Source organism: Pelodiscus sinensis, unplaced genomic scaffold (assembly GCF_049634645.1).
Source record: "Pelodiscus sinensis isolate JC-2024 unplaced genomic scaffold, ASM4963464v1 ctg102, whole genome shotgun sequence".
Taxonomy (NCBI): Eukaryota; Metazoa; Chordata; order Testudines; family Trionychidae; genus Pelodiscus; species Pelodiscus sinensis.
In genome coordinates this window covers 2,474-135,182 of record NW_027466045.1, presented here as the reverse complement: position 1 = coordinate 135,182, position 132,709 = coordinate 2,474, and the positions used below count along the sequence as shown (strand labels likewise).

The following is a 132,709-nucleotide window of genomic DNA, read 5'->3' as shown; positions in this document are numbered from 1 at the left end:
GGGCTGCGGGTCGGGAGCGAGGGGCACCAGCAGGGCTGTGAGGGGGCGCAGGGCTGGGCTATGGGGGGCTGCGGGTCGGGAGCGAGGGGCACCAGCAGGGCTGTGAGGGGGCCCAGGGCTGGGCTATGGGGGCTGCAGGTTGGGAGCTAGGGCACCGGCAGGGCTGTGAGGCGGCGCAGGGCTGGGCTATGGGGGGCTGTAGGTCGGGAGCTGGGGCACCGGCAGGGCTGTGAGGGGGCGCAGGGCTGGGCTATGGGGGGCTGCAGGTCGAGAGCTGCGGCACCGGCAGGGCTGTGAGGGGGCGCAGGGCTGGGCTATGGGGGGCTGCGGGTCGGGAGCGAGGGGCACCAGCAGGGCTGTGAGGGGGCCCAGGGCTGGGCTATGGGGGCTGCAGGTTGGGAGCTAGGGCACCGGCAGGGCTGTGAGGCGGCGCAGGGCTGGGCTATGGGGGGCTGTAGGTCGGGAGCTGGGGCACCGGCAGGGCTGTGAGGGGGCGCAGGGCTGGGCTATGGGGGGCTGCAGGTCGAGAGCTGCGGCACCGGCAGGGCTGTGAGGGGGCGCAGGGCTGGGCTATGGGGGGCTGCGGGTCGGGAGCGAGGGGCACCAGCAGGGCTGTGAGGGGGCCCAGGGCTGGGCTATGGGGGCTGCAGGTCGGGAGCTAGGGCACCGGCAGGGCTGTGAGGCGGCACAGGGCTGGGCTATGGGGGGCTGTAGGTCGGGAGCTGGGGCACCGGCAGGGCTGTGAGGGGGCGCAGGGCTGGGCTATGGGGGGCTGCAGGTCGAGAGCTGCGGCACCGGCAGGGCTGTGCGGGGGCCCAGGGCTGGGCTATGGGGGGCTGCAGGTCGGGAGCTGGGGCATGGGCGGGGCTGTGGCTCGAATCCCCTGAAGCACAGAAGGGCCAGGCAGCTAGAGGGTTAATACCCTTCCCCCTCCTGCCATGAGGCCCTTTGATGACATCATCAGAGGAGGCGGAGCTCTGGCAGCCCCAGCCAAGCACCAAAGGCCATCGCTGCCTAGGGGCGTGGCTTGGTGCCCCTGATGTCACCCTGAGCGGGGCCGGCCTTGCTCTGCTCCCTGCTCTGATACTCCTTAGACACCACACCAGCCCTTGCGGTGACGTCACAATAGAGAGGGTGTGGCTTGTTCCATTCAGTGATGTCACCAATGACGTGTGGCTCCGCTTGTACCCTTCAGTGACATCACCACGAACGGGGTGTGGCTTGCCTCCTCTGATGAGCAGCTGAGAGGTCTTGTCCCATTGAATGGCTTCGTAGGTGGGGGGTGGTGGCTTGGGCCCCTGGGTGACGTCACCATCCATAGTGGGCGTGGCTCAGCCAATGACGTCACCGTCGGGGTTGGGCTGGGCACTGGACAGTGGGGGTCGGATTATGTGGGGCTCGGGCCCCAGCCCGGGTCAGGAGGGGAAGCAGATGGAGCAGCACTCGAGACAGATCTCCAGGCAGTCGGCGGAGTCGCAGCAGCCCTGGAGCAGCCCGCACCCCGCCCCGCAGGGGCAGCCGCCCCCCCCCACACCCCTGAGCCGGAGGCTCAGCCCCAGCACAGCACCCCCCCGCCAGGCACAGCGCCCCGCAGCCCAGGCCCTCCAGCACCAGGGAGCACAGCGCCAGGAACTCGCAGAACAGGCAGGCCAGGGCACAGTGGGCGCAGTGGTCTGGGGAGAGAAAGGGGGGCCGGGGGTCAGATAAGCCGAGGAGAGAACCCGGGAGTCCGGGATCCCAGCCCCCCCCCCCCCGAACCACTAGCCCCCACTGCCCTCCCAGAGCTAAGGAGAGAACCCAGGAGTCTGGGATCCCAGCCCCCCCCGCTCTAACCACTAGCCCCCACTGCCCTCCCAGAGCTAAGGAGAGAACCCAGGAGTCTGGAATCCCAGCCCCCCCACTCTAACCACTAGCCCCCACTGCCCTCCCAGAGCAGGGAGAGAACCCAGGATCCCAGCCCTCTTGCTGGGTCTATTTGTTTTCTATCTGGGTGGAGATGCTCGGAATAATAGTTGGGTTAACGAGTCCCTGGGGCATCCAGGGTGGATCCGGAACTGAAGTTCAACCCTGGGCGGAACCGGCCACCAGAAACCAAGCTCCCTTCCACACACACACACGCAGCCCTGCCCGTCCCCTCCTCCCGCCCCACAACCCCTGCCCCCAGCCCTGCCTGTCCCCTCCTCCTGCCCCACAACCCCTGCCCCCAGCCCCGCCAGTCCCCTCCTCCTGCCCCACAACCCCTGCCCCCAGCCCTGCCGGTCCCCTCCTCCCGCCCCACAACACCTGCCCCCAGCCCCGCCAGTCCCCTCCTCCTGCCCCACAACCCCTGCCCCCGGCCCCGCCAGTCCCCTCCTCCCGCCCCACAACCCCGGCCCCGCCAGTCCCCTCCTCCCGCCCCACAACCCCTGCCCCCAGCCCTGCCGGTCCCCTCCTCCCGCCCCACAACACCTGCCCCCAGCCCTGCCTGTCCCCTCCTCCCGCCCCACAACCCCTGCCCCCAGCCCTGCCTGTCCCCTCCTCCTGCCCCACAACCCCTGCCCCCAGCCCTGCCTGTCCCCTCCTCCTGCCCCACAACCCCTGCCCCCAGCCCTGCCTGTCCCCTCCTCCTGCCCCACAACCCCTGCCCCCAGCCCTGCCCGTCCCCTCCTCCTGCCCCACAACCCCTGCCCCCAGCCCTGCCCGTCCCCTCCTCCCGCCCCACAACCCCTGCTCCCAGCCCTGCCTGTCCCCTCCTCCTGCCCCACAACCCCTGCCCCCAGCCCTGCCTGTCCCCTCCTCCCGCCCCACAACCCCTGCCCCCGGCCCCGCCAGTCCCCTCCTCCCGCCCCACAACCCCTGCCCCCAGCCCTGCCCGTCCCCTCCTCCTGCCCCACAACCCCTGCCCCCAGCCCTGCCGGTCCCCTCCTCCTGCCCCACAACCCCTGCCCCCCAGCCCCGCCGGTCCCCTCCTCCTGCCCCACAACCCCTGCCCCCCAGCCCCGCCGGTCCCCTCCTCCCGCCCCACAACACCTGCCCCCAGCCCTGCCTGTCCCCTCCTCCCGCCCCACAACCCCTGCCCCCAGCCCCGCCGGGCCCCTCCTCCTGCCCCACAACCCCTGCCCCCAGCCCTGCCTGTCCCCTCCTCCTGCCCCACAACCCCTGCCCCCCAGCCCCGCCGGTCCCCTCCTCCCGCCCCACAACCCCTGCCCTCAGCCCTGCCGGTCCCCTTCTCCCACCCCAGAACCCCTGCCCCCCAGCCCCGCTGGTCCCCTCCTCCCGCTTCACAACCCCTGCCCCCCAGCCCCGCTGGTCCCCTCCTCCCGCTTCACAACCCCTGCCCCCAGCCCTGCTGGTCCCCTTCTCCCACCCCAGAACCCCTGCCCCCCAGCCCCGCCGGTCCCCTCCTCCTGCCCCACAACCCCTGCCCCCCAGGCCTGCCGGTCCCCTCCTCCTGCCCCACAACCCCTGCCCCCCAGGCCTGCCGGTCCCATCACTCTCAGGCTGCCGTCCCTGCCAGCCCAGCCCTCACTCACCATCGCCGGCCACCTCCTGGATGTGGGAGGCCGTGGATTTGCAGCTCCTGTGGGTGCAGACGGACGAGGTGGAGCCCAGGCGCTGTTTGGCCAGCCGGGCTGTCGGTGCCTGCTCGGAGAGCAGAGCTGTGTCCCTCCATCGCTCAGGGCAGCGGGTGACCACAGGGGCCCCGGAGGCCGGGGCTGTCGGGTCTGGAAGCAGAGGGGACAGTGGGGATGGGGACTCACCTCTGACCCCCCCTTCCCAGGGCCAGCCCCCCTCCCTCGTACCTCTCCCAGCTTGCTCAGTAGCCAGGGGCAGGGGGATCGGAGCTGTGTCCTTGCTGGGATGAGTCTCGTCCCCAAGCCGGGATCTCCGGCAGAGAGAATCCACCTCACCTGGGAGCAACCAGACCCGGTCAGCAGCCAACCCCACCAAGGGTGCAGCGCCAAGCAGCCACCCCCTCCAGCGTTATATGCGGCTGTTCCGCAGCTGCCTCACCCCAGAGGCGGCTGCACCTCAGCTGTAAGGAGACAGGGCACTTACTGGCAGCCGGGAAGGATTTGCGGGGGCCGCCCGAGCCGCCCCTCGGCAGTGCATCCACCCCACAACTGTCAGGGGGGCTTGGGCTGCAGCCGGACATCGGGGCCTGAGAGGAGGAGCAGCGGGTGTGAGGGTTAGAGAACTCGCCCCGCACAGCACTGCCGATGCCTCCGTCCCAACCCACAGGTCCCTCCCCCGGCTCGGCTGGCGTCCCTCAGCCCCCGTGGGCCTCTTCTGCCGTTTGGCTTCCGGCTGGCTGGGTGGAAGGCGGGAAGGGCGCCAGCCCCCGGTTCAGCTGACCGGACACATCGGTGTGACCCCTCCCTGCAAACAAGTGGGGGGTCCAGAGTTCGAGGGGGCGCTGCCGGGAGCCCGGATGCCTGACTTAACACTGAATTCCCTCGGCACCTTCTCTAGGCCGCTTTTCCATTTCTCCACCCTCCTCCCAGAGCCGGGGAGAGATCCCAGGTGTCCTGCCTCCCCCCCCCCACTCTAACCACTAGCCCCCACTCCCCTCACAGAGCCACGGAGAGATCCCAGGTGTCCTGCCTTCCCCCCCCGCTCTAACCACCAGCCCCCACTCCCCTCCCAGAGCCACGGAGAGATCCCAGGTGTCCTGCCTCCCCCCCCCGCTCTAACCACCAGCCCCCACTCCCCTCCCAGAGCCACGGAGAGATCCCAGGTGTCCTGCCTCCCCCCCCCCGCTCTAACCACTAGCCCCCACTCCCCTCACAGAGCCACGGAGAGATCCCAGGTGTCCTACCTCCCCCCCCCACTCTAACCACCAGCCCCCACTCCCCTCCCAGAGCCACAGAGAGATCCCAGGTGTCCTGCCTCCCCCCCCCCCACTCTAACCACCAGCCCCCACTCCCCTCCCAGAGCCACGGAGAGATCCCAGGTGTCCTGCCTCCCCCCCCCACTCTAACCACCAGCCCCCACTCCCCTCCCAGAGCCACGGAGAGATCCCAGGTGTCCTGCCCCCCCCCCCCGCTCTAACCACCAGCCCCCACTCCCCTCCCAGAGCCACGGAGAGATCCCAGGTGTCCTGCCCCCCCCCCCCGCTCTAACCACCAGCCCCCACTCCCGTCCCAGAGCCACGGAGAGATCCCAGGTGTCCTGCCCCCCCCCCGCTCTAACCACCAGCCCCCACTCCCGTCCCAGAGCCACGGAGAGATCCCAGGTGTCCTGCCCCCCCCACTCTAACCACCAGCCCCCACTCCCGTCCCAGAGCCACGGAGAGATCCCAGGTGTCCTGCCTCCCCCCCCCACTCTAACCACCAGCCCCCACTCTCCTCCCAGAGCCACGGAGAGATCCCAGGTGTCCTGCCTCCCCCCCCCACTCTAACCACCAGCCCCCACTCTCCTCCCAGAGCCACAGAGAGATCCCAGGTGTCCTGCCTCCCCCCCCCACTCTAACCACTAGCCCCCACTCCCCTCACAGAGCCACGGAGAGATCCCAGGTGTCCTGCCTCCCCCCCCCCACTCTAACCACCAGCCCCCACTCTCCTCCCAGAGCCACGGAGAGATCCCAGGTGTCCTGCCTCCCCCCCCCCTCTAACCACCAGCCCCCACTCCCCTCCCAGAGCCACAGAGAGATCCCAGGTGTCCTGCCTCCCCCCTCCGCTCTAACCACTAGCCCCCACTCTCCTCCCAGAGCCACGGAGAGATCCCAGGTGTCCTGCCTCCCCCCCCCCACTCTAACCACCAGCCCCCACTCCCCTCCCAGAGCCACAGAGAGATCCCAGGTGTCCTGCCTCCCCCCTCCGCTCTAACCCCTAGCCCCCACTCTCCTCCCAGAGCCACGGAGAGATCCCAGGTGTCCTGCCTCCCCCCCCCACTCTAACCACCAGCCCCCACTCCCCTCCCAGAGCCACGGAGAGATCCCAGGTGTCCTGCCCCCCCCCCGCTCTAACCACCAGCCCCCACTCCCCTCCCAGAGATGGGGAGAGAACCCAGGCGTCCTGCCTCCTCCCTCCCCCCCCCGCTCTAACCACCAGCCCCCACTCCCTTCCCAGAGCTACGGAGAGATCCCAGGTGTCCTGCCTCCCCCCTCCGCTCTAACCACTAGCCCACACTCCCCTCACAGAGCCACGGAGAGAACCCAGGCACCCTGCTCTGTGTGGCTGGGGCGGGGGGGGGGGGTCCCCATGCAGCAGGTACTGGGGCTGGCAGGAGATGAAAGGGGGTGGGGGTACTCAGAGGTGAGGCAGCTGCTGGGTTTTGGTTTCCGCCCCCCCCAGCCCGGACGCCTGGGTTCAAAGCAGAGGGCAGCCGAGGCGGAAATAACAGGCCCATAAATCTCCCGCCCAGGAGGGCGAAGATTAACCCACTCGAGGGACGGAAAGAAAACCAGCGGGGGACTGTGCGGGAAAGACCCCGAGTTTCGCCCCCTCCCCCCCGAGCCAGCCAGTGCTTGCCCCATGGAGCAGCCGGCACCCCCTGGGGGACAGGCCTCTGTCCCAGGCCGCGGGTCTCTGGCTGGGAGAGGCTGACTGGGGAGCCAGGTACACCCCCTGATAGACACAACACACACAACGGGCACCGAGATAGACACCTACCACCACACACCCTAGTGCGCACCATAGACACACACAACGTGCACCGAGACAGACACACAGCACACACCACACTATGCAAGCGCACACGCCTGCCAAATGAGATTCACAACTCGCAGCAAGACACACGGCGACGCACACAACGAAAACACACATGTAGCCTGCACAGAGGTAGACACACCCCAGCACACACCAAGAGGCACACATGCACACCTGACAGCACCTGACAAGATGGACACAGCATACACACAGACACACAGACACACGTACACAACACACACACCAAACTGTGCTCACAAGACAACACACACACAGCCAGTGTACCGCATGCACCGAGACACACCGGCAAATGCACAGCCTGCAAGAGACTCCGCGAGGCTACCCTCACAACACACACCGCAATACGCACCCCCAGACCCAAGACCCCCAGCCTGCCCCACATTGCACCCCCCCTTACCTCAGCACAACAGCAACGGGGAGGGATGCTCCCTCCCCCTGCTGACCCATAACATGCCCTTACTCCAGGGGGGATGGGGTGAGGGGTCTGGCGGTCCCGCATCAGAACTGCCTTCTTCTGCCTCCTTCCCTTACCCCGCTGCCAGCACCCCACATGTCCTTCCAGCCTGGCCCCCTGTCCGTACGTCCATCCATCCCCACACCCACCAGCCAGCCATCCCCACACCCACTGTCTGTCCATTCATCACCGGCATCTCGTCCACCCCCTGCTCACAGCCCCACTGTACCCCCCTACACCCGTTCTTTTCCTGGCACCCCATCCGTTCATCTGTCCATCCACCCCAGCATGCTGTCTGTCCATCCATCCGTCCTCACTGCCTGTCCTGCTTTGGGGCGACACTGACCCACCCAGCACATTCGTTGGGAGAGACCCTGGCCGGGGTTGAGAATCCAACATACAGCTATTACCTAGCCCTGGCGCTCCACAGCTTCACCCCAGAGGTGGCCACATCTCAGCTCCTGGCAAGCCACCCTGTGTGGCGTAATGTGTGACTGTTCCCAGCTGCCCCGCCCAAGAGCTGGTTGCATCTAAGCGCCAGGCGAGCCATCCCAAAGCAGTGTTATGTGTGGCTGTTCCCAGCTGCCCTGCCCCAGGGCTGGTCGCATCTCAGCACCAGGCGAGCCATCCCAAAGCAGTGTTATGTGTGGCTGTTCCCAGCTGCCCTGCCCCAGAGCTGGGCGCATCTCAGTGCCAGGTGAGCCATCCCAAAGCAGTGTTATGTGTGGCTGTTCCCAGCTGCCCTGCCCCAGAGCTTGTTGTATCTCAGCACTAGGTGAGCCATCCCAAAGCAGTGTTATGTGTGGCTGTTCCCAGCTGCCCTGCCCCAGGGCTGGTCGCATCTCAGCGCCAGGTGAGCTATCCCAAAGCAGTGTTATGTGTGGCTGTTCCCAGCTGCCCTGCCCCAGGGCTGGTCGCATCTCAGCGCCAGGTGAGCTATCCCAAAGCAGTGTTATGTGTGGCTGTTCCCAGCTGCCCTGCCCCAGAGCTGGGCACATCTCAGCTCTGTCCCCTGGCAGCTGTTCCTGGAGGATGGGGAGCAGCCTGGGAAAGGCAGTGGTGAAGAAATTGGCGCTAATGGATTCTACCAGGACCTAATTAATTCCCTTGGGCGACAGTCCAGCCTCCCCCAGGGCTCATCCAAACTGGGGCAGCCGCTCGGTGTATTTACAGCTCTCACATTAGCCTCCGGCACTCACAGCTGGGCCTGGAGCCTTGCCAAATGCGACGGGCTGCGGGTTGGAGCGAGGGGCGCCGGCAGGGTGGGGGCGGGGGCTGCGGGTTGGAGCGAGGGGCGCCGGCAGGGTGGGGGCGGGGGCTGCGGGTTGGAGTGGGGGGCGCCGGCAGGGTGGGGGGCGGGGAGCTGCATGTCACGAGCTGGGCGGGGCAGGAGTGACCCCCAAGCCCATCACCCCCCCTCCATGAAAGCTGGGCGCTGGTGTCTCTATGGCAACGGATGCAGGGTTGGTGCCCGGGGAGGGACCCGGCTGGTCCAGCCCTGCGGGGGGGGCGGGGGGGGGGGCGGGGCTGGTTTCGCTGCAGCGGCTGCTCCCTGCGCCGGTCCGGTCCCGGCGCGATGGCTCCGAACCTGGTGCTGGCGGCGCTGCTCTGCGCGCTGGGCCCCGCTGCCGTGAAGGTAGGGAGGGGCCCGGCCCCCCATCGCCCACCGCGCCCCATCGCCCCTTCCCCCCGGACCCCTATCGCTCCTATGCACTCCGCGCCCCATCGTCCCCTCCCGCCTGGACCCCCATCGTCCACCGCGCCCCACCGCCCCTTCCCCCCTGGACCCCCATCGCCCCCATGCACCCCGCGCCCCATCGCCCCTCCCCCTGGAGCCCAATCGCCCCCATGTGCCCCGCGCCCCATCGTCCCCTCCCCCCGGACCCCCATCGCTCCTATGCACCCCGCGTCCCATCGCCCCTTCCCCCCTGGACCCCTATCGCCCCCATGCACCCCGCGCCCCATCGCCCCTTCCCCCCTGGACCTCCATCGCCCCCATGCACCCCGCGCCCCATCGCCCCTCCCCCTGGACCCCAATCGCCCCCATGTGCCCCGCGCCCCATCACCCCTCCCCCTGGACCCCTATCGCCCCCATGCACCCCGCGTCCCATCGCCCCTTCCCCCCTGGACCTCCATCGCCCCCATGCACCCCGCGCCCCATCGCCCCTCCCCCTGGAGCCCAATCGCCCCCATGCACCCCGCGCCCCATCGCCCCTTCCCCCCTGGACCTCCATCGCCCCCATGCACCCCGCGTCCCATCGCCCCTTCCCCCCTGGACCTCCATCGCCCCCATGCACCCCGCGTCCCATCGCCCCTTCCCCCCTGGACCTCCATCGCCCCCATGCACCCCGCGCCCCATCGCCCCTCCCCCTGGACCCCAATCGCCCCCATGTGCCCCGCGCCCCATCACCCCTCCCCCTGGACCCCTATCGCCCCCATGTGCCCCGCGCCCCATCACCCCTCCCCCTGGACCCCTATCGCCCCCATGCACCCCGCGCCCCATCGCCCCTTCCCCCTGGACCCCTATCGTCCCCATGCACCCCGCGCCCCATCGCCCCTTCCCCCTGGACTCCTATCGCCCCCATGCACCCCGCGCCCCATCACCCCTCCCCCTGGACCCCAATCGCCCCCATGTGCCCCGCGCCCCATCACCCCTCCCCCTGGACCCCAATCGCCCCCATGTGCCCCGCGCCCCATCACCCCTCCCCCTGGACCCCAATCGCCCCCATGTGCCCCGCGCCCCATCACCCCTCCCCCTGGACCCCCATCGCTCCCATGCACCCCGCGTCCCATCGCCCCTCCCCCTGGACCCCTATCGCCCCCATGTATCCCGCACCCCATCTCCTCCGGACCCCCATATCGCTCCAGTCCCTGCGTCCCAGTCTGTTATTGTCTCCCGCGGGGGGCAGGGATGTCCCCGGAGCCAGAGGGGTCTCGAGGGCGGGGCTGATGGTCCCATCTCTGGGGGTGCCCCACAGAGCCTGCCCCCTGCCCTCAGAGCAGGAGGATGCGGGGGGAGGGCTGCTGTGAGTCCCCCCCCCGACCAAGACAGGAGCGTCGGGGGCTGCCGAGGCGGAGGTGGGGTGCAAGGGGCGTGGAGGGTCTCAGAGGTAGGCAGGTGGGGGCATGTGGCACGGGGCTATGGGGGGGCAGTTTGGGAAGTGGGGCGGAAGTGTCCGGGGGGATTGAGGGGGGTGGGCGTCTGGGGGATGTTTGAGGGGTCGGGGGTCTGTGGGGCTGTTTGAGGGGGTTGGGGTCTGTGGGGGTGTTTGAAGGGTTCGGGGATCTCTGGGGGTATTTGAGAGATTCGGGGGGGTCTGTGGGGCTGTTTGAGGGGGTTGGGGTCTGTGGGAGTGTTTGAAGGGTCGGGGGTCTGTGGGGGTGTTTGAACGGGTTGGGGGCTGTGGGGCATGTTTGAGGGGTTTGGGGGGGTCTTTGAGGAGGCCGGGGTCTGTGGGGCTGTTTGAGGGGTTCGGGGGGGGGGGTCTGTGGGGGTCTTTGAGGAGGCCGGGGTCTGTGGGGCTGTTTGAGGGGTTCGGGGGGGGGGTCTGTGGGGGTCTTTGAGGAGGCCGGGGTCTGTGGGGATGTTTGAGGGGTTCGGGGGGGGGGTCTGTGGGGGTCTTTGAGGAGGCCGGGGTCTGTGGGGATGTTTGAGGGGTTCGGGGGGGGGGTCTGTGGGGGTCTTTGAGGAGGCCGGGGTCTGTGGGGCTGTTTGAGGGGTTCGGGGGGGGTCTTTGAGGAGGCCGGGGTCTGTGGGGCTGTTTGAGGGGTTCGGGGGGGGGTCTGTGGGGGTCTTTGAGGAGGCCGGGGTCTGTGGGGCTGTTTGAGGGGTTCGGGGGGGGTCTGTGGGGGTCTTTGAGGAGGCCGGGGTCTGTGGGGATGTTTGAGGGGTTCGGGGGGGGTCTGTGGGGGTCTTTGAGGAGGCCGGGGTCTGTGGGGCTGTTTGAGGGGGGTCGGTGTCTCGGCTGTGGGTGTTTCTGTGTCACTGGCATGCTGCGCCCCAGAAGTAGCTGCGTTTCAGCTGCAGATCGGAGGGGGGGGGGGGAGAGAAAGAACCAGAAGGGCCCTGCCAGCCAGACACCCGGGCTGGCAGCGCCCTCCCGCAGGTCCCCCATCTCCGCCAGGCCGGCTGCCAGCACGGCTCCCCCCGGCCCCCCTTACTGGCTCTGACTCCCAGCTGCCACACGCACAATGCGGGGAGGGGGGGGGGGGCATCTGCCTGCCCCCCCCCCCCCGGGAAAGCGGGGGAGCTTTGGTCAGAGCTGGGCAAACCCCTGGCTCTGGGAGGGGAGTGGGGTGGAGTGGTCAGAGCGGGGGCTGGACCCCGGGCCCCTGGGTTCTCCGGAAAAGGGCTGGTTCCGCCTGCTCCCTCCCTCTCTCTGTTCCCCGCACAGGCTCTTCCTGCCGGCCCCAGGGGACCGCTGCCCCACGACTCGCCCGGGGGCCCGCACCGGTTCCGCCGGGACCTGCGGGGGGAGCTGGGGCTGGCCAATCAGCTGTACTACCCGCGCCAGGGGCTGCCGGCCCAGGAGGAGCTGCTGGCCCAGGCGCTGGAGAGGCTGGGGGCGCCCCCTGCCGGCCGGTGGCGGGAAGACGCGCTGGGGGCCGCTCCCTGGCTGCAGGAGGCGCCCCCCGGTGGCCGGTGGAGGCAGGAGGGGGCCCAAGCCGCCCTGGCCCTTCAGCGCCTCCTGCAGGAGTCGGTCCCCCTGGCCTCCCTCCTGCAGCTGTGGGACCAGGCCGGGGGGGCCCCCTACCCGGATTATGACGAGACCGGGGCGGGGGCCCCCCCCAGGACCCGGCCCCCGGGCCCAGCCGCGCTGAGCCGCTACCGGACGGACGGCGCCTACGAGACTCGCCCGGAGGAGCCGGGTGACGAGGAGGCCGGGGAGATGGATGCAGAGATGCTGAGGTGACTTCCCCCCCCCCCCCCGCCGGATCTGGCACCCCTAAAGGGGACAGACCCCGGTGTCCTATTCCTCACCTCCTGAGCCAGCCGTCCCCGTCCCCCTCGGGCTGGACAGAGCGGCGCCCCCAGAGAGGAAAGAGCCACATGCCCCAGTAGGGGGCTGGGAGCCAGGACTCCTGGGTTCTCTCCTGGCTCCGGGAGGGGAGTGGGGTCTAGTGGTTAGAGCCGGGAGGGTGGCAGGCTGGGAGCCAGGACTCCTGGGTTCTCTCCCTGGTTCCGGGAGGGGAGTGGGGTCTAGTGGTTAGAGCCGGGAGGGTGGCAGGCTGGGAGCCAGGACTCCTGGGTTCTCTCCTGGCTCCGGGAGGGGAGTGGGGTCTAGTGGTTAGAGCCGGGAGGGTGGCAGGCTGGGAGCCAGGACTCCTGGGTTCTCTCCCTGGCTCCGGGAGGGGAGTGGGGTCTAGTGGTTAGAGCCGGGGGGGCTGGGATCCTGGACACCCGGGTGCTAGCTCTGTTTTTCCTCTGGCTCACAGGTACCTGGTAGGTCGGATCCTCGCGGGGGGCAGCGAGATGCGACCCCCCCGCCACGCCAGACGCCTGCGCCGGGGGCTGGAGGAAGAGCCCCCCACCCTGCTGCGCGTGAAGCGGCTGGGAGGAGACGGGGAGGGCCCCGACGGGGGGGCCCCCCAGCTGCAGCGGGCCAAGAGGACTGAGGAGGAGGAAGACATGGGGGGGGCGGAGGGGGGCGTATGCGGGGGATTCCTTGCTGAGGTACCTGCCTGAATAATGGGGGACCCCCCGGGCCCAGTGAGCACTTATACGGGCTGGGGAGGGGGGCTCAGCCAGCCTGGCGGTGTGGGGAAGGGCTGCCTTGCTACTAGCCCCCCGCCCCATGACCCCTCCCTCCACAGGCCAGCTTAGCCCTGGGCCCCACACCTCTGCCCCATTGGGGTCACGGCTCGTCCGCGACATGCTTCAAGGCCTCCCCCCGGGGCTCTGCCCCTAATACTCCAGCTCCGAGCCCCCCCCCCCCCGCTTCTCTCAGTCCGTTCAGTAACCGCTGCCCCCTCTGTGCTTCCGGTGTCGATTCATTCAGTTCGGAAATAAAGGCTCGGCAGGTATTTTGATGTACAGGATGCGTGGGGGTCTCTGTGCGCCCTGCCAGGCTGGGGGCAGCGGGCGGGGGGGGGGGGGGGCGTCCTCCCCTGCCGGGCTGGGCGCGGGGGGGACTCAGTCCCGGTAAGAAAGGCACGTGCGGCTGGAATGTGGAGGGCTCAGGATGGGGCGCGGGGGGGGGGGGGGGCTCAGGGCTGGGAATGGGGCCCACCGCACTGCCCGGCCGTGACTCCCGGACGCGGGGGGGGGGGGGGGGGTTAAGCGACAGCGCTCGGACCAGGCTGCCCAGGGGCTGACGCACCAGAGCGGGGGGGGGGGCTCGCCCCCCTGCGCTCCCCCCACACTTCTGCCCTCCTGGACCCCCCTCTCCTTCCTGCTTCCGCAGGCACCCCCACCGCAGCCCCCCAAGACACACCCCTCCCGCCGGGGCAGCAGCAGATCGCAATGGGAGCTGGGGAGAGAACCCAGGTGCCCAGGCTCCCAGCCCCCCAACACCCACCCCCAGAATCCAGGCGACCTGGCTCCCAGCCCCCCACCCGCTCTAACCACTCCCCCAGAACCCAAGAGTCCTGGCTCCTAGCCCCCCCGCAAGAACCCAGGAGTCCTGGCTCCTAGCCCCCTCCCACTCTAGCCCCCCCGCAAGAACCCAGGAGTCCTGGCTCCCGGCCCCGCCCCTCTGCGTAGCCTCCAAGACTCCATTTCCCAGGCGGCCCCGCGGCGCACAGGCGGGCGGGGGGGCGCGACACGGCGCGGTGCATGCCGGGGGCTGTAGTCCCGCCGCCCCTCCGAAGATGTCCGAGGTGCGGCCACCTCCGCTGCGGGCGCTGGATGATTTTCTGCTGGGCCCCGCGCGCCTGGCGGCCCCGGACCCGCGCGACCCGCAGCGCTGGAGGAACCGGGTCCTCAACAACCTGCTCTACTACCAGAGCAACTACGGGCTGGGCCTGGGGCTGGCGCTGCCCCTGCTGGGGGGGGTCAGTGCAAGGGGGGGTCAGTGCAAGGGGGGGTCAGTGCAAGGGGGCTGCGATGCTGGAGGGTCAGTGGACGAGGTGGGGGCTGCGATGCTGGGGGAGCTGCGGAAGGGGTGGGGGCTGCGATGCTGGGGGGGGCAGTGGAAGGGGTGGGGGCTGCGGAAGGGGTGGGGGCTGCGATGCTGGGGGGTCAGTACAAGGGGTGGGGGCTGCGGTGCTGGGGGGTCAGTACAAGGGGTGGGGGCTGCGGTGCTGGGGGGGCTGCGGAAGGGGTGGGGGCTGCGGTGCTGGGGGGTCAGTACAAGGGGTGGGGGCTGCAATGGTGGGGAAGGCGGTGGAAGGTGTGGGGGCTGCAGAAGGTGTGGGGGCTGCGATGCTGGGGGGGCTGCGGTGCTGGGGGGTCAGTACAAGGGGTGGGGGCTGCGATGCTGGGGGGTCAGTACAAGGGGTGGGGGCTGCGGTGCTGGGAGGGCGGTGGAAGGGGTGGGGGCTGCGATGCTGGGAGGGGGGTGGAAGGGGTGGGGGCTGCGATGCTGGGGGGTCAGTACAAGGGGTGGGGGCTGCGGTGCTGGGGGGTCAGTACAAGGGGTGGGGGCTGCGATGCTGGGGGGGCTGCGGAAGGGGTGGGGGCTGTGGTGCTGGGGGGTCAGTACAAGGGGTGGGTGCTGTGATGCTGGGGGGGGCTGCGGAAGGGGTGGGGGCTGCGGTGCTGGGGGGGGCTGCGGAAGGGGTGGGGGCTGTGATGCTGGGGGGGGCTGCGGTGCTGGGGGGGCTGCGGAAGGGGTGGGGGCTGTGATGCTGGGGGGGGCTGCGGAAGGGGTGGGGGCTGCGATGCTGGGGGGGCTGCGATGCTGGGGGGGGCTGCGGAAGGGGTGGGGGCTGCAGTGGTGGGGAGGGCGGTGGAAGGGGTGGGGGCTGCGATGCTGGGGGGGCTGTTATGCTGGGGGGGCTGCGGAAGGGGTGGTGGCTGTGATGCTGGGGGGTCACTACAAGGGGTGGGGGCTGCAGTGGTGGGGAGGGCGGCGGAAGGGGTGGGGGCTGTGATGCTGGGGGGGGCTGCGGAAGGGGTGGGGGCTGCGGTGCTGGGGGGTCACTACAAGGGGTGGGGGCTGCAGTGGTGGGGGGGGCGGTGGAAGGGGTGGGGGCTGTGATGCTGGGGGGGGCTGCGGTGCTGGGGGGTCACTACAAGGGGGGGCAGTTCTGCAGGCTAGGGCCGTGACCGTGCAGTCGATTCAGAGTAACCGATAAGCGAAAGCTCGCGGGCGAACGCCATCGCCTACACGCCCCCTGCCCCCGCCCCAGTGCATGTTTTAGCCTCTGGCCAGCAGCCCGGCTCCGTCCTGGCCCTCCCCCCGGCGGCGCTGCATGCTAAGTGTGTTGAAGGCAGCAGCCTGGGGGGGTAGGGGCCCCCCGAGCGCACTGGCTGTCGGCCCCAGGGGCTCTGGACCAGTCGACCAGCGGATAATCCGCGCGGTTACTCGCCTGCTCCGTGAACCGACCCCAACACCCCAGCTGCCGGCTCTGTGCTGGGGGGGAGCCCTGCACGCCCTGGAGGGATCTGTCGGGGGGGCACCTGGCGGCCTGGCCCCTCACCCCGCCCTGCCCCCCCAGGTACTTCCGGCCCCTGCAGACCCTGCTGTCCGGCTGCTCCGTGACACTCGTCTTCGTCGCCTTCGTCTGGGCGGCCGAGCACAAGGCCCCGGTTCGGCGCTTCCGGCGCAGCTACCCCGGCGCCAGCCTCCTGGGCGTGCTGGGGGGCGCCTACGGCCTGGCCTCCCTGCTGGGGGGCTCCGAGGTCTTCCTGCTGACCGTCGCCCTGCCCGTCTCCAGTGAGTGGGGGGCAGGGCTGGGGCGATTGAGGTGGGGGGAGGGCGTGGGGCAGACCGGAGGGAAAGGGTCAAGGTTGATGGGGTGGTATTGGGGGAGGGCAGAAGTGGGGCAGGGGAATTCCTGGGACAGTGCCGGGGGGGGGGTTCAGATCAGTGGGTCGCATGCTGTGTTGCTGTACACTGGCGTGGGTGAATGTGGATGCAAAGGGCCTTTGCTTTCCTGGCAGCATCCTTGGGGGGGGGGACAGGTGCATTTGCTCTAGTGCATGCCTGCATGCAGCTGTACATCACATGCATTCCCATCTGGCATTGACCTGGGGGGGGCAGTTCTTAGCAAAAGCCAGGGCCTGTTTCAGCCCCTCTTGCCCCCCCTTCTCTCCCTCCCCTCCCCCCCCCCCCCCACAGCGATGCTCATCCATGCCTCCTTTCGGCTCCGCAACCTCAAGAATAAAATCGAGAACAAGATCGAGAGCATTGGGCTGAGGAGGACGCCCATGGGGCTGCTGCTAGAGGCCTTGGGCCAGGAACAAGAGGCTGGCTCTTAAGGACCCCTTCCCAGCCCCTCACCGTTGCCTCGGGCCTGCGCTTCGCTACTCTCCTCCGCACTACTGGCCGGATGCAGCGTCCCTCTGAGTCAAGCCAGGGCCTTGAATCTGGAGCGGGGGAGGGGGAGGATGAGTGGCGGCGGGCCTGCGGCATGCCCCCCCCCCCCACGTGAGTTGAGAGAGAGCCACAGAGTGTGGAGAGAGGGTGGGCGACGAACTGTGGAACTGCTTGGCACATGATTTGACCCAAAGGTCTGGAAAGTTGAGGAGCGGCCGCCGTGGTAAACCTGTGGGACTACCTGCCACATGATTTGATCTAGGAGTCCAGTGAAGGGTACTCACTTGAACTACCACGTTTTGACCCTGCAGCTTAGAGAGGCCAACCCCCTAGCTTGTTTATGTAGGCCCTACCTAAAGAGCATGTTTATACAGCAAAGAAACAAGCAAGGGGTTAGGGGGAGGATACTGGGGGGTATTAAAAGGGGACCCAGAAGAGGCCCTGAGCAGTCAGTGGGATGCTGCATTGAAAGTATTTATCTACAACTCCTAATTATATGAGGAGTAAAAACAACTATTACAATAAAACGTCAGTGCCGTTTCTTGCTATAAAAGCTTGCATAGCTGGAGGGCGGGGGGTGCCAAGGCCTGTCCCCTCTAGCGGGTGCTGGCTCTCTTCCAGCCCCAGGGCCCACACCAGGGGTGAGGAATGGGGCACGGGGCTTTAACTTGTGTAGGATATAAAGTCCCCAGTTTCCTGTGAATTTGTGGCAATTGCAGCCATGTTTGCTAATGCTCCCTGCAGAGAATGCCAAAAACCTGGAAATGCTTTTCAGAAGCCCCCCCACGTCTTGTCCCAACGGGAATGTAATCCAGATTTTCCCCACTATACATCTGGGGGAGAAAACCCCCTGGAGAAATCCTCCAAAACCCAGAAAACCAATTTTACAAATTTCCTGCTTTTCCCCCCCTTGTGAATTTTCCTTAAAAAGTATCCCTGTCCCTTTTTTGCCTTTTGGGGGTAAAAACTATGGGCAAACAGTAAAGTCCCCTGAAAACCTGGTAAAGAAGATCAAGGTTCTCTCCCCCCTCCCCCTCCCGGACACACACGGTTTACGTAGGCCAGGTCTCCCAAAGGTGCTTGAAGGAAACCCAGGGAAATGCAAAATTCTGCTCTGGGAAGTCTTTGGGGAAGTCTCTGGGCTGTGACAAGAGGTCAGCGCAAATGAGCACACTGATCCCTTCTGATAGGACTGACTGAAGGATGCCTGCTCTTTTTCTCCAGTTAACCTGTGGAACTCCTTGCCTCATTATTTCTCCCCCCCCCCCCGGAAGTTTTAGCAGATTTCAGTAGTGAACCTGGGGCCGATGAGAAAGGCTGCCAGCTTGTATGGGAGGTCAGCATGGTGCCTTCTGGCTATTTAATCTGTACATTTGGGATAGTTTTCCCCCCCTCCAAAATGAAACCCAAAATCCCCTGCCCTGCCCCAGGGCACTGCCAGATGCAGTGGTGTGAGCAGTGGGATCCCCTGGAAATCTGCTGCTTGGGGGATAAGGGCAACCACTCTCCTGCCACCCACCATGTCCCTTGCTGGGAGGGGGTATTTAACTCCCCTCTTGGCAGACCCAGGTAGGGATCGGTCCCCCTGGGCCGGTCTCAGCTCTGCTGGTGGCCCCCCAAACCCAAGCCAGGGTCCCATTTTGCCCTGTTCCTCCCCCAGCGGAAGGGCTGGAAACACATTCCTCCGCCCCACGGTCGGGCCAGGCCCTGCTGCTGTCCGTGCCCACGCCCAGCCATGCCACGTGCCACAGCCTCGCCTTCGCGCTCTGTATTGTACAAACCCCGCGCCGCACAGTGACCAGTCTGAAACCGCACAAAACATTCCCGTCACAAAGCCGCGGGCCGGGCACCGGAGCCCGGCGCATGCTGGTGCCCCCCGCTAACAACCTGTGGCTCGTGGGGCGGGGGGAGGCGGAGCTGGCAGCAGCGCCCCCCTCCCCCAACCCCCCCAATAAAATCCAGTTGGAAAAGGAAAAAAGTGACTTTTGTGTGTGTCTGTGCAACTCGAACAGGAAACGCCCGGCCAGGCCGGGGAGGGGAGGGGACTGTCCAGGGGAGGGGTGTCATCCAAGAGGCCGTAAGACTGGGGCAGCCAGGAGCTCGATGGATGGGGATGGGTCTGCGTGAGAGTCTGGGGGGTGGGCAGGGTCTGTGTGGAAGGGGACTGGTAGCTGGGGGGGTTGGCTAGGACTTTGAGAAGGAAGAGGGCTTTTTGGGGGGGGGCGCTGTAGATTCCCCAGCCAGGGCCTCCCCCCCATCTGAACATTTAGGAGATTAGGTTTGCTTGGGAGGGGTCTCAGTCCATAGGTCTGGGGCCCGGGGGGGGGGGTTCTGTGCCTCGCTGCACTCTGCCAGGGTGGGGGGGCGGGCAGCGTGCATCTCCCTCCCCCCCGCTATTCAGTGCCTCTGATGCATGTTCCCCCCCGTCCAGCAGGGGAGCCCTCCCCAGTCAGATTAAATCCCTCGCTCTCCCCGGCCCCCCAGGGGTCAGACCAGCGTCCCTGGGGGGTGTCTTTCCACGTCCAGGGGGGGCCCCAGGCCAGGGGAGGGGGCGCCGGGCGTGTCCGGGTACAGGAGGTCTGCGAAGGGTCTGCCAGGAGAGGCGAAGAGACAGACAGAGGGGGAAGGAGGGACAGACAGGAGGGGGACGGGGGGAGAGAGAGAGAGAAGAGATTAGCCAGAAAAGGGGGTGAAGTCACAACAGATAAGTCACCATTCCCCGGACCTTTCCTGGGTCCCTTGCTCCCCCTCCCAGAGGCCTGGGGTGCGTCTACTGCCCCCCCCACTTCCAGGGGGTGGGGCCGGATGCCTGGGTCTCCCCCACCAAGCACTCCTGAGCAGAGCCAGCCGCCTGAGTCGTCCCCCCCCCCCCACACCACCCAGGGAGAGGTCTGGCCAGTGGAGAGAGGGCAACACCCCAGCAAGACACACACGCCCCCCCCTGGGAGGATAGTGGGGAAAGGGGGGGGGGTCTCAGGGCTGCCAGCCCACCCAGCGCCCGTACCTGCCCTGCAGCGGCTGCCCGGCGTAGCTCAGCGAATGGGGCAGGTAGCCCCCCGGCTCCGGCCGGGGGTGGGGATCAGGCCAGCCGTAGGGGGGCCCCCCTCTCCTGTCCCGGGCTGGGGGTGGGGCGCCCCCCGCCCCCCCGGCGTTGCGGAGGTACCAGTTCCGGAGGCCTTCCAGGGCCAAGGCTTTGTGGGCGGCCCGGGGCAGATGCTGCGGGGCGGGAGGCGGCAGCTGGGCTCGGGGGAGGGGGCCCGCAGGACTTGGCCCGCCCCACCCGGCGCGGCAGGGGGCTCTCGGGGTACCCCCAGCTGGGAGGCGGGGGGCCGTCCCGGCGCGACAGGTGGTCTCCCGCCGGCCCACATTGGCGCTCCAGGTAATAGTCCAGCAGCAGTTCGGCGTAGGGAGGGCGGGGGGGGCCGCGGATGGGGGGGTCGTCGGGGGGCCCCCCCCGCTCAATCAAGGCCTCGGAGCTGTTGCTGCGGCGGGTCCGGGCGGCGAAGGCTGGGGGGGCCCGGTCGACACTGGGGTCCCGGCTGGGGGGGCCGAGCTGGGAATCCTGGCTCCCAGACCACTGGCGGGTGGCTGTGGGGGCATCCGGCCTGGGGGGGGCAGAAAAAAGAGGGGGGGTTAGTGAAGGCTGAGGCATGAAAGGCAATTCAAACTCAGTCCCCACCCCCCACCTTGGCCCCCGGCCAGAGGCTCCCCCCAGCGCACCCCCCACCCAGACAGATCCCGCTCAGCGTGATGGGACCCAGAGGGGAGAAACTGAGTCACAACGGAGGGCGCCGTGGGTGCCGTGGGGGGCGTACCTGAAGCTGTGGCTCCCGCTGCAGATGCTCCGGGTCAGAACCGGGGTGGCTGGGACACTCCGGCCCTCAAAGCTCGACACACTCCGGGGCAGGGTCCGATTCGGGCTGGGGGGAGGAAAGGAACCCTGAGACCAGCTGGGCCCGGCCGGGGGAGGGGAATGTGGGTGGGGGAGAGACGAGCTGGGAGCAGAGGAGCGGTTCTGAACGGGGGTGGGGCATTGGATGAGGGAGGGGAATGGGGGGGAGACAGGGAGAGACCAGCCGGGTGCAGAGGAGGGGGTCTGAAGGGGAGGGCGGGGCACTGGATGGGGGAGGGGAATGGGGGGGAGACAGGGAGAGACCAGCCGGGTGCAGAGGAGGGGGTCTGAAGGGGAGGGTGGGGCACTGGATGGGGGAGGGGAATGGGGGGGGACAGGGAGAGACCAGCCGGGTGCAGAGGAGGGGGTCTGAAGGGGAGGGCGGGGCACTGGACGGGGGAGGGGAATGGGAGGGGGACAGGGAGAGACCAGCCGGGTGCAGAGGAGGGGGTCTGAAGGGGAGGGCAGGGCACTGGACGGGGGAGGGGAATGGGGGGGGGACAGGGAGAGACCAGCCGGGTGCAGAGGAGGGGGTCTGAAGGGGAGGGTGGGGCACTGGACGGGGGAGGGGAATGGGGGGGGGGGACAGGGAGAGACCAGCCGGGTGCAGAGGAGGGGGTCTGAAGGGGAGGGCGGGGCACTGGACGGGGGAGGGGAATGGGGGGGAGACAGGGAGAGACCAGCCGGGTGCAGAGGAGGGGTCTGAAGGGGAGGGCGGGGCACTGGACGGGGGAGGGGAATGGGAGGGGGACAGGGAGAGACCAGCCGGGTGCAGAGGAGGGGGTCTGAAGGGGAGGGCGGGGCACTGGACGGGGGAGGGGAATGGGAGGGGGACAGGGAGAGACCAGCCGGGTGCAGAGGAGGGGGTCTGAAGGGGAGGGCGGGGCACTGGACGGGGGAGGGGAATGGGGGGGGGACAGGGAGAGACCAGCCGGGTGCAGAGGAGGGGGTCTGAAGGGGAGGGCGGGGCACTGGACGGGGGAGGGGAATGGGGGGGCAGACAGGGAGAGACCAGCCGGGTGCAGAGGAAGGGGTCTGAAGGGGGGGCGGAGCACTGGACGGAAGAGGGGAATGCGGGGGGGAGACAGGGAGAGACCAGCCGGGTGCAGAGGAGGGGGTCTGAAGGGGAGGGCGGGGCACTGGACGGGGGAGGGGAATGGGGGGGCAGACAGGGAGAGACCAGCCGGGTGCAGAGGAGGGGGTCTGAAGGGGAGGGCGGGGCACTGGACGGGGGAGGGGAATGGGGGGGGGGACAGGGAGAGACCAGCCGGGTGCAGAGGAGGGGGTCTGAAGGGGAGGGCGGGGCACTGGACGGAAGAGGGGAATGCGGGGGGGGAGACAGGGAGCGACCAGCCGGGTGCAGAGGAGGGGGTCTGAAGGGGAGGGCGGAGCACTGGACGGGGGAGGGGAATGGGGGGGGGGACAGGGAGAGACCAGCCGGGTGCAGAGGAGGGGGTCTGAAGGGGGGGCGGAGCACTGGACGGAAGAGGGGAATGTGGGGGGGAGACAGGGAGCGACCAGTCGGGTCTGAAGCGGGGGGTTGTACGTACCTGGTGGGGGTGGCTAGTGAGCTGCGGCGGCTGGCAGCCCCCCCGCACAGATCCGGGAGGGGCGCTCGCCAGCCGGGCCGCCGGTCAGGGCTGCCGGAGACGGCGCGCAGGTGATCCCGGCTGCGGGGGGGCGAGGGGCGCTCGGGGCCCCCCTTGAGCAGGTGGGCGCCATGGGGGTGGTCTGGGGAGAGAACGCAAGGCATAGGATGGGACCCAGGCATCCAGCCCACCTCCCCGCTCTAACCACTAGGCCGCACTCCCCTCCCGGGCATCCGGACCCACTCACCGTTGTCGTGAGCGGCTGAGTCGGAAAGGGAGCTGTTCTCGGAGGTGAAGGCCTCGTCTGGGGGGGTTGGAAAGGAGCAGACAGGTCAGTCCCCTCCACATCCCGGTACCAGCCCCCCAGGCCGGCAACGCTGCACCCCACGTACAGCTCCGGCGTGTCCGGGGGCCTCCAAGGCAGCAGGGGCAGCGAGGGGTGATGGAGGAGGATGGGCTGGGGGCCAGGGGCCCTTTGGGTTCTCGGGGGTGTGGGCAATGAAAGCTTGGGAGTGGGGGGTTTGGGCTGGGCTGTCGGGGCTGAGACGGGGCTTGGCTGGGGGGCTGGGCAGGGATGCGGGGGGATGGAAGAGTGGCTGGGTTGGGGGGCTGGGCAGGGCTGTAGGGAGATGGGAAGGGTCGGGGATGAGGGGAGTGGGCGGGAGGCTGGGATAAGGGGGGCTGGGTGGGGGATGGGAAGGGCTGAGGGGAGATGCGGAGGGGGCGGGACTGAGGGGGAATAAGCAGGGCAGTTAGGGAGATGGGAGGGGCTGGGATGAGGGGGGTTGGGCAGGGCTGCGGGGGGATGGGAAGGGGCGGGGCTGTGGGGAGATGGGAAGGGGCGGGGCTGCAGGGGGCTGGGAAGGGGCGGGGCTGCAGGGAGATGGGAAGGGGTGGGGCTGCGGGGGGCTGGGCGGGGCTGCGGGGCGCTGGGCGGGGCTTGCAGGGAGATGGGAAGGGGCGGGGCTGCGGGGGGCTGGGCGGGGCTGCGGGGGGGTGAGGGGGGACCGGGCGGGGCTGGCGGGGTTCTCACCGTGCGTTCCCCGGGGCGCTCCCAGCCGGGCCTGCGTCTCCCCGAGCTGCCCCTCCAGTTCGCGCAGGCGCTGGGCCGCCTCGGCCTGGACCCGCCGGCGCCGGCGCCGCTGCTGATCCGACAGCTCCGGGGCCAGGGCCAGACGCCGCGCAGCCTCCACCACCTGCCGCTGGATGGCCAGCTCCCGGCACAGCTCCCACGCCAGCGCCTGGGGGACGGGGGTCAGACTGAGCCCCCCGAGCCCTGCCCCAGCCCCCCCCCCAGCTCCCACGCCAGCGCCTGGGGGACGGGGGTTAGACTGTGCCCCCCAAGCCCTGCCCCAGCCCCCCCCCACAGCTCCCACACCAGCGCCTGGGGGACGGGGGTTAGACTGTGCCCCCCAAGCCCTGCCCCAGCCCCCCCCCCCACAGCTCCCACACCAGCGCCTGGGGGACGGGGGTTAGACTGTGCCCCCTAAGCCCTGCCCCAGCCCCCCCCCCACAGCTCCCACGCCAGCGCCTGGGGGACGGGGGTTAGACTGAGCCCCCCAAGCCCTGCCCCAGCCCCCCCCCCACAGCTCCCACGCCAGCGCCTGGGGGAACAACCCATAGCAGCTGCCCCCAATCTCCCCCACTCCCTCCAGCTCCCTTCACAGCTCCCACTGTGTCTAGGAAGGGCTGATGCGCTCACAGCTCTCCTCCCAATGCCCCCCCCTCCCGGTTGTCCAGTCCCCTCCTCACTTCGGCTCCAGGTCCCCGGTGGGTGGGCGCCACTCTCCTTCGGATGGGCTGGGGTCTCTCCCCTGGCTCCAGCGGGTACTCAGGGGGCAGCTTCCCTGTCAGCTCCTGCAGAGGGGACAAGGGCACAAGCATTAGGAGACCAGCCTACTGTTGCTGCGCAGCTAATGGGAGCTAACAACCTACTGCCATTGGAGGGAAGCGGGTAGCGGAGGAAAACAATGTACTACAGACAGCCGCCAGCTAACAGGGCTGCCCCAGCGCGTCTAGGCTGAGGGAGGAAAGTGCAGGCTCTGGGTTCAAATCCTGGTGAGTGGAGAAAGATAACAACCTACTGTCACTGATGGGGGATTGGAGAACAACCTACTAGCACCTCACAGCAAAAGGCGCTGAGCCATTAGGTGTAGGGGCACTCGAGGGAGATGCTCCAGTTTGTGGGCTGGATACCAAGGATAACAACCTACTACCGCTGATGGGATGGAGCGGGATAAGAACCTACTATGGCTACTCAGCTCACCGCATTTGCATCCTCAGATTTAGCAGGGACAGGCCAGGGTGCCGAATCATTAAGAAAAGGATAGAGAGCAAGACAGAGACTCTCTCGTTGCCTCTGTATAAATCCACGGGGCGCCCACCGCTCGAACGCTGCGCACAGACGTGGCTGCCTCTGCTCCAGAAAGGTCTCTTGGCTTTGGAAAAGGTTCAGAGAAGGGCAACACAAATGATTCGGGGCTTGGCCCGGGGCCCACATGAAGAGATTAAACAGACTGGGACTCTTCAGCTTCGAAAAGAGGAGACGAAAGCGGGATCGGAGAGAGCTCTATACAGTCATGACAGGTGCGGAGGAAGTGACTAAGGAAAAGTGATGGACTTGTTCCCATAACACAAGAACTAGGGGTCATCAGATGAAATAAACAGGCAGCAGTGTTAAACCCAAGGGAAGTGTTCTTCACGCAGTCAACCTGTGGAACTCCCTGCCGGAGGATGCTGTGCAGGCCAGGACTGTAACAGGGTTCACAAAAGAGCTAGAGAAATTCACGGAGGACAGGTCTGTGGATGGCTGTTGGCCAGGCCAGGCCGGGAGGGTGTCCCTGGCCTGTTTCTCCAATGCTGGGAATGGGCGACAGGGGAGGATCGCTGGACGGTTCCTTGGTCTGATCACTCCCCGGGGGACACCTGGCACTCGCTGCTGTTGGCCGACAGGACACTGAGCTGGATGGCCCTTTGCTCTGGCTGCTCATGTTCAGATCCTGCTTACAGCTGTCAGGCAGAGGGGTGGAGAAGGACAACAGCCTACTACAGCCGCGCAGCCAGCAAGGCCGGGCTACTCACCGCCTCCTGCAGACACACCCGCCGCAGCTCGGCCACCCGCAGCCCCAGCGCCTCCCGCAGGCCCCGCTGCCGTTCCAGCAGCTCCTGCAGCCGCAGCCGCCCGCCGGGCGCCCAGGACAGCACATCTGCAGGGAGAGGGGCTGCGAGTCAGAGCTGATGGGGGGGGGGAGATGGGAAGGAGGGGCAAGGGAGTCCGAGAGGGTGGAGATGGGAGGAGGGGGGAGGGGCGCCGCTGCGAGGAGCAGGGGAGATTTATGGGGGGGGGGGTCGCAGGCAGATTTGGGGGGGTGCTCAGATGCAGAGTCAGGCAAGGGGTGGGGTCAGGGCCCGGAGTCTTGGGGGCGGGGCCAGCGTCCTTGGGGGCGGGGCCATTACCTGCTGAGCTGTAGCTGGAGGAGGTGAGGAGCTGCCCTTTGACCTCCATGCTGGGGGTGAGGGGCAGGGCGGGGGTGGGGTCAGGCCGCCCCTAGCGCCATGAGCCACGACCCCAACGTCTGCAGAGGAGAGAGAGAGATGGAGTGAAGGGGGGGACCCAGGGTGCCCCCCCCCCACAATCTGCTCCTGCCATGGGGCCAGAGAGCAGCCAGTGCCCCCTAGAGGGGACAGGCCCCAGGGCCCCCCATGGCAGGCAAGATCTCCGGGGAAGGAAAATTCCAGCCCACCCCCACCCCTGACCCTCAGCCCCCCTCCCCAGCTAAGCCAATCACCAGTTCCCACTCCCCTCCTAGATCCAGGAGAAAACCCAGGCGTCCGGGCTCCCAGCCCCCCTGCTCTAACCACTAGGCCCCACTCCCCTCCCAGAGCTGAGAGAGAGAACCCAGCAGTCCTGGCGCCCAGCCCCCATTCCCAAAGGGAACATGTCCCAGGCCCACGATGGGACCCCAAAGGGACAGGGCAACCAGGGATGTGGGACTCCCCTGTGGGGTGCCCCACAGCTGCCATGGGGCAGGCCTGAGAACAGCCCAGCTCTCCCAGCCCCGCAGAAGTGGCCCTGGGACTCAGACATCTAGCCCCAGCCCCCTAACCTGCCCACCGGCCACCTCCACTCCCGAGGGGACGTGGGGTCCAGCCCCAGCCCCTGCCAGGCCCACGCAGCGCGGCCTGCAACCAGCGCGAGGACCCAGGCGTCTGGAATCGGCTCTGGGCGGGTTTCTCATGATCCACCCAAGTTCCTGGCTCTGGGCTGTGGGGGGTCGGCAGTGAGTGGTGCCCAGGGGCTGGGGGGTCAGGAGCTGCGGAGTGGGGGGGCACCCAGGGGTTGGGGGGCAGAGCTGCGTGGTGGGGGGCGCCCAGGGGCTGGGGGGCAGAGCTGCAGAGTGGGGGGGGCCCAGGGGCTGGGGGGGCAGAGCTGCGTGGTGGGGGGCGCCCAGGGGCTGGGGGCAGAGCTGCAGAGTGGGGGGGGGCCCAGGGGCTGGGGGGGCAGAGCTGCGTGGTGGGGGGCGCCCAGGGGCTGGGGGGGCAGAGCTGCATAGTGGGGGGGGCCCAGGGGCTGGGGGGGCAGAGCTGCGTGGTGGGGGGCGCCCAGGGGCTGGGGGGGGCAGAGCTGCGTGGTGGGGGGGTGCCCAGGGGCTGGGGGGCAGAGCTGCATAGTGGGGGCGGCGCCCAGGGGCTGGGGGGGCAGAGCTGCGTGGTGGGGGGGTGCCCAGGGGCTGGGGGGCAGAGCTACGTGGTGGGGGCGCCCAGGGGCTGGGGGGCAGAGCTGCGTGGTGGGGGCGCCCAGGGGCTGGGGGGGCAGAGCTGCGTGGTGGGGGCGGTGCCCAGGGGCTGGGGGGCAGAGCTGCGTGGTGGGGGGGTGCCCAGGGGCTGGGGGGCAGAGCTGCGTGGTGGGGGGGCGCCCAGGGGCTGGGGGGGCAGAGCTGCGTGGTGGGGGGGTGCCCAGGGGCTGGGGGGGCAGAGCTGCGTGGTGGGGGGGTGCCCAGGGGCTGGGGGGGCAGAGCTGCGTGGTGGGGGGGGGTGCCCTGGGGCTGGGGGGCAGAGCTGCGTGGTGGGGGGGCGCCCAGGGGCTGGGGGGGCAGAGCTGCGTGGTGGGGGGGCGCCCAGGGGCCGTGGGACCGGAAGCCCTTGCGACACCCCCACCCCCACACGCCGCCGTGTCTGGCCCCCGAGGCGCATCCCAGCCCCGGGCAGGACCCGACAGGTCCCTCCCGGGAGACTCAGCAGCGATTTCCTGCCAACACCTTCCCCGCGTCCCAGCCCGGAGCTTCCGGCCCCGCTCCCCGCCCCGCGCCAGGAGGGAACCCAGGCGTCCGGGCCCCTCCCCCCCAGAGCCGGGGGGGACCCCAGGAGTCGGGGCTCCCGGCCCCCCAACTCAGGAATTAGCCCCACTGGTCCTTGAGGGGACGCTGTTCCGGGGGGAGCTGAGAGCAGCCCCCCGCCCAGCAAACGGGGGAGGGGTCGAGGCGGGGGCGGGGCCGGATCCGGAGTGACTCCGGAGTGACCCTGGGGGAGCTCAGACCAGCCCCTCCCCCCCCCGTCTAACTTTGTTCCGCGAGCGGAAAACACTCGAGTTCGCGGCTCGGAGCCCCGGGAGTTCCCGTGGGAGCCGATCCAGGCCTGGGGGGCTTTGCCCTCTGCCCCCCCGATAGGATTTGGGGGAGGGCTAATGCCCCGCCCCCGGCCGCTGCGCGCGCAGGCAGGACTCACCGGGGCGCAGGGAGCCCCCACGCGAGACCGACCCGCTGGAACCTGGGAGCGAAGTGCCGCGATCCGAGGACACGCCGGGGAGCGGGGGCGGGGGCCGCGCCTTTAACCCCTGGCGCGCCGGGGCCGGGCCGGGCTGACACGCAGCCAGGTACACAGCGCCCGGGACAGGCAGCCTGGGACAGACATCCAGGACAGGCAGCCAGGTACACAGCGCCCGGGACAGGCAGCCTGGGACAGACATCCAGGACAGGCAGCCAGGTACACAGCGCCCGGGACAGGCAGCCTGGGACAGACATCCAGGACAGGCAGCCAGGTACACAGCGCCCGGGACAGGCAGCCTGGGACAGACATCCAGGACAGGCAGCCAGGTACACAGCACCTGGGACAGGCAGCCTGGGACAGACATCCAGGACAGGCAGCCAGGTACACAGCGCCCGGGACAGGCAGCCTGGGACAGACATCCAGGACAGGCAGCCAGGTACACAGCGCCTGGGACAGGCAGCCTGGGACAGACATCCAGGACAGGCAGCCAGGTACACAGCACCTGGGACAGGCAGCCTGGGACAGACATCCAGGACAGGCAGCCAGGTACACAGCGCCCGGGACAGGCAGCCTGGGACAGACATCCAGGACAGGCAGCCAGGTACACAGCACCCGGGACAGGCAGCCAGGGACACAGCACCTGCCACAGGCAGCTTGGGACAGGCAGCCAGAGACAGGGACTGGGACAGGCAGCCAGGGATGCAGAGCCCGGGACAGGCAGCTTGGTGGAGATACCCAGGACAGGCAGCTTGGTACAGACATCCAGGACAGGCAGCCAGGGACACAGCACCTGCCACAGGCAGCCAGAGACAGTGACTGGGATAGACAGCAAGGACAGGCAGCCAGGGACACAGCACCTGGGACAGGCAGCTTGGGACAGGCAGCCAGAGACAGTGACTGGGCCAGGCAGCCAGGGATGCAGAGCCCGGGACAGGCAGCCTGGTACAGACATCCAGGACAGGCAGCCAGGGACACAGTGCCTGGGACAGGCAGCCAGGCACACACTACCCAGGACAGGCAGCCAGAGACATAGTGACCGGAACAGGAAACCAGGGATACGCCAGCTCGGGACAAGCTGCCGGGAAAGGCAGTCAGGGACACACTGACTGGGACAAGCAGCCAGGTGTACGTCCCTGGGACAGGCACCTGGTGACATACTGCCTGGAACAGGCAGCCAGGTACACACCACCCAGGACAGGCCGCCAGGTGTACGCCTCCAAGGACAGGCAGCCTAGTGCACACCACCTGGGGACACACTACCCTGGGACAGGCCACCGGGAACAAACAGCCTGAGCCACGGCACCTGGGACACACAGCCAGGTAGACACCATCCCATTGCGCACACAGAGTGATCTACACACACGGGTGCACACCCCACGACACACACTGGGACACACACCCAGGGCTCTGCACACCATCTGCAGCATACCCCCAGGGACGTGGGCACACAGATGCACATGGGCAGATAACCCACAGACCATGAGACGCACACTTCTCTCCCACTCTCACAGTTACACACACCCACACAACATGTACATATACAAGACGACAGATGTACGCACAAGGCAAACACACAGAGTAACACACACTGCAACAATACACACCCAAGCCAACACACACTAGCACGCACACAGACCAAAAACTGGGCAACACCCCCTCATCACAACGCACACCACCTACGCACTAGGAACCCCACACTAACGCACCGATCCACTGACAACACCACACTTGCTGCCTCCTACACCAAATACACATAACACATCAACACAGGTTAACACAACAATACCGCACAAAACACATACACAATGCCATCCCCACACAAGTAATGCAGACCATAACAAACACAAAAGACACACAGCAACACAGCCAAACACCCACCCAAAAACAGCCACACAAGGAAACACACTACCACATTGGCACAGTGCGCGCACACACTAACAACTACACAAAGTAACACACGCTAGCATTCCAACACACACACACCCACACACCCTGACACATTCACAGCTACTCTGAGAAGAGCCCAGGTATCTGGAGGGATCTGCCCTCTCTGCTCCTGGCACTACAAGGGTTAAAGCGGCCTCGAGGCCTCCACTGATACCCAAAGGGCTCCCCATGATGTATCTGGGGACCCCCATCCACTGGCCGGGGGCCCTGGTGGTGCTACCCCTTCTGCCGGCACCATACAGGGCCAGGGGGCCCATTCCAGGCATACCTGGAGGTGCATGGAGGGGGCAGGGGAGGCTGCCCACAGAACAGCCTGGAATGCCCCCCAGTGCAGCCCCATTGAACCCTCTGTTCCCTGGGGCTCCCCCCTCCAGTGCCCACAACTCGGTGCCCCCCAGCGCCTGGCTCTGCCCGCCTGCTGAGATCCCTCCATCATTTTCCTCCTCAGTCTCCCATCGGGCTGAACCAAGCAGCCCCAAAACACAGGGCCATCCCCATCCCGCACCCCGCCTGGAGACTTGCTGACAGGCTTGGATGCTGGAAAAGCTGGAAAGGAATTCACACCTGAGCTCACCAGGACTTCCTGCTAACGGACACTGAGCCCCAGAAAACGGAAGCCCCCCTGCTGCGTGTTTCCCGTTCGGTGGCGGCTCCCCCGCTGCCCCGCCCCAGAAGTGGCTGCATCCTGGCACTGGGTGAGCCCTTTCTGAGTGGTGTTATATGCAGCTGTTGCCCAGCTGCCGTGCCCCAGAAGTGGCTGCATCCCAGCATTGGGGGAGCCCTCTCCAAGCGGCGTTATATGCAGCGGTTCTCCAGCTGCTCCATCCCAGAAGTGGCTGCATCCTGGCCCTGGGCGTGCCCTCTCCAATTGGCGTTATATGCGGCTGCTCCCCAGTCACCCTGCCCCAGAAGCGGCTGCATCCTAGTGCTGGGCGAGCCCTCTCTGAGCAGCATTATATGCAGCTGTTCCCCAGCTGCCCCACCCCAGAGGTAGTTGCAACACACTCCCCCAGCTAATGGCACTGGTACTTTCCCTCCTCCAGCGACGGCACGAGGGCACTGGTGGCACCGGTTGAACGAGCCTTCTGCATTCCAGTGCCCTGGCACCACCAGACCGGGAATGATTCATCTGTCGGACGGCAGCCAGGACGCCTGGGTTCTCGCCACAGCCCCAGGAAGGGAGCGGGGTCAGGTGGGTCAGGGCAAGGGGGGGCTGGAGGCCTGGGTTCTGTTCCCAGCTGCCCGCAGAGAGGGGCATCTTTGTGCATTTTCCTGACTCTCATTAAAATGGGGATTAACACAATCAGCTGACTCCAAAGCCGCTTAGGGGGCCGAAGACAATCCCTGAGCCAGGCCGGGCCCCTCCTGTCCCCCTGCTCTGTGCCCATTGATGGGGTGGGAACGGCTGCGAGGGTTTAATGCCCCCTTCCCACAGAGACCCTGGCCCAGGGTGCTCCCGCAGCGGCCTCACCTCATGCCACAAAATAGGTCACTCTGCCAAGCAGCCAGGCCGGGCACGGCTCACCCCCCACCCCGGGAACCCAGGCAGCCGGACTCCAACCACTAGACCCCCTGTCCCTCCTGCGCCCTGGTTTGCCCCACTAGCCTCTCAGCATCAACTTCCCCAGACCCTGTTTCCAGTTCAAGTGACCCTCAGATCCAGACCTTTCCAGCTGCCCGGACACAGAAACAGCCCCCCCCCCCCCGCATCCCCGGGAAGGACTGGCCTGACTGTGCAATGCAGCCACCTCTGGGGCAGAGCAGCTGGGGAACAGCCACACGGGGGGGAGGGGGGGGAAGAACTTGTTACACTAAACTCTGCCCAGCCGCCCGCTCCTCCCAGCATGGCACACCCAGGGCCCAGGCCTGCCTGCCAGGGGGCAGAGCCCCTGCCCAGCCCCCACCCGGCCCCACAGCACCCAATACCCAGCCCCCACCCAGCTCCCAGCCCCACGCATCGTCTGCTCAGCCCCCACCCAGCTCCCAGACCCACAGTGCCCAGGCCTGCCTTCCAGGGGACAGCACCCTGTCCAGTCTCCCAGCCCAGTCTCTGCCCCACAGCGCCTGGACCTGCCTACCAGAGGACAGCACCCCTGCCCCATTCCCAGCCCCCCAGTGCCCAGGGGAGGATGCCCCTGCCCAGCCCTCAGCCCCACTCTCCACCCCATGGTGCCCCTCAATGTCCTGGGGAATGCCCCCCCCCGCCCAGCCCTCCATCCTGCTCCCTGACCCTGCCAGGGGAGGCTTTATCCCTCCCCACCCCCGAGCCAGCCAGCCCCCCGCTCTGGCTCAGCGGGGGGATCTGGTGCCCCATGGACGGGACAGGCCCCTGCCCCACCGAGCCAGCCCAGCCCCCTCCAGGCTATTTTCCGGGGGGGGGGTCTCTTACCTTTCCTCTCTCAGATGCGTTGTTCTGTTTCCTGGCTCGGGGGACGCACAACCGCCGCCGCGGGTGTGTGACCAGTCCGGGGGTGCAAGGGGGACCCCCCCGCCCCCGTTTAATCCAGCCAGCCAGTTCCCGGCTCTTTTTCGGCTGGAAAAGCCCTGGCTCCCAGTCCCCGCCGCCTGTTTCACACCCTCTCTGTCGCCAACAGGCGGAGGAGGGTGTGTGGTGGGGGGTTGCACAGCCGGACAGTCGCTGGCTGGTTACTGGGCCAATCGGCTCCCGGTGCAAGACAGGCAGAGGCACATTGTCACAGGCCGGGTGTAGCCCCCGCCCCCCACGCACAGGCGGGCCGGGTGTATCTCACACACACCCTGTGTGGTCACGCCAATCCGCCTGCTCCAGTGATTAACCCTTGGGGCGCCGGAGGGAATGTAGGGGGCGGGGCGCGGGGCGGCGCGGGGATGGGCTGTGAGGGGGGGCTTAAGGGGGTAGCACAAGCCACAACAAACTGAGCCACAGGGACCGACACCCCCGCACCCGGACAGCTGGAGCCCTGGCACACACGGAGATGCACAGTCGCACCGACACCGGTACACAGCGGCTACACACAGAGGCAGACAACCGCTTGCCCCGCAACACCTCACACGCACACTCAGACGCACCGCCGGACCCCTGCCATGGCAGCCGATACACACAGAGAGGTGAACGGTCACACCGCCTACCACGAAAGCGGTCCCACACAATGATACACAATTGAACACACACTGTTACAGCAGATACACACCACAGCCACATAAATAGGTACCCATAGTCCCCCCCCCTCCCCACGGGAACTGATACACCCACAGACACACCACTTCACGCACCCAACACCCGCTGACAACACACACACACACACACAAGTCTCACACAGAGCTACACAATCCCTCCACGACAACTGACTGGCAGAGCCGCACACTCCCAGAGCACAACAGCCGGCGCACACCCAGAGACACACAACCACACCCCGACCAACACAACTCACACACACACAACTCGCGCCCACCGGACACCGCACCCCACGAGCGACAGGGACACGCGCGCGCATGGAGAGGGGGTTCAGCCCCAGGAGGTCCTGGGGGGCTCCCGAAAATCCGGGTCCTGCTTCGGTCCGGCCGCGGGACGGGCCCGGGACAAGCGGGGCGAGGCGATGGGGGTCTGGAGCGAGGGGCACCGTCGGGGCGTGTGTCAGATGCCCCCCTGGCACCCCCCCGGGCTGGGGGTGTATCCCGACGTGACGTCATTTCCCTTGGCGATCCCCCCCCAGCCGGGGGATGAGGCAATAACTCTCCGGCCGGGTGTTTATCGGCTGCGATCGGGGTTGAGGGGGGTCCCGCACCGGAGCCAGCGGCCGCTCTCGGACCCCGCGCCCTAGGCCCAGCGCCCCCCCCCCGGGCCACTCCTGCTGGGACACCGGCCGCTTCCCCCGGGCCCCGAGCCCTGCGGGGGGAGGAGAATGTCGCACGGGGCGGGGCAGGGGGCCCGGGAACCCGACCCCCAGCGGGCCCCCCCGACTGTCTACGTCCTGCTGGAGGGACCCCGCGCGGCTGAGACCGTCCAGGTGCTGAGGTGAGGGGGGCAGAGACCCCCGGTATCCCCCTGTGCCGGGACCCCCCCGTCCCGCGCGGTAACCCCCCCCCGGTATCCCCCTGTGCCGGGCCCCCCCCCCGTCCCTCGCGGTAACCCCCCCCGGTATCCCCCTGTGCCGGGCCCCCCCCCGTCCCTCGCGGTAACCCCCCACCCCGGTATCCCCCTGTGCCGGGCCCCCCCCCCGTCCCGCGCGGTAACCCCCCACCCCGGTATCCCCCTGTGCCGGGCCCCCCCCCCGTCCCTCGCGGTAACCCCCCACCCCGGTATCCCCCTGTGCCGGGCCCCCCCCCCCGTCCCGCGCGGTAACCCCCCACCCCGGTATCCCCCTGTGCCGGGCCCACCCCCCCCCGTCCCGCGCGGTATCCCCCCCCCCCGGTATCCCCCTGTGCCGGGCCCACCCCCCTCCCGTCCCGCGCGGTATCCCCCCGTATCCTCCTGTGCCAGGCCTACCCCTCTCCCGTCCTGCGCAGTATCCCCCCCCCCCCTATCCTCCTGTGCCGGGCCTACCCCCCCTCCCATCCCGCGCGGAATCCCCCCCCCGTATCCTCCTGTGCCGGGCCTACCCCCCCTCCTGTCCCATGCGATGTCCCCCGTATGCCCCTGTCCCGTGCGGTATCCCCCGGTATCCCCCTGTGCCGGGCCCACCCCCCTCCCGTCCCGCGCGGTATCCCCCCCCCGTATCTCCCTGTCCCGCGCAGTATCCCCCCCCGTATCCGCCTGTCCCGTGCGGTATCCCCCCCCGTATCCGCCTGTCCCGTGCGGTATCCCCCCCGTATCCGCCTGTCCCGTGTGGTATCCCCCTGTCCTGCGCGGTATCCCCCCCCGTATCCGCCTGTCCCGCGCGGTATCCCCCCCTGTATCCCCCTGTCCCGCGCGGTATCCCCCCCTGTATCCCCCTGTCCCGCTCGGTATCCCCCCCCCGTATACCCCTGTCCCGTGCGGTATCCCCCCCCGTATCCCCCTGTCCCGTGCGGTATCCCCCCCCCGTATCCCCCTGTCCCATGCGGTATCCCCCCCCGTATCCCCCTGTCCCGTGCGGTATCCCCCCCTGTATCCCCCTGTCCCGCTCGGTATCCCCCCCCCGTATCCCTCTGTCCCGTGCGGTATCCCCCCCTGTATCCTTCTGTCCCGCGCACTATTCCTCCCTACCATCTACTTGTCCCCCGCGCTAGGGTCCCGTCCCCCGGAGCCCCCGCTGCCCCAGTACCCCCTGGGCAACCCCCTGTCCCCCGGCACCTCCTCCTCCGGCACCCTTTGCTCGCTGGAATGCCCCTCCCCCCGAGGACCTCCCCTTTCCTCCCTGGTGCCCCCCCTCCCTTCCCCGGGGTCCTGTCCCGTCTCGGCCTCCCGCCCCCAGGGACCCCTTTGGCTGGGGGAGGGTTGGACAAGCGACCCCTGGGCCCGACCCTGTGGGTTGGGGGTGAGGGCAGCTGGGGGGCGAGGTTGTGACTGGGTCACAAGGGGGAGGGGCAGGGGCTGGCCTGGGGGACCCGAGCCTCTGGCTGCAAATGAAGCTGAGTGTGAGTTCGCTCCTGGCTCTGGGAGGAGTGGGGGCTAGTGGTTAGAGCGGGGGGGGCAGCCTGGTTTCCTGGGGTCTCTTCCCAGCTCTGGGAGGGGAGTGGGGACTAGTGGTTAGAGCGGGGGGGGCAGCCTGGTTTCCTGGGGTCTCTTCCCAGCTCTGGGAGGGGAGTGGGGACTAGTGGTTAGAGCGGGGGGGGGGCAGCCTGGTTTCCTGGGGTCTCTTCCCAGCTCTGGGAGGGGAGTGGGGGCTAGTGGTTAGAGCGGCGGTTGGGGGGGGGAGCCTGGGACTCCTGGGTTCTCATGGGGCTGCAGTAGCAGATCCCCCCCCCCCCCAGGATAATTTCTGGCCTCTCCGGACCCCGGGCTCCAGGGTCCATGTTGTTTGCTCCCGGGTCTAGTTAATGATCCCTGGAGCGGGGGAGGGGGCCACTGAAGGTCACACAGCGAGTTGGGGGCAGGGGTGGAGCCCAGGATCCCAGCAGCCCCCCTGCTCTAACCACTGGACCCCGCTCCCCCAGAGCCAGGGAGAGACCCCAGGTGCCCAGCTGGGGCAGGAGGGGGGCACATCCCCAGGAGAACCGGGAGAGGGGACACTGGGGCAGGGCCGGGGGGAGGCCCCAGCCTGGTGCTGAACTAACCTGACCCCCCCCCCCCAGGCTCTGTCACTTCCCCTCAAGTCTGTGGAGTCTGTGTCCTATCCGGCCCTTCCTTTTCCTTCCCTTCCCTTCCCTGCTGGGAGTCACAGCCCCTGCCCCCCCCAGCCCTGCCTCCTCGCTCCCATCTCCCTGCCCTGCCCCCCCAGCCCTGCCCCCTCACTCCTGACCCACAGCCCCTGCCCCCCCAGAGCTGTCGGTGCCCCTCACTCCCACCCCATGCCCCCCAGCCCTGCCTCCTCGCTCCCATCCCCCAGCCCTGCCCCCCAGCCCTGCCCCCTCACTCCTGACCCACAGCCCCTGCCCCCCCAGTGCTGTCGGTGCCCCTCACTCCCACCCCATGCCCCCCAGCCCTGCCTCCTCGCTCCCATCTCCCTGCCCTGCCCCCCCAGCCCTGCCCCCTCACTCCTGACCCACAGCCCCTGCCCCCCCAGTGCTGTCGGTGCCCCTCACTCCCACCCCATGCCCCCCAGCCCTGCCTCCTCGCTCCCATCCCCCAGCCCTGCCCCCCCAGCCCTGCCCCCTTGCTCCCATCCCCCAGCCCTGCCCCCTCGTGCCTGCTCCCTAGCCCCTTGTACCATGTCATGCTGAAAGCAGAAGCAGGTATCTGTCCTGATGGGGGGGGGGAGCCATAACTCTCACTATTGCAATTTCCAAGTGGGGGCAGGGGCCAGGTGTGTTTTAGCCCCCCAGGCCTGGGAAACGCCTACCTCCCGCTGCGGTTTTTGGCCCCTGTCCCCAGCTGGGATGTTTGGGGCTTGCGAGGGGGGTGGGGAGGGACAACGTGTCTGCAGAGCCAGGGTCCTGGGGCAAAGCCCTCCCCCACCCCACTAGAAATTGTTCCAGCATCGTGGGATAGAATCCAGGCGTCCGGCTCCCAGCCTCCTGCTCTAACCACTAGGCCCCACTCCCCCCCCCTCCCCAGAGCCAGAGAAAACCCAGGCATCCAGCTCCCAGCCTCCTGCTCTAACCACTAGAACCCACTCCCCCCCAGGGCCAGAGAGAGCCCAGGTGTCCGGCTCCCAGCCCCCTGCTCTAACCACTAGGCACCACTCTGGAGCCAGCAAGAGAACCTAGATGGAAGCCAGATGTCCTGGCTCTCATCTGCTTGGTTTTGGGGCAGGGTGGTCTTGCGATGACTCTCACGCCCCGCTCTGGAATGAGAGGGGAGCCGCCCCTTTAAGAAGGTTGCCTGTGTGTGAGTGTGGGGGGGTGGCCTCGTTTCCCAGTGCTGCCCCCTGACCGCCCCCGTCCCATTTCATGCCCTCAAGAGGCCTGGGATGCGGGGAAAGTTGTAGCCGGATCCCATCCACCCCAGAGCCCCCTGGATCTGTCCCCTTGGGCCGCAGGCCAGAGGCCACAATTCCTCCCCGTTGGGTGGGGGCTGGACCCTTGGGGTGGGAAGATCAGGGCTGGGAACCCCCCCCCCAGTCCATTTCTCTCCTGGCTGTTTCCGCCAGGCGATCCGGCGCCGGGGCGTAGCCGAGCGGGGCGGGCGTTCACACTGGGCTAGCTGGCTTGCCCAAAGCGGACTGGGCGATTTCACCATGTGGAGAGGGACCGCGATGCCCCCCCCCCGTGTTGGTGCCCGATTCCCGGGGCCACTCTGACCTTGGGGGGGGGGGAGACTCAGGATTCTCCCCAGCCCAAACCCCGCCCAGAGACCCTGGGGGAGCGTGGGGCTCCTAGCCCTGGCTAAGCTATTTGGGGGCTTGGCTGCATTTTTCACCTCTGGCTAAGAGAGTCCCCCAGGGGCCAGCTAGATGCTTTTGCCTGAGAAGAATTTGTCCCGCAGGGGGTGGCCACGGGGGACCCCGTAACAGACCCCTCCGAGCGCCACGCAGGGCAGACCCCACAGGCCACCAGGGTGAGAACCCAGGAGGAAAGAAACCAGGGTTTTGTGGGTGTCCTGGGGACTAAGCGTGGGGAATTGGGGTGGGCCACAGCGGGGGGTACTGGCCAAGGCTGGTTGTGGGTTGTCGGGATTTGTGTGTCACTGTGGGTTGTGTTGTCGGGCTAGTTGGAGACCTGGGAAGGCTTGAATCTCTGAGGCCAAGGGAGCTAGGGTGGGAGGGGGGTTGTGTATTGAGCGGTGGTGGTGATCTGTCTGGGGCTGTGCAGCTGTGTGTTGTGGAGTGCTGTGCCTGTGGTTGTGAGGTTCTGTGTTGGGGTGAGTGGGTTGTGTATTGCGGCTGTGTGTTGTATGTTGGCGGTGTGTTGTGGGGTGCTGTATGTGTGTGGTGCAGGGCTGTGTCTGGGATGGTGTGTCTGGGTGGTGCGTTGCAGCTGTGTCGTGAGGTGGCGGGTGGGTGGTGGAGGTTGTGTGTTGTACGTTGGCGGTGTGTTGTGGGGGGTTGTGCATGAGGTGTGCGGGGGGGCTTGGGGTGCTGTATGTGTGTGTGGTGCAGGGCTGTGTCTGGGATGGTGTGTCTGGGTGGTGCGTTGCAGCTGTGTCGTGAGGTGGAGGGTGGGTGGTGGAGGTTGTGTGTTGTACGTTGGCGGTGTGTTGTGGGGGGTTGTGCATGAGGTGTGCGGGGGGGCTTGGGGTGCTGTATGTGTGTGTGGTGCAGGGCTGTATCTGGGATGGTGTGTCTGGGTGGTGCGTTGCAGCTGTGTCGTGAGGTGGAGGGTGGGTGGTGGAGGTTGTGTGTTGTACGTTGGCGGTGTGTTGTGGGGGGTTGTGCATGAGGTGTGTGGGGGGGTTTGGGGTGCTGTATGTGTGTGTGGTGCAGGGGTGTATCTGGAGTGGTGTGTCTGGGTGGTGCGTTGCAGCTGTGTCGTGAGGTGGCGGGTGGGTGGTGGAGGTTGTGTGTTGTGGCTGTGTACTGTGATGGTGCGTGTGTCATGGGGGTTGCATGTGAGGATGTGTGTTGTGCAGGGCTGTGGTTGTGCTGGGGATTGTGCACTGGGATGTTGTGTGTGTGCTCTACGGGTTGTATAATGAGGTTATGAAGTTTGTGTTGTGCGGGGTGAGTCGGGGTGGGGTGTAGTACAGGAGCTGTGTCTTGGGGAGTGGAAGTGGTGGTGTCAGGTGCAATGGGAGGCTGTGGTATGGGACAGGGGTGTGTCTTGGGGAAGTTGTGGGGTGTGTCGGGGTGGGAAGCCATCTAGAGGTGGGGACCAGCCCGGAAGCACTTTGTGACCATGGAGCCCATGGCCAACTCTTTGCCTCCCGGGGAGGCACGGGGAAGGGGGACACGTGAGAAATTTGCACGAGGGTCACGCACAAGGACTCACGCTCACTCTGTCCCACCCCCAGCCTCGAGTCCTTGCTCCCTGAGTCGGGCATTGTCGCAGACATTGACTTGGAGAACGTCTTCTCCTTGGCCGGCGACAGCTTCTACGAACTCAAGAGTCAGCCCCTCTCCGGCAGGTAAGGCGGCCATCTTTGGGCAGCCATCTTGGAGCTCTCCTGTCACCCTTGCGCTGCTCTAGGGTCTCCCTCCCCCTACCAATGTTCCCCAACGAGGACCCCAATGATTGCAGGGGGACCCCATGGCCTGGCCTAGCCCCCCCAAGTTCTGTCCGCCAAGGGGCGGAGAAGAAGGTGGGGGAACGAAGGCGCCCCCGCCCCCAAATTGGCCCCAGCCCCTCCCATTGACTGAATCAAAGATGGCTGCCTTTAGGCTTCCATGTTTGCCTCTTGTAGCCGCAAGGACCCCAAGGGCAAGCCCTGGGCGTGAGTCGGCCTCAGGGCTTGGAGCAGCCCTCTTGCTCTCCGACCCATGTGGTTTGTCAGAGGCATTAAGGAGCAAAGACCCCCCCCATTTATAGCAGCCTGCTCCCCCCAAACTTGGCCCCAACTCCCCCCTTGACTAAATCCAAGATGGCCGCCTTTAGCCGTCCGCAATATTTGCCAGTGGACAACGGAGGAGGGAGTTGGCCTCTATCCCTTCCCCAATGTGAGGGACCTCACTCCCCCCCCCCGCCCGTGATTGCTATGTGGGGCAGAGTCAAGCTAATCACCCCTCCCCCCCATTCATTGGTTTCAACATGGCGGACGTAGGTGTCTGAGTAGTGGCCAGGGCTGCCAGCTGCCTGGATTTCGCCTGGACAGTCCGTTAGTTCTGGCCCCCTGCCCGGTAAAAAACCAGAAAATCCCCCCGCCGCGTGGGGAGCGAGGGGCGCGGGGATTCGTAAAGGCGCAGCGACCTTGCTCTTGGTCTCACCTTTTTTTTTTTTTTTTTTTTTTGCCCAACAACCGAGTATTTTTCCTGCCACGTTCGGGATTTTTAGTGAAAGCATCTGACAAGCCTAGTATTGGCCTGGCCAGCCCCCTGCTTTGAAGGCACCTTCCCGAATTGAGCCCCCCCCGTATTACATGGGGAGGGGGGACCTGGCCCCTCGAGTTTCTCCCCTTTGCAGCCAAGGGCAGGCCAGTCATTTTGGTTGGGACTCCAAGGGAGAGCTGGCGGGGGCAGGAGAAAGTTGGGGTGGGGCAAGCAGGGGCTGCGGGTCGGGAATAAGGGGCACCATGTTGGGGGGGGATCGGCGTCCCCCCAACCTGTTTGTCCTGCTCTGAAATATGCTGAGTCAAGGGGGGAGAGGCAGAAAGCAGCAATGGGGGAGGGGTAGCAGGGTGAGAGGGGGAAGGATGCTGGGAAGGGGGGAGGGTTTGGGGGAGAGGGGAGGATTCGGCACAGGCCCCCCCCCCCCGTCTCTAACTCTGTCTCGGCTCTGCCCCCACAGCCCTCCGGCCGCCCCCCCGCAGCCCCCAGCCCCCTCGGGGGACCCTCCCGGCTCCAGCATGTCGTCGCGGGTGCTGCTGCGGCAGCAGCTGATGCGGGCGCAGACCCAGGAGCAGGAGCGGCGGGAGCAGCAGCAGGCGGCCCAGTTCCTGCCCCCCAACTCCGCACCCCCCACCCCAGCCATCTCCGTCAGCAGCCCCCTGCCGCGCCCCGCCACCCAGGTCCCGGTCGAGGTGCTCAAGGTGAGAGCTGGGGGGCTCTGGCTTGCGCTGGGGGGCAGGGAATGGGGCGGGGGGTCCTCTCTAGGGGGTGCTGGATCCCACCCGGCCCTGGCTGGTGCAGGGGGGCGGGGAATGGGGTGGGGGGAACCCTCTAGGGCGGGGCTGGCTCTGGGGGGATGGGGAATGGTGCAGGGGGTCCCCTCTAGGGGGCGCTGGCTGTGATGGGGATGGGGCAGGTTCCCCCCTCACAGTCCCTGTTCTGCCCCCCCAGGTCCAGACGCACCTGGAGAACCCGACCCGGTACCACCTGCAGGAGGCGCAGCGGCAGCAGGTGAAGCAATACCTCTCCACCACCATGGGCACCAAGATGGCGGCCCAGGCCCTGGCGGGCTCCAGCCCCGCGGCCCCCATCCGCTCCCCCCAGGCCGCCTCGGCCCCCGAGGCCCACAGCCTGCCCGCCCGGCAGCCGGCTTCCTCGGGCCCCGGCACCGCCCCCAACAGCCCCATGGCCATGCTGCACATCGGCTCCAACTCGGAGAAAGAGGTGAGTGGGGGTTCCCCGACGCGCCCGTCCCTGCCCCGAATGCCTGCCCCACATCCAGCCCCTCTGCTCCCTGTTTCCTTCTGTGCCCCGGCCCCACATCCAGCCCCTCTGCTCCCTGTGTCCCCCTGTGCCCCGGCCCCACATCCAGCCCCTCTGCTCCCTGTGTCCCCCTGTGCCCCGGCCCCACATCCAGCCCCTCTGCTCCCTGTGTCCCCCCTGTGCCCTGGCCCCACATCCAGCCCCTCTGCTCCCTGTGTACTTCTGTGCCCCGGCCCCACATCCAGCCCCTCTGCTCCCTGTGTCCCCCCTGTGCCCCGGCCCCACATCCAGCCCCTCTGCTCCCTGTGTCCCCCCTGTGCCCTGGCCCCACATCCAGCCCCTCTGCTCCCTGTGTCCCCCTGTGCCCCGGCCCCACATCCAGCCCCTCTGCTCCCTGTGTCCCCCTGTGCCCCGGCCCCACATCCAACCCCTCTGCTCCCTGTGTCCCCCCTGTGCCCTGGCCCCACATCCAGCCCCTCTGCTCCCTGTGTCCCCCTGTGCCCCGGCCCCACATCCAGCCCCTCTGCTCCCTGTGTCCCCCCTGTGCCCCGGCCCCACATCCAACCCCTCTGCTCCCTGTGTCCCCCCTGTGCCCCGGCCCCACATCCAACCCCTCTGCTCCCTGTGTCCCCCCTGTGCCCCGGCCCCACATTCAGCCCCTCTGCTCCCTGTGTCCCCCTGTGCCCCGGCCCCACATCCAGCCCCTCTGCTCCCTGTGTCCCCCTGTGCTCCGGCCCCACATCCAGCCCCTCTGCTCCCTGTGTCCCCCCTGTGCCCCGGCCCCACATCCAGCCCCTCTGCTCCCTGTGTCCCCCCTGTGCCCCGGCCCCACATCCAGCCCCTCTGCTCCCTGTGTCCCCCTGTGCCCCGGCCCCACATCCAGCCCCTCTGCTCCCTGTGTCCCCCCTGTGCCCCGGCCCCACATCCAGCCCCTCTGCTCCCTGTGTCCCCCTGTGCTCCGGCCCCACATCCAGCCCCTCTGCTCCCTGTGTCCCCCTGTGCCCCGGCCCCACATCCAGCCCCTCTGCTCCCTGTGTCCCCCTGTGCCCCGGCCCCACATCCAGCCCCTCTGCTCCCTGTGTCCCCCCTGTGCCCCGGCCCCACATCCAGCCCCTCTGCTCCCTGTGTCCCCCTGTGCCCCGGCCCCACATCCAGCCCCTCTGCTCCCTGTGTCCCCCCTGTGCCCCGGCCCCACATCCAGCCCCTCTGCTCCCTGTGTCCCCCTGTGCCCCGGCCCCACATCCAGCCCCTCTGCTCCCTGTGACCCCCTGTGCCCCGGCCCCACATCCAGCCCCTCTGCTCCCTGTGTCCCCCTGTGCCCCAGCCCCACATCCAGCCCCTCTGCTCCCTGTGTCCCCCTGTGCCCCGGCCCCACATCCAGCCCCTCTGCTCCCTGTGTCCTTCTGTGCCCCGGCCCCACATCCAACCCCTCTGCTCCCTGTGTCCCCCTGTGCCCCGGCCCTACATCCAGCCCCTCTGCTCCCTGTGTCCCCCTGTGCCCCGGCCCCACATCCAGCCCCTCTGCTCCCTGTGTCCCCCTGTGCCCCGGCCCCACATCCAGCCCCTCTGCTCCCTGTGTCCCCCTGTGCTCCGGCCCCACATCCAGCCCCTCTGCTCCCTGTGTCCCCCTGTGCCCCGGCCCCACATCCAGCCCCTCTGCTCCCTGTGTCCCCCTGTGCTCCGGCCCCACATCCAGCCCCTCTGCTCCCTGTGTCCCCCTGTGCCCCGGCCCCACATCCAGCCCCTCTGCTCCCTGTGTCCCCCTGTGCCCCGGCCCCACATCCAGCCCCTCTGCTCCCTGTGTCCCCCTGTGCCCCGGCCCCACATCCAGCCCCTCTGCTCCCTGTGTCCCCCTGTGCCCCGGCCCCACATCCAGCCCCTCTGCTCCCTGTGTCCTCCTGTGCCCCGGCCCCACATCCAGCCCCTCTGCTCCCTGTGTCCCCCTGTGCCCTGGCCCCACATCCAGCCCCTCTGCTCCCTGTGTCCCCCCTGTGCCCCGGCCCCACATCCAGCCCCTCTGCTCCCTGTGTCCCCCTGTGCTCCGGCCCCACATCCAGCCCCTCTGCTCCCTGTGTCCCCCTGTGCCCCGGCCCCACATCCAGCCCTTCTGCTCCCTGTGTCCCCCCTGTGCCCCGGCCCCACATCCAGCCCCTCTGCTCCCTGTGTCCCCCTGTGCCCCGGCCCCACATCCAGCCCCTCTGCTCCCTGTGTCCCCCCTGTGCCCCGGCCCCACATCCAGCCCCTCTGCTCCCTGTGTCCCCCTGTGCCCTGGCCCCACATCCAGCCCCTCTGCTCCCTGTGTCCCCCTGTGCCCCGGCCCCACATCCAGCCCTTCTGCTCCCTGTGTCCCCCCTGTGCCCCGGCCCCACATCCAGCCCCTCTGCTCCCTGTGTCCCCCCTGTGCCCCGGCCCCACATCCAGCCCCTCTGCTCCCTGTGTCCCCCTGTGCCCCGGCCCCACATCCAGCCCCTCTGCTCCCTGTGTCCCCCCTGTGCCCCGGCCCCACATCCAGCCCCTCTGCTCCCTGTGTCCCCCTGTGCCCTGGCCCCACATCCAGCCCCTCTGCTCCCTGTGTCCCCCTGTGCCCCGGCCCCACATCCAGCCCTTCTGCTCCCTGTGTCCCCCCTGTGCCCCGGCCCCACATCCAGCCCCTCTGCTCCCTGTGTCCCCCCTGTGCCCCGGCCCCACATCCAGCCCCTCTGCTCCCTGTGTCCCCCCTGTGCCCCGGCCCCACATCCAGCCCCTCTGCTCCCTGTGTCCCCCTGTGCCCCGGCCCCACATCCAGCCCCTCTGCTCCCTGTGTCCCCCCTGTGCCCCGGCCCCACATCCAGCCCCTCTGCTCCCTGTGTCCCCCACACACATTCCTGCCCCCTTCCCTTCCTTTGTGCTTCCTACCTCTTTTCCCTTCCCCCATGCCTCCCGCCTAGCCCCCAGCTCCTGTCCCGGCAGCCCTGCTAGCCCCCTCCCTGCACACCACACCCGCATGGCACCCACTTCCCCCCCGCCCTGGGAAACACATGCACTGAGCCCAGCCCTGCTCCCGCAGATCGATGATGTCATCGATGAGATCATCAGCCTGGAGTCCAGCTACAATGACGAGATGCTGAACTACATGTCCGTGGACGGGGGGCTGCAGCTGCCCAGCACGGTAACGGGGGGGTGGAGGGGGCTTGCGGGTCACAGCTGGGGTGGGAGGAGGGGGAATGCTGCCCCTTTAAAACGGACAGGGAGGTGGCAGCTGGCTTGGACTCTGCCCCTTTAAGGGCTACCAGGCAGGTTGGTACACCGCCCCTTTAAGGCTGGCTGAGCCTCTGCTCCTTAAAGGCCATGTGGGTGAGTTTGGACTCTGCCCCTTTAAGGCTGATGTGGGTGTGTGGCCAACTAAGGCTCCACCCCTTTAAAGGCACCTGGATGGGTTCGCCTCCCTGCCAAGAGAGGCTATTGCCCCTTTAAGACGTTGCCCTTTTAAGGGATCCTGGGAGGCAGCAGCCATGTGGGACAGCGCCCCCTGAGGCCAGGAGGTGTCACTGTGCCACGATGAATTGTAACCCCTTGTCTCCCACGCAGCTGCCGGTGGCGGGGAACCTGCTGGAGATTTATAGCAGCCAGGCGCTCCCGGACTCAACCGTCCCCGTCAGCAACTCCTGTCCCGCCGACCTGCCCAACATCAAGACAGAGTTGTCAGGTACCAGTCTGGCCACGGGGGCGGGGGGCGGGGGCATTGTGACTTTCCACACACCCATCCGTCCGTCTGTCCTGCTGACACGCTCCCTTCTTCCCTGGCTGCAGAGAATGAAGCCAAGGCGCTGATGAAGGAGAGGCAGAAGAAAGACAATCACAATCTGAGTGAGTGTGTGTCGTCCCGTCCCCCCCGGCTGGGTAGATCCTTCTCAAGAGGATGCAGTTGGAGGGGTGGATAGTTGGGAGGGGGTGTCAGAGGCCCCCACCTCGTATCATAGACATGAGGGGAGTTGGGCCACACTTGAATGAGAAATTAGGCTGTTACCCGGCGGAACTCCCTGCCACATGATGCTGGTGACGAGGTTTAAGATGTGCTGGATGCTGATCGCAGAGGGGGGGGTGGCAGGAATTGGGGTGGGATATCTCAAGGGGAACCCTGAGCTGGCCGGGCCTCTGAGCTGCCATTTCTCCCTCTGCAGTTGAAAGACGGAGACGATTCAACATCAACGACCGAATCAAAGAGCTGGGGACTCTCATTCCCAAATCCAACGACCCGTAAGTGGGGGAGGGCACAGTCCCCCGGCTCTAAGCACTACCCCCACCCCCAAAGCCCAGAGCCCTGACTCCCAGCCGCCTCTGTGCCCCCAGGGAGATGCGCTGGAACAAAGGGACGATCCTGAAGGCTTCAGTGGATTACATCCGCAAGCTGCAGAAGGAGCAGCAGCGCTCCAAGGAGATGGAGCTGAGACAGCGCAAGCTGGAGCAAGCCAACCGCAGCCTGCAGCTCCGAGTGCAGGTCTGCCGTGGGGCACCATGGGGCAGGGAGAGGGAGGCTGAGCAGGGGGCACAATCCCCTAGCAGGCAGAGCCAGGTGCTTGGGGGTCTCCACGGGGCTGGGCAGGGGGGCACTCTCCCCTGACAGCAGAGCTGGGTGCTTGGGGGGCACATTGGGGCTGAGATTGGGGCACCATGGGGCAGGGAGAGGGAGGCTGAGCAGGGGGCACAATCCCCTAGCAGGCAGAGCCAGGTGCTTGGGGGTCTCCACGGGGCTGGGCAGGGGAGCACTCTCCTCTGACAGCAGAGCTGGGTGCTTGGGGGGCACCATGGGGCTGGGAGTGGGGCAGGTGGCTCTCTCCCCTGGCCACAGAGCTGGACATTTGGGGGGTGCCGTGGGATTGGGCAGGGGACACTCTTCTGGGCAGCACAGCTGGGCACTTGGGGGGCACCGTGGGGCTGCGCAGGGGGACCTCTCTCCTGGCAGCAGACCTGGGTGCTTGTGGGGCTGGAGAGCAGGGGGATTAGTGGGGGGCTCAGCAGGGGGCACTCTTCCCACGATCCCTTCTCTCCCCCTACAGGAACTGGAGATGCAAGCCCAGCTACACGGCCTGCCGCTCACCTCGCCGGCAGCGCTGCTGCCCCTGGGGGGTGCCGGGGAGGGCGCCAAGCCAGAGGGCCCTGGCCCCCCTCCCTTCCTGGCGGGCCCCTCCTGCGCCCCGGATCCCACTGCCTCCACTGCCTGCCTCCTGGACCTTGCCTTCCCCTCAGAGGAGCTGGGCGAGGCCGGGCTGGGCTTCCCCCTGGGGCTGGGGGCTGACAGGGGCCTGGAGGACATTCTCATGGAGGACGGGGGGCCCCTGTCGCCCCTGGGGGCCTCGGACCCCCTGCTCTCATCCCTCTCTCCTGGCGCCTCCAAGGGCTCCAGCCGCCGCAGCAGCTTCAGCATGGAGGAGGATTCCTGATCCTGGCCCCGCCCCTCTGGGGTGGGAGGAGTCAGGGGAGCCATGCCCATCAGGCTCCACCCCTGGCAATCTCCAGGCTCCACCCCCTCTTTTATAGGCACAGCAAGCTCCTCCCTTTCTCTCCAGCTCCATCCCAGGAGTGGCGCCCTTCGGCCACCCGTTGTGCAGGCTCCACCCCATCTGGCTGTAGGCAGCCCCAGAGTTCCAAAAGCTCCACCCCCTCTTGAAGCTCCTCCTCAGTGTGTAAGCTCCTCCCCTTTCCCCTGGAGGGGCGGCTTCAGTTTCAGACTGTGCCCCTTTTACCCTCTGTCTCTGTCCTGTTGAATAAGCCCCGCCCCTTTCTCTACTGCTCCACCCCCTTCCTCCAGTTAAGCTCCTCCCCTTGTTTGTTGCCACTCTTCTAGTCCCTCCTCCAACTGAGGATGGGGAGGAGCTCTCTCCAGACCACACCCCTTATTTGTAGTTGCCCCCTTCAGCCATGACCTTTCTCTACTTCCTCCCCCTCTCCCCATAACTACCCATCACGTCCCCCTGCAGAACTTAATTGTGGAGCATCTGGGGAGACCCCCCCCACTGCCTATTTTGAGATTGGGGGAACCTTGCAGCCTCTCCCTCACATGCTGTGTAGGGTGGGTGCTTGTGATTTGGGGGGGCCAGATGTGCCCCCCTAGAGAGGGGATATTGGGGGAGCCCCCCAAAGGAGCTTTTCCCCACAGCTGTGAATGTAGGGGTTCATCCGGGCACACACTGTGAGCAGAGCCATGCACCCCCCAAATCATAGAAGGACAAAAGTGGGGTGCAGCCATTGGGAGAGGGGAGCCAATCTGCCCCCACACAAGTCCTTCAGATCCATGGATGTCAGCCTTATCCCAAGGGAGGTGGGCATCTGGATTTGGGGATGGGGTGCCCCCATTTTCAGCTTCCTCCAACCCATTTCTCCCCCTTTTCTGAGGGTGTCCCTCCAAACATACAAGGAGAGCTGTGTATGAGATGTCCTCTGGATAAAACGTGTACCCCAAAACTGGTACTTCAGAAAATGGGGTACCGTGGCAGTCATAAATTCACCCCCAAATCTGCTCTATGGAGGAGTAAAAAACTTTGTCCCTTCAAAAATGGGGTGTAGGGGAAAAGGAAACAGCTGTAGGCCAAACCTTGCATCCCTTGGGGAGCAACTAAAAGAAGGGGGTCCCTCACTTTTTGGGTGGGGTTCAGAATAGCGCCCATTTGGCTCCCTGAAATAGCCTGCTATGTGGGAGTGAGGTGGGGGTATGACTCATTGGCTGTGATCTTCCATGGGTCCTCCCCAAAAGCACGACACCCCAAAAATGCATGAATGGGGGGTTCACTGCTGAGTCCTGTCTTTTCCATTTGGGGAAAACAGTGTTTCGGGGGAGTCTGTATTTTGAGAGGGAATCTGGCAGATGGGAGGAGGGAGATTTTTTTAAATGCTTTTATTTTATACAAATCCTATTTTGTTTTTTTAAAGAAAAAAATTACAACCCTTTCCTGGCCCGTACAAAACTGGAGTCCAGGGGGTTCCCATTTGCTCGTCCACACTCCTTGCCCAAACCCACTTTAGGGGGCGTTGGCTCCCATCCGCCTCCAGGAAAAGTGCCAGCTGGCTGGGGGGCGGGGCAGGATGGGGCACGGGCATTGCTGAAAACAGCACTGGGAGATTAGGGGGGCTTCTGCATAGCTCAGCATGGGCAGCTGAGTGGTGCAAAGAGAATGAGAGGGCAGGTTGTGGGGAGGAGATGGAGGACAGGGGGAGCCGTGACTATGGGGGTGCATGGAAGGGGACCAGCAGCCTTCTGGGGGTGGGCGGTGGCAGTTGTATTATGTTTGGGGGAGGCTGGCTCTGACCCCAACTCCACCCCGTACCCCCCTTCCCGGTTTTGTACCAAGACCTGGACATAAATATTCGCTCTGAGATGCTTATAAATAAACCTGCGACGCTGATGATTTTCTAACACTGCCCCGTGTCCAGAGGCTGATTGGGGGGGGGTTGCTTTGCTCTCTCGGGCTTTGGGGGCGCTGGGGTCATGCTTGCGGGTGCTGGCTGCTGTCCTGCAGGTCCCTGGTTCTTCATCCTGGAAGTACTCTGGGAATCAAGGCCACTGGCCTCCAAGATGGAGCCCCTGGGACTCCTGCCCCCCACCTGAGCCAGAGGCCAGCGTGAGAGACGCCTCCACCCCAGCCAGCAGGGGTGCCTCGGGGCTGGCCTGGCGGGGGGGTGGCGCCCAGGGGGCTGTGGTCAAGAGGAGAGGAATGGGGCAGGCTGAGGCTGTGAAGCCATGGAAAGGAACATAGGCAAGGGAGGGTTAACAGGGTATGGGGGGGGGGGTCATTGAGTCGGGGGCCATGCTCTGGGACAGCCCCTCTGAAGCCAGGCAGGGCTCCTGGGGAAGCCAGAGACCCTGCACCCGCACCCGGCAGAGAGAACAGAAGGGCTAGCAGGCGACAGGGACACAGCGTAGTACAGGGACCAGGAACGTTCAATAAAATCCACCTGGACGGGTGGGGGCCCCAGAGCCAGGGCTGTGGGTCTCCTCCTGTGCCCCCAGGCAGCCGAAAGCAAACTCCCCTCCAGCTGCCTGCCCCCAGCCCGGCCTGTTGTGTCTCCTGGCCTTTGTCTTGATCCGGGCAAAAGGGGTCACCCGGTGGCCTCCCTCTGGGCTCAGGTTAGGGCTCGGCCAGTGTGTGTGAGCAGACAGCAGTAGCTCCCCCTAGAAGTCACACACCCAGTCCCCCCCCCCCCCCAGACACTGGTGCAATAGCCAGGGAAACTGAGGCACACTCTGGGTTCGTGTAGGACACTGAGACTCACACCCAATATACCAAGGTGATTAAAACCTCATGTCAGGTCCAGGGCCTGGGCAGCGCGGGGACTTCATTAGCTAGCCCGGGGGTCACTGGGCAGCCCCTGGCCCGGCCACTCATTAGAGCCGCAGCCTCGTTAATTAACCCCGGGGTCACTGGGCAGTCCCTGGCCCCAGCCACTCATTAGAGCTGCAGCCTCGTTAATTAACCCCGGGGTCACTGGGCAGTCCCTGGCCCTGGACACTCAGAGCTGCAGCCTCGTTAATTAACCCCGGGGTCACTGGGCAGCCCCTGGCCCCAGCCACTCATTAGAGCTGCAGCCTCGTTAATTAACCCCGGGGTCACTGGGCAGTCCCTGGCCCTGGACACTCATTAGAGCCGCAGCCTCGTTAATTAGCCCGGGGTTAATTAGGCAGCGCTCATTGGCCCTGGTTGGGTCACTAGTTATGCCCCCTCCCACCAGGCACTTCCTAATGAGCCCCCCCCCACTGGGCTGTGGTTAATTGGGGGTAATTAGCTAATTGGGGCTGGGTAATTAGTGCTAATTACGTGTCTCAGTAATTGGCCTGGGTGGGTCTGCAATGACGCAGCCCCTCCCAGCTGCCACTAACTCGAAGTTAATTAATGCTAATTAATGGTTGCGCTAATTGGGGTGGGGGCAGAGCGCTGGAGCCCGCCTTGGAGGACCAAAGGAGACGATGCTCCCGTCCTGCGTCATTAAAGTCTCCCCACTTCCGGTTTCGCAGCGGGACGCTCTGTCCCACAAGGCTCTATGATCGTCACTTCCGGTTTAGCGAGCGACTCTCTCTCCCCCGCGCCAGCGACATATCTATGGTTCTCACACCCGCGTTCCTGGCGACGCTCTCTCTTGCGCCTCTACGTCTCTATGGTCGCCCGCCCCCACTTCCCGCTGACGCCTTTAAAGGGCTGGCGGAGGGGAGATTTTTTTTTTTGCCCTCCGATAGGCCAGAGCTGGGGGGCAGGGGCTATGGGTGGAGTGTTGGGGGAGGGGCTATGGCTGGAGCATTGGGTTGCCAGATGGGTTAACAAAAAATACTGAACATCCCCCCCACCCCAAAAAAAATCAGGAAAAAATTCTGTTAAAAAAAAAAAAGGTCACTGCCCCTTTAAATGGCCCGAGAGCCTCACTCCCCCTCCCCCTCCCCCTCCCCCTCCCCCACCCCCAGCAGACGCTTGTCCCCGCCTACGGGACATTTCACGTTTGGTGTTTTCTGGGGTTTTTTACCGGACGGGGACCCGAATAATGGACAGTCCGGGCGACAGGCGGACACCTGGCAACCCTGCTGGGGTGTTGGCTGGAGAGTTGGGGGTTGGCAGGGGCCGTGGCCATCACGCATGTGAGGTCACGTCCGGTAGCCGTGTGGCTGCACTGTCACTAAAATACTCCCCCAGCCAGTGCAACCCGCCCCGCTCCTGGGGAGTCCCCTGCTCCCCGCTGATAGACAGGCAGCAGCAGGGAGGAGAAGGGGAGGGACAGGTGGCTCTGCAGGTGCCAATAGGTGCGGGGGTCATAGACTCACAGAACACTAGAAGTGGAAGGGACCTTGACAGGCCCCGAGTCCCGTCGCTTGCCCTCGTGGCAGGACCAAGCGCCGTCTACTCCAGGGCTACTCAGCTTTGGGAGCTCCGGGGGCCGCAGTGATGCTCACAGCACACGCCGAGGGCCGCAACTGAAGTGTGGTTGCATCGACATGCAAATATATGCAAATAGCTTCTTTCACACTGATGGGCACGAATACAAAGATTAGGGCAAGACTACGCAAGACACAGGCCCCATTTCAGTCAGTTCTGCTGATATTAATACAATGCAACATTGACCCGATTTCCACCGTATGACAGAACTTGTAATGAGCAACGACAGTCAAGGAATTACTAACACACATCAACAGAAGACCATTATAATGACGACTCTTTTGTTTTGGCTCCCACCAACGGGCCATGAATCGAGCCCTGTGTAAACCCAAACTGCAGTGTGGACCGCGGCAGCCCACAGCCCACGTGTTGAGTAGCCCTGGTCTAGACCATCCCTGAGACACGTCTATCTAACCTCCTCTTCAACATCTCCAGTCACGGAGATTTCACACCCTCCCTCGACAATTGATTCCAGTGTGTCACCCCCCTGACAGGCAGGAAGTTTTTCCTAATGTCCAGCCTAAACCTCCCTTGCTGCAGTTCAAGCCCATTGCTTTTTGACCTATCCTAAGATGCCAAGGACAACAATTTTTCTCCCTCCTCCTTGTAACACCCTTTTAGGTACTTGAAAATCACGATCATGTCCCCTCTCAGTCTTCTCTTTTCTAAACTAAACAAGCTCAATTCTTTCAGTCTTCCCTCCTAGCCCCTGTTCTCTAGACCGTCCATCAGTCTTGTTGCTCTTCTCTGGACTTTCTCCAATTTCTCCACATCTTTCTTGAACTGTGGTGCCCAGAACTGGACACAATACTCCAGTTGAGGCTTAATCAGTGCAGAGTAGAGTGGAAGAATGACTCCTCGCGTCTGGCTCACAACACTCCTGTTAATGCCTCCCAGAATCATGTTTGGGTTTTTTGCAACAGTGTGGCTATGTCTAGACTTTAGGCTTCTTTCCGAAGAAGCTTTTCCGGAAGAGATGTTCTGGAACAGCTTCTTCTGAAAGAGCATCCACACGGCAAAAGCACAGTGAAAAAGCAGTCTGCTTTTTTGAAAGATAGCGTCCACATTGATTGGATGCTATCTCGCATTGAAGTTGTGATTACTATGGACAGAGGGACCACCAGGGCTCCTGTGCTTTTTCCAGGAAGCCTCCTCTTCTTTCGAAAAAAACCTCCTCTTTCCTGTCCACACGCCTTTTCCCGAAAGAGCTCTTTCAGAAAAAGGCTTCTTCTTCATAGAAAGTGGTTTACCAATGTCAGAAAGACCCCCTGCATTCTTTCGACTTTCTGTCAAAAGAACGCAATTGCAGTGTGGATGTAAGTGTAGTTTTTCTGGAACAACTCTGCAGTGTAGACATACCGGCTGTGTCTACATTGGCACCCTTTTCCGGAAAAGGGATGCTAATGAGACAAATCAGAATTGCAAATGGCTGCCGCTTTTTTCCGGCTCGGGGCTTTGCCGGAGAAAAGCGCCAGTCTAGACGGGATCTTTCGGAAAATAAAGCCTTTTCCAGAAGATCCCTGATTCCTGATTTTAAGAGGAATAAGGGATCTTCCGGAAAAGGCTTTATTTTCCGAAAGATCCCGTCTAGACTGGCGCTTTTCTCCAGCAAAGCCCCGAGCCGGAAAAAAGCGGCAGCCATGTTCATGCAAATGCCACGGGGGATATTTAAATCCCCTGCGGCATTTGCAATTCCGAAGTGTCTCATTAGCATCCCTTTTCCGGAAAAGGGTGCCAATGTAGACACAGCCCCCCTGTCACGCTGCTGACTCATAGTTAGCATGTGGTTCACTCTGACCCCTAGATCCCTTTCTGCAGGACTCCTTCCCAGACAGTCGCATCCCGTTCTGTGTGTGGGACACGGATTGTTCCTTCCTAAGTGGAGCACTTTGCATTAAACTTCATCCTATTGACCTCCGACCATTTCTCCAGTTTGCCCAGATTAATTTGAATTATAATCCTCTCCTCCAAACCACTGGCAACCCCTCCCAGTTTTGTATCATCTTCAAACTTAATAAGCGTCCGCTCTGTGCCAATATCTAAATCATTGGTGAAGATATCGAACAGAACTGGTCCCAAAACAGACCCCTGGGGACCCCCCTTGTTCTGCCCTGCCAGCAGGATTATGAACCGTTAATAACGACTCTCTGAGAACGGTTCTCCAGCCCGTTATGCCCCCGCCTTAGAGTAGCCCCATTTAGGTTGTATTGCCCGAGTTTATTGCTAAGAAGGTCGGACTGTGTGAAATGCGTTGCTAAAGTCTGGGTATCCCACGGCCACCGCGGCTCCCTTCTCCACAGGACTCGCGATCCCATTGAAGAAAGCGATCGGATTGGGGAGCTGGCTTGAAAGCTGCTTCCTGCCTGCCCCTGCGATGCTGCCTCTGATATGGAGGCAGTAGGGGGGAGGTGCATGTCGTTCTCTGGATGAACCGATAAGCGGCTTGCTGGGCAATTGTTTAAAAGGCCGATCGCTAACATCCCCAGTGGGACTGCGGAGGGGGAGGGGCTCCGGAGATGAGGGGAAACAGGCTGGATGGGAGGGGCTGGGGCTGAAGTGGGGCAGGAGATGGGTGAAGAGGAGCCAGTCGGGGGAAGGGCTTGGCTCCCCCAAATCCCTCCCACCTCGCTGCTGCCTGGGGTCTGGGGGTGCCGAGGGACGGGGCTGGGACCTGGCAAACTCGGGTCTGGATCATTTCCTCCGGGGGGGGGGGGCAGGGACACGGGTGAACCCCGCCTCCCAGCCCTTCGCCCTGCGGATGGGGGCAAGGTGGGGTCAGAGTGGAGGGCAGGCGGCACTTTGGGGTCAGGGCAGAGGCCTCGCAAGGGGGCATGTATGGGAGGGGCACAGGGTGTTACCTGGACTGGATGGACCTGTGGGTCAGATCTGGGGGGCAGAGGGATGGTCCCGGGCTGAGGGGCGTGAATCTGACCCCTCCCCTCTCTCCCCAGCCAGAGAGGCCTGGCAGCTGAACAGGCTGGCTGAGGTGACCCCTGGGGGCAGCTGTGGGGTGGGGGCTCCATGGTGATTCCTCCCTGAGCCACTGAGGGAAAAGCAAGAGAGCTAGGAGCCAGGACGCCTGGGTTCTCTCCCCAGCTCTGGCAAGGCAGTGGGGTCTAGTAGTTAGATTGAGGAGGACTGGGAGGTAGCTCACAGGCCGGGCTCACCTGGGGCTGAGATGCAGCCACCTCTGGAGCAGGGCAGCTGGGAACAGCCACACAGAACGCCACACGGGGACGCCTCCTGCAAACTGCAGGGCCCCAAACTGGGAGCCAGCCCAGACACCTGGGTTCACATCCTGTCCGTTGGGGGGCGGAGTGGGGCTCGGGTTCACTTCCAATCCGCAGGGCAGCACCCCCCACCTATCCCGAAGGGGGAGCTGGGTAGGGGTCACATCTGGGGTTTTTTGTCCAGTGCCCTCTCCAGCTGCCAGGTTTTTCTTCCCCCTCCCTTATGGCTCTGGTCCTTGGGGTTTGACCCGGACGCCTGGGTTCACACTCCCCTTCTCCCCCCCACCCCCTTTCCTTCTGTTCTTCCCTTCCCCATTCGTGCCTCCTCCATATTCTTGCTGCTTTTCACCTCCCTCCTGCCTTCCCCTCGTCTGCTCCCCTTCCCTGTGCACTCACCCTTCTTCCATTCACTCAGTCTGTCCTTTGCCCGCCCGTCCATCCCTTGGGATGCTCTGTCCCTCAGCTGGGCTCCTGCCTCCCTCCCTCCATCCCCCACCATCCATCTCACACCCACCGTCCTTCCTTTCTAGGGGCCGAGTGGGCCACACGCTAAAAACGAATCAAAAGGGCGACGCTGTTGCAAAAACAGCAAACGTGATCCTGGGAGGCACCGACAGGAGTGTGGGGAGCAAGACAGGAGGAGTCGTTCTCCCGCTCTGCTCTGCTCTGCGCTGGTCAGGCCTCCGCTGGGGGATTGTGGCCAGTTCTGGGCACCACGCTTCAAGGAAGATGGGGAGACATTGGAGAAGGTCCAGAGAAGAGCAGCAAGACTGATGGCCGGTCTAGGGAACAGGAGCTGGGCGGGCAGACAAAGAACGGGGCTTGGGCAGTTTGGAAAGGAGAGGACTGAGGGGGACATGAGTGAGGCTTTTCAGGTATCTAAAAGGGTGTCACAAGGAGGAGGGAGAAAACTTGTTCCCCTGGCCTCTGAGGACGGGACAAGGAGCAAGGGGCTTGAATTGCAGCCAGGGGCGTTTAAGTTGGACCTTAGGAAAATCCTCCTGCCTGGCAGGGGGTGACACGCTGGGATCCATTGCACAGGGAGGTTGTGGAATCCCCATCTCTGGAGACATTGAAGAGCAGGTTGGATAAACGTCCATCAGGGATGGGCTAGACCATGCGGGGTCCTGCCATGGGGTCAGGGACTGGACTCGATGACCCTCGCGGTCCCTTCCAGTTCCGGGATCCTACGATTCCGTCCAGCCCTTGGGACGTTCTGCCCCTCCGCTGGGTCCCTCCCTCCCTCCCTCCGTGCACCCCCACCCCCACCCTCCATCCATCCACCCTCCAGCCAGCCCTTGGGATGCTCTGCCCCTCCGCTGGGTCCCTCCCTCTGTGCACCCCCACCCCCACCCTCCATCCATCCATCCACCCACCCTCCAGCCAGCCCTTGGGATGCTCTGCCCCTCCGCTGGGTCCCTCCCTCCGTGCACCCCCACCCCCACCCTCCAGCCAGCCCTTGGGATGCTCTGCCCCTCCGCTGGGTCCCTCCCTCCGTGGACCCCCACCCCCACCCTCCAGCCAGCCCTTGGGATGCTCTGCCCCGCTGCTGGGTTCCTCCCTCCCTCCCTCCGTGCACCCCCACCCTCCATCCATCCATCTCCACACCCATCGTCCACCCACCCACCCTCCAGCCAGCCCTTGGGATGCTCTGCCTCGCTGCTGGGTTCCTGCCTTCCGTTCATTTTTCCCTCCATTCATCTCTGCCCGTGTCCCTCTCTTCTCTCCTCCCTGCACTTTCCCACCACCCAGCTCTTTGGTCTTTGCCCTGATCTGCTGGTTTTCTCCTTCCTCCCCCTAGTCCATCTTCCTGCGTCCCTGGGCCCTGGCTTTTGGGGTCCTGGCTCTGCCCCCCAACAGGGGGGCTGGGATGCACTTGGCCACGGGCTGATCTACCTCCTGCCCTCCACACCTGCAGGGAGGGGGCGGGGCCAAGGGTGCCTCCTAGCTGAAGCCCTGCCCCCCAATGGGGGGGGGGGAGAGTTGCAGGGCTATGTCCCTCATGAATTCTATTCTCTGTTCTCCATGGGACTGGGGGGCTGCACCGGGGGAGAAACTGGAGTGTCAGAGAACCCCCCCCCCCCCGGTAGCGGGATGGGGGAAGTACCTAGAGGCGCAGTACAGAAGTTGCATCAACCCAGATGCCAGCAATAGAACCCAGGACTCCTGGCTCCCAGCTCCACTCCAACCACTAGCCCCCACTCCCCTCCCAGACCCACGGAGGGAAGCCAGGTTCTCAGCCCCGCCCCTCCGCCTCTAGCCACCACTCCCCTCCCCAAACCAGGGAGAGAACCCAGGAATCCTGGGTCCCCTCCCTCCTACTCTAACCACTAGTCTCCCCTCCCTTCCCAGACCCAGGGAGAGAACCTAGGGATCCTGGGTCCCCTCCCTCTCACTCTAACCACTAGTCTCCCCTCCCTGGCCCAGGGAGAGAACCGAGGAGTCCTGGCTCCCGACCCACCTCACCCCCGACACCGGGATTCGAACCCGCCACCCTCCATCCCCCGCTCCCTTTGCCGGGGAGTGACAGTCCCCCCTCGTGACGTCACCTCTAGCTCTTCCCTCCTGCGGCTGACCCCCGCCGGAGGCTGTTCCGGATCTAGCCCTGCCCCCCTCCCTCCGCCTGTCTCCAGACAGCTCCAAGATGGAAGTCCTCAATCAGGTACGCACCTGGCTAGCTCAGCACCATAGACAGCGATCGGGGCGAGCGGGGATTCCAGAGGGGGGGGGGGGCACGGGACTGTCGGCTCCCCCCCCAGGCAAACCCCCCCGCACCTCCCCTGGGCTGGTGTTTTGCAGCAGCAGCTGGAGCGGTTACGTCCAAAGGCAGCGCCCTGCGAATCCGGGGGGAGGGGGCAAGCGGGGGGGGGCAGGGTATTTGCTGCAGACGGGGGGCAAATCTGAGCTGGGTGCGTGGGGGGCACAGAGGGGCTGGATGGGACGCGCTGAGGTTATCGGGGGTAGCATCTTCCCCGGCTGCAGATGGGGGGGGGGGCTGAAAATGATTCGGGGGGGGCAGGTTGGGTGTAGGTAGCTTGCAGTTGGGTGGGAATTGCAGGCTGTTTGGTGGGGGGGGCGCTAGGGGACAGGGTAGCTCCCTGCTGCAAGGGGGGGCGAGTCCAAGATGGGTGCGTGGTGGGCACAGATGGGGGAGGATGCAGGGATCTGACATTAGGGGGGGCCCAGCTTGAATGCAGGCAGACTGCAGTGGGTCTGGGATTGCAGGGCATGGGGGGGTTCTGGAGCTCGGCTATTCCCGTGCTGCAGAAGGGGGGGCGATGGGCTGGCCGTGTGGAGGGAGGCTCGGCGGTGGCGCTGGGGGGATGTTACCAGATATGTTGGAGTGGGGGGGAGGATGACACCCCCCTCCCTTTGCAGCAGGGGTGGGGGCGGGGAAGGAAGATGGCTGACCTGCTGCAGTGAATTCATTGCCTGCCGTAGCGCTCGGGTGCGGGGGGGGGGGGTTGTGGGGCTCACGCAGGGAGGGGGTGAGACTATTCTCCCACCAGCTGCTGCTGCAGAGCCGGGCTTGGGGGGGCAGGGAACCCTTGGGTGCAGGATGTCTTGGCTGGAGGAATAGGAGGGTGCAGACCGGGGGGGTCGCGGGGGGGTTTAACTCGGGATAGCGAGTTTGGGGGTGAACATAGGGCCACAGGGGTTGGGTGGATACAACCTGGGGGGCAGAATATTCCCCCAGCTGCAGCAGGGGGGGGGAATGCAGCAAAGACCCCCCCATTGGGCAGGCGGGGTTGAGGGATTCAGGTGGGGGGGCTGCTTATGAATCGAGGTTAACATGGACCTGCCCCCAGCAGGGGGGGCCGGCCTGGGGGGGCTGAGCGCACTGAGGCCTTTCCCGTATGGTTATTCCCCGTAGGGAGCCGTGGGAGGAACCGTCTTGAGATGGGTTTTCTCCCCAGCATGGGCAGTGGGGTCTGGTGGCCAGGACTCCTGGGTTCTCTCCCTGGCTCGGGGAGGGCAGTGGGGACTAGCGGTTAGAGTGGGGGGGGGCTGGGAGCCAGGACTCCTGGGTTCTCTCCCTGGCTCAGGGAGGGCAGTGGGGACTAGCGGTTAGAGTGGGGGGGGCTGGGAGCCAGGACTCCTGGGTTCTCTCCCTGGCTCGGGGAGGGCAGTGGGGACTAGCGGTTAGAGTGGGGGGAGCTGGGAGCCAGGACTCCTGGGTTCTCTCCCTGGCTCGGGGAGGGCAGTGGGGACTAGTGGTTGGGGGGGGCTGGGAGCCAGGGCTCCTGGGTTCTCTCCCTGGCTCAGGGAGGGCAGTGGGGACTAGCGGTTAGAGTGGGGGGGGGCTGGGAGCCAGGACTCCTGGGTTCTCTCCCTGGCTCGGGGAGGGCAGTGGGGACTAGTGGTTTGGGGGGGGCTGGGAGCCAGGACTCCTGGGTTCTCTCCCTGGCTCGGGGAGGGCAGTGGGGACTAGTGGTTGGGGGGGCTGGGAGCCAGGGCTCCTGAGTTCTCTCCCTGGTCGGGGGGGGGCGGGCTGGGCGTAAGGGAGATGGCAGCTGTTTTAATATCCGTCCCGCCCTGCCCCCTCTGTCTCCGCCTCCGCCTGGGTTCCCAGCTCGTGGCAGGGGGGCAGTTCCGGACCCTGAAGGAGCCGCTGGGGTTTCTGAAGCTGCTGGAATGGGTGAGTGCCCCGTGGCCGGCCCCAGGCCCTGGGGCGGAGGACTCCTGTTTGCACGGCCTCTGAGCTGGCCTAGGCCTGGGGAAAGGCCCTGTGCCCCGCCCCACCTGAGGAGCAGGATGGTGAGGGAGGGGCTGTGGGGTGTGGGAAGGGGACGGATGAACAAGGGGTTATCACAGCCTGCTTGCCCGGCACTCCTGGGGAGATCAGACAGCGAGACACTTCCAGGCCCCTGCTGCTAGTTCTGGAGCACTTCCAGACTCCCCTCCTCCTCCTGCTGGTTCTAGAGCACTTCCAGACTCCCCTCCTCCTCCTGCTGGTTCTAGAGCACTTCCAGACTCCCCTCCTCCTCCTGCTGGTTCTAGAGCACTTCCAGACTCCCCTCCTCCTGCTGCTGGTTCTAGAGCACTTCCAGACTCCCTCCTCCTCCTGCTGGTTCTAGAGCACTTCCAGACTCCCCTCCTCCTCCTGCTGGTTCTAGAGCACTTCCAGATTCCCCTCCTCCTCCTGCTGGTTCTAGAGCACTTCCAGACTCCCTCCTCCTCCTGCTGGTTCTAGAGCACTTCCAGACTCCCCTCCTCCTCCTGCTGGTTCTAGAGCACTTCCAGACTCCCCTCCCCCTCCTGCTGGTTCTAGAGCACTTCCAGACTCCCCTCCCCCTCCTGCTGGTTCTAGAGCTCTTCCAGACTCCCCTCCCCCTCCTGCTGGTTCTAGAGCACTTCCAGACTCCCCTCCCCCTCCTGCTGGTTCTAGAGCACTTCCAGACTTCCCTCCCCCTCCTGCTGGTTCTGGAGCAATTCCAGACTCCCTTCCCCCTCCTACTGGTTCTGGAGCACTTCCAGACTCCCCTCCCCCTCCTACTGGTTCTGGAGCAATTCCAGACTCCCCCCCCCCGCTGGTTCTGGAGCACTTCCAGACTCCTCTCCCCCTCCTGCTGGCTCTGGAGCAATTCCAGACTCCCCTCCCCCTCCTGCTGGTTCTAGAGCACTTCCAGACTCCATTCCCCCTCCTACTGGTTCTGGAGCAATTCCAGACTCCCCCCCGCTGGTTCTGGAGCACTTCCAGACTCCCCTCCCCCTCCTGCTGGTTCTGGAGCAATTCCAGTCTCCTCCCATCCTGCTGGTTCTGGAGCAGTTCCAGACCCCCCCCCCTCCTGCTGGTTCTGGAGTGATTCCAGATCGATTAGCGGGACATTTTTGTCACGTTCTAGACCCATGTACCCAGCTGGTTGTGGAAGGGTTCCAGAGCCCTCAGCCCTGCGGGTTCTAGAGCCATGCCCCGTCCCCGGATCAGACCTGTGGGCCCCTCCAGCCTGGCATCTCCCCACACCAGGCCCAAAGCCGACCAGCCAGGTCTCCACTGCCCCGAGTGGCCCCCCCCAGCATGGGGCAGGGGGAGGGCGGGGGAAGCACGAGAACCGAGGCGGGAGGCCGATGCAGCCAGATGGACAATTGGGTCAGACGGGTTCTTATCTCGTCCCGGCTCCCTGTGGGGATTAGAGGGGGCGGGCCCAGCTAACCCTCGAATTACCCACAATTCCTCTGGGCTCCATCCCCCCGACCCTGGTTTTAATCTAGGCTGCAGCCAGCTCTCCTGCCCCTCCCCCAGGGGTCTCACCCGCCCCCCCCCGCCCACAGCTCTCCTGCCCCTCCCCCAGGGGTCTCACCCGCCCCCCCCCGCCCACAGCTCTCCTGCCCCTCCCCTGAGGTTCTCACCCGCCCCCCCCCCGCCCACAGCTCTCCTGCCCCTCCCCTGAGGTTCTCACCTGCCCCCCCCGCCCACAGCTCTCCTGCCCCTCCCCCGGGGTCTCACCTGCTGCCCCCCGCCCACAGCTCTCCTGCCCCTCCCCCGGGGTCTCACCTGCCCCCCCCGCCCATAGCTCTCCTGCCCCTCCCCTGAGGTTCTCACCTGCCCCCCCCACCCACAGCTCTCCTGCCCCTCCCCTGGGGTTCTCACCTGCCCCCCCCCGCCCACAGCTCTCCTGCCCCTCCCCTGAGGTTCTCACCTGCCCCCCCCACCCACAGCTCTCCTGCCCCTCCCCCGGGGTCTCACCTGCCGCCCCCCGCCCACAGCTGTCCTGCCCCTCCCCCGGGGTCTCACCTGCCGCCCCCCGCCCACAGCTCTCCTGCCCCTCCCCTGAGGTTCTCACCTGCCCCCCGCCCACAGCTCTCCTGCCCCTCCCCCGGGGTCTCACCTGCCCCCCCCCACAGCTCTCCTGCCCCTCCCCTGAGGTTCTCACCTGCCCCCCCCGCCCACAGCTCTCCTGCCCCTCCCCTGGGGTTCTCAGCCGCCCCCCCCGCCCACAGCTCTTCTGCCCCTCCCCTGTGGGTCTCACCCGCCCCCCCTCGCCCACAGCTCTCCTGCCCCTCCCCCAGGGGTCTCACCTGCCCCCTCACCCACAGCTCTCCTGCCCCTCCCCCAGGGGTCTCACCTGCCCCCTCACCCACAGCTCTCCTGCCCCTCCCCCAGGGGTCTCACCCACCCCCCCGCCCACAGCTCTCCTGCCCCTCCCCCAGGGGTCTCACCCGCCCCCCCCCACAGCTCTCCTGCCCCTCCCCCGGGGTCTCACCCCCCCTCTCGCCCGCAGCTCTTTGCCATCTTTGCCTTCGCCACGTGCGGGAGCTACAGCGGGGCGTTCCGCCTGAGCGTGGAGTGCGCCAACAAGAGCGAGAGCGACCTGAGCATCGAGGTGGGGTTTGGCTACCCCTTCAGGTGAGCGGGGGGGGCTCCCAGGGGCCGACCCTTCAGGTGAGCGGGGGGGGGGGGGCGGCTCCCAGGGGCCGGACCCTTCAGGTGAGCGGGGGGGGCGGCTCCCAGGGGCCGACCCTTCAGGTGAGCGGGGGGGGGCGGCTCCCAGGGGCCGACCCTTCAGGTGAGCGGGGGGGGCGGCTCCCAGGGGCCGGACCCTTCAGGTGAGCGGGGGGGGGCGGCTCCCAGGGGCCGGACCCTTCAGGTGAGCGGGGGGGGGGGGCGTGCGGCTCCCAGGGGCCGGACCCTTCAGGTGAGCGGGGGGGGGGGGCGTGCGGCTCCCAGGGGCCGGACCCTTCAGGTGAGCGGGGGGGGGGCGGCTCCCAGGGGCCGGACCCTTCAGGTGAGCGGGGGGGGGCGGCTCCCAGGGGCCGGACTCTTCAGGTGAGCGGGGGGGGGCGGCTCCCAGGGGCCGGACCCTTCAGGTGAGCGGGGGGGGGGCGGCTCCCAGGGGCCGGACCCTTCAGGTGAGTGGGGGGGGGGCGTGCGGCTCCCAGGGGCCGGACCCTTCAGGTGAGCGGGGGGGGGGGCGGCTCCCAGGGGCCGGACCCTTCAGGTGAGCGGGGGGGGCGGCTCCCAGGGGCCGGACCCTTCAGGGCCCCGTGCTCGCCAGCCCCCCCCATGCCTCCTGCGTGTCCCCCGGCCCGCCAGCCCCACCTGCTGCCCCCAGGCATTTAGTGCTCCCCGGGGCGCCCCTGTGGCCAGTGCACAGGAGGGGGTGGGGTGCTTCCCTGGGGCCCCCCCCGGCGGCAGACCACCCCCACATCCCACCCTGAGTGCTGCACCCCCACCTCCTCCCCCTGCCCCCAAACTCCACCCCAGAGCCGGCAACCTGCATCAGTCTGGAGCCTGCCCCCTTCACCCCCTCCTGCACCCCCACCCCTCTGCCCCAGCCTGCCCCCTTCACCCCCTCCTGCACCCCCCACCCCTCTGCCCCAGCCTGCCCCCTTCACCCCCTCCTGCACCCCCCACCCCTCTGCCCCAGCCTGCCCCCTTCACCCCCTCCTGCACCCCCACCCCTCTGCCCCAGCCTGCCCCCTTCACCCCCTCCTGCACCCCCCACCCCTCTGCCCCAGCCTGCCCCTTTCACCCCCTCCTGCACCCCCACCCCTCTGCCCCAGCCTGCCCCCTTCACCCCCTCCTGTACCCCCCACCCCTCTGCCCCAGCCTGCCCCCTTCACCCCCTCCTGCACCCCCCACCCCTCTGCCCCAGCCTGCCCCCTTCACCCCCTCCTGCACCCCCCACCCCTCTGCCCCAGCCTGCCCCTTTCACCCCCTCCTGCACCCCCCACCCCTCTGCCCCAGCCTGCCTCCTTCACCCCCTCCTGTACCCCCCTACCCCCTCTGCCCCAGCCTGCCCCCTTCACTCCCTCCTGTACCCCCCCACCCCTCTGCCCCAGCCGGAGCCTGCACCCAGACTCCAGCCCAGAGCCTTAGGCAGGTGGGGGAAGGGACCATACATCGGCCATAGGCCCGGCCACATGGGTCAGAGCAAAGGCCCATCCAGCCCAGCGTCCTGCCTGCCACCAACGGCCAAGGCCAGATGCCCCAGAGGGAGGGAACAGACCAGGGAACCGTCCGGCGAGCCCTGCCCTGTCGCCCATTCCCAGCCTTGGAGAAACAGGCCAGGGACACTCTCCTGGCCCGGCCCGGCCCAGCCATCCATGGACCCACCCTCCAGGGATTTCTCTAGCTCTTTGTGACCCCTGGCACAGTCCTGGCCTGCACAGCATCCTCCGGCAGGGAGTTCCACAGGTTGGCTGTGCGCTGAGTGAAGAAAAACTCCCTTTGGTTTGCGTGAAACCTGCTGCCTGTTCATTTCATCTGGTGACCCCTAGTTCTTGTGACGAGACCAAGTCAATCACTTTCCCTTGTGCACTTTCTCCGCACAAAGGGAGTAGGCTGGGGGAGGAGGGGTGTGGTCTCGGGGTGTTCTGGGCACCACAAAAAGTTCTACACACCTGCCCTGGGGCAGTATTTCAGTATATGGACTAGCACCTCCAGTACGGACAGGGCTGTAGTCTGTGTACAGTGCCCTTGACTCTGGGTTAGACATGAGGATGCACTCGGGGGCTCTGCTCCTGGGCTGCCCGGGCTGTATTTCTAGAAGAGATGACGTGGTTCCTTCTGTACAGACCAGGGCTGTGTGTTTTGTATGGACTGCTCCCAGTTTTGACTGAGTTGGGCTGCAGTTCCTGGATGGGCTGGGCTGGTCGTACAAGGTATGGACTGGTATCTCTTTTCCAGGTCTGGTAGGTGTAGCCCATATATTGTTCGGCACCCCCTACGCAGGCCAGGCAGTATGCTGTATACAGACCTCTCTTCGGTTGACACTGGTCCCCGTGCCTGGAAAGTCTGGGCTATATACAAGCAAAATATAGCCCAGCACCTCTTCCACACACCGGTCCATATTTGCTTTATATGGACCAGTACCTCCTGCACAGACAGGGCTGTATTCTGTATATAGACAGCGTTAGTTGTCCTGGTTGCCATTCGCTGGTATTCCTGGGAGCTCTGGGCTGTATATACAACATATTGACTGGCACCTGCTGTACAAAACTGGTTGATATTTGTGGTCTATGAGCTGATGCCTCCTACACAGGCCGGGCTGTATTCCATATACAGACCGCCTTTGTCTGTGCATGAGTGGCCAGTGTTGGGGTCTTTTCCTGGGAGGTCTGGGCTATACATACAGTGTACGGACCAGCCCCTTCTAGATGACCGAGTCCCCTGCTTTATCCCCACCCCGTCACTGCCTCCAGACTCCACCAGGTCTATTTCAACGTCCCGGCCTGCAAGGGGACCGAGGTGGAGAAGGTCTTCCTCATAGGGGATCACTCCTCCTCGGCTGAGTTCTTCGTCACCGTCGCGGTCTTCGCCTTCCTGTACTCGCTGGCTGCCACGGTCGTCTACCTCTTCATGGAGAACAAGTACCGGGAGAACAACAAGGGTCCCATGATCGTGAGTGTGGGGGGCACAGGGAGCCGGGGGGGGGAGGGACTCGGGGCCGGGCACGGAGCAGGGGTGAGCTCCGCCTTCGCTCCCCCAGGATTTCATCGTCACGGCCGTTTTCGCCTTCCTGTGGCTGGTGAGCTCGTGCGCCTGGGCCAAAGGGCTCTCCGACGTCAAGGAGGCCACCGACCCCGACAACGTGATCGAGGTGCTGGAGGTCTGCAAGAGAGAGGGGAACAAGTGCAAAGAGCTTCAGGAGCCCGTCACCTCGGGACTCAACACCTCCGTGGTGAGCCCCGGCCCCCAACAGGCCCAGCCTGGAGGGGATCGCCCCCCCCAGCCCCTGCCCTGGGCCGGGTGGGATCCGGCGCCCCCGACGTGCATTGACCCTGCCTCCCCCGCCGCTCCAGGTCTTTGGCTTCCTGAACCTGGTGCTGTGGACGGGGAACCTCTGGTTCGTGTTTAAGGAGACCGGCTGGAGCGCCCCCTTCGCCAAGTACCCGCCGGCCGCGCCGGAGAAGCAGCCAGCGCCGGACACCTTCGCCGACTCCTACACCCAGGGCACGGGCTACGCGCCGCAGGATTCCTATGGGCAGCAGGGGGGCTACCAGCCGGAGTACAGCCAGCAGGGCTATGGGCAGCCCGACCCCTACAGCCAGCAGGGGGGCTACGGCCAAGGAGCCCCCACGTCCTTCTCCAACCAGATGTAGACGGGTGAGTGGGGCTGGGAGGGGGCGCTGGCTGGTGCGGGCTGTGGAACGTGACGGAGGGGGGGTGTCTCCCGGGCATGGGCGGCAGCAACCCACGCCCTGCCCCTTCCAGATGAGGCCACACCCCTTCCAGATGAGGCCACACCCCTTCCAGATGAGGCCACGCCCCTGGTGCCAAGCCCCGCCCAACCCAGCCCGATCCTTCCTGGCCACTGGGAGGAGAGACCTGAAATAGGTGAAAATCAAGAGGGGGGGGGGATGCTTCCAACGTCTCATTTGCCCAGCTGTGAAAATCTAAATTGCCGCCCATCAAACGAGTGCTTAAAACCCGTAATGGTGCACAGCCGTGGAAACGTCCATCGGCCCGACGCGTCACCGCCACTGGCTTAGCGGTGCCCATTTCGACTGGGAAAAATCCCAAACCTGTCACCGGGCACAGCCGGGGAATTTGAATCGGGGAACATAAAATTGGTTTGAGAAAACTTGACACCCGTAGTTGGACACGGCTGTTAAAATTTACATTGCGAAAATTAAACCCTCCAAATGCTGAAACCCGCTCATTTTAGCTGCGAGTGTTTAAACTGGGTAACAACGTGGCTCCAGACCCGGACCTTTGCACAGCTGGGCAGCTTTAAACGGGTACAGCTGCAAAATGCTGTAGCCCCCCTTCCTCGGAATCGTGAATCCCAACGATTGGAACAAAGCAAACGCTGCCAAGCCCCATGTCAGTTAATTACCTGGTTCACCTTTTTCAAGGCTTTTCCCATGTCTGTGGCTTTGCTAACGAACAGGAACGCGAGGGCTGAATTGAATGCTCTGGGCCTGTATTAGCCACGCACACCAGCAGCAGTGAATAGAGCAGGACCTAAGGAGACAAGCAGTGGCGCGCTCTGATTTGGCTAAAATAAACACAGAATCTACTCTAATAGCACAACGGAGCTAACAACACCTGTCTCCACTCGCTGGTGGGGAAGGTGACTTTGTTTAGCTTTTTGAGCCCTGCGGAACATACCCCGCTGGTGCCAGTTGCTTATTGAATCTGGTGGGGGTAACACAAGAGAGGAGAAACAATCCAGCGCTGAAGCGGAAGACACTGAAGGCTTCTTTAGTCAACCCTTTCACGTACTTCCCCGGGAATTATATTTCCAGTTTCGTCTTTGTCTTCCTGTTTAGCACCTGTGGCCTTTCTCTACCATCCCTGGCTCTATAATGAATTCTATTAAAACCGCAGGCAAAAAAATAATGAGGCGAGGAGTTCCGCAGGTCGATAGATAAGTGGGATGCTTCTTTGGGTCTGTTACAGATTCTCAGACAGGACCGCTGTGCTCATCTAGTCTGATCTTCTGTATGCCACTGGGCTTCACCCCGATGATTCCTAGAGCAGCTCTTTCAGAAACCCATCCCATCTTGATATCAAAATTCCCCTTGCCGGAGGCTCCCCCCGAGCCTTAGGAAAACCATCGGATGGTGAATTCTCTTGGATAGTCCTTGAGGCGGTGGGGGCAACGTTTCAGCTTGGCCAGGGGGTTCTCTGGCCAGGGGAACTTGTTCTGTTTCAGGCTGCTCAGCTCCTGCCCCAAAACAAGGCCCCGCCCAGGTGTGGCAGGCAACCTTGTTTCCCACCCCTGGGTGCATCCCATGGCGGCTTCTCCTCTCTGTGGCCCGTTCCAAGCCCCTTCTCCGTCCCAGCCTCTAGCTGGCGAGTCCCCTGTCCACTCCGCCCCCTTCCGGCGCAAAGTTCTCCCAGCTCAGCACGGTGCCAACCTCGCCGTGTCGAGTTCTGCCCCAGCCTGTGCCCGTCGCAGCCCGTCCCTCGGTGGCCTGGCTGCCTCTCCGCGCCGGGTGTCCCTGGGTCAGCACATGCTCTGCTCCAGAAGTGCCGGTTGCAGATCCACTCTGCACGGATGGGGGGGACGCTTTCCCGCTCCTTCCCGCGGGAGCTGTTGTGCAGAGACACCCGCTGCGGAGGCGTCGGATTAGCTCAGGCTGTTCCCCTGGTGCAAAACTCCCCCAGCCTCGTGGTGTTCATCACGCACACACGCAGCGCCGCCATCTGCCCCTGCTGTCTGAGGCCGTTGGACGTTTGTACCTGGGCTCTAGCAACGCCTGTATCGCCTGCCCGGTGTTCCCACAGCGCTTGGCGGAATACGCCCTGATCTCCGTGCGCCGCGCCTCGGCCCGCGCCCGCCTTCCCGCACGGCTCTTAGCTCAGCTACCGTGTGCAGCAGGAGTCGGGGCCGCGGGTGTGACGCCAAACGGGGGTCGCTGGCGCTCTGTGCGCGGGTGGAAAGGCAGCTGGCTCTCCGCCAAGGCTGCGGCGCAAACGCTGTCTCTCCGCGAGCACGCTCGGCGTTGCTCCAGGGGATGGCGACCCAGCCCGGCTGGCACGTGGGACTTGCAGGCCTGGCCGACAGGCGGGACGGATGTTTCTCGGGGCGCCAGCGGGTGCTTCTTGCTCCCTCTCCCGGCTGGGTGTCCCTGGCTTTTGGGATCCCATTTCTGCACCGCGCTCCGAGCTGGCTCCTCTTTCCGATTGGAGATGGCCAGCCGGGGCAGGAGGCCTCTCTAGGGGCTGCCGCCCTAAGACACGTCGGGCCACGGCCGTCAGTGCAGCCGGTTTGGTCCATCCGTCGGCCGGTTGGCTCCGCTCGGCCGTGCTTGCTCCTCCGGGGCCCACGCTGTCCCGTGTCGGACACGGCCTGCCCAGCCGCTTTCCCCCGGAGCCTCGGGATCTGGGGTCTCCTGGCTGGGTCGGGGACCTGGCCGCTAGCTCGGCTGCCGGCGAGCGACTGCAGAGATTGGTTTCGCTCCTTTGCCGTCGCCGCCTGCCCCGGCCTCGCGGTGCCGCTGGCCCGCGTGTGTCTGAGGACAAGTCGGAGCCACTTTCGCCACCGTCCTTACGAAATCCACGTGAACGCCGCGGGGGCGGCCTGGCAGTTACGCCCCAGGGTTGCAAGACTTCTCCCCCGCCCCCGCCACCTCACCTTCCTTGAGAGATTTGCATCATTTCCCTCTCCCCCCGGCCGCATTGGGCCACAGGCAGAGGCTCCTAACAGCCGCCAGCTCTTCCTTAACCTCTCCGCGGCTGGCCGGAGGCTCACGGCCGTCCGGAAATTCCTCATCTCGGGTCCATGGGGGTCTATGGCTTGAGCTGAGATGCGGGAGACCCGCCACGCTGGGACGGGACTCTGACCACGTGTATCTTCACCCCACGCCAGCCTGAGCCTTGTGGCCAGGCGCTAGAACCCGAGCAAGCCCGTCCCACCCCCAGGCCAGCAGGCTGTGCCCCCCCAGGAGAACAGTGGGGCCCCTTGGACAGCAGAAAGAGAAACACAGGCAGAGATGCTGGGGTGGGGCGTAGGGGCTGTTGGTACCAGGGGGCCCGGTGCTGAGATGCGGCCAGGGCTGGGGTGGGGCGTAGGGGCTGTTGGTACCAGGGGGCCCTGCGCTGAGATGCGGCCAGGGCTGGGGTGGGGCATAGGGGCTGTTGGTACCAAGGGGCCCTGCGCTGAGATGCGGCCAGGGCTGGGGTGGGGCGTAGGGGCTGTTGGTACCAGGGGGCCCTGCGCTGAGATGCGGCCAGGGCTGGGGTGGGGCGTAGGGGCTGTTGGTACCAAGGGGCCCGGTGCTAAGATGCGGACAGAGCAGGGGTGGGGCGTAGGGGCTGTTGGTACCAGGGGGCCCGGTGCTGAGATGCGGCCAGGGCTGGGGTGGGGCGTAGGGGCTGTTGGTACCAGGGGGCCCTGTGCTGAGATGCGGCCAGGGCTGGGGTGGGGCGTAGGGGCTGTTGGTACCAGGGGGCCCGGTGCTGAGATGCGGCCAGGGCTGGGGTGGGGCATAGGGGCTGTTGGTACCAGGGGGCCCGGTGCTGAGATGCGGCCAGGGCTGGGGTGGGGCGTAGGGGCTGTTGGTACCAGGGGGCCCTGTGCTGAGATGCGGCCAGGGCTGGGGTGGGGCGTAGGGGCTGTTGGTACCAGGGGTCCCGGTGCTGAGATGCGGCCAGGGCTGGGGTGGGGCGTAGGGGCTGTTGGTACCAAGGGGCCCTGCGCTGAGATGAGTCCAGGGCTGGGGTGGGGCGTAGGGGCTGTTGGTAGCAGGGGGCCCTGCGCTGAGACGTGGCCAGGGCTGGGGTGGGGCGTAGGGGCTGTTGGTACCAAGGGGCCCTGCGCTGAGATGCGGCCAGGGCTGGGGTGGGGCGTAGGGGCTGTTGGTACCAGGGGGCCCGGTGCTGAGATGCGGCCAGGGCTGGGGTGGGGCGTAGGGGCTGTTGGGCCCGGTGCTGAGATGCGGCCAGGGCTGGGGTGGGGCGTAGGGACTGTTGGGCCCGGTGCTGAGATGCGGCCAGGGCTGGGGTGGGGCGTAGGGGCTGTTGGGCCCGGTGCTGAGATGCGGCCAGGGCTGGGGTGGGGCGTAGGGGCTGTTGGGCCCGGTGCTGAGATGCGGCCAGGGCTGGGGTGAGCTGTTTTCATACAGGGCCTTCACCGCGTCTGCTGGGTTGTTATAATGTGTGTGGGGGGGGGGGCTGGGAGTGTCAGTGTGGCCCCTAGGGGACCCCGAGGAAGGAAAATGGGGCACCGGGCGGGTGTTGCTTTCGAATTGGTTTAGCCCCCTGGATTTCAGAGTGGCAACAGGGTCAGGCCCACTAGACCACAGTCCTTACCCACCCCCAAGAGCCAGGGATAGGCCATCACTCCCAGCTCCTCTCCCCCCCCCCCCCGCTCTAACCACTAGACCTCACTCCCCGCCCAGATCTGGGATACCCTGCAGTGAGTGGAGGGTGAGGGGGCAGAGAAATGCAGGATGTGGGTGCCCGGCCAGCAGGGGGCGCTGGCTGCATGTGTTATCAATGACCTTTGCCCCCTACTGTCTCTCTCTCTCTCTCTCTCTCTCTCCCCCCAGGTCTCCCCCCCCAGCAGGGGGCGTCATGAGGAGGAGACGCCCGCCCCGCCCCCCCATGTCCCCTCTCGGGGGGGCTGGTGGGGGGCCCCCAGGATGAATGTAGATGTTCGTGCTGTTTATATATATTATATATATGAGAAACTACAACTCTAGATAGCTGTGTGCCCCTTCCCTGCCCCCCAGCCCGAGTCCCGCTAAGCCTGCGCCCCCTCCACCCCCCAGGCCCAGCAACAGAGAGCTGCACCCCTTTGGGGAGGGGTCAGGTCTCTTGTGGTGGCTGGGGGGCAGCGGTGGGGGTTAGCTGGGAGAGTCCAGTGTTTCTGGGGGGATGGGACCAAGGAGGGTACCTGGGGCATGGAGGAGGGGCATGTGGGGGTGTCCCTCTTCTCTGCTGGGGTGTCACCTGCTGAGAGGCTACTCTAGGAAATGGGGGACCACCCCCCGCCCCCACTCCCTGCCCCTTCTGCAGGGCTCAGGTGGGAGGGGGTACACTGGGGCCTTTCCCTAATACCCTGATTTCCACCAACGGGCGTGGGGTGGGGACGGGGGGGTAGAACCCAGCTGTCCGGGGGCAGCATGTCTGTACAGCCACCCCTTCCCCACAGCCACCCCCCGTCCCCTCGCCCCGTCCCCAGGGCCCCCTGCCCGCCCCCCCGGTAGCACCGCCTATATATCTCTATACGCCATGTCTGTGCTCCAATGCGTGCCGTGCTCGTGAGTTTGGGTTCGTTCGTTCAGCCCCCCCGCGCCCCGCTCGGTGTCGTGAGATTTATTTTTCCTCCCATCTCCGCCAAACGGAAACGGACGTTGACAAAGTCGAGGCAAAGACGAAACAAGGCAAACGCCCGAAGGCCCCTCAGTCCGCCCCACCAGCAACCCCACGACTATACAGAACAAGCTCCCAATAAAAAGAGAAAGAGGAAAAAACCCTTTCACCCCGTCTCCTCTCTCATTTCTGGGGGGGCCTGGATAGACAGGGGCCTCCCACCCAGCCCTGAGCTGCAGCCACCTCTGGGGTGGGGCCTGGTTAAAGGGGCACCCACAGTGGGAAATGAGGTTCGGGATGATGGTCGCAGGCAGGACAGCTGCCCCCGATCTCGCCGGGCCCCAACCTGGCACGAAGGCTTGGCTGAGCGAAGCACGGAGCTCACAGCGTGACGTGTTTGTTAGCAGGAAATACGGGGGGGGGGGGGGATGAATTACTCCCTCCCAGTAAAATCAGGCGCTGGGTACCCCCATTTCCTTACCCAACCCCCGAGCTGAGAGCGGCCCCCAGCTCGTTCCCTGTGTGTCAAAGCCCCCGCCCAGAGACCTGTTGTGGCCGGGGGGGGGGGGGGCTGGCTTGAACCGGGCAACTCTCCCCCAGCAACCCAGCCCCAGCTGGAACCTGCCAGAGCAGAGGAGGGGGGCTTATCCCGCAGCCCCCACCCCGGGATAAGCCCCCCACCACGAGGAGAGGTGGTAGTCCCAGCACCCTGCTTCACCCCAAACCCATCAGCCTGGCCCCACCCCAGAACCCTCCCCTCCCGGACCCCAACCCTCTGCCCCCCTGAACCACCCCCCCAGCCAAAGCAGACACTCGCACGCACCCCTGTGCACACACATTTATTCCGCACATGGATGGAAAAGATGAGAGGGAACATTGGAGTCCGCCCCCGCTGTAACCCCCAGCCCCCCCTCCCCACCCAGACACAAGACAGACCCTAGGAGTCCTCCCCCGCTGTAACCCCCAGCCCCCCCTCCCCACCCAGACACAAGACAGACCCCAGGAGTCCTCCCCCGCTGTAACCCCCAGCCCCCCCTCCCCACCCAGACACAAGACAGACCCCAGGAGTCCTCCCCTGCTGTAACCCCCAGCCCCCCCCCCCACCCAGACACAAGACAGACCCCAGGAGTCCTCCCCCGCTGTAACCCCCAGCCCCCCCTCCCCACCCAGACACAAGACAGACCCCAGGAGTCCTCCCCTGCTGTAACCCCCAGCCCCCCCCTCCCCACCCAGACACAAGACAGACCCCAGGAGTCCTCCCCTGCTGTAACCCCCAGCCCCCCCCTCCCCACCCAGACACAAGACAGACCCCAGGAGTCCTCCCCTGCTGTAACCCCCAGCCCCCCCCCACCCAGACACAAGACAGACCCCAGGAGTCCTCCCCTGCTGTAACCCCCAGCCCCCCCCCCCCCCAGACACAAGACAGACCCCAGGAGTCCTCCCCTGCTGTAACCCCCAGCCCCCCCCTCCCCACCCAGACACAAGACAGACCCCAGGAGTCCTCCCCTGCTGTAACCCCCAGCCCCCCCCCCCCCAGACACAAGACAGACCCCAGGAGTCCTCCCCTGCTGTAACCCCCAGCCCCCCCCCCACCCAGACACAAGACAGACCCCAGGAGTCCTCCCCCGCTGTAACCCCCAGCCCCCCCCCCCCCCAGACACAAGACAGACCCCAGGAGTCCTCCCCTGCTGTAACCCCCAGCCCCCCCCCCACCCAGACACAAGACAGACCCCAGGAGTCCTCCCCCGCTGTAACCCCCAGCCCCCCCCTCCCCACCCAGACACAAGACAGACCCCAGGAGTCCTCCCCTGCTGTAACCCCCAGCCCCCCCCCCACCCAGACACAAGACAGACCCCAGGAGTCCTCCCCCGCTGTAACCCCCAGCCCCCCCTCCCCACCCAGACACAAGACAGACCCCAGGAGTCCTCCCCTGCTGTAACCCCCAGCCCCCCCCCCACCCAGACACAAGACAGACCCCAGGAGTCCTCCCCTGCTGTAACCCCCAGCCCCCCCCCCACCCAGACACAAGACAGACCCCAGGAGTCCTCCCCTGCTGTAACCCCCAGCCCCCCCCTCCCCACCCAGACACAAGACAGACCCCAGGAGTCCTCCCCCGCTGTAACCCCCAGCCCCCCCCTCCCCACCCAGACACAAGACAGACCCCAGGAGTCCTCCCCCGCTGTAACCCCCAGCCCCCCACTCCCCACCCAGACACAAGACAGACCCCAGGAGTCCTCCCCTGCTGTAACCCCCAGCCCCCCCCCCCCCAGACACAAGACAGACCCCAGGAGTCCTCCCCTGCTGTAACCCCCAGCCCCCCCCCCCCACCCAGACACAAGACAGACCCCAGGAGTCCTCCCCTGCTGTAACCCCCAGCCCCCCACTCCCCACCCAGAGCCAACACAACCCAGGTAATGGCTCGCAGCCCCCCACCCCCGCTCTAAGCACTAGCCCCCACTCCTCTCTGAGAACCCAGGCGTCCTGGCTCTCAGACCTCTCCCCCTCTTCCTTCCCCCCAGAGAGCGCCCAGGGCTCTTGGCGCTCACTGTGTGCTGGGGGGCTACATGGGGGTCACTTCCTCCCAGGCTCGGGCCTTCTCTGCCGCCCAGCCCATGAGGGCCGGGGCCCGGGCGAGGAAGATGGCGAGGAGGGTGCGGACGTCGCCCTCGGCCGAGTGGGCCCCGTCGGGCTCCCTGCCGAAGAGCCCCCGGAACAGCGCCCCCAGGTTGTAGCCCCTCTCGCTCCCCAGGCCCAGCTCCTGCAGGGCCCTCAGGGTGTCCAGGCAGCCGGTGCCAGGAGGCAGCTCGGCCCCCACACGCGCCAGCTCCGCCCGCAGCAAGGGGAAATCGTAGTCGAAGCCATTGTGGGCCACCAGGCAGAGGGGGGCGGCTTGGCGGGCCAGGAACCCGCCCAGGGCCCGAGCCACGGCCTGGTCCAGACCCCGCTTGCCGTTCTCCTGCAGGCCCTGCTGGCTGAGCCCCGTGATGTCGGCGGCTTTCGGGCTGAAGGGCTTCAGGGGGTCGATGCACAGGGTCAGCTGGTCCAGGATGCGGGGCAACTGGGGGGCGCCAGCGGCGTCCTGCGGGGGGCGCTGTAGGAGGGAGCGGCGATGCAGGGCGAAGAGGCACAGCTCAGCCAAGCGGGGGTGCTCCTGGGGCAGGCCGGTGGTCTCCAGGTCCAGAAAGACGAAGGTTTGGAAATCCTGAGGGGCCAGCATGGCTGGGGTCGGAGAGGAAGAGGAGTGAGGGGAAGCAGGTGATGCGGCTGTCTCTGGGGTAGAGCAGGGAGCCAGGACTCCTGGGCTCCGTCCCCAGCAATGGGAGGGGAATGGAGTCTAGTGGTTAGGGCGGGGGAGGGAGGGGCTGGGAGCCAGGACTCCTGGGCTCCGTCCCCGTCCCCCCCGCAATGGGAGGGGAGTGGAGTCTAGTGGTTAGGGCGGGGGAGGGAGGGGCTGGGAGCCAGGACTCCTGGGCTCTGTCCCCAGCAATGGGAGGGGAGTGGAGTCTAGTGGTTAGGGCGGGGGAGGGAGGGGCTGGGAGCCAGGACTCCTGGGCTCCGTCCCCAGCAATGGGAGGGGAGTGGGGTCTAGTGGTTAGGGCGGGGGAGGGAGGGGCTGGGAGCCAGGACTCCTGGGCTCCATCCCCCCCGCAATGGGAGGGGAGTGGAGTCTAGTGGTTAGGGCGGGGGAGGGAGGGGCTGGGAGCCAGGACTCCTGGGCTCTGTCCCCAGCAATGGGAGGGGAGTGGGGTCTAGTGGTTAGGGCGGGGGGGGGACCAGGACACTCACCTGCTCAGTGACTGCGTGCCTCAGTTTCCCAGTGTGTGCAGGCGCCCCGCTCTCCCTGCAGGAGTGTCTCTCGCGGTGCCCTGGCGCTGTGTGAGCTGCGGGAGGGCAGGACACCTGTTTGGGGGGGCGGGGGGGCGGGGCGCTCGTGGGGAAATCGAAACTGGCCAAGGAGAAGTGATGAGTCACACGGGCTCGTATCTCCCGCGGCCTTCTGGGGGCGGTGAGCGCCCTGCCCCCCTCCGAGGGCCCAGGGGCCCTGCCCCCCCGAACCCAGGCGCCCTGCCCCCCCCGAGGGCCCAGGCGCCCTGCCCCCCCGAACCCAGGCGCCCTGCCCCCCCCCGAGGACCCAGGCGCCCTGCCCCCCCGAACCCAGGCGCCCTGCCCCCCCCGAGGGCCCAGGCGCCCTGCCCCACCGAACCCAGGCGCCCTGCCCCCCCCGAGGGCCCAGGCGCCCTGCCCCCCCGAACCCAGGCGCCCTGCCCCCCCCGAGGTCCCAGGCGCCCTGCCCCCCCCCGAGGGCCCAGGCGCCCTGCCCCCCCGAACCCAGGCGCCCTGCCCCCCCCGAGGGCCCAGGCGCCCTGCCCCCCCGAACCCAGGCGCCCTGCCCCCCCCGAGGTCCCAGGCGCCCTGCCCCCCCCCGAGGACCCAGGCACCCTGCCCCCCCTCCGAGGGCCCAGGCGCCCTGCCCCCCCGAACCCAGGCGCCCTGCTCCCCCCCGAGGACCCAGGCGCCCTGCCCCCCCCGAGGGCCCAGACGCCCTGCCCCCCCCGAACCCAGGCGCCCTGCTCCCCCCCGAGGACCCAGGCGCCCTGCTCCCCCCCGAGGACCCAGGCGCCCTGCCCCCCCCGAGGGCCCAGGCGCCCTGCCCCCCCCGAACCCAGGCGCCCTGCCCCCCCCCAGGACCCAGGCGCCCTGCCCCCCCCCCCAGAACCCAGGCGCCCGGGCTCAGCGGGGCGGGCGGGGAGTTCCCCAGCTGGGAGGGGGCGTTGCGAGGGGCGCGAGACCGTTGCCAGGGAGGGGGGGGGGAAGCTGGGCGGACACGCGGGCTAGGGCGTTGCTAGGGCGGGCCGAGCGAGCCGTTGCTAGGGCGGGCCGAGCGGAGCGGAGCGGGGCGGGGCGTTGCTAGGGCGGGCCGAGCAGAGCGGGGCGGGGCGTTGCTAGGGCGGGCCGAGCGGGGCGGGGCGTTGCTAGGGCGGGCCCAGCGGGGCGGGGCGAGCGGTTGCTAGGGCGGGCCGAGCGGGGCGGGGCGTTGCTAGGGCGGGCCCAGCGGGGCGGGGCGTTGCTCGGGGCGGCGCGCTGCGCCCTTGCCGGCCCCTCCCCCGCGTGTCACTTCCTGTCGCCGCTGGCGCCTCCTGGGCCCGCTCCGCGCCGGAAGCGCCCGCCCCGCCCCGCCCGCCATGGAGCGGTACCGGGACCTGTCGGACACCGAGCTCGTCGCCCGGCTGCAGCGCTACGGCATCGCGCACGGGCCCGTCGTGGGTACGGGGGGGAGGGGCGCTGGGGGGCCGCGAGGGAGGAGCTGGGGGGGGCCGCGGGGGGGGATCTGGGGGGGGCTGGGGGGCCGCGAGGGGGGATCTGGGGGGGGCGCTGGGGGGCCGTGGGGAGGCAAGAGAAGCAGGCTCTGGGGGGCAGCCAGCGGGGTGTGATGGGAACAGGCGGAGCAGGGATGGGGGGGGGGCAGAGACATTCTGTGAGCTGTGGGGGGCAGGGCACCGTGGGCCCACCTGACCCCCCCCCCCTTGTCTCCCGGCCCCCAGGATCGACCCGGAAGCTCTATGAGAAGAAGATCTATGAGTTCGAGAGCCAGCGCACCAAGCTGTCGCCCCTGGGGGGTCTGTGAGCTACTCGGGTGAGTGGGGGGCCAGGAGGGCTGGGGAGGAGCCAGCAGCGTAGCCGCTGACACCCTCCCCCCCCCCCCCTTTTCTGTGTGTCCAGAGCCCAGCACTACCAAGACCTACATCCAGGAATCCTACAGCTACCGCCCACCAGAGGAGCGGCACCGCTACGGGGACGACAGTGAGAGGGGCTGCGGGGTGGAGTGAGGGCCGTGGGCAGAGCTTGGGGGGTGGGCACCCTGGGTCGGGCAGGGCCGGAGGGGGGGGCTGGGCTGGCAGGGGCTGTGGGTGGCAAGTGAGGGGCGCCGGCAGAGCTCAGGCTGGGATGAGCAGCAGACTGTGGGTTGGGAGTGAGGGGCATGGCAGTTTTCCTGGACTTGGGGTACAAAGGTTGGGGCATCTGGGGGTTCCTTTCTCCCATGGGGGTGGGGGCTAAAGGTGCCCTCCCACTAATCCCTCCTGTGTGTCTCTGCCTCCAGATATCCAGCCCCACCAGGACGTACACGCGGGAGCTGTATGATTTTCCTCGCCGAGAGGGTCGCACCAGCTACCTTGGGGATGGTGAGGGGGGCAGGCATTTCCTCTGGTGCGGGTGCAAGGGGGGTACAGAGCAGGGAGGATGTGTGGGAACACAGAGGGGAGGGGAAGCTTTGTAACTTCTCAGGCCTGGGCCTGACACCCCATCCCCACCCCGTCCCCCAGGCCACATTGACATTCCTGCACCAGGGAGTTCCAGGGGTGGTGCTCTGGGGGGGTGGGGGGAGAAGAGCCACGCCCAGCCCCTATCTCACCCCACTCCTCCCCCCCAGATGTGGACAGCGAGTCTTACGAAGAATCTTCCTCCTCCTCCTCCTCGTGGTTCTACGGGTCAGGCCCAGGTCCCATGGGGGAAGCCACTGCCCGCCAGCCGGTAAGTCAGGCCTTATTTGGGGGCAGGGATCTGGGGCAGGGGGCAGCTCCAGTTCTCTCCCTACGCTCTCTGCCCCCCGCCCCAACCCAGACTCTCACACTGCCCCTCCGCTCCCTCCTACTTGGTCCTACCACATCTGACCCCCAATTCTGCCCCATCTCCAGCACCCTGGGGCAATCCTGCACTTGGCTGCTGGTCCAGCCTGGCAGGCTGTTGGCGGCTGGGTGATGGGAGGGGCTGGTGAAGCTGGAACTAAGTTGGGTGATGTTGTGTGGTGTAGAGTCAGTCCCTTGCTGGTTGCTCTGCATGGGCTGTGGGTGACCCCCGCTGGCGGCTGTCCGGAAGCATGACCCAGCAGCAGGTGCCTGGCCGCCCCAGGGCACCTTTGTAACAAAATGTCAACTTTGTAACTGTTAAAGCACCAGCTGTCAGCATGGCCTACCCAAGCAGAGCAAGTACCCTGAACCACAGCCCGAGAAGCGGTCCCCGCTGGCTGTTGCTGTCAGTAGCCCGCCTTTCTTTTTTTTGAGTTGAGTGTCTGCGGAAACCGAGCTTTGCTGGGCTCGATCGATAAGAATCGAATCCTTCCCGCTGGCTCTGCCGCTCCCGTCATGGCAAACGAAAAGGGAATCGCTGGACTCTAGCTCCTCCCTTGGTCCCCCCGAGTAAGGCCTCGAGTGTGACTGTCGGGCCCGGGCGCGCTCCTGTTGAAGCACACGCAACCCTGGAGGTGCCCTTCATTCAGTTTAGGTCTCTCCCTTTCGAAGGGAGCTGAATTAAGGCCACTTGCTCTAGTGCTAGAGCACGAAGGGCCCCGGCTTGCCTCTGCGCCCAGCGCTGCCGGGCTGGCACTGCTTAGTGTCTGCTGTTCCAGAGCCAAAGAGGGTGCAGGGGGAGGGGGACTCCCCAAGGAAAGGCTGGTGGTGCAGCGTGTCCCGTGCTGGAGAGATGCAAATGACTCCCTAGACAGAGCCAGGGTATGTGGCTGAGCGAGCTCCTGCCCCATAGCTGGACAGCACCTGCAGCCCCCCATGCCTGGAGTAACCTGATGATTGGGGCCCTACCAATTTCACTGCGGTAGAAAATGTGCCAGGGCTCCCTCCCCCCCCTTAGCAGCCCTCCCCCCACAGCTCCCCCTCCCCTCTTCCCTGTAGAAGCAGCCATCTGTGTGTTCCCTCCCTCCCCTGCAGACTGCTCTGCACAGGCACCTCAGACCCCGGAAGCGCCCAGCTGTGGCAGCAGCACAGAAGTGAGGGGACAGGCCCAAGGGCCTTGGGGGGGGGAGGTTTCAGGTGAACACGTTTGCGAACCAGGTGGGTGTGAAATTGGCCAGCCTGGGGCGTGACGGCCGATGCTTTTCCTTGCAGATCGGCGAGTCCGCGGCCTACGCCCCCAGCAGGACAGAGGAGGCTGAGAGGTGAGACGCAGTTGTTGGGGTAGGGCCCCCCTCCGAGGGGCCAGCTGGCATTGACGGGAGGGGGCTGGAGTCTAAGGGGGGAGCTGTGGGGGTGACTGAGCACTAACTTCTGCCCCTTCCCCCGCAGGGACAGCGTCTCCTACCAGCGGGTTTGCCAGACCCGGCCTGCCCCGCCCCCCATGCGAGTGGAGCCGCGTCGTGCCATCCACCCCCTGCCCCGTGGGGGACCGGGGGGGGCTGCGGGGGAAGGCTCCCGGCGCTTCCTGCCCCTCTGGCTGCAGCTGCTGCTCTTCGGGGCACTGGCCGCCTTCCTGGCCTACGTGTACTGCGTCCTGCAGGGCGGCACCAACGACAACCCCTTTGCCCAGCACCTGGAGGAGTGAGGGGCCCCGCCCCCACTGGGGACACGCCCCAGGGCCCCTGTCTCACCTTGCACCTGGGGCCTCACCCCCTCCTCCCAACTGCCTCTGCTCAGGGATGGTCATTGGGGAGGGGTCCCACAGCTGCCCGCCCACTTCCAGCGGGCCGGGGTGCCTACTGGCGCCCAGCGTATTTACGTAGGGCCTAGGCGAAGTGCCTCCTGGCTCCACCCTGCCCTGTGCGTAGCCTAAGGGGGGGATTTCTACCCCATCCCCCCACAGGTAATGCAATGGCAGGGAAGGGGCCATGACCCTTGGAGGAGGGAGCCCTGACACCTCATGCAGCTCCTGCCCTAATCCAGGCTCATCCCTTACCCCCCCCCCCCCCCCCCCCGGCCCCCGGAACCTCCCTGACATACCCTGGTCAGGAGAGGTCGTTGTCCCACACTCGAGTCCTTCCACTCCCCTGGGGGGGATAAATCCACCCCCCTCCTCTCTGGGGAGGGGGAGTTGGTCTCGAAGGGGCAAATATTCGCCATATGGTGCTTTTTAGCTTTGCTTTTATAGTGGGCTTCGGCAGGTGGTGGTGCGGGAGGGGTGGGGGGTTGCTGCATTTTCTAGCAAACAGGTTTGCTGTTCAAACAGACCAGTCATGAAGCCACTCAATAAAATTGGGGCTTTTTTGGTTGTTTTGTAAAATTTGGGCTTGCTTCATTGGGGTGGGGGTGTCCACTGCCCCCTAGAAGTGCCCCAAACCAGCCACCCCTCCCCTGGAATCAGGACTGCTGGGTTCTCTCCCTGGCGCTGGGAAGAGAGTGTCTCTTGGGGCTGGGGGAGAGAGACAGAGGCTGCCTGAGGGAAGCCACAACAGCCCGGGTGTCCCACCTGGCTCGGTTTGGGGACACGTTGGTCTGTGTTCTTGGCGCTCGAAGGCCATGAAAACCAGCCAGCCTTGTCAGGCAGCGTGGAGCCGGGCAAAGCCTCCGGTAGCCTCAGGGTGACCCCTCACCTGGGCTGGGGTCGAGAAAAGGGGACTAAGTGTCTACATGGGGGGGGTGTCCAGTGGGGGCTCCGTTCCACAGTCTTCAGGCGCAGGCAGTGGTGGACAGTGCAGGCCTTGTTACACGGCATCGTCGGAGAGTTCCTTGTCGCGGGGTGTCAGAGCCTGAGTCTCCTACGTAGCACCAGGAGCCCTTGGGAAGAGGCTGGGCTGGACTCGGCAGACATCTGAGCGAAACGTCGGGGGGGCTTCGTTAACAGCAGGCACTGAAGGGTGAGCAGCGTCTTGTGTCTGTCTTCCTAGCCCCCCTCAGCTGAGGCCGGCAGAGCTGCCTTGGGGAACACGGGTGTGGGGGGAATCCATGGCTCTGGGCCCCATAGGGGGTGGGGATCATTGAGGGCTGTAGCATGGTGAAGGGGGCATGTCGTGAACCCCATTGCAGTGTAAAAACCAGGTCCACCTGAGGCAATGAACAGGTGGCTGGCTGAAAGCAAACAGGGATGCCGTCTTGGCCCTGCGGCACTCGGTGCTGGAGCTGTGGGGAGGCCGAAAAATCTATCTGGGGTCAAAAGTTCTAGTATCTCACCACGTATCGAACCGAGACTGGCGGGTTCCTGATTCCCAGCTGCCCCCTTTATAGTGAGTCCTGGGTTTGCTTCTTTCCCGGGCCTGCCCCTTCTTCCAGGAGCTCCCACAGATCGCGGCTGGCGGTTCCCAGGCTGTGCTACATTATATTACTCTCACTTACCGTCCTTTGCTTTAACCTGCCCGGCCCTGGTTTGGCTTCCGTCCCTTCCTGTGTTAATTTTGTGGAGTATCGTCACCATTAACCTTTCTGGTGCAGACTGAAGCAAAACTGGCATCTGTACCCACCTAGATTATGAACCCATCTGTGAGACTTCCTACAGCTCTGCAATGCCACTGAAGGCGTAACTTAGACGGCTGGTCCTTCCCGTGTGTTCCTTGCATTTGTGTCTAGGTGTAATGTTGCTTCCAGGTGGTAATTCCTCTCCCAAGAGCTTAGCTTTTGGCTGTCAGAATCACAAACAGTAGAACTGGAAGGGACCCCAAGAGGCCATCAAGTCTAGTCTCCTGCCTCATAGCAGGACCCAGCACCATCTAGACCATCCCTGGTAGATGTCTGTCCAATCTGCTCTGAAATGTCTCCAGAGATGGAGATTCCACCCCCCCCCCCCCCCCCAGGCAATTTATTCCAGTGTTTCACCACCCTGACAGGCAGGAAGTTTTTCCTAAGGTCCAACCTAAACCTCCCTTGCTGCAATTCAAGCCCATTGCTTCTTGTCCTGTCCTCAGAGGTCAAGGAGAACAATTTTTCTCCCTCCTCGTGACACCCTTTAAATACCTGAAAACAGCTCATGTCCCCTCTGTCTGCTCTTTTCCAAACTAAACAAGCCCAGTTCTTTCGGTCTTCCCTCAAAGCCCATGTTCTCTAGACCGTTCATCATTCTTGTTGCTCTTCTCTGGACCTTCTCCAATTTCTCCACATCATTCTTGAAATGTGATGCGCAGAACAGGACACAATCCTCCAGCTGAGGCCTAATCAGAGCAGAGTAGAGTGGAAGAATGACTTCTCGTGTCGTGCTCACAACACTCCTGTTCATGTAGCCCAGAATCATGTTTGCTTTTCCCCAACAGTGTCACACTGTTGAATCATGTTTAATTTGTGGCCCACTGTGGCCCCTGGATCCCTTTCTGCAGTACTTCCTAGACAGTTGCTTCCCGTTCTGTGTGACACGGATTGTTCCTTTCTAAATGGGAAATGCACCACTTGTCCTTATTAAACTTCACCCCATTTACCTCCCACCATTTCTCCAGTTTGTCCAGCTCATTTTGAATGATGATCCTATCCTCCAAAGCACTTGCCACCCCTCCCAGCTTGGGATCATCAGCAAACTAAATAAGCGTCCTCTCTATGCCAATATCTAAATTGATGAAGATCTTGAAGAGAACCAGCCCCAAAACGGACCCCCTGCGGAACCTCTGCCCTTGTTCTGCCCTTCCAGCAGGATTGTGAACTGTTAATAACTCTGAGAACGGTTATGCAGCCAGTTATGCACCCACCTTAGAGTAGGCCCATCTAAGTTGTATTTGCCTAGTTTATTGATAAGATGATCATGCGAGACCGTATCAAATGCCTTACTAAAGTCTAGGTATACCACTGCCATCGCTTCTCCCTTAGCTACAAGACTCGTTAGCCTATCAAAGAAAGCAATCCAATTTGTTCTTTACAAATCCATGCTGGCTGTTCCCTATCACCTAACTATCTTCCAGGTGTTTGCAGATGAATTCCTTAATTATTTGCTCCATTATCTTTCCTGGTACAGAAGTTAAACTAACTGGTCTGTAGTTTCCTGGGTTGTTCTTACTTTCCATTTTATAGGTGGGCACTAGATTTGCCCTTTTCCAGTCTTCTGGAATCTCTCCTGTCTTCCATGATTTTTCAAAGATGATAGCTAAAGGGTCAGATACCTCCTCTATCAGCTCCTTGAGTATTCTAGAATGCATTTCATCAGGCCCTGGTGACTTAAACACCTAAATTTTCTATGTGACTTTTAATTTGTTTTTTTTTTAAATTTTATCTTCTAAACCTACCCCCTTCCCATGAGCATTCACTGTGTTAGGCATTCCTTCATCATCAGACTTCTTGGTGAAGACCGAAACAAAGAAGTCATTAAGCACCTCTACCGTTTCCAAGTTTCCTGTTATTTTCTCCCTCCTCACTGAGCAATGGGCCTACCCTGTCCTTGGTCTTCCTCTTGTTTCTACTATATTTATAGAATGTCGTCTTGTTTCCCTTTATGCCTGTAGCTAGTTTGAGCTCGTTTTGTACCTTTGCCTTTCTAATCTTGCCCTTGCATTCCTGTATTGTTTGCTTATATTCATCCTTTGTCATTTGACCTAGTTTCCATTTTTGTGACCCCTTTTTGATTTTTAGATCATGCAAGATCTCCTGGTTAAGCCAAGGTGGCCTCTTGCCAGACTTTCTATCTTTCCTCTGCAGTAGAATAGCTTGCTTTTGGACCCTTAATGTCCCTTTGAAAAACTGCCAACTCTCTTCAGTTGTTTTTCCCCTTAGTCTTGCTTCCCATGGGACCTTACCTACCCTACCAGCTCTCTGAGCTTACCAAAATCTGCCTCCCTGAAATCCATTGTCTCTATTTTGCTGTTCTCCCTTCTACCATTCCTTAGAATCATGAATTCTGTGATTTCATGATCACTTTAATCCAAGCTGCCTTCCACTTTCCAATTCTCAACTAGGTCCTCCCTATTTGTTAAGATCAAATCTAGAACTACTTCCCCCCAGTAGCTTTTTGTCTTCCATGCAGTGCAAGAACTTCTTGGATAGCCTGTGTCCTGCTGGGTTAGTTTCCCAACAGATGTCTGTCATGAGTCTCCACCTTCCAGGGCCTTGCACTGATCTGCCAGCCCTCACATCCGTGTCCGATTTGGCGGGTTTTGAACCACGGGGTGGTCGAGATGCTCAGGAAATGCCAAATTTCTTCCTCGCCACCCCGAGCTGGAGTGGAAACTCAGCAGCAGTGTATCCAAGGGCTCTGGGGAGAAGTGGGCAGTAGCTGCTCCGTTTGCCATTGTATAGGTGGTGAGAGCAGGATGCAGGCTGCCCGAGAGAGATCTCTTGTGCCAGTCTTGGTGCTCAGGATTACCAGATTTGGGATGGGGTTCCCCTGCCCCCGAAAATCTGCAGGGAACTTGGGATTTTAACCTCCTCCTGCAGCATGGGGTGTGGCTCTTCTGCACTTCCCAGCCTGGAGAGGCACTAGCTAGGTCACTTGTTTTCCAGAGTCCTGAGTTAAAGAACTTGGTCGAGACTGAATTTGTCTCAGGGCCGTGTCCAGCCACTGGATGGTGTGACTGTCCTCTGCTAGATGGAAGAGCCTGTTAGTCAATATTTGTTCCCTACATCGATTCTGGGATCAGGTCCCATCACCTTCTCTTTATTCAGCAAAATAGCTGGAGCTCCTGGTCTTTGAACCATTCTCACGCTCTTCTCTGAGATCCCAGATTTCCTACCGGCCTTGAGTTGTGGGGACCAGAACTAGCTGCAGGGTCTCAGCAGTGGTCACACCAGGGCCAAATCCAGAGCTAGCTAACCTTGCCTTGAGCTTCCCATCCCACTAACTCTTTTGGCCCCAGCTTGCAGTGGCAGCTCATGGTCAGGTGCTTCTCTGCCGCAATGCCCAATTCTTCTTCAGGATCCCCATTCCCCATCCAGCAAGCAGGTACCCACAGCACGGTTGGCTTGTACCCAGTTTTCCAAGCACTTCAGTTCTCACTGTCTGCCTTGGGCCACGCAGGACCCAGCCAGTGGCCTGCTCCATCAGGGCTCCCTGTTGGCCAATCTTTTCATCCATTTAATGTGAGCCATGTTAATATTCCATTGAAGTCTTTCTGCACATGGCCTGCGGACACAAATCCATCTCCCTCTGTCCGTGACTGTACTATTACGATTATCAGCCAAACCTGTGAGGGTTTTTTGATTTGGACTTCATAGGATCTAATTTCTGTAACTGTGTGACTGGCGCTAGTCACCCTGCCCTCCTTTCTTTCTGAATTGAATCCTGGCTCAGCCCCAGTGGCTGATATTACCTATCCTTCAGCCTCTAGGCACATCCCCTGGGCCAGACTCAGTGATAATCAACATTAACAGTCCAGTGAACTCCTCAGCCTGCTCTTTTGAAACTCTTGGATGTGAGTGGTGCAGGCTCACTGATCTAAAGGTGTCTGACTGCAGTAGTTGGTGTTTCATGTCTTCCAAAGATACTAGTGGAACAGAAGGAGCATTATCACTGCTGGTCTTTCCCCCCCAAACACTGAATGGAAATATTTATGGGCACCATCTGTTCTTTCCTGCATAATTGTTTCTATTTCCTCATGGACATACATCCTGGTTGCCTGCTGGGCCACTCTATTCTCTATCATCGACCTCTCTCTCCTTTCTCTAGCATTACTAAAGCAAATGCCCCACCCTCTTTTTACCATGCAAAGTGGTGGAGAGCTGATCTTACCCTCCCCATGGGAGGGGGGGGGGCAGGGACTGCTATGGTATGGTGATCCCTGCTTGAGCCTGCAGGTGCCACATGGTGGGCTGTTGTTCAGAGCACCACCAACAGTGAAGGAGACTAAGTGAGCAGCCCCGGCTCCTGCTACAGCTGAGGTGGCTGCTTCCTGGGGGAAGCTGGGTCATTTGGCTGAGCTCCGCTCTGGTTCAAGCAGCAATGAAGTCAGGGCAGTCCTGTGTTTAGAAGAGGTCCCTCCAGGTAGGCCTGAGGCAATCCTGTACTCCCATAGGTGCTGTCTTCTCCCAGCCTGCCAGAGCTTTCTGGAGTATTCCCTTGCTTCATGGAATCAGGGCTGGACGGGACCCGAGAGGTCATCCAATCCAGGGCGGTGCTGCCCTTGCTCGGCCACCCAGATCTGTGCCATGGGGTAGTTCTAGCAAAGCAGTGGCCTTTGCCTTGTGGGCTGACAATGGCTTCCTGTGTCTCAGGTCACTGCTCCAGCCTTTGTAGACAGCTTCAGCTAGGACCCATGCCCCAGCCCTTTTCTTCTGGAGGGTGGAGCCTAGTGGCTCTGGCTCCAGTCCCATTTACAAGCCATGGTGCTGTAGTGTCTTGGCCTTTCCTGTTTTGTCCTTGTGTGTTCATGTTGGGCTTTGGGTCTTGTTTTTGAGTCACGGCAAAAGTATTTCCCAGTGGCCTTCTGTGCTTGGCAGCCCCCCAGCCTGGGTTTGCTGTCTCAGCGGTCATTTTCAACAGAGCCACTAGTTCAGCCTTGTCTACACATGACACCCCCCCCCCCCAAACAGAGTGGGGATGAGGCCTAATTCCCCTGAGCAAGGGGCCTAGGGCATTCTCCTGCACACACTACTTAGCTGGTGTATGCCCCAGTGCTGTGTTCAAGTGGGAAGCAGAGGGTTGGTGGGGGCTGCCTAGGAACACCCTCAGGGCTCTGCATGGGGGTTCCCTGAAGGCACTCAAGTACAAAATTGCAGAGGCACCTGCGTGGTTGATGAACTGGGGCTCAAGCCGATAAAGTGAAGCATGACGAAGACAACCCAAGGGCATAAAGGAGTTTGGCAACAGCAGTGCTGAGGAGCAGAGGTGGGGCATGCCCTCCGGCAGGTGACAAGGCACAGGACAGGACAGTACCGCTCTGCTTGGCCTTGGCTGGAGAGCCTAGCAGGGATGTGGAGGCACAAAAGGATCCCGCAGCCAGGCAGAGGGCTGGGCACAAGCCACAGCCGCAAAGGCTGCAGGATCCAGGTCTATTTTGCTTGGAAACGAGGAGATTAAGGGGTGATGTGAGAGCATCTTCACACCCTTGGAAGGCTGCCAGAGGAAAGCCGGGGCCAGTTGTTCTCTCGCCCCAGAGGGCAGACGAGGGGCGATGATCTGAACTCAGCACAGCAGGTGGAGATTAACTCTAGGGTCAGAGAAGCAGGACAGCAGGATTGTCCTGGAAGTGCCTTTGCCTGGGGACTTCAAGCGGAGGCCGCAGCCATGGGACAACACAGCATGCCTGGTGGCTGAGGGTCCAAGTGGCTGCCCCTTGTGGGGTGTTCGATCGCGTACAGCAGACAGGCAGGTCGCACTGCATTGCTCCAGCGGTGAGCCCAGCAATTCCAGGCCAGGCACCTCGCCTGCTCTGGACAGAGGGGAGCCAGGGTTGTAAGGTACCAGGTCCCTCCCCTAAGGCTCTTTGCAAACTGGGCTAAGAGGGAGGGCAGGACTCAAGAGCCAGTTCTCACACGGGATAGCGGCTGAGCTCTTCCTAAAGGACCTGGAGAAAGGGGGCTGGCTGCAGCCCCGAGGGACTCAGGCTAGAACTGGATAGGGAGACACAGGGCAGACAAATGGGTTAGAGACCCTGCCCAGGAGCAAGGTGGCCACAGCCCCAGGCGGGCTGCTGAATCTCTAACCCCCAAGAGTGGCACAAGAGCAGGTCAAACTGGAAAAATGGGGGGGGGGGAGAGAACAGTGGGGCAGCCATCGCTGGCCCCTTCAAACTCCAGGCAGGGTCACCTGTGCAGCTCCTTGGCTCCCTGGGGGCTGGTGGCACTGGATCCCCTCCAGAGATGGCCCTCTGCCCCTGGCCCGAGTGCTCAGGCCCCAGCAAGATGAAAGCTCCCTGAGATGGGGGGTGTCGTGGGCAGGAGCAGAGCGAGGTGACAGGCGGCAGGCAGGCCCCAAGAGCCTGGGCCACATGAAGCATACACAGATGGGGGGAGCCCAGGGAGTGCCCTACTCTGTCAGTGGGCCCTGAGCTCCCACTGTTCAAAGGAGCTGTCCCTGAACAGCCCCCTGCCCACCACAGTCCAGTCCCCCCAATTAAATCTACCTGGGGGAGGGGAGAGCAGCACACTCTGTCCTTTGGGGGGCAGAGGGTGGCCGAGCCCGGAGGAAGTGTAGGCAGGCTAAACAGCAGAGATTCCCAGAGTCGGGTGGCTGAGATGCAGCCAGCTCTGGGGCAGAGCAGCTGAGGAACAGCCACCTGGAACATAGCATGGGGCGGAGATGCAGCGAGCTCTGGGGCTGCCCTGGGACCCTCCCAAACAGCTCCATTAGCCTCCAAAGTTTAATAATAATAAAAAAAATCATAATACAATAAAATAACGCACCCTCCCCCCGCCCCATAGACAGTGATAGGAACACTAAAAAGAGACAGGTTTAGTGTCAGGGCTGGGCCCCTAGGGGGTGCCATGGGGCAGGCTGGAACCAGACCAGGTACCCCCCCCACCAGCCCTGCCACCCCCTCAGCCCCCCGAAAACCTCAAAGTGGTTCCCCCAATTCCTATAAAAACCATCCTGGGTTGGGAAGGTGGCTGTGCAGCTCCCAGAGGTGGGGGGAGGCAGGGCTGCAGTGTGTGTGTGAGTGAGAGAGAGAGAGAGTGGGGGGAAGGGATCTATCCTCCCCCCCCATCAGTCCAACCAGTGGGGGGGCGCTGGTCCGGCCGATCTGGCTGTGCTGGTATCATGGGGGTGCCCCAAGACATCCTCAGTGGATCCATGGGCACAGTTCTGGGGGGCAGCGCCCCCTAGCTGCCGCGGGGGTGTCAGCAAGCCCCCCCGCCCCGTCTCTGCGCCGAGGTATCCATGATACAAAAGGAAGGATAACGTAAAATAATTACATCACTGGGCAGAGTCCGGCTGGGCAGGGGGCCCCGGCGGGGAACGTCCTGGGGGGCAGCTCCCCCCGGCCCCCCCAAGTCAGGGCGCCATCACGTCAGCCGGCCGGTCCGGAGGAGGGGGCCACCGCCGGCGTCACAACTGCTGTGGGAAGAACAGCAAAGGGGGAGTTCGGTGGGGACCCCAGTGAGCCCCCATAAGCTCCAAGGATGCAGCCCGGGGGGCCAGATGGACCCGAGTCCCCATGTGCTCCCCTGCTCACCCCAACACCGTTGTGGCTGTGGGCGGTGCCAGCCCCTGGGGGGGCTACGTCGGGGGGCTCGATCGCCCGGCTCCTCTTTGGCTCTAACTCCTCCTTCGGCAGCGGGGGCAGCTCCCCTCGCTCGGCCCGGCGCTTCCGGCGCCGCTCGGCCTCCCGGCCCCGCGCCCTGCTCCCACGGCGCTCCGCCTGCTCCAGCTGGGGCAAAGAGTAAGGAGGGTGTGGCCCGGCACCTCCGCCCCACCGGCACCCCCCCGCTCCCCCCGGCTCCTCCACCCCACCAGTACCCCACCGGTACCCCCCGCTCCCCCCAGCACCTCCACCCCACCAGCACCCCCCGCTCCCCCCGGCTCCTCCACCCCACCAGTACCCCACCGGTACCCCCGGCACCTCCGCCCCACCGGCACCCCCCCGCTCCCCCCGGCTCCTCCACCCCACCGGCACCCCCCGCTCCCCCCGGCTCCTCCACCCCACCGGCACCCCCCGCTCCCCCCGGCTCCTCCACCCCACCAGTACCCCCGGCACCTCCACCCCACCGGTACCCCCCGCTCCCCCCAGCTCCTCCACCCCACCGCTCCCCCAGCCCCACCCGTGCCTCTCGCTCCCCCCGCTCCCCCAGTGTCCCCCACTCCCCCTACTCCTCCAGCCCCACCCATGCCTCTCACTTCCCCCTCGCTCCCCCAGTGTCCCCCGCTCCCCCTACTCCTCCAGCCCCACCCGTGCCTCTCACTTCCCCCCTGCTCCCCGTGTCCCTCACTCCCCCCTACTCCTCCAGCCCCACCCGTGCCTCTCACTTCCCCCCGCTCCCCCAGTGTCCCCCACTCCCCCTACTCCTCCAGCCCCACCCATGCCTCTCACTTCCCCCCTGCTCCCCGTGTCCCTCACTCCCCCCTACTCCTCCAGCCCCACCCGTGCCTCTCACTTCCCCCCTGCTCCCCGTGTCCCTCACTCCCCCCTACTCCTCCAGCCCCACCCGTGCCTCTCACTTCCCCCCGCTCCCCCAGTGTCCCCCACTCCCCCCATTCCTCCAGCCCCACCCACGCCTCTCACTTCCCCCCCGCTCCCCTCACTCCCCCCTACTCCTCCAGCCCCACCCGTGCCTCTCACTTCCCCCCCGCTCCCCCAGTGTCCCCCACTCCCCCCATTCCTCCAGCCCCACCCATGCCTCTCACTTCCCCCCGCTCCCCCAGTGTCCCCCACTCCCCCCTACTCCTCCAGCCCCACCCACGCCTCTCACTTCCCCCCCGCTCCCCTCACTGCCCCCTACTCCTCCAGCCCCACCCGTGCCTCTCACTTCCCCCTACTCCTCCAGCCCCACCCGTGCCTCTCACTTCCCCCCTGCTCCCCGTGTCCCTCACTCCCCCCTACTCCTCCAGCCCCACCCGTGCCTCTCACTTCCCCCCTGCTCCCCGTGTCCCTCACTCCCCCCTACTCCTCCAGCCCCACCCGTGCCTCTCACTTTCCCCTCGCTGCAGCCCACCCCTTACCTCCAGCAGGCGGCGGAAGGTGTCGATAGGGGGGGCCCGAGCAGCCTGCAGCAGCCGCCAGAGACTCTGCCCTTCGTCCAGCGTCACTTCCAGCAGGTCGCCCTCCAGGAGCAGCTCCTCCAGCGCCCGCCAGGGCCCCTCGGGCAGCTCTAGCACTGGGCCCTGCAGCTGGGGTAGTGCTGCCTCCAGTGCCTCCAGGTCTGGGGGGACAGGGTGGTGAAGGGGGCTGGGCCCAGTCTGCATCCCCCAAGCACCCACCTCCCTCTGCCCCGTCTGCCCCACAGCACACCCTCAGTGCCCCCGCGTCCTCCTCCCTCTGCCCCACAGCACACCCTCAGTGCCCCCGCGTCCTCCTCCCTCTGCCCCACAGCACACCCTCAGTGCCCCCGCGTCCTCCTCCCTCTGCCCCACAGCACACCCTCAGTGCCCCCGCGTCCTCCTCCCTCTGCCCCACAGCACACCCTCAGCACCCACCTCCCTCTGCCCCGTCTGCCCCACAGCACACCCTCAGCACCCACCTCCCTCTGCCCCGTCTGCCCCACAGCACACCCTCAGTGCCCCCTGCATCCTCCTCCCTCTGCCCCACAGCACACCCTCAGTGCCCCCGCATCCTCCTCCCTCTGCCCCACAGCACACCCTCAGTGCCCCCGCGTCCTCCTCCCTCTGCCCCACAGCACACCCTCAGTGCCCCCGCATCCTCCTCCCTCTGCCCCACAGCACACCCTCAGTGCCCCCGCGTCCTCCTCCCTCTGCCCCACAGCACACCCTCAGCACCCACCTCCCTCTGCCCCGTCTGCCCCACAGCACACCCTCAGTGCCCCCGCATCCTCCTCCCTCTGCCCCACAGCACACCCTCAGCACCCACCTCCCTCTGCCCCGTCTGCCCCACAGCACACCCTCAGTGCCCCCTGCGTCCTCCTCCCTCTGCCCCACAGCACACCCTCAATGCCCGCCGCATCCTCCTCCCTGTGCCCCACAGCACACCCTCAGTGCCCCCTGCGTCCTCCTCCCTCTGCCCCACAGCACACCCTCAGTGCCCCCTGCGTCCTCCTCCCTCTGCCCCACAGCACACCCTCAGTGCCCCCTGCGTCCTCCTCCCTCTGCCCCACAGCACACCCTCAGTGCCCCCTGCGTCCTCCTCCCTCTGCCCCACAGCACACCCTCAGTGCCCCCTGCGTCCTCCTCCCTCTGCCCCACAGCACACCCTCAGTGCCCCCGCGTCCTCCTCCCTCTGCCCCACAGCACACCCTCAGCACCCACCTCCCTCTGCCCCGTCTGCCCCACAGCACACCCTCAGCACCCACCACCCTCTGCCCCGTCTGCCCCACAGCACACCCTCAGTGCCCCCGCTCCCTCCTCCCTGTGCCCACAGCACACCCTCAGTGCCCCCGCGTCCTCCTCCCTCTGCCCCACAGCACACCCTCAGTGCCCCCGCGTCCTCCTCCCTGTGCCCCACAGCACACCCTCAGTGCCCCCGCGTCCTCCTCCCTGTGCCCACAGCACACCCTCAGCACCCACCACCCTCTGCCCCGTCTGCCCCACAGCACACCCTCAGTGCCCCCGCTCCCTCCTCCCTGTGCCCACAGCACACCCTCAGTGCCCCCGCGTCCTCCTCCCTCTGCCCCACAGCACACCCTCAGTGCCCCCGCGTCCTCCTCCCTGTGCCCCACAGCACACCCTCAGTGCCCCCGCGTCCTCCTCCCTGTGCCCACAGCACACCCTCAGTGCCCCCGCGTCCTCCTCCCTCTGCCCCACAGCACACCCTCAGTGCCCCCGCGTCCTCCTCCCTGTGCCCCACAGCACACCCTCCTCAGTGCCCCCGCGTCCTCCTCCCTCTGCCCCACAGCACACCCTCAGTGCCCGCCGCGTCCTCCTCCCTCTGCCCCACAGCACACCCTCAGCACCCACCTCCCTCTGCCCCATCTGCCCCACAGCACACCCTCAGTGCCCCCGCGTCCTCCTCCCTCTGCCCCACAGCACACCCTCAGCACCCACCTCCCTCTGCCCCGTCTGCCCCACAGCACACCCTCAGTGCCCCCCGCGTCCTCCTCCCTCTGCCCCACAGCACCCACCTCCCTCTGCCATGCCCCACACTGTGCCCTTGGTACCAGCCCGCCTCCTCCCGGGGATACGTTACCAGAGGTGAAGGGGCCCATCTTCTCCGGCGTTGTGGCATCTCCATTTTCTAGGGAGAGCTGCAGGAGACAAGCAGCAGCAGAGCTGAGAGCGTGCCCCCCAATTCAGGCACGGGGGGCCCTCGCTGATGTCCGCCCACTCTGGGTGGAGCTATCGCTCATTATCCAGGAGCCGCCCTCCCCGCAGGCCTCCAGTGCCCGCCCCTACCTTGGGCTGCTCGTTGCAGCTGCTCTCCCGCAGGGCGCCGGCATCCCGGTGCAGGTGCTGGCGCAGGGCTGCCAGGCGCTCCAGGGGCCCGGCCAGCTCGGGCGAGGCCAGCAGCTGGCGGGCCCGGTCCTGCCAGGTGATGGCGCGCTCCGTCAGGCACTGCAGCGCCTCGCCCTCGGGCAGGCGCACGGGCAGCTTCTGCAGGGCCACCAGCAGGGCCAGGATGGTCTCGAGGCGCGGGCGGCGGGAGCGCTGGCACAGCGGGCACAGGAACTTGGCGTCCCACTCCCACCAGGCAGGCGAGGGCTTCTGGGCGCCCAGGCGGGGCCAGGCCACGCAGGGGGCATGGAACCAGTCGCGGCACAGCTCGCAGCGCAGCATGCCGGGCCCGGGCGGCTGCCCGCACACACACGAGGGCAGGCCGGGCGCGGGCGGGCCGGGCTTCAGCCCGTTGGCTCGGCGCAGCCGCACGATGCCCTCCTTCTCCTTCTGCTCGCCCTCCTTGAAGGCCACCAGCTGCACGGGGGGGGGGGGGGGGGGGGAGTACTCAGGGGGGTAGGGCAGCGCCCACTGCCCATCTCCTTCCCCCCCACGCCTGCCCTAGGCCAGCAGTGCCAGCCCCCTTTCCTTCCCGCCCCTCCACTTCCCCCCCATCAGCAGTGCCCGCCCCCTTTCCTTCCCGCCCCTCCACTTCCCCCCCATCAGCAGTGCCCAGCCCCCTTTCCTTCCCGCCCCTCCACTTCCCCCCCCTCAGTAGTGCCAGCCCCCTTTCCTTCCCACCCCTCCACTTCCCCCCTGCCTGCTCTACGCCAGCAATGCCAGCTGACCCAATATCTCTCCTGCTGCCTGCGCCCCATTTCCTCCCCCACTGAGCAGACACCCCACAGCCGCCTGCTCACCACAGAGCCAGGATCCCGCAGGTCCTGAGCCGACAGCCCCAGGCTCTCCGTGTCCGACTTGTAGAGGCCGAGCTCCGGCTCTGGCTCCCGCCGCCACTTGGTGCGTTTGGGGCTGGCTGCACCAGCGTCCGCACAGGGGCACAGCACCTGGGGGGCAGCGAGGTTGGGCTTTGCCTTCTGTGCCTCCCGCTCTCCCCCCCCCCACCACCTGGAGTTCACAGATCCACCTGCTACCCCATGGGGCCCACGGTTTCCCCACCAGCTGGTATCGACAGCCCCCTCGCCCGGCTGCCCCCTGAGACCCACACACACCCCCGCACCTTCTGGGAACCCCCGTCCCCTCCCTGCTGCCAGGACAAACAGCCCCACCCCGCTCTCCCTGAGACCCACACACACCCGCACCTTCTGGGAACCCCCGTCCCCTCCCTGCCGCCAGGACAAACAGCCCCACCCCGCTCTCCCTGAGACCCACACACACCCGCACCTTCTGGGAACCCCCGTCCCCTCCCTGCCGCCAGGACAAACAGCCCCAGCCCGCTGTCCCTGAGACCCACACACACCCCCGCACCTTCTGGGAGCCCCCGTCCCCTCCCTGCCGCCAGGACAAACAGCCCCACCCCGCTCTCCCTGAGACCCACACACACCCGCACCTTCTGGGAACCCTCCCCCCGCCAGGACAAACAGCCCCACCCCGCTGTCCCTGAGACCCACACACACACCCGCACCTTCTGGGAACCCTCCCCCCGCCAGGACAAACAGCCCCACCCCGCTGTCCCTGAGACCCACACACACACCCGCACCTTCTGGGAACCCTCCCCCCCGCCAGGACAAACAGCCCCACCCCGCTGTCCCTGAGACCCACACACACACCCGCACCTTCTGGGAACCCTCCCCGTGCCAGGACAAACAGCCCCAGCCCGCTGTCCCTGAGACCCACACACACCCCCGCACCTTCTGGGAACCCCCATCCCGCAGGACAAACAGCCCTGCCCTGCTGTCCCCTGTACCTCCTGGGAGCCACAGCCCCCACTCCACGAGCCCCATGGCGCTGCCCCCACACACCTCCAGCAGAGTGTAGCAGGAGTTCTTCTTGAGGAAGGTCTTGGAGGCCTTCTCACGCCAGGAGTGCGCCGTGCCCACCTGCACCTCCAGCTGGCGCAGCTCCTCCAGCCGCACGGGCAGGTCCCGGCCCACGGCCACCAGCCCCTCCAGGTCGTCCAGGCAGGGGTAGTGATCCCCATTCTAGGAGGAGGGCAAAGGTCAGCACCCCCCAACAGCCAGGACCTCCTCGCCCCACAGCCCAGCCCCTCTGCACCTCCACCCCCCATTCCCCTCTGAACCCCCGACTGCAGGATCACGGCCCCCAGCCCGCACCTGGATCTCCTCCACATCTGCGATCCAGGCCCGGGCTTTGGCCAGCGCCTCCTTCAGGGCCAGGATGTTGGGCAGGTGCACGGGGACGTTCTCCGCCTCCTTGATGATGGCTTCCAAGGTGGCCGGAGGATGCTTCTGCCTGGAGGAGACAGGGGGAGGCCGGGTCAGGCCCCCAGCTCCAATCACCAGCCCCCCTTGCCTCCCAGAGCTAGGGAGAGGATCTGGGCTGCCAAGCCCCCTGCTGTGACCACTAGCCACCGCTCCCCTCACACACCCAGGTGTCCAGGCTTCCAAGCCCCCTGCTGTGACCACTAGACACTGCTCCCCTCGCACAGCAGGGGGAGGACCCAGGCGTCCGGAGTTCCAAGCCCCCTGCTGTGACCACTAGACACTGCTCCCCTCGCACAGCAGGGGGAGGACCCAGGCATCCGGGGTTCCAAGTCCCCTGCTGTGACCACTAGCCACCGCTCTCTTTGCACAACAGGGAGACCCAGGTGTCCAGCCCCTCACCTGGCCTCGAGGCAGAGGTGGGCCTTCTCCTCCCAGCGCTGGGCGATGGTGAGCAGCTCCTGCAGCTCAGCCCTGGCCTTTTCCACAGCTGGGCTGGGGGCCACGGTGGCACCCGCCTGGGCCAGGCCCTGCACGAGGGCCAGGGGCACCTGCTCCCGGGGCGAGCGCAGCGCCCGCTTCACCTCCTCCAGCCAGGCTGCCTGCTGCACCTGGCGCTCCAGCTGGCGCGTCTCGGGCACGGTCACGCCCAGCTGCGCCCCCCGCGCCACCAGCCCCTGCAGCTGGGCCGTGCTTGCAGGCAGCTCCCGCAGGGCCTCCTTCGCCTCCTCCTGGAACTCCAGCGCCCGCTCCAACACCGCCTGCGAGAGGGGTGGGGTGAGAAGTATGTCAGGGTGGGAGCCAACCTTGGATATCCCGAACCTAGCCCTCCTTGCACCCACCCCCACCCCTCCTCGGCACTGCCCCCAGCCTCCCAGGTACGCCTCAGCCCAATGCCCCCCCGGACACTCCCTACCCAACCCAGAGACCACCAGCCCGATCCCCCCGGCCAATCCAGACCAGAGCACCGACTGCCGCCTCCAGAGCCCCCCGGACGCTCCCTACCCAACCCAGAGACCACCAGCCCGATCCCCCCGGCCAATCCAGACCAGAGCACCGACTGCCGCCTCCAGAGCCCCCCGACGCCTCAGCTCACGCACCTGCACGTCCGCCAGCTGGTGCATGACGCAGGGCACACTGCTCATGCGCTCCAGGAAGGCGCGCAGCTCCTCCAGCGAGAGCGGCACGGCGGGCACCCTGGCGAGAGGCGAGCGGGTTAGCCCAGGGACTGCCCGCCGCCAGGGCCGAGCCACAGGGGAGCAGGCTGAATGCCCCACTCACCCAGTCTCCAGGCTGCTGATGAGCCCCAGGGCGTCGGAGACGCAGCGCTCGGCCTCACCCAGGCAGCTCTTCAGCCGATGCAGCAGCTCGTTGTCAGGGAACTTGCGCTCACGGGCCTCTGATTCCAGCGCCCGCAGCTCCTCTAGCGCTGCAACGAGATACGGCTCAGGTGCCCGCCGGCCAGTAGGCCAAGGCCCCTGCCACACTGCTGGGTGGTGGGAGGGGAAGGGCACTCATGGTGAGAGCTGGAGTGGCGCTAGGAGCCAGGGCTGGGGGAGGTGATGGGGCTAGTGGTTAGAGCGGGGGGGCGCACAGCCAGGACTCCTGCGTTTCACTCTCTCCAGGGAGAACGAGACCTCAGTGCTCAGAGCGCGCCGGTTCAGACCCAGCTCCCAGGGAACCCCGAGGCAGCCGGTGGGTGCTTACTCCTCTTGCGCCCGTCCTCCAGCTCCAGGGCGATCCGGACCTTGTTGGCCCAGGTGTCGAAGGACTCGGCCCGAACCTTCAGCTTGTGCAGCATGGCCGGGAGCTCGTCCAGCGTGTAGCGGTACCTGCAGGCATAGGGTCAGCCAGGCTGGGGCGGGGCAGGGGATCCCCCGGGCCCAGGGGCTGGGGCGGGGCAGGGGATCCCCCGGGCCCAGGGGCTGGGGCGGGGCAAGGGATCCCCCGGGCCCAGGGGCTGGGGCGGGGCAAGGGATCCCCCGGGCCCAGGGGCTGGGGCGGGGCAAGGGATCCCCCGGGCCCAGGGGCTGGGCGGGGCAGGGGGCCCAGAACCCACCTGAGGTACTGGCGGCTGCTGGGGCACTTGCAGAGGTCGTGGATGTGGTAGAGGCAGACCAGGCGGGAGGGGCAGTCGTAGCAGGCCAGTGCCGAGAGGAAACACGTCGTCTTGCACTTGTCACACTGGCGCTCGTCGTCCGGGAGCAGCTCGAAGGCCTCGCGTTCTGCCTCCGTCACGCCCTGGGTAGGGAGAGGGGTGAGCCCAGGCCCTGCGCCCCACTTCCCCCACCTCCAGGCCTGCTGCCCGGCCCCCACCTTGTCCAGCAGGGCCTTGCGCAGCTTGCGCTCCTCCTGCACTAGGATGAACATCTCCTTGTGCACGGCGGCCGCCAGGTTGAGGTCCAGCTTCTCGGGGCAGGCGGCCATCTTGCAGATCAGCTCCTCGTGTGAGAAAACGCAGTAGCGGCGCAAGCGGCGGTAATGCTCAATGCACTGGCGCCCCGCGGGCAGCTGGGAAAAGGGAGGGACCCAGGCATCTGGGCTCACCATCACTGGAACCCAGGCACCCGGGGTCCCAGCTCTAACCACTACAGCCCACCCCCCCCCAGGGCCAGAGAGAGCCCAGGCGTCCGGCTCCCAGCTTCCTGCTCTAACCATTAGACCCCACACACACCCCCAGGCCAGAGAGAACCCAGGCGTCCAGGCTCCCACAGCCTCCTGCTCTAACCACTAGAGCCCACCCCCCCCAGGGCCAGAGAGAGCCCAGGCATCTGGCTTCCAGCTTCCTGCTCTAACCACTAGACCCCACACACACCCCCAGGCCAGAGAGAACCCAGGCGTCCAGGCTCCCACAGCCTCCTGCTCTAACCACTAGAGCCCACCCCCCCAGGGCCAGAGAGAGCCCAGGCGTCCAGCTCCCAGCCTCCTGCTCTAACCACTAGACCCCACACACACCCCCAGGCCAGAGAGAACCCAGGCGTCCGGCTCCCAGCCTCCTGCTCTAACCACTAGAGCCCACCCCCCGCAGGGCCAGAGAGAGCCCAGGCGTCCGGCTCCCAGCCTCCTGCTCTAACCACTAGACCCCACACACACCCCCAGGCCAGAGAGAACCCAGGCGTCCAGGCTCCCACAGCCTCCTGCTCTAACCACTAGAGCCCACTCCCCCCCTCTTCCCTCCCCCCCCGTCCCAGGCCAGAGAGAGCCCAGGCATCCGGCTCCCAGCCTCCTGCTCTAACCACTAGAGCCCACTGCCCCCACTCCCCCCCCCCGGTCCCGGGCCAGAGAGAACCCAGGCGTCCGGGTTCCCAGCCTCCTGCTCTAACCACTAGAGCCCACTCCCCCCAGGGCCAGAGAGAACCCAGGCGTCCAGGCTCCCAGCCTCCTGCTCTAACCACTAGAGCCCACTCCCCCCAGGGCCAGGCTTGCTCACCCAGTCAGCAGTGCAGAAGTTCACAGCTTCAGCGAAGTTGTAGCCCTGATTGAAGCCGCTGTGATAGGCCCGGGGGAAGGTGATGACGAACTCTCCCGCACACTGATTGGTCCGGACGACCTGGGGGCCAGAGGGGCCCGTGAGCAAGAGGGGGCGTGGCCAGAAGAGGTGCTGGAAAGCCGGGCGGGGCCGCGCAGGGGGCGGGGCACTCACCGGCACGCCATGGGCCATGAGCGTGTTGGGGTTCATGAGTGTGACGAGCTGGTGCAGCAGGTCCGGCTGGCTCTCGAAGAGCTCCGGCGTGAGCTTCTTCATCACGTCCTCCAGGTGCTCGGCCGCGAACGACGGCACCCCGTACCACGTCTTGGGCTCGCCCCTGGGGACAGCGCGGGGTCAGCCAGCGCCCCCCTCCCCCTCTCCCCGTACCACGTCTTGGGCTCGCCCCTGGGGACAGCGCGGGGTCAGCCAGCGCCCCCTCCCCCTCTCCCCGTACCACGTCTTGGGCTCGCCCCTGGGGACAGCGCGGGGTCAGCCAGCGCCCCCTCCCCCTCTCCCCGTACCACGTCTTGGGCTCGCCCCTGGGGACAGCGCGGGGTCAGCCAGCGCCCCCTCCCCCTCTCCCCGTACCACGTCTTGGGCTCGCCCCTGGGGACAGCGCAGGGTCAGCCAGCGCCCCCCTCCCCCTCCCCCCGTACCCCGTCTTGGGCTCGCCCCTGGGGACAGCGCGGGGTCAGCCAGCGCCCCCTCCCCCTCTCCCCGTACCCCGTCTTGGGCTCGCCCCTGGGGACAGCGCAGGGTCAGCCAGCGCCCCCCTCCCCCTCTCCCCGTACCCCGTCTTGGGCTCACCCCTGGGGACAGCGCGGGGTCAGCCACCGCCCCCCCTCCCCCCGTACCCCGTCTTGGGCTCGCCCCTGGGGACAGCGCGGGGTCAGCCACCGTCCCCCCTCCCTGTCCCCCTCCCTCCATCCTGGGCACGCCCCGGGGACGGCACGGGGTCAGCCTCCGCCCCGCATCCCCCTGTACCACATCCTGGGCTCGCCCCGGGCTCAGTGGGGCAGCTACTAGCCCACAGCAGGGTCACATTTGTGCCCCCAACTTGTCCCCCCCAGCCCAAGGGACGCCGGAGCCCCTGCCTGGCCCCACCAGTGGAGGTAGTTGATGGAGTAGCTCCAGTGGTCCTCGATGTGCCAGCAGAAGGCGGAGAAGACCATGCCCACGTAGAGCCAGGGCACCTTCATGCCCGAGATGTCAGCGTTGATGTGGCACAACACAGACTGCTGCAGCACCGGCATCACGTTCAGGTTCCAGCCACTGGCCGCGTACTCCTGCAGGGACAGGTGGGGCTGAGACCTGCGGCCTGGCCCCCCGGGGACGCCCAGCCTGCCAGGCAGGGAGCTGGCTGGCTCAGGGCGAGGGACCCACCTCCTCCTCCGGGGACAGCCTCCGCTTGCTGTCGCTGATGGGGAAACCGCTGCCGAACTCCTTGGAGTGGATGTCGGCGCCGTACTCCACCGTCACGTCCTCCTCGATGCTGTTCACCAGGCGCCAGAACTCCTTCTCCACCAGCTCCGTGGGCACCATCTACGGGCACGGTCCGGTCAGGCCCCAGGACCTGCCACCTCCTTCTCCGCACAGGGCCAGGGAGAGACCCACCCCCCACACTCTGACTCCCCCGGGCCTCCTCTCCGCCCAGAGCCAGGGAGAGACCCCCCCCAATCCAGCCCCAACACTCTGACTCCCCCGGGCCTCCTCTCCGCCCAGAGCCAGGGAGAGACCCCCCCCCCAATCCAGCCCCAACACACTGACTCCCCCGCGCCTCCTCCCCACCCAGAGCCAGGGAGAGACCCCCCCCCCAATCCACCCCCCACACTCTGACTCCCCCGGGCCTCCTCTCCGCCCAGAGCCAGGGAGAGACCCCCCCCCCAATCCACCCCCCACACTCTGACTCCCCCGGGCCTCCTCCCCACCCAGAGCCAGGGAGAGACCCCCCCCCCCAATCCACCCCCCACACTCTGACTCCCCCGGGCCTCCTCTCCGCCCAGAGCCAGGGAGAGACCCCCCCCCCAATCCAGCCCCAACACACTGACCCCCGGGCCTCCTCCCCACCCAGAGCCAGGGAGAGACCCCCCCCCCCAATCCACCCCCCACACTCTGACTCCCCCGGGCCTCCTCCCCACCCAGAGCCAGGGAGAGACACCCCTCCCCCCCCAATCCAGCCCCAACACACTGACCCCCGGGCCTCCTCTCCGCCCAGAGCCAGGGAGACCCCCCCTGCCCGGCCCCCACACTCTGAGCTCCGGTCCCCTCCCCCACAGAGCCAGAGAGAGACCCTCCCTCGTCCAGCCCCCCCAACACTGAGCCCCCACACTCTTGAGCTCTGGCCCCCCTACCCAGAGAGACCCCCCCCGCGTCTGGCCCCCCTCCCCATCCAGAGCCAGGGAGATCCCCTCCCTCCGTCAGCCACCTCCCCCCATCCTGCCCAGAGCCAGGGAGAGAGCCCGTCCGAGCCCCTGCCCCCTCCAGCGCCAGTAGGCCACTCACGTGGACAGGCATGTTGAAGTAGTCGGCTTTGAAGGTGTCAGCCATCTCCCCGAAGCTCTGCAGCGTGTACTCCCGCGTGGCCTGCTCGAAGCCGAACGCCTCAGGGGGGCGCTTGCACTCCTGCTAGGGGGCAAGAGGAGGGTCAGGGCCAGAGGGGAGCAGGGACCCCTCCAGAGACACATGGGGAAGCCAGCCTAGTCCATCGTGTACCTTCCCTGCCTGTCCCAGCCACCCCAGTTCCTCAGCACCCTCATGAGCCCCACAGGCACCACATCCAGCCCCCCCTGGACCCTTCCCAAGTCAGCCCCACAGAACCAGCCAGCCCAGTCCCAACCCATACAGCTGCCTCCCAAATGCCTCCAAATCAGCACCACAGAACCAACCAGCCCACACAGATAAGCCCATCCCCCATTCAGCCCCAGGGACCAGCCAGCCCCGCCCCTCACCGCCATGACGCATTTGGGGCAGCGCCAGAGGCCCTTGGGGATCTCAGGCAGGGGGGGCAGCAGGCAGAAGATGTGGTAGTTGTCGTCGCAGCCGTCACACAGCAGCAGCTTGTCGTCCTCGTCACCCCGGGCACAGATCCGGCACACGTAGGAGTCGATCTGAGGGGAAGGGGGGGAGTGTCTGAATTGGGGGGCTGCCCTTCTGGGGTCAGGAGATGGGGCACAGTGCCAGAGCCAGCCACCTCAGGGATCAGAGCTCAGTGGTCCCTGTCATAGGGCTCAGCTGGCTTGGGGGGAGGAGGGGAAGGAGATCCTATCCCCTTGGGGGCCCCTGTCCCGGGGCTCAGGTGGCTCAGGGGGAGAGGAGAGATCCTGTCCCCTTGGGGGTCCCTGTCCTGGGACCCAGCTGGTTCGTGGGGGGGAGAGAAGAGAGAGATCCAGATCCCTTGGGGGCCCCTATCTTGGGGCTCAGCTGGCTTGCCGGGGGGGAGGGGCGGGGGAGATCCAGTGCCCTTGGGGGTCTCAGCCAGTCGGCACCTCAGTCCCCCACTTACAAACTGGGAGCTGCCGTGGCTCCGGCGCAGGCGCATGGTCATCTTGGTGCAGGGCTCAGGGCTGTGCCTCAGCTCCTCCTTCACCTCCAGGAAGGGTCGGGGCGATGCCGGCTCTAGCCGAGAATCCAGCCCAGGGGGCTCCTCCTTCACCACCACCGTGGGGGGACACTCGGGGCCCTCCTTGTCTGGGGAAGGGGAGGGAAGTCAGCACAGTCCAGGAGCCCCCCCCCCCCCCACACGCTCCCTCCGTGCCAGGCTCCCCCTCACCTTTCTTCCGCAGGGTTTTATCCTTGGCCACCAGCCCCAGGCCCAGCATCTTGGGGCCCGCGCCGTAGATCTGCAGTTTCTTCAGCTCCGGGTTCTTCTCGATGTCCTCCTCTGTCGGCTCTGGCTGCAGGGAAAGGGGCAGAGTCAGCACGGGGCAGGGCTCCAGACGCAGACCCCACCTTGCAGGAGCCATCAAGAGAGCCGCAAACTGGGGAGAGCCAAGAAAGGAGGAGGGGGTGCAAGTGATCCCATAATGCAATGGGCTGGAGCAGGGCCTGCCGGGAGGTGCAGTCCTGTCTCCAATTTGGGGCCGGGGGGGGGGGGGGGGCAAGGGGACGCCAGACGCCAGGAACTGTACCCAGGCTGCGGGCACTCGTTCAGCTACCAGAGATGAGGGGTTGGCACGTCCGGGGTAGGCCTCGGACTCCTGCAGAAGGGCAAGAAAATGGGGGGGGGGGAAGCGCAGGTGTCAGCAGTGGGCTCGGGGGCACCACGGGGGTAGCCCCAAGTTTGCAGCCCAGTGGCACAAAGCCCCCCCTCAAGTTCTCCCCACAGCCGCTGGCAAAGAGGTAGAACTGGGAGCCAGGACTCCGGGGCAGGGAATGGGGCTGAGCGGGATGGGGGCTGAGCATTTCAGAGGTGGGCACCTGCAAATTTAGAGGCACCAAGTGGACCTGGAGGGAAGGGGCAGAGTAAGGCAAAAGGAGAACCCAGGGGGTCTTGTCTCCCAACAACTGCCCCCCACTGCCCTGCTGGAGAACCTAGGAGTCCTGCTCCCACCTCAGGCCCGTGAGGGCTGTGGGGCTGGGCAGGAGGGCCACTCACCTCCTGCTGCAGCCGCTTGGCCCGGCGCCCAGAGCTGTTAAACTTGGAGGGCTGCACGGACTGGCGCAGGGGGATGCTATGGGGCTTGTACTCCTTGTCCTTCTCCTCGCTGTCGAAGGGCCGTGCGTCGCACTGCTGGGAACAGACGGGGTGAGAACTGGAACAGGCCCCCTTGGCAGGGGGGCCGCGAGCTCGCAGAGCCGGAGTCTGGCTGGGTTCACCCCCGCACCAGCTCCTCCCAGACCTGGGAGGAGGACCCAGCATCCTGCCTCCAGCCCCCTCCCTCTGTGGGCCAACCCCAGGCCCCCTTACCACCAGGTTGGCCCCTGACTGGTACATCTCGTAGGGGTAGATGATGCGTTCGTAGTGGGAGCGCAGCAAGGAGCCAATGTTCTTGCCCGAGGGGTAGGCGAGGCGCTGGGCCACGCGCGCCCACCGCCGGTCCCTGCAGATGGCCTCATAGCCCCCCTCCTCCAGCACCACCTGGGTGGAGAAAGTCCTGAGCCGCCTGCCCTTGGCACCCACCCACCCAGACCTCCCTGCCTCCAGCACCCTTCCTCTGAATCATGGATCCTCCGGAGCTACCAGCCTCCTCCCCAACCCTGCCTGGGACCAGGCCCTTGACCCGTGGGCCCCCAAACTGAGGAGCCCAACCCAAGGCTGCCTGTACCCTTCTCCAGGCCTCCCTGGGCACTGCTGGCACCTCTCGCCCAGCTGTGAGCCCTCAGCCCCTCTCCTGAGCTGCCACCACACCCACTCCCAGTGCTGCCAGCATTGCTCCCCCTCCCACTGCCCCAGTGCTGTCAGCTGGCACCTGCCCTACCTTGCTCAGGCTGTAGAGATCAAGGATGCGCCGCTCCACGTTGGGGATCTTGAGCGAGGAACCCTGGATCTCCCAGAACTTGGCAATCTGGTCTAAGTAGTTGAGTTTCACCCGCGTCTGTGCCTGGGGGCAGGGAGGGGAAGAGTTCACCTGCGAGCTGCCTTTCCTGCCCATGCGGTCCCTCTCCAGCAGGGTTCCCTCTACGACTTTCCAACCATCAGCGGAGCGAGTTATGGCTTGTGCACCAATGCTGGGGTCATGGGCGCTGGTTTGGACGTGTGCCACTGGGGCACCCAATTTATCAACACACGTTCCTGGCCACCGGCGCAGACCCTACCCCCCCCCCCCCCCCCCCCGTGGCAGGTCCAGTTCCCGGCCACCGGAGCAGACCCTACCCCTCCCCCCCGCCACGCGGCAGGTCCAGTTCCCGGCCACCGGAGCAGACCCTACCCCTCCCCCCCCGCCACGCGGCAGGTCCAGTTCCCGGCCACCGGAGCAGACCCTACCGCTCTCCCCCCCCCGCCACGCGGCAGGTCCCGTTCCCGGCCACCGGCGCAGACCCTACCCCCCCCCCCCCGTGGCAGGTCCTGTTCCCTGCCACCAGAGCAGGCCCCACCTCCCCGCCACATGGCAGGTCCTGTTCCTGGCCACGGGAGCAGGCCCCACACCCCACACGCAGCGGGTCCCGCTCCCGACCCCTGGAGCAGGCCTCCCTTCTCACGCCACAAGGAGGTTCTGGCAGCTCCCTCGCCAGACCATCTCAGCTGGCCCTACCTGCCACAGCAGCCGCTGCCGCGTGGCTCTCCAGAGGTGGGCAGGGGAAGAATGTTTTGTGTGCAGCTGCACACCATAGTGGGAACTATGCTCCCCGGCCCAGCCCTCCAGCCAAGGACAGGAAGCTGAGAAGCAGCACTGATGCTGAGGGGGCCCTTCAGCCCATAAGCTAACAGTGTCCCACCGGGCATGGAGATGCAGCCACCTCTGGGGCAAGCAGCAGGAGAACAGCCACACATAACCTGCACAGGGTGACTCATCCGGCAGGGAGATGCAGCCACCTCTGGGGCAAGCAGCAGGAGAACAGCCACACATAACCTGCACAGGGTGACTCATCCGGCAGGGAGATGCAGCCACCTCTGGGGCAAGCAGCAGGAGAACAGCCACACAACACTGCACAGGGTGACTCATCCGACACGGAGATGCAGCCACCTCTGGGGCAAGCAGCAGGAGAACAGCCACACATAACACTGCACAGGGTGACTCATCCGGCAGGGAGATGCAGCCACCTCTGGGGCAAGCAGCAGGAGAACAGCCACACATAACCTGCACAGGGTGACTCATCCGGCAGGGAGATGCAGCCACCTCTGGGGCAAGCAGCAGCAGGAGAACAGCCACACATAACACTGCACAGGGTGACTCATCCGGCAGGGAGATGCAGCCACCTCTGGGGCGGGCAGTGGGAGAACAGCCACACATAACACTGCACAGGGTGACTCATCCGGCACAGAGATGCAGCCACCTCTGGGGCAAGCAGCAGGAGAACAGCCACACATAACACTGCACAGGGTGACTCATCCGGCACAGAGATGCAGCCACCTCTGGGGCAAGCAGCAGGAGAACAGCCACACATAACACTGCACAGGGTGACTCATCCGGCAGGGAGATGCAGCCACCTCTGGGGCAAGCAGCAGCAGGAGAACAGCCACACATAACACTGCACAGGGTGACTCATCCGGCACAGAGATGCAGCCACCTCTGGGGCAAGCAGCAGGAGAACAGCCACACATAACACTGCACAGGGTGACTCATCCGGCAGGGAGATGCAGCCACCTCTGGGGCAAGCAGCAGGAGAACAGCCACACATAACCTGCACAGGGTGACTCATCCGGCAGGGAGATGCAGCCACCTCTGGGGTGGGCAGTGGGAGAACAGCCACACATAACACTGCACAGGGTGACTCATCCGGCAGGGAGATGCAGCCACCTCTGGGGCGGGCAGTGGGAGAACAGCCACACAACACTGCACAGGGTGACTCATCCGGCAGGGAGATGCAGCCACCTCTGGGGCAAGCAGCAGGAGAACAGCCACACATAACACTGCACAGGGTGACTCATCCGGCAGGGAGATGCAGCCACCTCTGGGGCGGGCAGCGGGAGAACAGCCACACATAACACTGCACAGGGTGACTCATCCGGCACAGAGATGCAGCCACCTCTGGGGCGGGCAGCGGGAGAACAGCCACACATAACACTGCCCAGGGTGACTCATCCGGCAGGGAGATGCAGCCACCTCTGGGGCGGGCAGCGGGAGAACAGCCACACATAACACTGCACAGGGTGACTCATCCGGCAGGGAGATGCAGCCACCTCTGGGGCGGGCAGTGGGAGAACAGCCACACATAACACTGCACAGGGTGACTCATCCGGCACAGAGATGCAGCCACCTCTGGGGCAAGCAGCAGGAGAACAGCCACACATAACACTGCACAGGGTGACTCATCCGGCAGGGAGATGCAGCCACCTCTGGGGCGGGCAGCGGGAGAACAGCCACACATAACACTGCACAGGGTGACTCATCCGGCAGGGAGATGCAGCCACCTCTGGGGCGGGCAGCGGGAGAACAGCCACACATAACACTGCCCAGGGTGACTCATCCGGCAGGGAGATGCAGCCACCTCTGGGGCGGGCAGCGGGAGAACAGCCACACATAACACTGCACAGGGTGACTCATCCGGCAGGGAGATGCAGCCACCTCTGGGGCGGGCAGTGGGAGAACAGCCACACAACACTGCACAGGGTGACTCATCCGGCAGGGAGATGCAGCCACCTCTGGGGCAAGCAGCAGGAGAACAGCCACACATAACACTGCACAGGGTGACTCATCCGGCAGGGAGATGCAGCCACCTCTGGGGCGGGCAGCGGGAGAACAGCCACACATAACACTGCACAGGGTGACTCATCCGGCAGGGAGATGCAGCCACCTCTGGGGCGGGCAGCGGGAGAACAGCCACACATAACACTGCCCAGGGTGACTCATCCGGCAGGGAGATGCAGCCACCTCTGGGGCGGGCAGCGGGAGAACAGCCACACATAACACTGCACAGGGTGACTCATCCGGCAGGGAGATGCAGCCACCTCTGGGGCGGGCAGTGGGAGAACAGCCACACATAACACTGCACAGGGTGACTCATCCGGCACAGAGATGCAGCCACCTCTGGGGCAAGCAGCAGGAGAACAGCCACACATAACACTGCACAGGGTGACTCATCCGGCAGGGAGATGCAGCCACCTCTGGGGCGGGCAGCGGGAGAACAGCCACACATAACACTGCACAGGGTGACTCATCCGGCAGGGAGATGCAGCCACCTCTGGGGCGGGCAGCGGGAGAACAGCCACACATAACACTGCCCAGGGTGACTCATCCGGCAGGGAGATGCAGCCACCTCTGGGGCGGGCAGCGGGAGAACAGCCACACATAACACTGCACAGGGTGACTCATCCGGCAGGGAGATGCAGCCACCTCTGGGGCGGGCAGCGGGAGAACAGCCGCTCAGCGGGCGCCATGGGTACGGCCTCCCAGCTCACCTCCAGCTCGTTGAGCCTCTGGATGCGCGGGGTGAACCTGAAGTTATCCACTTCCACCGCGAAGGGGGGCTGCCAGTCCTGGGGAGAGACGGGACGGGGCCTTTCAGTGGGGCAGCACAGCTGGAGAAAGCCCCAACGCCCCTGCCCAGCACCCTCTGCCCCCGGGCCGGGACACGCTCAGGACCCCCGCGGGGCAGGCTGGCCCCAGCCCCAGGCCAGGCAGCAGCGGCCCCGCGACCCCCAGGAGGCCCCGTGCACCCAGCACTGGGGGGAGGGGGGGGCTGCCCCCGGGCCGCCGGAGCTGTCAGCCCGTTGCCAGACAAAGGCTGGGGCGGCGGCAGCCATGTTGAGCGTGTCCCCGAGGGGGCTGCTCCCCGGCCCCCGGCCCCACTCACGGCGGGCGGGCGGATCTTGCAGATGCCGCTCTTCTCGGCGATGGGCCGGATCTTGGCGATGTAGCCGAGCGGGTCCCGGAACTCGGCCCAGCTGGGCTCGAACACGGGGCACTCGGGGGGCGGCAGGAAATCCTCGGGGGGCTCCGGCTCGGCCGCCCAGGGCCCGCCCCACTCGCCCGCCTCGCCCCAGCCCGCCCGCGGCGGCCCCGGCCGGCCCCGCTCGCCCCCCCCGCCGGGGGCCCCGCTCCTCGGCCCGCGGGGCCCGCTCCTCCTCCGCCGCCGCGGGGGGGGCCGCCTCCTCCATGTCCGGGCCGCCCCGCCGCCGCGCCGTGGCTCCCCCGCCCCTCAGGGGGCCATGCCCGGCCCGGCCCCCCCCTCACTCGAGCCCGCGGCCGGCCTAGGCCCCGCGCGGATCCCGCCGCCGCCGCCGCCGCGCCGCCGCCCCCCGCGCGAGACCCCGCCGCGCCGCGCCGCCCCCCGCCGCTGCCGCTCCTCGGCCCGCTGCCTGGCGCCCCCCCGCCCCCGGCTCAGGCCCCGCCGGCTCCCCCCGGCCTGGCAGCCGCCGCCATCTTGGGGCTCGTTGCGCCTGCCCGCAGCCGCCGCACGGAGTCTCCCTCCGCCGCGGGGGGGGGGGGTGCCCGGAGGCGAGGCCGGCGCGGGTCGGGAGTGGGCCCGGCGGGTCGGGAGGGGCCGGGAACCCCCCAGGCTGACAGGACAGGCCGGGCCCCGGGCCCGCGGGGAGGCGGGAGGAGCGGCGGAAGGGAGCGGAAATAGTCCGCGCGGAGGGATACGCCTCTCGCCCCTCCGGTAAGAGGAGCCAACGGGCGGGGAGGGGGGGAGCCGGGACTTCTTGCGCACGTTTAAAGGGCCGCAGTGCGCGTGCGCTCAGGGAGGGAAAACAGGAAGGGGAGGAGGGGGCGGGGCTCTAGGAGACCACGCCCCCTGGGACCTCGCTCCTGCCCCGCCCCCACCTCCACCTCCTCCTCCCTCACTCAGAGCCCCTCCCCCTCCAGCCCCGCCCCCACCTCTTCCCACAATCAGTTCCCTCTCCAACTCCCCCACCGACCCCCCCTCATCGCCCCTTCCCAACCTAGCCCCACTTGCCCCCACACCCACCCCTCCCCCCTTCTCCCACACCCAGCCTCCCCTTCTCCCACACCCACCCCTCCCCCTTCTCCTCCCACACCCAGCCTCCCCTTCCCCCACACCCACCCCTCCCCCCTTCTCCCACACCCAGCCTCCCCTTCTCCCACACCCACCCCTCCCCCCTTCTCCCACACCCACCCCTCCCCCCTTCTGCATACCCAGCCTCCCCTTCCCCCACACCCATCCCTCCCCCCTCCTCCTCCCACACCCAGCCTCCCCTTCTCCCACACCCACCCCTCCCCCCTTCTCCCACACCCAGCCTCCCCTTCCCCCACACCCACCCCTCCCCCCTTCTCCCACACCCAGCCTCCCCTTCCCCCACACCCACCCCTCCCTCCTTCCCCCACACCCCGTCTCCCCGTCTCCAGCCCCGCTCCCCTCCCCCCTTCCCCCACACCCAGCCTCCCCTTCCCCCACAGCCACCCCTCCCCCTTCCCCCACACCCAGTCTCCCCATCTCCAGCCCCGCTCCCTTCCCCCCTTCTCCCACACCCAGCCCTCCCCTTCCCCAGCCCCGCTCCCCTCCCCCCTTCTCCCACACCCAGCCCTCCCCTTCCCCAGCCCCGCTCCCGTCCCCACACCCAGCCCTCCCCTTCTCCAGTCCCACCCCCCTTCTCCCTTTCCCCAGCCCCACTCCCCTCCCCCTTCTCCCACACCCAGCCCTCCCCTTCCCCAGCCCCGCTCCCCTTCCCCCTTCTCCCACACGCAGCCTCCCCTTCCCCAGCCCCGCTCCCCTCCCCCCTTCTCCAGTCCCACCCCCCTTCTCCCACACCCAGCCCTCCCCTTCCCATCCCCGCTCCCCTCCCTCCTTCTCCCACACTCAGCCCTCCCCTACCCCAGCCCCGCTCCCCTCTCCCCTTCTCCCACACCCAGCCCTCCCCTTCCCCAGCCCTGCTCCCCTTCCCCCTTCTCCAGTCCCACCCCCTTCTCCCACACCCAGCCCCCCTTCTCCAGCCCCACACCCCTCCTTCTCCCAGCCCTCCCTTTCCCCAGCCCCACCTCCTCCTCTCCAACCCCTCCCCTTCCATATCCAGCCCCACTTCCCCCTCCAGCTCCTGCACTCATCCACATCTCCCCTTCCCAACCCAGCCCTCCACCTCCCGCTCCCACACCTAGCCCGCCCCTTCTCAGCTCTGTCCCCACCCTCCCCTTCTGCAGCCCCACCCCACCTCCTCTCCCCGACCCCTCCCCTTCCATCTCCCTTTTCCTTCCCCACCCCTCCCTCCTCCTCATGCACCCAGCCACCTCCCTCTGACCCCTCCCCATCCCTGCCTCCTTCTCCCTCATCTCCATCCACAGTCCCCTAACCTCTCCCCCTCCCATCTCCCGCCCCCCTTGCCCAGCACTCGCCTCCTTCCTCTACCTCCTGACCTCACCTCCTCCCCCACCCATCACCTTCCTCAACCACTAACCCCTCCTCCCCTTCTCCAACCCCGACCCTCCCTCCCTCCCCTCCATCTCCATCCCTTCCCTCCTCCACCGGACCTCCCACCACAACCCCCTCCCCTCCCGTGCCCGATGGGGCACACTGGGGAAATGCAGGGCACACCGTTGGGGCCTCAGACCAGCTGGTGTCCCCAGCGTCTGTTCTCCTGGTGCTGAGATGCAGCCACCTCTGGGGTGGGGCAGCTGGGGCAGGGGGCCAGCTGGCAATGCAAGCTCCTTGCCAGCCTTGGGTTTCTGCCCGGACACTGGGGTTGAGGCCAGGGACATGGGCACTACAGCCTAGGGACTCAGCCTTCCAGCACAGCGTCCCCCATGCCCCCCCGCCCCACAGCATGCTCCAGGACCTGGCTGTGGCTTCCAGCAGAGAGCGCCCCATGCCCCTCAGCGTGCTCCAGGATCTGGCCATGGCTGCCAGCGGAGAGCGCGCTCTGCCCCACGGCGGCCCCAGGAGGCAGGGTAATGACCACACGCACACGAGGGTTAACACTGACAGTCGGTCATTTATGAAGCATCAAATATACAGTTTCTTATATACAAGGGGGACCGCGGGAGGGGACAAAAATACAGTCATCTCGTCGACTTGGAGCCAGGCCTCCGGGGGGCCTGGCCTGTGGGGCACACGGGGGACCCCTCCTGGCCCACTATTTATAATGTATAATATATACAGTCGGGTCTGTACAGCCACCAATTCAATGCGGATACCAGGGCGGGCAGGTGCATGCGGGGGGGGGGACCCCAAGGGAAACTGGGGGGCAGGGCCCTGAGGTGGAGGGGCAAAGGGGGCAGCATTGCATTGGCTACGGGGCTTTGGAAGTCCTGGGTTCTTGGCCCAGCTCTGGGAGGGCAGCGGGGAGCCAGGACAAGGCTCTGTATATGCACATGTAAACACCTCGCTTTTCCTCTGCATTCCCCACCTGACCCTCCCTCCCAGAGCCAGGGAGAGCAACAGGAAGCCCTGGCTGCCAGCTCCCCACCCCAGCTCTAACCACTAGGCCCCACTGCCCTCCCAGAGCTTGGGGGTGCAGGTCAGAGACGGGGGCGGGGCGACGTTGGAGGGGGAGAAGGATACACTGTATTTGGGGGGGGGGAGAGGGGGGATAAAGTGCACAAGATTCACCTGGGGCAGAGATGCAGCCACCTCTGGGGCGGCTGGGGAACAGCTGCCTATAATGGCCCCTAGGGCCATTTCTTTACGGGGCTCCCCCTGCCCTGCCACCAGCCGTGGGGCCCATGAGTCGTTCCCAGAAAAGGGGGGGCCACTGGAGACCCGGGGGCTCCCCTGGGATCCCTTTTGGCACTGGAGGGGCGGGAGCTTCTCTGTCAGTGCAAATCGTTCAGGGCTGGAACTGACCGGGGGCGGGGAAAGGAAAATGGCTCCCGCCGGAAGTAGCCCTTAGTACAGACACGGGTGAGAATGGGGGGCGCCCCCAAGGCCAGTCCCCCCCAGTATTCCAAGGATCCCCCAGAACCAGGCCAAGCAGCAACTCACCAGCCATGTGCAAATGAAAAGGGGATCCCCACCCCCACCTGAGGGGGACCCATCGGGCAGCCCCCCAGCAGGCTCCCGGGGACTGTGCAAAGAACGTGTCGTGGGAGCGAGGGGCTGCAAAGATCAGACTGCACCTCCCAGCGCCCCCGAGGGGGGGACAGGGCAGGGCCTCCGCCCCCCACCCCGCACTTCACCCGTTTCAAGGGCTGCGCCCACAGATCTGCGCCGACAGCACCGCTGCCCCTGGCGGCCGGACACGGCGCTGCGGCTTCTGTCCATCGCTGGCATGAGTTGAGGCCGTCCTCTGCGGCGAATGGTTCTCCTCCCTGGGAAGTTGGGGGGCTGCCAGGGACCGGGTCTCCCCTCGCCCGGGATTCCTACAGCTGGAGTTATCCTCCAAGGGCTCCGGGGACCCCCCCGCCCCCGCCAGGCAGGGCTCACACCACGGTGCTAATTCTATTGACTGGCTTGGATTTGGGGTTGCCCTGTCCCGACATACCCTGGGGCCCTCCCGGGTGCATGGGGGCATGCTGGGGGAGCGGGGAGGTGGGGGCCCCAGGAGAGTGGGGGCTGAGCGGGGTGTGGGGCGAAGGCGGGGGCAGGGGTGGGTAGGAAGGGTGGGGCGGGATGGGCGAATGGGGGGCAGGGCCGTGGTGGTGGTGGGCGGGGCCGTGGTGGGGAGCCGGTGGCGGGGCGATCCCCCCACGCTGACCCAGCTGGGGGTGGTGGCTGAAGACGAAATGCTTGGGGGCCTGGCGGTGGAGGGTGTGCTGGCCCCCGCCCCCCTGCTGCAGGTGCTGGGGGTAGGTGTGGGAGGGCTGGGGGGCCGGGCTGTAGAGGGGGAGGGGGGAGGTGGGCTGGCGGCCGTGGAGGGGGAAGGGGGGGTGGGTGGAAGGGGCGGCAGACGGGGGCATCTGGTGAAGCCGTCTCTGGTGGCCGGGCCGCTGGAGGGTGTAATGCTGGTGCACCAGGGGGAAGGCTGGGCCTGGCTGCTTCACGGGGGGTGCCGAGAGCGGGGGCTGGGAGGACATGTGGAAGCGGGGGGGTGGGGCGGTGGCAGCCGGGGGCAGGGGGGGAGGCGGCGCCGGCTGCTGAGGGGGTGGGGGCTGCTGGGGGTAAGGGGGCGGAGGCACATGGCAGTACTGGGCATGCAGGGCCTGCAGCTTGGAGGGACCCTCGGGGGGCAGGGGCAGGGGCAGGGGCAGCGGGTGGGGGGGGTGGGAGGAGGAGGCGGAGGAGGAGGAGGCTGAGGCCTGGCTGGGGGGCAGCGGGAAGGGGGTCCTGCCCCGCTTGCTGCCAAAGAGGGAGCCCAGGAAGGAGGAGGAGTTGGAGATGGGGCGGGGCTGGACCTTGTACTCCTCTGGAGGGGGGGGCGGGGGCATGCGCTGGTGGGGGCGGGGGCTGCTAATGATAGACCCCTGGAGGGAGAACAGAGAGAGAGGTCCATCAGAACATGGCTTGCTTTATAAACCCGCCCCCATGATCTTAGCTCCACCCTCTCGTACAGGACCCACCCTCCTGTACAAGCCCCGCCTCTTTCCTAAGCCACACCCTCCTTTACAAGCCCTGCCTCTTTCCTAAGCCACACCCTCCTTTACAAGGCCACCTTTCCTAAGCCACACCCTCCCTTACAAGCCCCGCCTCTTTCCTAAGCCACACCCTCCTTTACAAGCCCTGCCTCTTTCCTAAGCCACAGCCTCCTTTACAAGGCCACCTCTTTCCTAAGCCACACCCTCCCTTACAAGCCCCGCCTCTTTCCTAAGCCACACCCTCCTTTACAAGGCCACCTTTCCTAAGCCACACCCTCCCTTACAAGCCCCGCCTCTTTCCTAAGCCACAGCCTCCTTTACAAGGCCACCTCTTTCCTAAGCCACACCCTCCCTTACAAGCCCCGCCTCTTTCCTAAGCCACACCCTGCTTTACAAGGCCACCTTTCCTAAGCCACACCCTCCCTTACAAGCCCCGCCTCTTTCCTAAGCCACACCCTCCCTTACAAGCCCCGCCTCTTTCCTAAGCCACACCCTCCTATACAAGGCCGCCTCTTTCTTAAGCCACACCCTCCTTTACAAGCCCCACCTCTTTGCTAAACCACATTCTGCTTTAGAAGCCGTACCTCATTCCTAAGCCACACCCTTTTTACAAGCCCCGCCCTCTTTCATAGACACCATACTTTTACAAGCCCCACCCCCACTGGCTATCGGCAGGGGGGGGGCCTGTAACGAGGGAGCGGGTGCGACATGGCCCATCAGGGCAGGGCTGGCTAAGGGAAGGAGCAAAGCATGCTGGGAGCAGAGCAGAATGCCATGGATGGGGGGTCGTGTCTGCCCGCCGGGGGGGGAGAAGTGGGGGGGCGAGAGAATCAGGGACAGCTGGAGAGACAGGCAGAGCAGTACCCCGTGGGGGGGGAGGACACCACAGCCCCCCCCACTTACTTCAATGGTGCTGTCCAGCGATCCCACGCTGTTACGGCGCCCCCGCTTGCCTGCAGGGGGGGGCAACAGCAGGGTTAGCGCATCTGCCCCCCCCGAAGCCCCTCCAGCGAGAGACAGAGAGAAAGAGCAGGCGAAGCAGAGCCAGCGCTGTCCCCGCCCCCGCGCTGGGGGGATACCCCAGGCCACGCCCACAGTCCCCGCCCCCTACCCGGGACCTTCCTATTGGCCGAGCTCCTCGTGGGGAACCTGCTCCCCGGAAGATCGGCCGGGACCCCGCCCCGCTCTGACCACTAGGCCCCCAGCCCCCAGAGCCAGCGTCCGGCCCCTCACCGGCGTCGGACAGGTCGCGCAGGGAGCTGCTCAGGGCGCTGCGCTTCAGCCCCTCGCCCAGGGCGTACGAGTCGTCCAGGCTGCTCCGGGTCAGCGTCCCGTTCACCGCGTCCTTGGGGCCCCCCGCCGGGGAGGCGCTGGGGCGCATCACCCCCTTCTGCTTCTCCAGCTCCGCTGTGGGGACGCGGGGGTCAGGCGCCAGCGCTGCCCCTCCCGCCGCCCCACGGCCCCTGCCCCCGACCTCAGTGCCCCTCCCGCCGCCCCACGGCCCCTGCCCCCCGGTGCCCCTCCCGCCGCCCCACAGCCCCTGCCCCCGGGACCCCCAGTGCCCCTCCCGCCGCCCCACGGCCACGGCCCCTGCCCCCCCGACCCTCCAGTGCCCCTCCCTACCGCCCCACAGCCCCTGCCCTCCTGGGCCCCCTGGCCGCCCCAGTGCTCCTCCTGCAGCCCCTGCCCTCCTGGGCCCCCCAAGGCCACCCCAGTGCCCCTCCTCCGGCCCCACAGCCCCTGCCCCCCGATCCCTCAGTGCCCCTCGCTACCACCCCACAGCCCCTGCCCCCCTGAGATCCCCAGACCCCCCCAGTGCCTCTCTCTCCCGCCCCACAGCCCCGGCCCCCGCCCACACTCACACTCCACGCGGTACTTCTCCATCTCCTGCACCTCGGCGATGGACTCCCGCAGGTCGCTGGTGAAGCGGAGCCGGTCCTGCAGGCTGGGCGCGTTGAGGATGATCAGCACCTTGCGCTCGCCGCCCGGCACGGCCGACAGGAGCTTGATCCCAAACTGGTAATCTGGTGGGCGGGGGGCAGAGACTCAGGCCTGGCTGGGGTGCAGGGGTGCAGGGGTGGGACAGGCCATGTGCGTGGGGCTGCAGGTGGGAGCGGGGCTGGGAGGGAGGCATCACGGGCAGGCGTAGGACTGAGGCAGGGCTGTGGGTGGGAGCGGGGTTGGGGGGGCACTTGAGACAGGTGCAGGGCGGGCTGGGAGCAGGCGCAGCGCTGGGGGCGGAGCTGGGGGCGGGGCAGAGCTGGGAGCAGGCGCAGCGCTGGGGGCGGAGCTGGGAGCAGGGCAGGGCTGGGAGCAGGCGCAGCGCTGGGGGCGGAGCTGGGGGCGGGGCAGGGCTGGGAGCAGGCGCAGCGCTGGGGGCGGAGCTGGGAGCAGGGCAGGGCTGGGAGCAGGCGCAGCGCTGGGGGCGGAGCTGGGGGCGGGGCAGGGCTGGGAGCAGGTGCAGCGCTGGGGGCGGAGCTGGGGGCGGGGCAGGGCTGGGAGCAGGCGCAGCGCTGGGGGCGGGGTGGGGCTGGGAGCAGGGGCAGTGCTGGGGGCAGAGCTGGGTGCGGGGCTGGGAGCAGGCGCAGCACTGGGGGCGGAGCTGGGGGCGGGGCAGAGCTGGGAGCAGGTGCAGCGCTGGGGGCGGAGCTGGGGGCGGGGCAGGGCTGGGAGCAGGCGCAGCGCTGGGGGCGGGGTGGGGCTGGGAGCAGGGGCAGTGCTGGGGGCAGAGCTGGGGGCGGGGCTGGGAGCAGGGGCAGTGCTGGGGGCAGAGCTGGGGGCGGGGCAGGGCTGGGAGCAGGTGCAGCGCTGGGGGCGGAGCTGGGGGCGGGGCAGGGCTGGGAGCAGGTGCAGCGCTGGGGGCGGAGCTGGGGGCGGGGCAGGGCTGGGAGCAGGTGCAGCGCTGGGGGCGGAGCTGGGGGCGGGGCAGGGCTGGGAGCAGGGGCAGTGCTGGGGGCGGAGCTGGGGGCGGGGCAGGGCTGGGAGCAGGTGCAGCGCTGGGGGCGGAGCTGGGGGCGGGGCAGGGCTGGGAGCAGGCGCAGCGCTGGGGGCGGGGTGGGGCTGGGAGCAGGGGCAGTGCTGGGGGCAGAGCTGGGGGCGGGGCTGGGAGCAGGGGCAGTGCTGGGGGCAGAGCTGGGGGCGGGGCAGGGCTGGGAGCAGGTGCAGCGCTGGGGGCGGAGCTGGGGGCGGGGCAGGGCTGGGAGCAGGTGCAGCGCTGGGGGCGGAGCTGGGGGCGGGGCAGGGCTGGGAGCAGGTGCAGCGCTGGGGGCGGAGCTGGGGGCGGGGCAGGGCTGGGAGCAGGGGCAGTGCTGGGGGCGGAGCTGGGGGCGGGGCAGGGCTGGGAGCAGGTGCAGCGCTGGGGGCGGAGCTGGGGGCGGGGCAGGGCTGGGAGCAGGCGCAGCGCTGGGGGCGGGGTGGGGCTGGGAGCAGGGGCAGTGCTGGGGGCAGAGCTGGGGGCGGGGCTGGGAGCAGGGGCAGTGCTGGGGGCAGAGCTGGGTGCGGGGCTGGGAGCAGGCGCAGCACTGGGGGCGGAGCTGGGGGCGGGGCAGAGCTGGGAGCAGGTGCAGCGCTGGGGGCGGAGCTGGGGGCGGGGCAGGGCTGGGAGCAGGCGCAGCGCTGGGGGCGGGGTGGGGCTGGGAGCAGGGGCAGTGCTGGGGGCAGAGCTGGGGGCGGGGCTGGGAGCAGGGGCAGTGCTGGGGGCAGAGCTGGGGGCGGGGCAGGGCTGGGAGCAGGCGCAGCGCTGGGGGCGGGGCTAGGGGCGGGGGCGGGGCTCACAGGAGTTCTGGAACAGCTGCATGTGCATCTCCACCAAGGGGAAGCTCTGGCGGAAGCTGTACGTCACCAGCATCTTCTTCTTCTGGAAGATCTTCGTCACCTGGGGGGGGGTGGGGGTGGGTCAGCCAGAGTCACATGCTCTAACCACTGGTCCCCACGCCCCAGGCGTCCTGGCTCCCCCCCCACCGGCACTCACCACCAGCAGGTCGTTGAAGAGGAACACCTCCCTCTGGTGCAGGCCGAGCCGCTGGGGCCGGTTGGGGTCAGGCACCTCATAGAGCTGGCAGCAGCAGACCAGGCGACGGTGGGGCAGGGACAGCACCTGGCATGGAATGGGGGGGGTGGAGCCTGCTCAAAAGTCCCACCCCAGAAAGCCCCTCCCAGTCTCCCAAGGCCCCTCCCCCTCCCATGAGAAACCCCTCCCCCTTCCCCATCCAGCTCCTCCCCTGCACATCCTCAGGGGCCCCTCCCATTCCTGAGGTCCCGCCTCAATCCAGCCAAGCCCCTCCTTAACATCTCGGTCAAGCCCCGCCCCGACACACCCACACCCACACCCACAGCTCCCTTCCCAGGGCTCTCCCTGTCGCAGGAAGCCCACCCCCATGGCCAGGAGGCTCCACCCCCTGGCCCACTCACCGGCTTTTTCCCCACAATCATGCGCTCGACAGTCTGGACCTGGGAGACGTGGTCGTCGTTGGTCCGCAGCTCTCGGCTCTGGATGCGGTGATAGATCCCCACCAGGAGGTCACGGGGGATGTCTTCCCCGTTATCCACCCCTGGGGGGGAGATGGACAGACAGACCTGGCGATGGGTCGGGGGCGACACCGTCCGAGCTCCCCCTGCCCCAGAACCCCGACAAGTCTAGAACAGAGGCTGCAGCTTCAGGGACAGAGCGTGGGTGTTCTAGAGCCCAGACTTTCAGAGCGCAGAAAAAGCTGGGCCCTGGGGCTCTGGCTTCTGCTACGGATCACAACTCTTCTAGATCCCTGCCTGTTCTAGATCAGCTATCCGGACCCTGTGGCTCTACCCCTCCCCTTGGTGTAGATCACAGCTGTTCTTGATCCCTGTTTATTCTAGAGCAAAGTATCCGGGACGCGAGACTCTGGACCCTCCTGCATGGCTCCTGACTGTGCCCTGTTCATTCTGGAGCAGAATGCCCCCCCTCCTTTTGAGCCCATCTCTGGAACCCAACGTCTGTTCCAGATCCCATCTCGCCACATCATGCAGTGTGGCCCCCCATCTGAGGCTCTGGATATCGATGGAGTTCAGGAGATGTTCTAGAGGTTCCAGAGTGGCTGTGCTCACAGTTCCCCTTCAGGCGGTTGTTCTGGATCTAGCTGCTTTCCTAGAGACAGGCTATTTCCTGGTCCCGGGGGAAGGAACGACGGGTTCCTAAGCACCCCTCCACCGCCGCTTACCTCTAAGGTTCTTGATGAAATCTTCGAGCTTCATCTTCCGCTCTGGCTTGACGCTGGGGCTGTACATGTCGGTGTTGAGGAGGATGATGGCGAAGGCCAGGATGAAGATGGTGTCCGGGTTCCGGAACTGGCGCACGAGCGGGGCGTTGCAGACGCAGTAGCGCTGGCTGTGCCGGGGATCAGAGGGTGAAGGACAGCGGTGGGGGGTGGCTCCTCCCTCCCCTCCCCTGCTGCACAGCCTAGAACCTTCTAGATAAGTCTAGAACATAATCCACACAGCCTGGGTTCTCGGGCACAAAACGGTGCCCGTTGACACTGCTGCCACAGGCTGCATTGCAGGGGAACTCCTGCGTTCTAGATCGCCACCCACGCCAGATGCCTTCTAGATCACCCTCAGTAAGCACCAGTTTCTAGCAAGCTCCAGAACAGAGCTCGCCCTGGCCGGGCGTTCTAGAGTGGGATGGCCTTTGCGTCAGACGGCCACTCGTCTAGGGCTGGCAAATGCTGACAAGGATGAATCGCGATTCCTGAATGTCGATTTCGGTTGATCACCCAGATCTCTGCGTGTTTTTCCGCGCGTTAGTTACAACGCAGCATGCAAAGAGCACAGGGCTCACTTTGTCGGATTGTATTTTATTTCAAATATTTGCACTGTACAGCCAGATAAACTTGAAAGGGGGCAAAGTCCAAGTTAAAGCAGGAAGAGGCGTATGAACATTGAGTGTAACTGGTACAGAAATATTGTGTCCCGCCGGCTGCAGCCACGCCAAGCAAACACATGTTCTCACGTTTGGGTGCCATTGTACATAAGAAGTGGACAGCATTATTGCCTAGGAGGGAAAATGCACTTGTTTGTCTGAGCCACTGGCTGAACAAGAAGTAGGACTGAGTGGACTTGTAGGAGCTGCCTTTTCCCATCCTTTTCAGTTTTTGAGCACAGTTGTGTAAAAGAAGTCAAACGACATTCATGAATTGCACTTGCATGATAAAGACACGCCCCCTGGCAATGGTAGGTGGTGAACTGAAAAAAGACTTCAGAGGGGTAGCTGAGTTAGTTGGCAGATGGGATCGTGAGCTTTCGCAGGGACAACCCATTTATCTGTTTTTACAGTGCAAATATTCACAATCAGAAATATGACTCTCAAGCGAACCCTGTCACTATGTTTCAGAATGTAAGAAAACATCCAGCAATATTTGTAGTCAATGGAGACTGGTACTCGGGGCCGGTCTCGGGTGATGAAAACAGAGATGAGTCGCCGTTCTTTTTTTAATCACATGAATTTGATTTTTGGAGTGACCAGGGATGCGCAGACACTCTGCGATCACCATGTCTAGAACGCCTGCTGGGAAGGCAGGTGGTGTTCTAGAGCACCGCCCCAGCTGTCGCGCTCTAGCGTGCTGGTACCGGAGCGCACACATAGTCTAGAACGCCAGCTACCTTCTGCAGCTAAGTCACTGCCCTGTACACTGTAGTGCTCTGGACACGGCCTAGGACGTTTTCAGTGCGATTGATCTACTAGGGCACTTGAGTGCTCTGGATTGACATTGGCGCAGACCCTGTTCTAGAGCAGCAGACATGTCCTGGAATGATGTCACCGGTGATCTAGAACGTGGACTATGGCCACAACCCTGGCCCCTACCATCAGTGGAGCTCAGAAGGCCACGTGGTCCTGGAGTGGCCAGCAAGGCCAACCGTGAGCCAGAACAGCCCAGGCTTTCACCAAGCCCATTAAAGGCACCGGTGCTCTAGAGCGCCAGCCGCTTTGGGAGGTGCCTGCCCTGGTCTCGAGCGCTGGGCAGCCCAGCTACAGGACCAGCCCTCCCCTGCCACGTGCTGGGAAGGCTCTCAAACTGACCTGAAGGCCTCGATGAGACGCTCGACCTTCTGCGCCTCCCCCTGAACCCGGATGTGGGACTGGAACTTGCGCAGCGCGTCGTCCAGGTCCATGTTGGAGAAATCCATCTCGTCCACCACGCAGCTGGAGAGCAGCCGGAGGGGAGGCGGGTCAGTGCGTGGTCCCCTCCGGAAGCCCCCGCCCGCTCCCGCGGCCTGAAGACGAGGCCCGAACCCAGAGCCCAGGCTCAAGGAGGTGGGTCAGGAGCCCAGAGGCTGCCCTGCAACGCTCCCAATCTAGACAGCGCAAGCCCCCTACGCGAGAACAGGCAGCCTAGAGTCCACGCTGCAGATCAGCCTGTGCTCGCTGCCTTTGCTCCGAGGCCCCCCTTGCCCCTTACTCGAGAACATCGCGGTTGAACTGCTTCTGCCGGTTGCCGAGGAACTCGCCGATCATCTGCCGGCTCAGGCCCTTGCGCTCCAGGATGAAGTGAGCCACCCCGACTGGCGTGTCCGAGAGGAAGCCTCTCTCGATCAGGTACTGGATCCCTTTCTCCGGCTTTCTGCAGGCACGAAGAGAAAGGGGTCTAGAGTCACCACCCTCTGGAACAGCACTGCCCTGTGGCGGACAGGAGACACCAGCCAGAAGTGGAGGGGAAAAGAACCCAGGAACATGGCTGCTGTAGGAAATGCCTTTCTAGATCCCTGACATTCTAGAAACCTGGCCATCTCCAATCACAGCTGTTCTAGAAGCAAGTCACTTGAGAACCCCCCCTCTGATCTAGAACTGCGCCCTCCCAGAGCCCTGGACAGGACAATGTTCTAGAACCGCTGCATGACTCCTTTTTCTAGAGCAGAGCTCAAGAACTTGACTGTTCTAGAAAAGCGTCTGCTGAGAACAGAGGAGTGCCAGACACCTGGATCTCCCGGAGGGGCCTCTGCCAGTCTCCAATGAGACTAAAAGGGATACTCCAGGACAAGCTACAGTCCATCTAGATACTCTAGAACCACCTAGAGTTTGTATCCAGTTAATTCAGAACATTGGTGCTGTTGTTCGGGATTATTTGGAGCCCTCCGCGCTATTCCATAGCTCAGCCATTCTAGAGGAAGGGCAGTCACCACTAGGCCAAAACCAGCCGGTATAGCATTTGTGCGTTCTAGAGAAGTGTGATTCTAGAGCCCCGTCCTTTTAGAGTGTGGCCGATGAAGCCAGTCGTTAACCGACACGTGTTCTAGAGTGGCTTCGCGGTCGATCGGGCTCCCTGTCACTGAGGCAATCGCGTCTATCGACGTGGCCAGCGAAGAACAGGCGAGCGGGACCAATCTGGAGCAGAGGCAGCAGCCAGATCCACAGGGGGAATCTCACGCTCTAAAGACCCCAGTTTTGTTTCCAGGGCGTTCCAGAGGGCCTGTCCCGGACCAGGGCTGGGATGCTGGAACTCAGAAGGGGGGGTGGTGTCTAAAGGCAGCGGATCCACCCCACAGGAGTGGGCCGAGTCACGGCTCCAGATGGCTCATTGGCTCCCCAAGGGCTCCCAGCCCCGGGGAAAGCTGGGCTTGCTTGGGAAGCAGCTGCTGCCTCCTTCAGTAACAATTGAGTGACCGCGTCAGAGAGTACAGCGTCCCGCCCCACCCAGCCAGCGCCCCGGCAGGGCTGGGGAGCGGGGAGCTGAGGTCTGGGCGGGGGGGGCTGTGGCTTGGAAGTGAGGGGCACCGGCAGGGCTGGGGAGCGGGGAGCTGACGTCTGGGCGGGGGGGGCTGTGGTTTGGAAGTGAGGGGCACCGGCAGGGCTGGGGGTTCAGAGGCTGCAAGCGGGCATGGGGGGGGGGATCCTTCCCTCAAAGCAGAATTCCAGGAAACGGGCCCCGCGTGCCATAACCACCCCCCGCGTGCTAGACCTCCCCCCCACGTGCCATAATCCCCCCCACGTGCCATAATCCCCCCATGTGCCATACCTTCCCCCACGTGCCATACCCCCCCACGTGCCATAATCCCCCCCACGTGCCATAATCCCCCCATGTGCCATACCTTCCCCCACGTGCCATACCCCCCCCCGCATGCCAGACCTCCCCCCGCGTGCCATACCCCCCCCCCCGCGTGCCATAACCCCCCGCGGGGCACTCACTTGTTGAAGAGGTTGAGGCCGATGCGGTACTGGCGCCGCTGCAGCAGGTCGTGGTTGAAGGCGGGCGAGTCCCAGCTGTGACGGGTCTCCCGCTGGTAGGTCTGCTTGCCGGGGCCGGGGGCCGGGGCCGGGGCGGGGCGGCGGGGGGGGCGGGCGGGGGTGGGGGCGGGGGGCCCCGCAGGCTGTCCCGGGAGGAGGAGCCCGAGCTGCAGTTGAGGGTCTCGTTGGAGTTGCTGCTGCTCTGCAGGCTGTCGTTGTCGCCGTCCGAGTGGGCGGGGCCCAGGCGCCCGGGGGGCGGGGGCGGGGGCGGGGCCGGCTCGGGGCGGTAGTGCCGCAGCGGGTGGGGGGAGGGGGGCGGGCGGCGGCGGGGGGGCGGGCGGGTGCTTGGGGGCCCCGCAGCCGTCCGGCTCGTAGGCCAGGCCCCGGTGGACGGAGCCGCGCTCGGAGCGGTCGCTCAGGTCCACGGAGCTGTCGCTGGGGGGCTCGATGGTGAGAAGCGGCAGGTGGGCCCCCCGCAGGCGGAAGTCCCGGCACTCCAGGCAGGGGGGGCCGCGCCGGGCGGCCCCGTTCTCCCGGCTGTCCTCCCGCGCCGGGGGCCCCCAGAACTCGGGCCGGGGCTGGGGCGCCGGGGGGCCGGGCTCGGGGGGCTCCGAGCTGGGGGGCCGCTCCAGGGAGAGGGGCGAGGCGGGCACCCCCTCGTCCAGGTAGAGGGTGACGTCGCTGAAGGAGGTGGCCGCGCTGTCCCCCTGCTGCTCCTTCGACTCGCTCTTTCTCCAGGGGGCCGGGCCCCCCCCCCTCCGGCGCCGGCAGCGGGTGGCAGTTCAGGGCCTCGTCGATTGACTCTGCCAGGGACTTCACCTGCCGGGGAGCAGCGGGTGAGAGCGAGGCCCCGCCCACTAAGGGGACAGTCACTAGCCCCGCCCCTCCCTACTGGCTCCTCCTCTCTGCATAAGCCCCGCCCCAGAAACACTTCCCATAAGCCCCTCCGCCTAGGCAGTCCTTCTCCTCTGGGCAAGCCCAACCCCTCTGTATAAGCTCCTCCCACAGTATGGGGGGGACCCTGGGGAGTGGGAGCTGAAATTTGGGGAAGGGGCTGAGATGGATGGAGGAGGCCCCTAGTCCCGGGGGGCTCAGATGAGGAGGGGAGAGGGGGGAGTGGGCAGGGGCTGAGAGGGGGAGGGGGGATCTCCCAGTCTCGGGGGGGGGGGGGAGGGGGAGAGCGGGGATGGGAGAGTGGGGAGGGGACTAAGATAGGGAGTGGCTGGGACTGAGATGGGGGAGGGGCTGAGATGGGGAGTGGGAGGGGCTGAGATGAGGGAGGGGCTGAGAAGGGGAGGGGCTGAGAGGGGGAGGATCTCCCAGTCTCAGGGAGGGGGGGGAGGGCGGGGGGGGAGAGGAGGAGCGGAGATGGGAGAGTGAGGCGGGGACTGAGATAGGCAGTGGGAGGGGCTGAAATGAGGGAGAGGCTGAGAAGGGAAGTGCTGAGAGGGGAGGGGCCGAGATGAGGGAGAGGCTGAGAGAGGAGGGGCCGAGCCGGGGAGTGGGAGGGGCCGAGATGAGGGAGAGGCTGAGAGGGGAGGGGCCGAGATGAGGGAGAGGCTGAGAGGGGAGGGGCGGAGACAAGGAGTGGGAGGGGCCAAGATGAGGGAGAGGCTGAGAGGGGAGGGGAGGGGAGGGGCCGAGCCGGGGAGTGGGAGGGGCAGAGCCGGGGAGTGGGAGGGGCCAAGATGAGGGAGAGGCTGAGAGGGGAGGGGCCGAGCCCGGGCGTGGGAGGGGCCGAGCCGGGGCGTGGGAGGGGCCGAGCCGGGCAGTGGGAGGGGCCGAGCCCGGGCGTGGGAGGGGCCGAGCCGGGGCGTGGGAGGGGCCGAGATGAGGGAGAGGCTGAGAGGGGAGGGGCCGAGCCGGGGCGTGGGAGGGGCCGAGATGAGGGAGAGGCTGAGAGGGGAGGGGCCGAGCCGGGGCGTGGGAGGGGCCGAGATGAGGGAGAGGCTGAGAGGGGAGGGGGCCGAGCCGGGGCGTGGGAGGGGCAGAGCCGGGGAGTGGGAGGGGCCGAGATGAGGGAGAGGCTGAGAGGGGAGGGGCCGAGCCGGGGCGTGGGAGGGGCCGAGTCGGGGAGTGGGAGGGGCCGAGATGAGGGAGAGGCTGAGAGGGGAGGGGCCGAGCCGGCAGTGGGAGGGGCCGAGCCGGGGCGTGGGAGGGGCCGAGCCGGGGCGTGGGAGGGGCCGAGCCGGGCAGTGGGAGGGGCCGAGCCGGGGCGTGGGAGGGGCCGAGCCGGGGCGTGGGCGGGGGCCGAGCCGGGGCGTGGGAGGGGCCGAGCCGGGCAGTGGGAGGGGCCGAGCCCGGGCGTGGGAGGGGCCGAGCCGGGGCGTGGGCGGGGCCGAGCCGGGCAGTGGGGCGGGGCCGAGCCGGGGGCGGGGCGCCCCACCTGTTTGGCGAAGGAGTCCTCCAGCTCGGTGATCTCGCTGCAGAAGTCGCCGGAGGAGGCGTGCAGGGAGCCGCTGTCCAGGCCGGCCCGGCAGGAGCCGCCGTAGGGCAGCTCCCCGCGCTCCAGCAGGTGGGGGCGGGCGCTGGCCATGGTGCCCTCGTCCAGGGAGGCGGGCTTGCCCTCGAAGTAGGGGGCGGCGGCCGGCCCCTTCTCGTACTCCTCGAAGGAGTACTGCAGCCGCATGTTGGAGAGCACGATGCGCCGGGACATGCGGCTCTCGGAGGCGGAGCTGCGGAGCCGCTGGAAGTTCTTGTTCATGCGGTACTGCCGGAAGGCCGTCTGGATGGTGCGGGCCGCCCGCCGGCTCAGGAAGTAGCCGCCGTACTTCCGCTCCAGCATCTCCACCTGCGGGGCAGCCGGGCCCATGGGCACTCAGCGGGGGCGGGGCAGAGGGGCTGGGAGGGCCCACAGGCGGCGCAGGGCCAATGGCCAAGAGGGGGCGCCCTCCCCACAGGCCAGGTGGGGAGTTCCCAGGGGAGCTGGCTTGGTGTGGGGAGATCAAGGGGGCCCGGGGACACAGGCCAGAGCGGGGTCCCAGATCCCAAGGGGAGAGACAGAAGCAGGGTCCCAGGTCCTAGGGAGCGCAGGCAGAAGCGGGGTGCCAGGGGGTACAGGCGGAAGCGGGGTCCCAGGTCCCAGGGGGCGCAGGCGGAAGCGGGGAGCCAGGTCCCAGGGGGCGCAGGCGGAAGCGGGGTCCCAGGTCCTAGGGGGCGCAGGCGGAAGCGGGGAGCCAGGTCCCAGGGGGCGCAGGCGGAAGCGGGGTCCCAGGTCCTAGGGGGCGCAGGCGGAAGCGGGGAGCCAGGTCCCAGGGGGCGCAGGCGGGAAGCGGGGTGCCAGGGCCCAGGGGGCGCAGGCGGAAGCGGGGGTGCCAGGTCCCAGGGGGTGCAGGCGGAAGCGGGGTGCCAGGGCCCCGGGGGCGCAGGCCGAAGCGGGGTGCCAGGGCCCAGGGGGCGCAGGCGGGAGCGGGGGTGCCAGGGCCCAGGGGGCGCAGGCGGAAGTGGGGTGCCAGGTCCCAGGGGGCGCAGGCGGGAGCGGGGTGCCAGGGCCCTGGGGGCGCAGGCGGAAGCGGGGGTGCCAGGTCCCAGGGGGCGCAGGCGGAAGCGGGGGTGCCAGGTCCCAGGGGGCGCAGGCGGAAGCGGGGTTCCAGGGGGCACAGGCCGAAGCGGGGTCCCAGGTTCCAGGGGGCGCAGGCGGAAGCGGGGTCCCAGGTTCCCGGGGGCGCAGGCGGAAGCGGGGTGCCAGGGCCCAGGGGGCGCAGGCGGAAGCGGGGTGCCAGGTCCAGGGGGCGCAGGCGGAAGCGGGGTGCCAGGGCCCAGGGGGCGCAGGCGGAAGCGGGGTGCCAGGTCCCAGGGGGCGCAGGCGGAAGTGGGGGTGCCAGGGCCCAGGGGGCGCAGGCGGGAAGCGGGGTGCCAGGGCCCAGGGGGTGCAGGCGGGGAGCGGGGTGCCAGGGCCCCGGGGGCGCAGGCCGAAGCGGGGGTGCCAGGGCCCAGGGGGCGCAGGCGGGAGCGGGGTGCCAGGTCCCAGGGGGCGCAGGCGGAAGTGGGGTGCCAGGGCCCAGGGGGCGCAGGCGGGAGCGGGGGTGCCAGGGCCCAGGGGGCGCAGGCGGAAGCGGGGTGCCAGTGCCCCGGGCACACGGTACCTTCTTGTCCTGGAGGTCGGTGGACAGCTCATAACTATCCGACAGGGCCTTGGAGCGCTCCTCCTCTTCCTGCTTGCGCAGCGCCACGCTGGCCGGCTGGAGCCGCGCCCGCTGGGCCCAGGGCAGCCCCTGGCCTGGGGGGTGGCAGGCGGAGGTGGCGGAGGTCAAGGGGCCCAGGTCGTAGGGCTCCCCGGCCTTGGGCAGCTCGGGCCCGCAGCGGTAAGGTGCCTGGCTGCCCGGGCTGTCCACCGGCGCCCCAGCCTCGCTGCCCGGCGCGTCGCCCTCCACGCTGCGGGGAGAGCACACGGGGCAGGGGGTGAGCAGCACGGAGCAGCACACAGGACCCCCAAAACACAGGGCCCCCCCGAACACAGGGCCCCCGGGCCTCTCCAGAACAAGACAGGCAGCTCTAGAACCCAGACAGCGCCGGCCCCTCCTGTTCTAGGCCCTCCCGCGGGCAACTCCAGATCACCGACCGGATCCACAGCCCGGCCGGCTGCCCTGCCTTCTCCAGAGCGCCAACGATCCAGATCCTGCTCTAGAATCCGGCCGCCGGCAGCATCGCTCGACTCTAGACTGTGGACGGGCAGTAGCAGCCAGCCACTGGCCTAGGCCTGCCCCCATCTGGAACCCCACCGGCCGGCGGGGTGGCCCCCTGGAGAACAGCCCCAATCTAGAACGAGTAGCGAGTGAGGGCCCTGGCCCCACCAAGTCAGGCGCTGAGCTAGAACCCTCTTCCCCCCAGAGAACACCCCGTGCTCTAGAACCACCCATGCTACCGCCCAGTGCGATCCTGGGGGCGTTATATGCGGCTGTTCCCAGCCGCCCTGCCTCAGAGGCAGCTGCATCGCAGCGCTGGACCATAGGGGACATGGGCTGAGCCTGGGACCTCCGTGTTTCTAGGAGGCCTGGGTGACAGCCCAGAGGGCCCCCCATAGCACATGAGGGGGGACAGGGAGGGTGTGGAGACCCCTCCCAACACAGAGCAGGGCCCATCCCCTCAGGCCCGGCAGCAGGGACCCGATGGCTGACGGCCTGGGGGGTAGTGGGGGAGCACTGGGGGGGCTGGAATGGGGGCTGCAGGTGTCTGGGCGCAGCCAGGGGGTGGGAAGTTGAGGGCTGGGATAGCTGGGACAGTTACCAATTGCGGGGGAGGCAGGAGGCAGCCGGGGGCACTAGGCCAGGGGGTGGGGGCAACCGCGGGGGGGCCCTAGGGGGCCCGGGGTTCTCAGTGGAAGCACCGGGGGGTTCTCGGGGGGCCACGAGGGAGCACGGGAGGTTGGGGGGCGGGGGTTCTCGGAGGGTTATGGGGGGGTGGGGGATCTCGGGGGGGGTTATGGGGGCGGGGGGGCCAGGGGTTCTCGGGGGGGTTATGGGGGCCGGGGGTTCTCGGGGGGGGGTTATGGGGGCGGGGGGGCCGGGAGTTCTTGGGGGGGGTTACGGGGGCCGGGGGTTCTCGGGGGGGGGGTTATGGGGGCGGGGGGGCCGGGTGCTCTCGGGGGGGGGGGTTATGGGGCCGGGGGGGCCGGGGGTTCTCGGGGGTGGGTTATGGGGTCGGGGGGGCCGGGGGCTCTCGGGGGGGGTTATGGGGTCGGGGGGGCCGGGGGCTCTCGGGGGGAGTTATGGGGTCGGGGGGGCCGGGGGCTCTCGGGGGGGGTTATGGGGCGGGGGGGCCGGGTGCTCTAGAGGGGGTTATGGGGCCGGGGGGGCCGGGGGCTCTCGGGGGGGTTACGGGGGCCGGGGGGCCTGGGGCTCTCGGGGGGGGTTACGGGGGCCGGGGGCTCTCGGGGGGGGTTACGGGGGCCGGGGGGCCGGGGGCTCTCGGGGGGGGGGGTTACGGGGGCCGGGGGGGCCGGTTGCTCTCGGGGGGGTTACGGGGGGGGCCCCACTCACCAGTGCAGCAGCTTGCGCTGGAGCTGGCCGCGGCGGCGCTCGGAGGCGCAGCGCAGGCACCACATGGCGGGGCCCGGGGCGGGGTCCCCGGGGCTCAGCGGCGGCTCCGGGGCCCAGCGCAGCCCGGCCCGCGCCGCGGCGCCTCCATCCCCGGCGCTGGGCTGCAGCCGGGAGGCGGGGCCGGGCCGCGGGGCCGCCCCCAGCTCCGAGCGCAGCCCCCAGCCGGGGAACCCCCCCGCCCCGCCTCGCCCCGCCCCCCGGGGGCCCCTTCCTCCCACTCAGCCGGCGGGGGGGGGGCACCCAGAGTGCGCCCCCCCCGCTCGCACACGCACGTATTTGTATAGAAGCGCAGAGACACCAGCGCGCACACACACGCGTTTCTGTACACAAACACACAAGCACAGAGACACCAGCGCACACACACACACGCGTTTCTGTACACAAACACACAAGCACAGAGACACCAGCGCGCACACACACACGCGTTTCTGTACACAAACACACAAGCACAGAGACACCAGCGCACACACACGCGTATCTGTACACAAACACACAAGCACAGAGACACCAGCGCACACACACACGCGTTTCTGTACACAAACACACAAGCACAGAGACACCAGCGCACACACACGCGTATCTGTACACAAACACACAAGCACAGAGACACCAGCGCACACACACACGCGTTTCTGTACACAAACACACAAGCACAGACACCAGCGCGCACACACACGCGTTTCTGTACACAAACACACAAGCACAGAGACACCAGCGCACACACACACACGCGTTTCTGTACACAAACACACAAGCACAGAGACACCAGCGCGCACACACACACGCGTTTCTGTACACAAACACACAAGCACAGAGACACCAGCGCACACACACGCGTATCTGTACACAAACACACAAGCACAGAGACACCAGCGCACACACACACGCGTTTCTGTACACAAACACACAAGCACAGAGACACCAGCGCACACACACGCGTATCTGTACACAAACACACAAGCACAGAGACACCAGCGCACACAACACACGCGTTTCTGTACACAAACACACAAGCACAGACACCAGCGCGCACACACACGCGTTTCTGTACACAAACACACAAGCACAGACACCAGCGCACACACACGCGTATCTGTACACAAACACACAAGCACAGAGACACCAGCGCACACACACACGCGTTTCTGTACACAAACACACAAGCACAGAGACACCAGCGCACACACACGCGCGTTTCTGTACACAAACACACAAGCACAGAGACACCAGCGCGCACACACACGCGTTTCTGTACACAAACACACAAGCGCAGAGACACCAGCGCACACACACGCGCGTTTCTGTACACAAACACACAAGCACAGAGACACCAGCGCGCACACACACGCGTTTCTGTACACAAACACACAAGCACAGAGACACCAGCGCACACACACACGCGTTTCTGTACACAAACACACAAGCACAGAGACACCAGCGCGCACACACACGCGTTTCTGTACACAAACACACAAGCACAGAGACACCAGCGCGCACACACACGCGCGTTTCTGTACACAAACACACAAGCACAGAGACACCAGCGCACACACACACGCGTTTCTGTACACAAACACACAAGCACAGAGACACCAGCGCACACACACACGCGTTTCTGTACACAAACACACAAGCACAGAGACACCAGCGCACACACACACGCGTATCTGTACACAAACACACAAGCGCAGAGACACCAGCGCACACACACGCGCGTATCTGTACACAAACACACAAGCACAGAGACACCAGCGCACACACACGCGCGTTTCTGTACACAAACACACAAGCACAGAGACACCAGCGCACACACACACACGCGTATCTGTACACAAACACACAAGCGCAGAGACACCAGCGCACACACACACGCGTATCTGTACACAAACACACAAGCACAGAGACACCAGCGCACACACACGCGCGTTTCTGTACACAAACACACAAGCACAGAGACACCAGCGCACACACACACGCGTTTCTGTACACAAACACACAAGCACAGAGACACCAGCGCACACACACACGCGTTTCTGTACACAAACACACAAGCGCAGAGACACCAGCGCACACACACACGCGTATCTGTACACAAACACACAAGCGCAGAGACACCAGCGCACACACACGCGCGTTTCTGTACACAAACACACAAGCACAGAGACACCAGCGCACACACACACGCGTTTCTGTACACAAACACACAAGCACAGAGACACCAGCGCACACACACGCGCGTTTCTGTACACAAACACACAAGCACAGAGACACCAGCGCGCACACACGCGCGTTTCTGTACACAAACACACAAGCACAGAGACACCAGCGCGCACACACGCGCGTTTCTGTACACAAACACACAAGCACAGAGACACCAGCGCGCACACACGCGCGTTTTCTGTACACAAACACACAAGCACAGAGACACCAGCGCACACACACGCGCGTTTCTGTACACAAACACACAAGCACAGAGACACCAGCGCGCACACACGCGCGTTTCTGTACACAAACACACAAGCACAGAGACACCAGCGCGCACACACGCGCGTTTCTGTACACAAACACACAAGCACAGAGACACAGCGCGCACACACGCGCGTTTCTGTACACAAACACACAAGCACAGAGACACCAGCGCGCACACACGCGCGTTTCTGTACACAAACACACAAGCACAGAGACACCAGCGCGCACACACGCGCGTTTCTGTACACAAACACACAAGCACAGAGACACCAGCGCACACACACGCGCGTTTCTGTACACAAACACACAAGCACAGAGACACCAGCGCGCACACACGCGCGTTTCTGTACACAAACACACAAGCACAGAGACACCAGCGCGCACACACGCGCGTTTCTGTACACAAACACACAAGCACAGAGACACCAGCGCGCACACACGCGCGTTTCTGTACACAAACACACAAGCACAGAGACACCAGCGCGCACACACGCGCATTTCTGTACACAAACACACAAGCACAGAGACACCAGCGCACACACACGCGCGTTTCTGTACACAAACACACAAGCACAGAGACACCAGCGCACACACACGCGCGTTTCTGTACACAAACACACAAGCACAGAGACACCAGCGCACACACACGCGCGTTTCTGTACACAAACACACAAGCACAGAGACACCAGCGCACACACACGCGCGTTTCTGTACACAAACACACAAGCACAGAGACACCAGCGCACACACACGCGCGTTTCTGTACACAAACACACAAGCACAGAGACACCAGCGCACACACACACGCGTTTCTGTACACAAACACACAAGCACAGAGACACCAGCGCGCACACACGCGCGTTTCTGTACACAAACACACAAGCACAGAGACACCAGCGCACACACACGCGCGTTTCTGTACACAAACACACAAGCACAGAGACACCAGCGCGCACACACGCGCGTTTCTGTACACAAACACACAAGCACAGAGACACCAGCGCGCACACACACGCGTTTCTGTACACAAACACACAAGCACAGAGACACCAGCGCACACACACGCGCGTTTCTGTACACAAACACACAAGCACAGAGACACCAGCGCGCACACACACACGCGTTTCTGTACACAAACACACAAGCACAGAGACACCAGCGCACACACACACGCGTTTCTGTACACAAACACACAAGCACAGAGACACCAGCGCACACACACACGCGTTTCTGTACACAAACACACAAGCACAGAGACACCAGCGCACACACACGCGCGTTTCTGTACACAAACACACAAGCACAGAGACACCAGCGCGCACACACACACGCGTTTCTGTACACAAACACACAAGCACAGA

General features: G+C 65.8%; 10 protein-coding genes across 12 annotated transcripts in view; 5 read left to right on the top strand and 5 right to left on the bottom strand.

Moving 5' to 3' along the window:
- LOC142826407 (uncharacterized) overlaps nt 1-4,220 on the bottom strand; it is a 4,995-nt gene extending 775 nt beyond the window's left edge. The window contains exons 1-4 of the mRNA XM_075918636.1: nt 4,039-4,220; nt 3,783-3,890; nt 3,513-3,704; nt 1-1,673 (exon numbers count right to left, since the gene is read on the bottom strand). The exon at nt 1-1,673 is cut by the window's left edge and continues 775 nt beyond it. Of these exons, the coding sequence (XP_075774751.1) occupies nt 1,345-1,673; nt 3,513-3,704; nt 3,783-3,890; nt 4,039-4,135 (726 nt within the window). The 5' untranslated portion in view covers nt 4,136-4,220 and the 3' untranslated portion in view covers nt 1-1,344. The remainder of the gene's footprint in view (nt 1,674-3,512; nt 3,705-3,782; nt 3,891-4,038) is intronic.
- Nucleotides 4,221-8,427: 4,207 nt separating this feature from the next.
- PCSK1N (proprotein convertase subtilisin/kexin type 1 inhibitor) lies at nt 8,428-13,125 on the top strand. Its single transcript, XM_075918595.1, has 3 exons — nt 8,428-8,740; nt 11,499-12,013; nt 12,541-13,125. Exons 1-3 carry the CDS (start codon nt 8,561-8,563, stop codon nt 12,788-12,790), a joined length of 945 nt encoding a protein of 314 aa, XP_075774710.1. The 5' UTR covers nt 8,428-8,560; the 3' UTR covers nt 12,791-13,125.
- A 760-nt stretch (nt 13,126-13,885) lies between these two features.
- Nucleotides 13,886-18,128, top strand: PRAF2 (PRA1 domain family member 2). The gene is made up of 3 exons (XM_075918596.1): nt 13,886-14,129; nt 15,706-15,923; nt 16,329-18,128. Exons 1-3 carry the CDS (start codon nt 13,915-13,917, stop codon nt 16,466-16,468), a joined length of 573 nt encoding a protein of 190 aa, XP_075774711.1. The 5' UTR covers nt 13,886-13,914; the 3' UTR covers nt 16,469-18,128.
- A 151-nt stretch (nt 18,129-18,279) lies between these two features.
- Nucleotides 18,280-26,278, bottom strand: CCDC120 (coiled-coil domain containing 120). The gene is given in 10 exon segments (XM_075918594.1): nt 18,280-19,116; nt 19,531-19,763; nt 19,765-20,131; nt 20,342-20,446; nt 21,969-22,149; nt 22,255-22,311; nt 23,041-23,248; nt 23,760-23,864; nt 25,089-25,213; nt 25,464-26,278. Coding segments are annotated over 10 exon segments (1,533 nt in total). The 5' UTR covers nt 25,513-26,278; the 3' UTR covers nt 18,280-19,013.
- A 6,742-nt stretch (nt 26,279-33,020) lies between these two features.
- Nucleotides 33,021-48,793, top strand: TFE3 (transcription factor binding to IGHM enhancer 3). 3 transcript variants are annotated; one of them, XM_075918591.1, is made up of 11 exons: nt 33,021-33,714; nt 37,705-37,776; nt 39,169-39,282; nt 40,599-40,839; nt 41,090-41,362; nt 44,448-44,549; nt 44,969-45,086; nt 45,191-45,247; nt 45,562-45,637; nt 45,731-45,878; nt 46,438-48,793. In XM_075918591.1, the coding sequence occupies exons 4-11, from the start codon at nt 40,657-40,659 to the stop codon at nt 46,819-46,821; spliced, it is 1,341 nt and encodes a 446-aa protein (XP_075774706.1). In that variant the 5' UTR covers nt 33,021-33,714; nt 37,705-37,776; nt 39,169-39,282; nt 40,599-40,656; the 3' UTR covers nt 46,822-48,793. The 3 variants fall into 3 exon arrangements, with proteins under 3 accessions (XP_075774706.1, XP_075774705.1, XP_075774707.1); XM_075918590.1 differs by lacking the exon at nt 37,705-37,776 and having other exon boundaries at nt 33,031-33,714; XM_075918592.1 differs by lacking the exon at nt 37,705-37,776 and having other exon boundaries at nt 33,471-33,706.
- An 8,288-nt stretch (nt 48,794-57,081) lies between these two features.
- SYP (synaptophysin) lies at nt 57,082-71,401 on the top strand. The gene is made up of 7 exons (XM_075918587.1): nt 57,082-57,186; nt 59,098-59,163; nt 61,748-61,872; nt 64,671-64,869; nt 64,958-65,149; nt 65,271-65,574; nt 70,470-71,401. The coding sequence occupies exons 1-6, from the start codon at nt 57,169-57,171 to the stop codon at nt 65,568-65,570; spliced, it is 900 nt and encodes a 299-aa protein (XP_075774702.1). The 5' UTR covers nt 57,082-57,168; the 3' UTR covers nt 65,571-65,574; nt 70,470-71,401.
- A 2,255-nt stretch (nt 71,402-73,656) lies between these two features.
- TREX2 (three prime repair exonuclease 2) lies at nt 73,657-75,325 on the bottom strand. Its single transcript, XM_075918588.1, has 2 exons — nt 75,022-75,325; nt 73,657-74,454 (listed from the first exon to the last, which is right to left on the bottom strand). Exon 2 carries the CDS (start codon nt 74,450-74,452, stop codon nt 73,796-73,798), a length of 657 nt encoding a protein of 218 aa, XP_075774703.1. The 5' UTR covers nt 74,453-74,454; nt 75,022-75,325; the 3' UTR covers nt 73,657-73,795.
- Nucleotides 75,326-76,253: 928 nt separating this feature from the next.
- On the top strand, nt 76,254-80,064 carry EMD (emerin). Its single transcript, XM_075918639.1, has 8 exons — nt 76,254-76,500; nt 76,779-76,853; nt 76,900-76,910; nt 76,959-77,037; nt 77,187-77,417; nt 77,666-77,766; nt 79,134-79,183; nt 79,311-80,064. Exons 1-8 carry the CDS (start codon nt 76,419-76,421, stop codon nt 79,564-79,566), a joined length of 885 nt encoding a protein of 294 aa, XP_075774754.1. The 5' UTR covers nt 76,254-76,418; the 3' UTR covers nt 79,567-80,064.
- Nucleotides 80,065-81,726: 1,662 nt separating this feature from the next.
- LOC102452757 (lysine-specific demethylase 5C-like) lies at nt 81,727-108,547 on the bottom strand. The gene is given in 28 exon segments (XM_075918638.1): nt 81,727-88,854; nt 88,973-89,167; nt 90,457-90,656; nt 92,594-92,651; nt 92,800-93,315; nt 93,699-93,845; nt 94,761-94,940; nt 95,073-95,211; nt 95,583-95,941; nt 96,281-96,377; nt 96,462-96,609; nt 96,888-97,012; nt 97,240-97,421; nt 97,497-97,691; nt 98,611-98,730; nt 98,824-98,986; nt 99,754-99,935; nt 100,033-100,191; nt 101,152-101,271; nt 101,598-101,756; nt 102,152-102,336; nt 102,419-102,542; nt 103,244-103,378; nt 103,556-103,726; nt 104,067-104,189; nt 107,648-107,725; nt 108,043-108,246; nt 108,248-108,547. Coding segments are annotated over 28 exon segments (4,572 nt in total). The 5' UTR covers nt 108,347-108,547; the 3' UTR covers nt 81,727-88,845.
- Nucleotides 108,548-111,113: 2,566 nt separating this feature from the next.
- Nucleotides 111,114-129,094, bottom strand: LOC106731615 (IQ motif and SEC7 domain-containing protein 2-like). The gene is given in 17 exon segments (XM_075918586.1): nt 111,114-113,540; nt 114,555-114,604; nt 114,885-115,058; nt 115,514-115,675; nt 117,426-117,525; nt 117,622-117,747; nt 118,062-118,201; nt 118,844-119,010; nt 120,700-120,822; nt 121,079-121,240; nt 122,803-122,936; nt 122,939-123,163; nt 123,165-123,572; nt 123,574-123,660; nt 125,228-125,632; nt 126,927-127,215; nt 128,820-129,094. Coding segments are annotated over 17 exon segments (3,798 nt in total). The 5' UTR covers nt 128,885-129,094; the 3' UTR covers nt 111,114-112,559.
- Between the last annotated feature and the right edge of the window lie 3,615 nt (nt 129,095-132,709).

Bases quoted from the DNA above. Each gene is read 5' to 3' on its own strand.
- PCSK1N (XM_075918595.1), top strand. From the start codon at position 8,561: ATGCAGGGTTGGTGCCCGGGGAGGGACCCGGCTGGTCCAGCCCTGCGG. The intron at 8,741-11,498 runs GTAGGGAGGGGC...TTCCCCGCACAG, and splicing joins TGGGCCCCGCTGCCGTGAAG to GCTCTTCCTGCCGGCCCCAG. The intron at 12,014-12,540 runs GTGACTTCCCCC...TCTGGCTCACAG, and splicing joins ATGGATGCAGAGATGCTGAG to GTACCTGGTAGGTCGGATCC.
- PRAF2 (XM_075918596.1), top strand. From the start codon at position 13,915: ATGTCCGAGGTGCGGCCACCTCCGCTGCGGGCGCTGGATGATTTTCTG. The intron at 14,130-15,705 runs GTCAGTGCAAGG...CTGCCCCCCCAG, and splicing joins GGGGGTCAGTGCAAGGGGGG to GTACTTCCGGCCCCTGCAGA. The intron at 15,924-16,328 runs GTGAGTGGGGGG...CCCCCCCCACAG, and splicing joins CGTCGCCCTGCCCGTCTCCA to CGATGCTCATCCATGCCTCC.
- TFE3 (XM_075918590.1), top strand. From the start codon at position 33,602: ATGTCGCACGGGGCGGGGCAGGGGGCCCGGGAACCCGACCCCCAGCGG. The intron at 45,087-45,190 runs GTACCAGTCTGG...CCCTGGCTGCAG, and splicing joins CATCAAGACAGAGTTGTCAG to AGAATGAAGCCAAGGCGCTG. The intron at 45,248-45,561 runs GTGAGTGTGTGT...CTCCCTCTGCAG, and splicing joins GAAAGACAATCACAATCTGA to TTGAAAGACGGAGACGATTC.
- SYP (XM_075918587.1), top strand. The intron at 59,164-61,747 runs GTGAGTGCCCCG...TCTCGCCCGCAG, and splicing joins TTCTGAAGCTGCTGGAATGG to CTCTTTGCCATCTTTGCCTT. The intron at 64,870-64,957 runs GTGAGTGTGGGG...TCGCTCCCCCAG, and splicing joins ACAACAAGGGTCCCATGATC to GATTTCATCGTCACGGCCGT.
- TREX2 (XM_075918588.1), bottom strand. From the start codon at position 74,452: ATGCTGGCCCCTCAGGATTTCCAAACCTTCGTCTTTCTGGACCTGGAG.
- EMD (XM_075918639.1), top strand. From the start codon at position 76,419: ATGGAGCGGTACCGGGACCTGTCGGACACCGAGCTCGTCGCCCGGCTG. The intron at 77,038-77,186 runs GTGAGAGGGGCT...GGCTGGGATGAG, and splicing joins GCACCGCTACGGGGACGACA to CAGCAGACTGTGGGTTGGGA. The intron at 79,184-79,310 runs GTGAGACGCAGT...CTTCCCCCGCAG, and splicing joins AGGACAGAGGAGGCTGAGAG to GGACAGCGTCTCCTACCAGC.